The sequence below is a fragment of the Tinamus guttatus genome, unplaced genomic scaffold (assembly GCF_059628265.1).
Source record: "Tinamus guttatus ecotype Peru unplaced genomic scaffold, ASM5962826v1 Tinamus_guttatus_pri_ptg000025l, whole genome shotgun sequence".
In the NCBI taxonomy this organism is placed as follows: domain Eukaryota; kingdom Metazoa; phylum Chordata; class Aves; order Tinamiformes; family Tinamidae; genus Tinamus; species Tinamus guttatus.
Window position 1 is genome coordinate 2420463 of NW_028288559.1, and position 144179 is coordinate 2564641.

General features: G+C 38.7%; 1 protein-coding gene across 2 annotated transcripts; it reads left to right on the forward strand.

Annotated features, from left to right (window-relative positions):
• The first annotated feature begins 28310 nt into the window (after positions 1-28310).
• PTPN3 (protein tyrosine phosphatase non-receptor type 3) lies at positions 28311-112790 on the forward strand. 2 transcript variants are annotated; one of them, XM_010222790.2, is made up of 26 exons: positions 28311-28461; positions 34044-34151; positions 34227-34284; positions 35233-35311; positions 36696-36740; positions 37618-37670; positions 45920-46040; positions 48936-49023; positions 54426-54514; positions 59412-59475; positions 64819-64991; positions 69425-69559; positions 70740-70916; positions 83180-83203; positions 85187-85385; positions 86126-86203; positions 87073-87129; positions 91317-91473; positions 93066-93229; positions 94653-94743; positions 95000-95061; positions 96607-96753; positions 100359-100487; positions 107715-107860; positions 108493-108628; positions 112360-112790. In XM_010222790.2, the coding sequence occupies exons 1-26, from the start codon at positions 28324-28326 to the stop codon at positions 112435-112437; spliced, it is 2796 nt and encodes a 931-aa protein (XP_010221092.2). In that variant the 5' UTR covers positions 28311-28323; the 3' UTR covers positions 112438-112790. The 2 variants fall into 2 exon arrangements, with proteins under 2 accessions (XP_010221092.2, XP_010221093.2); XM_010222791.2 differs by having other exon boundaries at positions 34242-34284.
• Positions 112791-144179: the final 31389 nt, after the last annotated feature.

Below are 144179 nucleotides of genomic sequence, written 5' to 3' on the forward strand. Positions count from 1 at the left end.
TTGGGAAAGCCACATCCCCGTTGCAGGAATATCTATCCTTCACAGTGCAATACTGAATGAGCTCTGGGAAGGGTAATTTGGGAATCTGGGCAAGGTCTGATACTATGCTTTTCTCTGTCACATACTTGAATATTTCCTGTTCCCTGTTTCTGTTCATCGTCTTCCCAATCCCGCCCTTGCATTTGGCTTAAGGGGGAGTTTGAGGAGTTTAAAAGTTTGAGGATGTGGGATAAAACAGATCAGTGAGATAACATCTGAGTTCCACACACTTTTGGAGAAAACTTTTGTGCATCTTTTGACCTGGATTGTTATACTGATCTCATTTACAGTTGCATTAGCACAACTGTGCCACAAGGACAGGAACAAGCAACTGGAAATTTCTTTAACTGGCTTTGCCACTGGAGGAAACATGCCATAGGATTGCTTGGCCATTGAAGTATCCTGCTTCAGTTAATTAGCTCTGCTGAAAGGCTCACTTAATTAGCACGGGTGTAGAGTAGCTCTGACACAGTTACACAGCTTGCAAAGCCTGAACCGGTATCTCTGCACTGGGCTGAAGGGAAAAAAAAAGAGGCAAATGACAGAAATGCGGGAGAAGGAGCAGATCTCTGGGTTTCCTTGGGGACCTCAGGTCCCCTGGGCCCTTATCCGTGGTCAGACCTTTTTTCTCCCTTCTGGGAGCAGGTGGGATGAGCTGTAAGTGGCTTTTATGGTACACTGGGTCTGGGTTGTGTAATGTAGCTGTTTGCCTTGCTACTAACTCAGGTGATAACACAAGTATTCCTCGGTTTCCTCATTTCTGCAGACAGTGTCAATGAGTGTTGGCCAGCTCGAGCATCGGATATCTCAAGCCTGGGGCTGGGCGAGCCGATCTGCCCTGTCTGAGAGCCCCGAGGCACTGGGGCTTGTGCGTGTCCCAGAGGCAGCGCTCGGAGGCCCGGGCTGCCAGGGCACAGCAAGGGCTGCCGCGGGGCTCCCGTACGAGGAGAAACAGCCCCGTGGGGAAGCGCGGGCAGCGCCAACCGCCGTCAACCGCCACCGACGGCCACCAACCGCCACGGACGGCCGTGAGCGGAAAGAGCCGAAGGGCGCCGAGCGAGGCCGAAGCGGGCGCCGGGCCCGGGGCGCCGCCGCTAGGGGGCGGCCGCGGCGCTCACCGCCAGCCCCGCCCCGCCCCGCCCGGGCTCGCACCGGGGGCGGCGGCGGCGGCTCCGTGCGCGGCGGCGGCGGCTCCGCACCTGCTGCCTCGGTGCGCGCGGGGCGGCCGTTCGCAACGGGCTGCGGCGTCCGCTGCGGCAGCGGCGCCCGCCGGGCCAGGCCGGGCCGGGAGGCGGCGGCGCTGGGCGGCGCGGCAGGTACCGGGCGGGGCGGGCGGCGGTAACGGGAGCTGCGCGGAGGGAAAGTTGGCGCCGCTCGGGCGCCCGCGGGAGGCGGGGGCGGCTGCGCCCATGCGGCCGCCCCCGCGCCCTCCTGCTCCTCCTGGTGCCGCGCAAGGAGCGGCCCGGGGCGAGGGCTCCCGAGCGGGCGGCGGTCCCTGCTGGAGAGCGGCCGTTGGGAGCCCCAACGGCCCCAGCGGCTTTTGTGGGGCGGGGAGGTGGCGCCCCTCGGCCTCGCTGCTTCCTCCTTCTCGCTCCCCTTTTCGTTCTTTTTCCTCCGTCCGTTGTTTCGTTCCCCGGGAACTCGGGAAGGGCGGCGGGAACTTGGGCAAACTTCGCGCTTGCCCCGCGCCGCCGCCGGGCGCCCTCGGGCGCTTCCCAGGGGGCTGCTCGGGTTCCTGATCCCACCGACCCCGCGTCGCTCCCGGTGGGAGAGCTGTGTGTGTCCGAGGAGGCAGAAAAATCGGAGCAAACCCCCAGGATAACGAGTTGTGGTATTCGAGCTACTCAAGGCTGCCAGTTGTCTGCAGCGTTTGTTGTTTTCAGCTTTTTCAGTGCTGTGTGTCGATCCGTACCTGAAGTGTGGAAGAGTGACGTTATCGATGTTTAAAATTAGTGTCAGTAAAAGGTTGCTCTTCTTTTACTCTAATTTTTCCATTAATCTTACGGCCTTTCTCAGTCCCTCTCCTTACTGAGATTATTTTAAGCAATTAGGCACCTTTGCTTCTCCCTGTGTCCCTCACCACTTTCCCCTTTTTAGAAGATCTGCCCCTCCTTTCGTTGCTGCTCTCTCCCCTTATGTCTGTACAGCATGCCCTGGCAATGCGTTACTGCTCTAATGGCCATAGTATAGGAATTGGGGCAAGCTAATGCTTCCATAAAGATTTGATAATAGTACTTGGGTAATTCTAAGTATGGGTACTTCTAATCGTTCAAAAGAGTCTTTTCGGTAAAAATACCTATTAATGAAGTATAAATCTTGTACACCCTTGCATTGAAAAGTTATTAATAAAAGTAAGTTTACTTAGGTAATGTGGGCTAGCTCTACGTTTTTTTAAACTTCAGGAGAATTCACTTCTACTTAAAAAAATAATACTTGAAACTAATCAGTTTTGATCTGTTTCAAGAAGAAACAGATTGTCCTTAAACCTGGACAGTTTCTCTCCTAGAGGAAACTGTTAACAAACAGCAATGAGGAGAAGAATTGTCCGCATAGTCACTGTATCTGGAAAACCTTGCTAAGGAAATGCAAAACTAAATATTTATGATGCTGATACTCTCTTGCGCTGCCTTATGGCAAAAATATCTTGATGGGTAGGTGACAAATATCTAAAATACCCTTTTTTTTTTTTTTTTTTTTACATGAATAGTTAGTTCATGATTTGGGTGGAAGTTTTAGGTAGTATTAAAGTGCTCTACAATACTTCTTGTTTGGTAAACTGAAGCTCCCAAATACTTTACTACAAACTAAGGCTAAGTCAGATAAATTTTATAATTTTATAATGTAATAGCATATCCAGGCAACTCTGTGGTCACTTCTTAATTTGCCAGTCTGTTATATTGGTCTGTCAGTAATGATGCTTCCTGGAGATGACAGTGAAAAGCTTGTGTGGTAGTAACGTGAACTTCTTGGGTATATATTCACGGTTTGTCATGTGGTAGATCTTGTTTTTGTCCATTCAAGTATTCTGCAGTAGCAGATCACTTCTAAAGATCTTTTCGTATTATTTTATAATTAGCATTATAATAAAATCAGTTGCTGTACATTTCTGTGCTATGGTCTAGTTACACTGATGGCTTAAAAAATAGCTTAAGGCACTAAAAGTGTGTAGCTTTTGAAACTACTAAAGTTATTCTGCAAGGTAAAATAACTGCAGAAGCAATGAGTGGTTTTATTTTGTCATTTTATATTTTCCCAAGCAGTATTTGCCATATTAGCCTCTATAGATAGGACTATGTATTAATGTGTTTAAAATAAAGTAAACCTTAATTGATGATAAGGACCACGCAGGAGGTCAGTTACCAAATGCAACGTGATGCTATGCTGATGAGTCTGGCTCATGTTGGGAATCCGCAGCTCCAAGGCGTCAGCCCACGCCGGGAGCGTCAGCTGCTTCCGACTAGAGTGCAGAGTAGCTCTTGTGGTTGGTGCAAAACGACACAAATTAGTCGACAAGGAGTTCTGTGCTGGAGATGTGTCTTGAGCCTACAAGAAGGGCTGGATTTAGACAAGCTAGTCCAGGCCGCATGGAAGTGCGAAAATGCTCAGCACGTAGTTTTGTTTGGGGGCTGGCTGTGTTTCTTCAGTTACTGTCAGCTCTCCTGAGTGTTTCCTTGTTCAAGGAGGCTTAAGTATCAGAAGGGGTGTACAGGCTTAGCTTGTAACAAGGGTGAATTAATGTGGGGTAAAAGAATCTCCTGTTGGGCTGTTTACTGAGGGAAAAGAACACATGCACAGGCAGTTGGAGTGGGTAGCAGATGTGCTGCAAGTTCCATCCTGACTTATCTTGATAATTTATTCTAATCTTCCCGTACTCCAAGATACTGTTGGCCTCATATCAGCATGTTCTGAACCTTACAATGAGTTCTTATTTCTATTATTAGCATTGTAATATGAAACGTAGTCATGCGTCCTGTTTAGGCTTTGTATCCCATTTCTGTTTCTTCCATGTCCTTGCACAGACAAGATTTCATGGAAATACTAGGAAATCAGATAACATGCAAACTGTTCTCCAGTAAGTTACTTCATAAAGGTGGGGAGTGTTGTTATTTATTTATTTATTTATTTTTAATTTGGTATTCTTTATGTTAGGCAAATGTATTAAAGAGCTTGATGATCCTTCTTGATAAAGAAAATATTGATGTCTCATTACAAGTAAAAATCTAACTTAATTTTAAGGACTTAATGATGCTTAGATAAAAGTCTCAAAATACTGTCTTTAACTTCAGATGTGTCTGTGAATAAATTTATATATTTTGAATTAATCTTAGTTCTGCAATAGTAAGTTGCTAAAGATAAATAATAGGTTTAATGTATAGATAGTTCCTAAAAGATGTCAGAAATCTATTTAGGCTGGTTAGACTGACTTTTGGGATATTATAGAAACACTGGCATTAATTACTTTTTGTTTGTTTGCTGGACTGCATGTTTTTACAGTACTGTAGCACTAGCATGCACTTGATGTTGTGTTTCTAATTGTTTTTCTTCTTTCTTTCACAAAGTTACTTGGGACCTAAATAGCTTAGTTTTCAGCATCTCTGTGATCTGGCTTTGAAAATATAGGATTTTAGTTACCTGGCATCTCAGCAGAATCCTCAGAAAACAAGGGAATTTAGAGAACGATCGGCTCAGAAGGACCAGGAGAGAATTCTCACGGTTTCAGTCGCTTGAGCAGGGTTGAAGACCTGTAATGCTGAAATCTGCTCATGTATATCTGCTGTTTTTTATGTTGTACGTTAGTAAGCATTGAAAGTGATCTAACAGAAACAAAGGATTCCCATCTGCCAGACCAGGAAGACTCAAGAGAAACTATTGCAAACCTTGTAGATACTATGTGCCTTGCTGTACTTGGATTCATCTAGTGAGTCCTGTGTGGTTTTAGCTTACAAGTTTAAGCAGTCTAAGCAATTTCTGGGCCCTGGGTGTATGTTTAGAACACAGGTTCTGCATCTGGCACTCCTCATTAAGATAGTGTTTTTTTTTTTTTTTTAATCAGCTTCTAGAAAAATGTTGGAAAACATGCAGGCACATGTGTCTTTTTACCATTCTGGAAGTTCTGCAGGTTTTGCTTTCATAGTTCTGGGACATTCTGCCCTTCTTGAATGGCCTTGCTATCTGCTCCTTGCATGTTTGGTTGTCTATACCCAGACCCCCTCTTTTATTGAGTGTGATTTTCTGTAAAAGGGTCCCCACCATTCACCTAAGAACAGACATATCCCTGGGTGAGGAATGTTCCATATCTCTGTAGTCCAGTGTTGTGGATTCCTTAGGCTGAAGACAGCATCTATTGTAATTGCATCTGTTTGAAGTAAAGGCTGTTAGAATTGGGGTAATTGGATTTTTATAGCTAAGGTTCCCCCATAACACCTCTGCAAGTGTCATTTCAATATGAAGATTAACAAATAGCAGTGAGGATATTGGGCTATTACAGTCAAAAGGGAACTTGCATAATACAGTAAAACTTGTGATACAGGCATACATTTATCTGCAACATTAGATATAATTCTTTTTTATTTTTACCTCCTTTGGCAAGTTTAGGTTTCATACAGGCACCTGTAGCAACCCATGTTATATATAGAGACAGTCCCAAGCTTAGAAGTATGACTGAAAACCCAGCTGAGGAAGGAGCTTTCTGGAATGTAGAATTTAGAAGCGCTCTCCTAGCAAAATGATTTTAATCAGTTTTCTAGGTGAATGAATTCAGGACTTTCTCAAGGGCTTGCTTTGCTGCAAGTGCAGGAGATAGTCAGTCTTCCTCTGATAATGCAGTAGAAACACAATTGTAGTAGGATGTTGCATAGTGACCAATTCAATGTGAAATAATGCCATACCTCTTTGACACAGCCTCTAATTTTTATCTTCTTTATCAACAGCTTGCTCTCATCGTCTTGCTAATTCATTCTGATGACCTATGAGCTATGATGCTGGTTAGATAATTATTTTAAATTATTACTCTGCAGAACTAACATAGAAGTCAAAGGGGACGCCTCTTATTTTGCTTCTTAGAACAACATCCTAAGTTTGTTGAGTGGTATTGCTCCTGGAAGCTTACGAAAAATGTGGGCAAAAGCCATTTCTTAGTTCATGCCTGTGTGTGTATGTAACAGAAGTGGATAGTAAAGCTTTAAGAGAGGTTTGAAAGGCTTTTTTTCACCATCCCACGTGAAAAACAAGATGAGTGCATTTTGAAGTTCTGTGATAGAGAAAAAGTTGGGATATGTCAGAAGTAGTTTTTAATTTAGCTTTGCTTATTTTTAACTTAATATGAAAATAATTATACTTTCTTCCTTTACAGTCACATAAAGATTCAAATAAACTAAAAGTGTTTCATTTTTGAAGGATAGAGTTAGACAAACTTTTTCCTATTCTCTGAAAGAGAGAAATGGTGAAATTGGTGTAATATCATAAAGTGCTTCAAGCTTTATACTTGGCAAATTCAATTTCAGTGATTTTTATGTTTTGTAACAGCATTAATTTTAGTGCTTCCAACAGATGCCAGTAGCTGTAACCAAGGCTGGGTGGCTCAACAATGTTTTAGCCATCAAGCAGAGCATGTCATATGTGTAAAAGCTAGCTTATGTGTTTGAGGTTGTTTGTTTGTTTTCTTTTTTTCTCTCAGGCTGGACTCTAGAAGTAGAGGTTTTGGTTTTAGACCAGCTTGGATGTCAGATGTCTAATGTTAAGCACATACATTGCTCATGAATGTTAGTGCTTTGTCTGGAAGAGGGTAACTTCTTGAACATGTTGCTAATGCTCTTAAATTACACATTGAAAATCTGCAGTCTGTAGATAAAGCGAGTTGTACTTTGGTCAAGTTGAAGATCAGCTAGTACATGCTAAAGTACAGCTTGCCTTATCTTCATGTTAGTGGTTTAGAATGTGTTAGTTCATGTTTTCTTTGGGAAATAAACAATCCTTACACAAGGTAGTGAGGACAAGTTATCATGTTCAGCTTTCACCTTTTTTCTTTTTTAATAGGACAGGACAATGTATAGTTTTCACACATACTTCTGTCCCACTGTGCATTAGTCTAGATTTAATAAAGCACCCCTGAAACTCATTGAAAAGCCTTCACCATCAAATCATAGAATCATAGAATGCTTAGGGTTGGAAGGGACCTCTAGAGGTCATCTAGTCCAACCCCCCTGCACACGCAGGGTCACCTAGAGCACGTGGCACAGGGTGGCATCCAGGTGGGTTTAGAAGATCTCCAGAGAAGGAGACTCCACAACCTCTCTGGGCAGCCTGTTCCAGTGCTCTGTCACCCTCACTGTCAAGAAATTTTTCCTTAAGTTCCTGTGGAACTTTTGGTGCTTTAGTTTCTGGCCATTTTCTCTAGTCCTATCAGTGGCCACCACTGAAAAGAGGCCAGCACCATCCTCCTCACTGCCTCCCTTGAGGTACTTGTAGACACTGATCAGGTCCCCTCTCAGCCTTCTCTTCTCCAGGCTGAACAGGCCCAGCTCCCTCAGCCTCTCCTCATAGGGCAGATGTTCCAGGCCCCTGATCATCCTTGTGGCCCTGCGCTGGACTCTCTCCAGCAGCAAATCCAGGTCTTGATGGTGAATCAACTCCATGGTTATGCCATAGTTTCAACCTTTTTGTCCCTGATTATTTATTTGTGAGTCTAAAGTGAATGCTGATGTCATTAATTCTCAGGTGAACCTCAGGCTTTAAGGAGATCATGTTGATGAAAATTCTGGCCTTTAACAGAGGTCTGTCCACTACTGCCTGCCACTGCTGTTTCTTAGTTATGGTCTGGCACCCTTGCTTATTCATAACTCCATTGCAGATCTTGCCAGTCTCTCAACTCCTTCATCAATTGCTTTATTTATTAGAACTTTTCTTATGTTAGCTTATCTGATAGGTGAAGCCCTGTCAAATTTTATGCCTATTGCCACCTTTAAATACAGTTTTATCAGATGTAAATATACAGTGACACATATTTCACTTGATGGAAATACTCTTTGGTCAACTTCATTCTACCTGAACTAATCTGCGCAACGCGCTATTCGGGATAGATGTGAAAAGAGGCCATGGCTACATGAGATCCTTTTTCAGGAAGATTTAAATAAGGAATGTTGAAAACACGTTTCTGTAAGCATCATTGGTGTTTTGCATGGTATCTTAAAAAGCAATAATTCAGAGATGTGTGTGTTTGAATATTTACGAATTAGTCTATATCTTTAATTGAAAAAAGCGGTGGAGGGGAAGGAAGCAGTAGTGAAACACTACAAATTAGACTGGTGGAAGGATAAGCAGAGTTTGATGTCAACATTTTTGTTGAGGTTGGAAGTCAGTGCTATAATGACAAATTAATCGTGTGCCTGCTGTAATTATGGGGAGCAGGAGTGGGGATGTGGGGAGTGTGGGGCAGGGGTGGTGGTGGGAAGATCAATGCTTTGCATCTCACTCCAAAAGTGATTTGAAGTATCACTGAGAAAACTGAGTTCTGTAAATACTGCACAACTCATTCTTCATCTGTGAAAATGCCTCTCCTCCGAGTCTATTAAACAATCGCCTTTCATAAGAGGACTGCACACAAGTTCTTTAATTTGCAGTCCTAGTCATTTAAACTCTAGCAACCGATTCTTCTTGCTTTTAGATTTGACTTCAGCAGGACAGTTGTTCTTGGAAGGAGCTGCCAGAAAGTGTCATAAGCTGCGAGAAAGTCTGTGGGGCAGCAGCAGTCAGGGCACACTAACTATCGATGTGGTAAGAGACCGTGACACATTTCAAACTTCGGCAGTAGTACTCTTCAGTGGGGCAACTGTCTTGATTGTAGCTTTCTGGTCATTAAATTTAATGGATTTTGAATTTATACTTCAACTTTGGTTATGTGCATTTGCTGTTCAGATTGAATATGTTCACCTGGTGAAAGGTATCCAAAGGAAGCAGGTGGTTTGGGACCTGGGAATTGACTGTGTTTCAGGGTTATAGGGAGCACAGAGGTTTTTTCAGTAATTAGGAAGTAGTAGTGTTTACTAATGGGAAAATATTATCTATTTTATCTTAGGATTTTTGTGAGCAGATAGGTCACTATTTCAGATGAACATTTAAACCATTCTTTCCGTCGTTGTGTTTGGTACCTTGAATATCCAAGTGATGGAGCATGTGAACCTACCCTTTACTGTTCAGTTGAGCAGCACTCCTGTGGTTAAGTGTTTCTTCTTTCAGTCAGTGCACCAGATACCAGTATCCTGCTGAATTACTAGGAGATTCTGTACTTCTGTGTGGTGGCTGAATGTATAGCCCTGTAACTCGGCAGTCCCCCCGTGGCTACTGGCAGATAGGCAGCCGCAATCCGCGCGAGGCCTTTGTGACAATGGAGCTGTAAATTCACCTCTTCATTTACTAAGTTGGCAGTGTATTTTGAGACATGACCCTCTTGATACCAGCTTTCTGCATTTGGGAAACACACAATAACTGTCACTTTTTTCACCATTTCCTTAAGAGATTGAATGCCATACCAGTATACTATGTTATGTGAAAGTGAATGTAAATACTTAGGTAAAGAGTGGAAACTCACCATTTTTGCTTTCTAACCAACTACTATATTGAGAGTTCTCGAATGAAGTTCATTATCTCATTCTAAGGATTATTATTTTCAAAACTGGAATATAAAACAACTTATGGAAGCAGCATTCCAAGTGCTCACTACAGCCTGTGTCTTGACCATTGCAACAGATTTTTACTTCTCTCACTGTTTTTTTGTTTGTTTGTTTAAAGTTGTGAAACTTCTGTCTTCGTGCAATGGAATGACAACGCTTAACTTTTTTGTTTGTTTGTTTTTAATAGTAAGTTTTAAATAACTTTTAAAATTAAGTTACTGCACTTTATCAATATGAACAAGACCAACACTACTTTATAGTAACATCAAGTTGTACACTTGCTTTTTTTCACCCCATCAATTCATTTCTGTTAAAAACCTGTGTTAAATTGGTAAAGTTGTTTTATTGCATGCCCGTTTATGAGTTTATTGCTTACAGATCCTTTGACAGAATATGTTTAATTTTTAGAGTGCCACTTAGTTTAAACAGATGCATCTTGCTAGGGAGTAATCTAGGTTCTTGTGCCATCGAATGACATGACTCCATGCAATAAGAAGCCAGATGTATTCAGAATAATAATAGTAATGAAGGAAGCAAATCAAACTTTTAATGTATTATCTACTTTTTTTAAAGTTGTGCATGTATTCTGACTTGAGATCTTAAACATTTTGGTGGATGTCATGCTTATCAGTAACATCTGCTGAGATGACTTTATGAACAGAACTTAGGACTTAATAAATGAGACTTTAGAATCTGCTGTACTACAGTCATAAATGAATCTCCTCTTGGGCTGTTTACTGAGGGAAAAGAACACGAGCCATATGATCAGATATTCTGCAGAGAGAGTTTGTTAAAATTATCAATTATATATTTAACTTTAGTGTGTTATGGCATTTGGCTTATTTAAAGATATTGACATGCTTTAAGCTAGGGTAATCTGCATTTTTTTTTAATTACCTAGAAAGTCTTTCCAATTAGAGAACTCCTGAAAGTACTCTTCTTTTTGATGTCAGAGAAAAAACATGCAAGACAAATATGTGTTAAGCTGTGGTGAAAAAGAAATCATCATGTTGCTTAGTGGACCAAGTGCCCATTTGTTTACAAAAGGCAAAGATAACTTTGGTTTTGTCTTATGTCCTTCGCTGCCTTCTCTACCCCACCCAGATTTCCTCTTCTCCCAAACATTTGTAAACAGAAAACTAAATTAAATATTAAATACCACTTCTTTCCCTACATTTCCTAGTTTAGTAAAATTATTTCTTTGCCAAAAATAACATGCTGATTGTTATGACTTTTTCAGTACAAGAGTAGATTTTAAGCCAAATGTTAAGAAGCTCTAAAAATCTTTTTAACAGTACTGCGTCAATTGTATACATATTAATGCTGCTGAGTTGTCAGATATATCTAGAACTGTGTAACGACATTTCTTGGATATATGTGGCACACATCCTTCTTTGAAGCTGACTTTTTTTTTTTAGCTTTACAACAGCTTGCTATATGTTATAAAGTTGAACTTTAACATGGAGGAAAAGGGAGGAAAAAGGAAGCCTGTTCTACTGGCTTGGTCAGATGGCAGCCTCAAAGTCATCAGAGTAGATGCCTCTGGCCAGCAGATAAGGCTGGACAGTGCGACAAGTCTCAGTCTGTTCATCTCCTTCCTTTCTGTCTATTGAGATCCATTTTAGCAATCTGATGCCTGATGAATAGCCAAGGTGAAAGTTTCCATTTCTTCAGGGCTTTTAATTTTAATGTGCTGTCAGGTGATCTACAGCGTGTTAACCTCCTGAGTCTGTTTTGTGGTCTTAATAGCATGTTGGTTGTTTGGTCTTTGTCCCTTACTCTCTGAATATGTTTTTTAGTTTGAACAAATTTTATCAAAGTTTAGATGTCTTTAAAGATACTAAGCTCTCTATGAAATTAGTTACCTGACCTATAGGAAGTCATGCTGCTGGACCCCAAAGCACAGTGAATGCCTAGGGCAGCCAAGGTCTATGCAAGTATTGTATGAAGGGAGAATGTGCAGTCTGGGAAATGTCCAAAAAGGACACTTAAAGATGTATACCATGCACTGATTTTTTGATTCGTTCTGCTAATTTCTGAAGCTTACATATTTGCTTGATGTACATATAAAACAACGAACCAATTATGAAATGCATGATACTCACAAAAAGGCAGTTTACCAGTGTTACAGCAACACAGCATGTAACTGCTTTAAATGTAAGGGAAAGTCATAGAGTAAAGTATTTGTATCCCAGTTGTTGGACAGTTACATTGTGTGCTTTTTGGGGAGTGGTGTAAGTTACACTGGCTACGTGCCAGACTGCCCAGACTAAAACAACTTGCATAACTAATTCATTGCCAAGTTATTCATTGCACAGAGTCTGGACCCTGGAGGAGAAGGGATTAGTAGAATAGGATCACCCTGGCATGATCTGAGCTTTCAGCAGGGCAGAGTGACCAGTGGCAGAGATGGAAACTGAAACATGACCAGAATATGCAGTAATATCCAAATAATTCACACAGTAAGATGTATTTTAGTTGATTTATATATAGTAAACTGTAATTACTTGAAAATAGTGTTTTACAGGCATAAGCTTCTAACAACTGTACCTGCTACATTGCTGATATTAAGACATTATGGTTTTCTTGTGGTGGATAATTCTTGCAGTGCCAAAATTTCAGTTTTCACTTCATGCTTAGAGAATGAGCTATGGGACAGTGTGATACATTAGGATAGCATGTTGAAGTGAAGGTTTTTTTCCTTTACTGAACTATTTGTTTACCCCTGTGGTATTTGGATTTTTATTTCCACTGATTTCTGGGTATAAGAAGAATTCTTTATCTTGAAAAGAGCTGAATACTGAAATAGGTTGGAGAACTGCTGAGGTCTTCCTCAGTGTGGAAATATTCAAGGTCTGGCTTGATGGGACCCTGGATAACCTAAATCAAAACCCTGCTTTCAACAAGGGCTGAACCAGGTGGTTTCCCGAGGTTCCTTCCAGTCTAGACTTTTTATACTTCTGTGCTTTTAATTGATGTATAGTCATATTTTTTTCTATAACATTGGTGATAGTTTAATCTTACAGAAAAAATAGCACGAGTCTTGTTAAAATTTTGAGAAACTTTGTTCTGCCAAAAATAAATATGGGAAATAAATTAGTCCACAAGTGGAAATCTTTACCACTACCCAGTGACACTGTTACTAACAGAGCTGGCCTGTTGTTCAGTACTGGAGAAACAGCTGTAATGCTAGTATATGAAATTAGTTGTATGAGAGCAGAGTCCAAAGTGATAAAAGACCTCTCAAGTCGGGATGCCTCCTCTAGGATCTGCTTGGTGCATAACCACCAGTGCAGTGGTAGACACAAGGCAGCTTGTGAAGAGTCATTTAGTAGGGAAAAACTGTTAACCAGCCGAGTGCTTTTCTAAAATAAATCTTCTGGTTTTTGCTGTTACTATAGAGTAGGATTTTGTATTTTTTTTTGGTTTTGCCTCTTTTTTTGCATCTAGATCCATTATCTTTTTTAGTTTTCTACCTAACCACCGTATGACCTGTCACTAAACTTGGGAACGAGGTGCTTCCATTCTGTTTGCCTATGAGGAGAAACATTTCGTATAATTTTGTTTCCTATATTAGCAGCCCTCCCAGACCATATTCAAACATACGGCACTGCTTTTGGCACTGACATTGCTGTCACCTTTCTGTACTGATAGCTGGATTTATAATTAACTCTGGTCTGGACAATTGCAAATACAGTCACTGAGGTGGCAGTGTCTGCTAGAGCAGAATGGGGCAGGAGAAGAGAGACCTGCCCAGTCCTCCTTTCCCTAAAAAAAAAAAAAAAAAAAAAAAAGTCTGGAAATAAAGGAGGCCCCTGCTTTAGATGTTTTGTTATTGCCAATTAGTTCATTTCCATACTACCAGGGATTCACATTAGGTTTGTTCTCAGCAGTAAGAGCAATCTTTCTAAATTATCTGCATCTCAGGGATTGTGGATCCATCACCTTTTGACATTGTGAATGTGCTCCTCCTTTTCTGATATTGAAGTGTAGCTGTTTGAGTAGTGAGATTTTTGGCTGTCTTCTGTTTCAGAGGAGCAGAAGGACACAGAGAGTCTCACTCGTGTTTTCTGTTTGATGGCATGGGGTAGCATCGCAAGAGCTAATTTCTAGGTTTACTTTTAAAGCTTCAGGTGCAGTTCAGCTTGCAGTGTAAGAAAACTGGTGGCATTGAGAGCAAATGGTGTTCTGAGGTTTGGATTTTCAGCAGGAGTCATCAAAATCACCAGCCGAACCGACTGACTTTTTGCAGAAATTCAGAGTGCATGTTTGACCAATAAAAATAGTTGCCTGCTTTTTGCTCTTAAGCTTTATGGATGACTGTAATATGACAAAATTAGTTTCATCTTCTTCTCTTTTTATTTCCTTTCTTATTCTAAAATATCATATATATTTTGCTTGTAAATATTTTTCAATTCCTTTTTTACTACACTTGGAATGGTAGTTATATTTTGACACTGAATTCCTGAGACTTGATATCAGTGGATTTGAGGGAGAGATCTAATAAAAACTTTTTGGTGGGACTCATAAATTTAGGAAAACAAGCTTACAGCTTCATAGGGAATTGTGTGTTGTTGTTTTTATATTTTAATAGTTTTTACTTAATTCTTTTTACTACTTCAATCTTACGTTCTCTTTGCTCTTGAAACATTATTGTTCTTACTGTTAAAATAATGTTCTTATCCATGTGGGACAAACTACAGTATGAATTGCGATTCACATTTACTCAAGTAAGAATGCATAGTCAATCCAACTAGTGCATGTATCTACAAAAAAAGTCTTTCCTACCAACTTAGTACACCACAATGTGCATTGCTAATTTACTTTTCTACATCTCGTGAATTGTCATTTTTTTTCCTGAGTACTTTAATAGTGTTCCTTTAGCATAAAGTTTTTTTTAATGCTTGAAAGGAGATAGTTTCATAGTTTTGAATGCAAAAGTGTGCTTAAAAACTTTGAGAGAGGCAACAAAGAGTGCTTCTGTTGGAGGAACAATTTATGTGGTCTTTAATTAATGTGGTCTTTGATAGTTGTAATAATGTTTCTGTGTAGAACTGCGGTCTTTATTCTTCAGAGGTTTTCATGCCATTTGAGGGATGGCAAGAGAGTGGAGTTGGGGAGTTTATCTGCAAGGGTTAACAGTGAATACTGATACCCTGCATGTGTCTGGTCAGCTGCGTGCACACTGCGTATTTGGGTGATGTTGTAGAAAAAGATGAACAATTAAGCAATAATAGAATGCAAAAACAAGATGTGTCCAACTCCTTACCAAGCTGTGCAGATAATATTTGAGATTGATTAGGGCTAAAAAACAATGTTGCCAGGGAGAGCCTTCAGGCTCAGCACAAACTAAAAGATGGCTTAACTTCAAAGGGGATTCAGAAAAAATAACTCCTGCATCTCACATCAATTGCATCAATTAATAAAATTGACACTTTTTAGTGTAGTGCTAGTAGGCATCTGTGCAAATAAATACCAACCTAAAATCACCCAGCCAAAATCCTTTCTTTCTGCCTCTGATTTTCTTGTTCATTAGTTTAAAAACTTCTTTCATTTTAATGAAACCAGATAACCCCCTCCACTCTCTTATCTAATTTCTTCCTCCTCCACTCTCTGCATTGCTTTCTTGCATTGCTCTTGTTAGTGTTTGCTTTGTCCCAACCCTTTATGCTTTAAGTCGTACTTTGTTTCATGGCCTATTTGCTTATTCTGTTCAGGTCCTACATTGATTATTGATTCAATTAGTCCTGTCAATTCTTCTTCTTTTTCTTTCTTTTTTTTTTTAATCAGAATATTGTCTGATCTAATGCTTTAAGACAGATAAGATAGGGAAGTCCTTATTTTCATGAATGCAGTAAGCACAAGACATGTTTTCTTCATGGTTGTGTACTCCTTGCCGGCTTGTAACTGTGCTCAGTCCCCAACAAACCTCGGCTGCCTTGCACCCAGACTAGGTTTGCACATCACATTTATTTTCAAAGGATTCCTGTTCCCATCATAGTGCTTCAGAAAGGACCGTAGCTGCTTCTTGAATTTAACCTTGGTGAAAGTTACATACCTTGCATATCGTTTTCAATGAGGCTTCAGCTGGATTGATAGTTAATGCATCCCTATTACGTGCTAAAGGTGCTCCTGGCTTCGTGTTTTTAAGATACTTAGTTAAAATTCTAGTTTTTATTAATAGTAGAGAAGTGCATGTGACAGAGGCCAGGGTTTGGTTCCAAAGATCAGCTGCAGGTTGAGTATATTCATTGTGTGTAAATATTGATGGCACATTCGGAAAGTTCCTGTGGGCAAGCAGAGCACTGACATGGTCATGGCTGGACACATTTTGTGCTAGAAGAGCAATTAAGATTAAATAAACTGAGCCGAATAATTTTTAGTGGTGTAATGTAGGGTAAGCAGTGTGGAATAAAGGTCACTATCTGTATTGCTGATCTCAGCATAAGCTTAAATATTAGGTATCTAAATAAAGGCTTAGCTAATAGCTTTAAAGTAAAGTAGCTAACCTAAATCAGTTACTAAAGCTCATGCACAAAAAAGAAGCGTGGCAATATTTCATTGTTTTCAAATTAATTTCTTTAAAGCTCTTGAGACTATCCAGTGTTCTCAGGTAAACTGGCTGTGTTGTCACTGATTTGGCATAGCACTTGCAGAACCGAAGCAGAACCTGAACACAGTACAGTGTTTTGAAGCAATTTGTTTTGATACCTGTCCTTTAAAATGCCTTTCTAACTTATGACAGGGTTGTGAAAGAAGCAATAAAGTAGGCATTAAAAATTCTGGACTTTTGTCCTCTTAGTCCAACTGTATTGTGAAGATAGTTCTGATTTGATAAGGTGCTACTGTGCGTTCCCCCTTTTCTTCCAGCCTTTTCATGTTCTTCTTTTAGTAATTTTCCTGATAGGAAGCACTGCTTGTTCCTGCTGCCAGGTGAAGTGCCTAATGGTGTGGGAGCCTGGAGAGAGGTTTGTTGGATTTCAGCACTCGAAACAACTTCTGTTTTGCTCTTGTTTCAGGGTAAAGCAGCGGAGCTGGCAGTGGACCTGCATTCCTCTGTAATCAGTTGCAACAGCAGGCTAAGATTGCTTTGAGTGAAGTTGATAAATATTTTATTTGCCAGTCAGGAATACTAAACATGAAATAGGAAGGACTGGGAAAGGTATGATCTACTCAGGAAAACCATATTAATGGGTTTGAGGTATAAAGCAACCTCCAACTCTAAAACTCTTGGATATCAACAGTTGAGTAGATAATAAATAATAAATGTGTGCTCTAAAACAAGGAAGTTGTTTAATTCCGTGAATTAAGTCAGCCTTGCTGTGCAAGGTAACATAACAAGCTTGTAAAGGTAAGGTTCATGTGGCTTGCTGCTTCAGGTAGCAACAGGAAACTTTATTATAAATTATCATTAGCTGGGCAGCTGCATTAAAAACAGATGATCAAAAAAAAAAACAAATGGGCTTGAATTATTTGTGAAGGCACTATTTGTTGTTGGGATAAGGAAAGGGTAACGGAAGAAAGGGATGTGGGGCATATCTCGGTCAGGAGAGTGAGAGAGGTCTTTACCCAGTCACCTTCCTACAGTCATGCTCTGCCCTGCCCTGGTTTTAGGTTAAAAGTTTGAAATGTGCTTTCCTTGAGGTACATCATGTTTTGCTTGCTAGGTTTTGTAGCGTGATGAAAAAAAATTGCCTAACAGGAATGTAAAGGTATAAATGTTTGGATTTTTTTTTTGGTCTAAAGCATACACTGTTTAAATGCTGATGAAAAACAGAAAGCACGGATTGTTTGCAAGACAGGGCATGTCCTGTCACATATTTATAATACTTTTTTCCTCACTATGTGTAGGAATTTCTTTTAAAATATGGACATGTTAACATGTGCAGAGATTAGAAAAATTGCTCTCTGTTTTGGATAGCAGTGCTGTCTTTTGACACGTGCTTTGTCTTTTCTTTGTGTGAGAAAGTTGCATGGGAGCGGTAGGCAGTTAGTGCCACTGCAGACAACTTGGTCTTGCTGGAAGATAATAAATTGATGTGATTCTGGGCATATTGAAGTCTTTGCAACAAGTAAACAAAGAAAAAGGTGTACTTCGTTAAGCTTAGAATACAAATTTGTCAGCTAGTCCCAAGGAGGGAGGGAGATGAGATGACGACGCAGATGAAGCAGCAGAACACTGTTCTTTCATTAGACTTGTTTACAAAATGCAGATGTTCATACGGCTGGCTCTGTGTGTTCTCTGTTTGCTTGCAGGCTTGCAAAACAGTGAGCTGTAAAGGTTCTTGAAGTTGCTCTCCAGCTGCCCCTTCCCATGGCAGATAGGAGACAAACAGATACATCCTCAGTTTTGCTGATCTGAACATGTGAACTCCCAAGTTATGGTCAAAGTAGCAGGAGGTGGTGTTTAGCTTCTGGCTGTGAGTTGCAAGACTTTTTTGTGACACGTTTGCAAGGTCTTTCCTGTAGCTGGAGAGAGAGAATTTTCTGCATAATTATGTCAAGTAAAATGCTGAGTTTGGAGAGATTATTAGAGAGAATCTTCTGATTTTGGGTGGCTTTGGACAGTCCCAGAGGATAAATGGAATACAACTGTGATGTCTGAAAGGATTTTTTTTTTACCTCTTTACTGCTCTAAGTTAGGCTATCAGTTTTTATTAGCCCTCTCTATAATCGACTGTTAATTTATTTCCTTTCCTTTAGCAGAAGGATAGCTGTGCTTAGGTTATACTGCCACCTTATCTTTCTTCAATAGCATTCTGTGGTTAACTGCATTATTTCTAGCATTCTGTTCTACATCCCTTTGGGGCCATTTTGTGGCTGTGAGCTTTACAACTTTATAGGAAGTTGTCTATCATGCTTGAGGATGTCTATTTTAAAGGCTTGTGACAGAGCATGGGTTATAAATGCTTGAAGCAGGAATGTATATGAAACAGTTCCATGAAGTATCAAGTGTTGGGGTGTAGACTAAAAATCAGGATGTAATTCTAAGGAGCGCTTAATTTGACACAGTTTTACAGGACTCTTTTTCTGATATCTATGCATTTCTCCAAGAAATGGAGAAATATATATATTTACACACATCTATTTTGCAAGTATTATATACAAGGGTTTCTTGTAGCTAGTGATGAAACTTCTCAGGTATGTATTGTGTTAAGAAGCAGGTTCAGAGTTGTGATCATCAATGGAAGATCCTAGATGATTCTGCAGAACTTGAATTTGGTTTTGTCTGATATGGGATCAGGAGTTCTGATCAAAATCTGTCATATAATTAAAAATTGCCTAATAAGCTGTAGGAGTTTCCCCCCTCAACCTGGTGTGAATAGTAGGAAAAAAAATATTTTGTTATCAGTCTTGATGACTGCTCCTTGCCTGATTCTGAAGTCGAAAACAAAAAGTGTTTTATCGAATGGCCGGGTAAATTAAAAATCTTCATCAGCAACAAAGAATATATATGTTGTCTTTTGATCTTGAGGGACTGGATATACATATATACATATATATATAAAAGCAACTATTAAAAATATGATGGTATGTTGCAATCTGTAACATGTGCAGGAACCACTACTAGTGGCTTCATTTTATGTCTGAGTATTTCAAATGAGCATCATGGAGCCAGTGTTCCCAACTCTTCCAAGATCTTCACAATTTTATGATTACTTGTGTGGCTGAAGTAGTCTTTCAATGAAAACACAAAACTAGGGTGGATGGAAAATTCATCAGTTCCGGCTTCATGTGCACATTGAGCAAACTTGGAAAATTGGTGTAATTTGATTCGTTCCCTTTTCCAACTGATGCTGTAGTTTCAAGACAGTCAGCACTGCCTTCAAAATCTGTACTAGGCAAGAGATGTAAGATGTGTTCTGTTCTTTACTAGAAACTCTTGTTGGGTCCTGCTGTAGAAGTAAAGAGCGCTGTAGAAAACTGTTTCCAAGGTGTTAATTCTTAATCCATTTACCTATAATATGTTGTCTGCTTTTAAAATGTTTTCAAAAATGCTTTGGCAGTTACATAATATGTTTATTATCCATATTCAATTAGGAGGAGAAAAAACGTGGCAAGTTCACAAGGTACCATTAGTGGCATCATCAGAAATAGATTTGCAGTGTTAAGTTTTTAATCTACTGCTCTATTGTTCTGGCTACAGATTGTTCTGGTTCTTTCCTGGCTTTTCAAAGAATGACTAAAATTTCTTTAAACAAGGATGATGGAATGTCATATGCAATAACATCAGAACTGTTGAAAATTAAATGTTTGGGAACTGCTTTATGTCTTATTTCTGATGCTGCTTTGACATGAAAATCATAACGTGTTAAGTCAGAGGCAAACACTGTAGACAGGTTTCTTACTAGACTGATTAATATGGAAAAAAAATTGCTTTGGACATGCAGTTGTTCTGGAAAGCTTTTTTTTTTCCTAGTACACCCATAAGTCAACTCAGTAAGAGGAACTACCTGCAAGCTGTATTTTTTTATTTTATAGCCAACTGTGTTGCATAACTGTTATTAAATGAGATATAGTATTTTGATGTAGATAAACATTTTTTGCAACTTATAGATTTTTTTAAAAAATGTTCTCAATCAGTAAAATTGTGTTACACTGGGAAGCATGATATACTTGGAATCGATGCATTTCTGTCATTCTCAACAAAGTCATTACTCTGACTTCTAAAAAGTGAAACTATGGTTTTACCCTAGGAAGATAAAGATTAGCACTGACATGCCAATCTAGCATGCAGCGTAATGCTGGTAGGGGATAATCCGTGCTTTATTTAAAGGGATGTGTTTTTGGGTTTAGTAAAACTAGCACAGGCTGATAGCAGTCAGGCAGTCTAGAAACTAAGCATGGGTATAGCAGAACAGTAAAATTTCCACTTCAAATATATGTTTTTGGTCCATCTCTAATAAGGACCGTATAAATTTTTAGAGTAAGTTTTTGGATGGCTGTTTTTCTGTTCTTCTTCACTGAATCTGTAGTACAGTTGGTAAAGTTCCTGTTTGATTATCACAGTTTTAGCTGTCAGTGATGTTTGTGTGGTAGAACTTCCTGCAGGTTTGCTCTCCTCTGACATACAGTCATTTTATGAAATAGTTTATTACCAACTAACAGAATAAGATTATCTTGTATATAAATTTCATTGCTGTTGTGAACTTGGAACTTGAGCTTTCAGAATAGTTTTAGTAGCTTCGCTTTGTAAAACTCAGTGGTAAGTGTTTATTTGTTGGGCTTTAAATTTTGGTTATAAGCTACTTGTAAACTAATGGCATCAGTTGTTTACCTGAGTGGTGTAGGTGTAGATACAGCTTCATGTTTAATATATAGCCTGAGGCAGTTAACTCTATGAAGACTTACACTGATATATGCTTCAGTCTACCTAGAGGAGCTTGAAATGGATAGTTGGGCGCTGAAATGTCCATCTTCCCTTTTGACTCAGCTTTCCTTGTATTTTGTTAACGGTGTTAATGTTAGACAATGCCATTGTGAGGAACTTAGACTTTGAACATGCAGATTCTAGTTTCAGTTCATGCAGTCTTCTTTGTAGCCCCAAAAGGCTTTCTTTTGTGATAAATCCTACCTTTTCTTAAGAGCAGTTTGCATCTTTTATGCCACAGTTGTGGTTAAAGGTGAAGTAGGCCATAGAGGAAACCATCGAGTTCCTGAATTCTTCAATTCACACAGTGCAGGAAATGGATCAACAAGCCACTGTTGCAGTGAATATATTGTTTTAAGATATGATTTTTTAAAAGATATGTAAACAATGCAGATACTGCATAAATCTCTTAAATGAGCAATAAAAACTTTTGAAAATTTGAAAGGCATTAGAAGGCTCTGTCTGGTTCTCATCTTTATTTCGTGATGTTTGAATTGTGTAGGGAGTTCTCTGCTATGACTTCAGCTGCTTTTCTTCTCATGAGCTTTTGTTCCCTGACTCATTCTGCATACAGTAGATGGTATCTCTGTACTGGTGCTAATCCAGTATCTAAGGTCTAACAGCAATACCTCTCAGTGTGTAAGAGGAAACATTTGGATTCTGCAATGACTTAATTGCACAGCTTAATTTTATTTACATAAAATAGCATGAGAGAAGTTGGTGTGACCAGAGTTGCAGACTTCAAGCTTGAACAGTTACTATACAGTAGCTCAGAAGTTGGATTAAATCATGTTAAGATAGTACTGAAAGTGATGGTCAGTATTTTTTTTCACTGTAGGCTCTTCCAACATTTAATTACTGTTAGGATATCTGATTCCAAGATTAAGTTTTCAGATATACATTCTTGCTGGTGAACATTGTTACTGAGAGGCCATCTTAATTCTTTTTGAAGAATTTATTGGAAGTTCTTAGACCACGTTGCAGTCTCCTCTTTGAACATATAATGTGCTGAGCTCTTTAAGCTTTGTGGCAATAGAAGTTACCTACTGCTTTCTACAGACCCGTTTCCCTCTTATAGGTACTTGCTCTGCAGCTGGCACTGCTTCCGCGTCATACTTGGTGACAAACCATATTAAAATGTTTCCTTGACTTATGCCTTTTGACTATACAATCTTTATCGCTCTGTGGTAGCAGCCTGTCGTGCTTTATTGCGAGCTGGTCCTTGAGTCCTCTTCAGTTTTAATAGCAAAGGCTGTTCAAATACCTGACGCTAATCACCTCCTTTAAGACTTTGCAGGTAGAAGTCTTAGAAGGCAATCCTATCCTGATGCCAGTTAAGTTCAGTGCCAGAATCAGAAATTGGGCTTATTTTCTCTATGACATTCCTCTGTGATTCTGCTGAATGCAGAGTTCACATCAGTTAGTTTGCTCTTGAAAGGCCTTTCCAGCTGGAATTAACCTGAGAAACACGGTGCAGAGAAGACTTGCAAAGTCTAATCTAAATTTCAGTGTTAAGTGCTAATTAAGCAGCTCACCTCTTAGTGGTGTGGATTTTTTTTTTTTTTAATTTATGCAGCTGAATATATTAGACCTTACTCTAGCAGAGAGTGACTAAGGTGCAGTAAGTAGATTTCTGATTTCTAAACTTAGGAAGAATCCAGTTTGCCTACTTGCTTTTATTGCCTTTGCATGTAAATTAAAAGTTTAAATTCTAATTTTGTGAAGACGAGCATAGGAAAGAGTATTAGAAATTACTTTTGAGCTGTTTTTTTTGTTTTTAAATTGAGGCTTCTTTTTTTTCCCCTCATAACTACCTACATTGAAACCAAAATGCTTTTCAGTGTCTTCTAAATAAGCAAATAAAGATGTCATCATGTATGCAGTCTAGCCTGAAGGCTTATTTATGGATGAACTCCAGCATAACACCAGCTAAAGAGACGTATTTCACCAAGGAAAGACTCTTTTTTATTATTATGTTTTATTTTCCCTTAATCTCTTTTGCACTACCTTTCATAAGTGTTTGGCTGGCGATGTATCCAGGAAAGTATATTGTTAGAGGTATTCTTATACCTGTTTTTGAAGGTAAACCCTCAAAGCCATGTGCCTATGACTTTAGTTCTTAATGTACTCATTTTTCTGTGAAGAATGTCACTGTTGCTAAAAACCTTAAGGCAGTAGCTAGAATGATGAAAACTTTGCTTCTGTATTTTTTTGAAAACAACTTATTATCTCAGAATACTTTGCTACAGTTATTATTTATGATAGCTAAATAATTCTGTTGTGTTGGAATAAGTCACTGATGATAGCCATCAGAAGCAGCTATAAGAAAATTGATTATGATTATTTTTTAATAATTTTAAATTTAATTTTGAGATGAAAGTTCTCTATTACAATGATCTCTCTTAGGGGTGACAGTTGGAAAAAACTTGCATCCACTGATTTGCATACAGTGGCATGCACGTATGTGCGCAGTAAAGTTCAACATAGATACCGACCTCTTTTCTAGCTTTTAGTCAGAAAATATTGTGGCAACATGTCTTCTTTCTTGAATTTTTAAACCATAGATTATAATGCTTCCTCTAAGACTTTTGTGATTTGATTTTTCATCTGCTCAATATTTATTGTTAAATTGTATTTTCAAGACATATAAAGTCTACTTTTATCTTCCAAATTATTGTTTATAGATAGAATTCACTATCAATATGTGGCTGTTAACCTCTGTCAGGAAAACTTGATGGAGAATATCATAAATAAGGAGCAAATGAGGAAAATGAAGCTCACTTCTTGGTTTTGCCTTTTAGTAGTGCCCTGGAGTTTGCATGGAATTTTGCCCATGTGATATTGTGATTAAATAACTTGTAGGACTTTCATGTAACACCTTAGAGTTGAGTTGTGTATTAATGGTGAGACTTCTAGTATCATTTTGGGAACATAGTAAAGAGGATGCATTTTCTCTGCATAAGGTGGAAAAGGAAACTAGTTTTCCTAAGTATTTAGTTAAACTTCTGTTTCTATTCAGTAAAGCTGCCTGGATGATTTTGCCCTCATGAAGATGCATTGATGAACAATATGGTTTTTAGGGTATGTGAAATGTACTTAGATAAATGGAAGAAGAATCAAAATACAGATTCCTTCAAAAAAAATCAGGTTTGCTAAGGTGGGAGATCATTTTAACCAGCCAATGCATGTTGAAGAGCACTTTCGGCTGCATTGGAACTGCATACTGGGGCAGAAACACCTCTAATACTGCTTTGTATTCCGATTCACTTTATTTTGTATCTTTGAAATAAAATAATAACAACTGTGAAATGTAACCCCATTTCTGAAAATATATGGGAGATAACAGTAGTACTAAGAACATGATAATTTAACCCCTCATGGTCACATATTGTAGCTCGGGTAATGAAAGTGATGAGCAGTGTTATCCTTTGTAAATACTATAGAATGGATAGAAATTCATGAGCTTTTAAAGAGAACAACGGGGAGCTAGAAATTTTCATTCATATGAATATAAAAAGCCTCAAAGAGTCCTTAGGGCACAGTAGTTCCTCTCCAGAAAAAGCAGGAGTGCACAGGATTGCAGGAGGAGAAAAGTCCCTACTTAATGAACTGGTGGCAACGAGTGACTTTAAAAAAATGTGTGCTTATATGTGTGTAATGTTATAAAGCAAATTCTTGAGTGTGTAAGCAGAAAAGCTGTTGATGTAATTTGTTGGTAGCACATGTGTTAATGATCATGACAGTTTCTTTACTGAGAATTCCCAAGTGAGTTGTAAAGATAGGAAAAGCTGGCATGAAAAAAGACCTTTAAAAGTCAGTCTTCAATATAAAAGATGAGGAAAAGACACTTTTATTCTGCCTCACTGATGCCTAATGGTTGCAGAAGGGAGGTGTAACTGGTCTTGCTTAGAAATACACTTAGAAGATGTTAACTTCTTTTGGTGGTTGCATTTGTTGCTCTTGTAAGTTTGTGTGATTTGATTGTGGGAGAAGATTCTGTGCATTTGTGTTACCTTTGTGTGAAAGTAACTTTTAAAATTAAAACAATAGTTAACTTTCTGTATTTGAGATGCTTATTTTAGTAAAGCTAAGCTAATCGGTAATTGGTTGGCATCAGGTCTTGTGTGTGATCCTAGCGACCCTTTGCCTAGCTCAAAAACAGTTGTAATTGCGGGTTGCTTTATATGTGTATGAGATTTTTTTTTTTTTTTTGGTGTCTTGTCCATGGAAGAAATGATTAAGATTAAAAGAGTAAATAATGTGCTTGTAACTCATATGCCAGTCTCTCTTATTCGCTTTCTGTTTTCCGGTGAATAGGGATTCACAAAGTTGTTTTGTTTAGAGACGTGATGAGCGCTGCTTTAAGCTGGCACACACAAAATGACTTGATGTGACACTATGAAGTGACTCCTTCAGGTCTTGTGGGGTGTAACATTGGAAGGGGGGTAGCTGGGAGCTGGAGAGGAGGCCCCTTCCTTTGGTGCTTTGAGTTTGCGGCTGCTGGCAGTATCCTGGGGATTTGGTTAGGCTGTTGGAGTCCTGCTTGACTCATGTCTTTGCTGTCCAGATACTCAGCCATTTATCCTGATTTTGGCGGAGTGTCCATGATCAGCTGCTTCTGTCAAGGACGGCCTTTGTTGAGTCTCTGGGCTGTGTATAAAACCATGAACTCCTCCTGTTTTACCAATTTCATGTAACATGAAATGGTCTGAAACTTACAAAAATCACATGTCTGTGTTTCCATTTGTAAACTCAATGCAAAAAGGTCATATCGAAAAGATTTAATCTTTTTATGATGAATTTCCTACTTACAATTTCAGTTTTTGTATAAAGCATGTGACCTAAAGATATAAAATATAACTGTTAATAGCTAGTATATATATAAATATATATTTTATATATGTCTTTAAAAACAAACAAAAAACAACTGCAAATCTAATCTAGAACTTAGTACTCTTAACTCTCAGATGCTTTCGATGGCTCTGTAGCTCCTCAGAGAGGTTTTATAGAGAGGGACTGTAGTGAACCTGGAATTACTTGTGCTGCTGTTTACTTGAAAAGTGCGTAATTGTTTATAAAGGGTTCATTTATGAAACGTTCTTGTTTTTCTTGGTAGCAAACGTGTATGTGGCAACATAAGAAAAATATGTATATTATTTTTATTTGGCCAATTTTGTCTAATAGTGCTATTAATAAGTGCTATCTTATTGGCTCCTATATTGAAAGCTTAAATAAGGGATTAACAAGATCAAGCCATATTACAGCACTTGATAAATCCCAGTAAAAATATTTGAGACTGGCTAGGGTTAGGAGGGCAGAATTCCCACTGGATCTCCAAGCACAGCTCATCCTGGGCATGTTCTGGCCTAGGAGTGTGGGAGCTGAGAGAGGGTCCCCTGTCTTCTCCCAGCACACCGGGGCTGAGCCACTGGGGTCATTGCTCTCCACTGAAGTCAACCTAACACAGAAGAGACTGTCCTCTGCCAGCTCGTAAAGCTTTGAATCTGGCTGGCAAAATGTTTCTTTCTCGTCTAATCACTGTCCCACAGTGAATAATAATTTTCTACTTCTGTCTATCAGTGAAGTAATGGGTAGAGGCCTGTTTCTGCAAGCGAAAAGTTCTTTTTAATCTTTGAAGGTGAAAAGGGGGAATAAATGGAGTAATGTGGAGTAATTTGTGTTTTCACCTGATTTGTACAGGAAGACAAATAATGCTGAATGAATATCCAGTGTAAACCTTAGCTACTGTAAATTTAGAGCTTGCTGGAATAAAGATTTCATGAACAGGAAAATTCCCAGGAGAAAAATGCAGTGTGCTAACTAAATAAATGAGTCTGCGTAATTTACATATACAGTCTTGATTTTAGGAAAAACTGCAATAGCAGGTTATGAACTGTTTGAGTGAACAAATCCGTGAGAGTACCTGTTGAATGCTTTTCGGTGTCTGAGTTCTGAGTTTCCAGGGTTTTTTTTTGTGTGTGTGTGAAAAGGAAGCTCTTTTAGCTGGTTCTAGGTACAGATAGTAAGTTGTGCAAAAATGGACGGTTGCATGGCTTGGCTCCCTTTTGGTGCTTAAAGGAATTTTGTATCTTGCGGTTTTTTGTGCGTTACAAGTTTTGATTTTTATAGATCTCGAGTAGATTTGATAACTTGGAATGTGAGTGTAAGCAGTTTTATTCTAAAACACTTGGTTTCTTCAGCTGCTAGCAAGGGAAAGCAAGCCTCCGTTCTGAGGCTGAGAGAGGATAAGGGGGATTTGGGAACCGCCCTGTGGCATTTGGTCCTGTGTAACGTGGCTGGCAGCTTAATGCAGATTCATACTGTGCACGGATCTAGAAGTGAAGGATGCCTCTGCCTCGCCTGCCAACTGTCTCATGTATTGTCATGTTAACTGGTAAACTGATGCAGTCAAGAGAGATTGGGTTCGTTCTTGGTGGAAATGTTTGCAGGCTTGACTGTTTAATTCATCTCTTCCTTCTGAGCAGTAATATTTTTCCTTTACATTTGTGAATAGCTTTCAGTCTTAATGCTTCTGAAGATTATTTCGAAAACAAAAATCATGAAGCCAGAAATTTATACCTTACAAGTATCCCTCAGAAAAGGGGATGTATTGTAGACTGTAGGAGTATTATGTATTGTATTGTAGATTGTAAGAGTGACACCCTTTTTAATGTTAATTCTGGTTGCTTTACATGTCCTATATATATATTCCTATAGCAAAATTCCGCTTAGCAGAAAGTAATCTGCATTAAGACAAAACTATTTCTCTGTTTAGTGGTTTGGCGGGGGTGGGGGGAAGCTTCGCTGTAGGGAAAATTGTGTGGTAAATAAAGAAATATAAACTAAAGAAATACTATAAAGCTGTGATGGAATTATTAGAGATTTTTTTAAAAACCCTTTTTTCTAGCATTGATTTTCTACTGTATAATAGGTATTTGGGTTATTTTCTGACTTAAACAGGCAAAAGTGCATAGCTAATCTAAACAAAAGTTGAAGTGGTTTAGCTGTGATTTCATTAAGCTGAGTACTTTTAAATCATAAAAGCCTCTTTATAGGCATGTATTTTCTGGTTTGCAACTTAAGTTTACAGTTGATTTTTCTATAAAAATGTTTTTTACATGTTTGTAATAAGGCCTTCATGTTGTAAGTATTGTTATAAGTAAAAGTACAATGAATCTTTAAATTATAACCATTTCTGTTAAATATGATTTGTTTGTTTGTTTTATAGGTTATTCAGCAATAGTTATGAACTCCCGCTTGCGAGCCTTAGGTGGGAGGATAAATAATATAAGAGTGTCAGAACTACCAAAAGAGAAAACTCGATCGGAGATTATCTGTAATGTGCACTTTCTGGATGGCTCAGTACAAAGCTTCAAAGTCAATGTAAGTTCTGCAGACTTTTTTCTTTTTTTTTTTTCTCCCCTTTTTTAAACATAACTTGTTTGAATTGAAGATGGTATGTGGGACCCTGAGGTATGAGTTACCTCTAAAATATTGAAGATACAGCTATTGACGATGCAGAATTAGTGGCTATGGGATGACGCTGTTAAGTTGTATTTAAACTTTCTCTAATGTCAACTGACAGATGGCCATGCAGGCTGTACTGGAGCAAAATTTCCTGAGGGATGAGGGAACCAGGAGGAGGTCAGATCTGATGATCATTATGAACGGTGAATAAGCAACTTATATTTAAAGGAGACTTCAAAATCTGGGCGTACCCTTTCTTTTCTCCTCCCAAAGGATTGGTAGTGCTGAAAAGGAGCAGCCTTGGTAAACTACTGTGGCAATGTCAATAACTACTTTCTCCAATAAAAAGGTGCTGCAGATAATGAAGACTCCATAGCTTAAAAGGAATGAGTCTGCTGATCAGTCTTTTACACTTAAATGTGGAGGAATTGGGAAACTTTGGACTGGTTTTTATTATTATTTTTTTTAAACTGCAATGCCCTGTATTGGTAGAACTCCAATGTCTTGCAGTTATACAGCAAAACAGCGTATTTGAGCTATCTGTAAGTAGCTTGTTTCTTGATCTTCATTAAAAGAGTTTAGTTTTAATTTCATTTGAAAAGAAAGGAAATACCTGCTCAATTAGTTTTTAGTATAATTATCTGGCTGTGTAGGGAAACTGAATGAATTTAAGTATAATAGTGTGAATTTGTATCATTGAAATGATACTTCCTTTATCCAGTTTACCTAATTTGAGAATTAAGAGGATTTTCTGAACCAGTGGTGTGGGGTATCTGAAGAAAATCTGAGAAGACACCTGTGTCCTCTTATAGATTACAGAACACCTTTCCATAGGAGATTCACAACTTCACCTGGAAAAATCTATTTCTAGTTATTATTATAGTTTTCCTTTGCTGACTAACTTTATTTCTGAACTTTGTTAGATGTTGGTTGAGAAAACATATTTGCTAGGCAAATACATGATTGTTCCCTAATTATTTTCATTCTAGTATGTATAGAATTGCAGTGTAATTTTCTAGAGCGTTTCTTGATGTGTAGTTAAATGTATGAAAATGGATTGAGATTAATTTGGTAAACAGCATAGTTTTATCAAAGAAGTAAATACTACACACTCGTGTCCTGTTTTGAAACCCAGTGTGGTAGAGATTAATGGGATAGATTTTTTTTTTCCTGCTTTTAGGCACATTTAAAATCAGTTGTTAGCTATTGATGACCTTGAAAAACAACTATTCTATTGTAAAATATCCTCAGTATAAATCTCTGAGTCTGGTAATATAAGTTATAAGCTGTTCATTTCAACCTGCATGTTGACATGAAAGAGAGTTTGAGGGACATAGCCATGCTGTGATCTGAGCTGCTTCTTGTTCTAAGGTGGTGCTTTGCATAAATGTCTTGTTCTGCATCTTATCTAAGTTCAAACACTCTCTTCCTTGTTCCCTGGTGCTTTAAGGGCATTTAAAAGATCTTGTGATTATGAAGTAGCTAAAATCAGGGCTGGGTGGGGGAGTACAACAAGGGGGTGTGTGTGTGCTTATTTATTTATCTATATATATATGAAAATGTGCGGTATCTTACAACAAAATTTCTATCATTCGTTTCCAGTATGCTCTACAGGATTGTTTTATCTATCAATTTGGAATAGATGTAGCATAACTACCCTTGTTCCCTGGCCCCTATCTTTGAAAGATGAGGAATTAAAATTGTCTAAAATTCATGTGAAGTAGTATATTCTTCATTGTAAGCACAGTGCTGTAAGCAAAGTCGAAATCCAGCACTTGGACAATTTAAATTTGTGCTCTTGATATCAGACCCGTCTCATCTTTTCAGCAGTGAAAGCTCTGTGGTAAACTAGTAGTGTTAGGAGCCTGCTGATCCTCTCACTGCCTTCAGTGTCCTGCAGCCATGGATCGGGTTGCTCCTTTAAGCCAGAGATCGCAAGGGCCTCTGCAACTGGAGCTAAACTGAACTTCCTGAAATGACACATGGGACACGTTGCTCTCTGGCAGAATAGGAGTGATGAGTGTGACTGTCCTCTGGGGTTACCAGGTAATGCAAGGAAGAGGTTTGGACAAGATGTGTTTCGTGGACTACTGAGCCTTCATAGCAGCACAGAGGGAGCCTGCCCTCCTCGGTCTGGAGTGCCCTGCCTGGTTGTCTAACCTAGGAACTAGCTTTACCATGGTCTCCTTACTGTGTCACCCTTTCTAGCTGGGAAAGAGACTGGAGGCCAGCTCCCGGAAACTGGTATTTAACAGTTCTACTTATGTTAACCGAAGAATTCAACTTAATGAAGTTTGGGCCTGAGTGTTTGTGAGGAGGTGTATAGTGTTAGCTTATTTTTTATTTTATTACTCTGGCAGCCAGCAGCATTCTGTGTCTTAACCTGCGGTCGGTGTGGGAATTAGCCAGACGTGTACTGGAGGAAAGCAAGTTTTACTCTGAGCAGGCTTTTCCCTTCAGACAAGTCCTTCTCTCTCACTTTACAGAGCTTTTGTTAAAAGCACCATTTTTATTATTAAATTGATAGGATGGAGCTGTTTTCTGAAATAACTAGCCAAATACAAAATAAGAAAACAAGGTATAAACTTGTTTTATGGTTTTGTTTTGTCGTTATGTACATATGAGTATATAAAGATGTTTTTTTTCCAGCATGGATTTGGAGAATTGGAACTGAACAGATCACTTATTTTAAGGGCTTTGTGTAGTATTTTCAATTTCAAAGAGCTTCAGTGTACTAGTGCAAAATAAAGATTGGGAATTTTTTGGAGGTCTGTGTTTGCAGGGTACCTGGTTGTGATTTATGAAAGATCTGAGTTTCCATGTATGATATGGACTGCATTCTAAGCTATTATTATGCTAAATGCATGAATGTATTGGTATGCTTTACATGCATATGCATATGTTTTTCCCACCATAAATAAGTGGAAAGTGAATGGAGAGACAGAATACTGAAAATTTGGTCTTTCTCTATGCTACAACATAAGTGGGAGAGCTCCATTGCTAGAAAGTTGGAAGGAGAGCATACAGCACATCTCCATATCCCTTCTCTACAAAAGCACAGCTCCGTTTTGTAGAGAAGGACAGGGAGATTTCCTGTATTGTGTTGTCCTCTTGAAAATGTTTTTATTATATGCCATTTACTTTATAGAAGTTTAAACTGAGGACTTTTTTTTTTTTTAACCTCCAAAGAACTAACGGTCTTCATTTATACTAGAGACAGAATTCTTAACTTCTAGACAATATTTAAAATAATAAGGGTTCTTCTGGCAACCTTTTAAAGATCAATTGCTAGCAAACTATAAGATTTTGAACTTGGTATAATCTGAATATCATAAATGCATCAGGAAATTATTGTGGCACAGGGAGAGCATACTAGGTATTAGTTGTGGCAATCTCCTGCTATTGAATGGTTCCTTCTTCAGACTAAGTTCAGACTTAAATGAAGTTGAATGGGGTGTTTCAAGAGGTGTCTAAGGCAAAGCTTCTAACACTTCACAGTAAGCACTGGTAAATGTTAGGAAGGTGAAATGGCAACTTCCTTTCAGAGTGAGAGCAAATAAACCTCTTGGAAATGTTTCTTTTTAGTATAAAAAGCTTTTACAGTTCTTAAGATCAATTATCTCAAGAGGCTATGTCATTGAAACTCAACTGTTTAGTGTAGAGACTGAATATTTTTTAATTTTACTGTGGAAGAATATCCTAGCTATTTGCTGAAATGATTCATTAGACTAAGGTGAACTTGATTCTAATGCCTGTTCATCTTCCTACCTAAGAGGAGAATAAAAATATTTTGCGTTATAAAGCACCTGATGTACTGTAATATTACAAAGTGTTTTGTAGTCTTTTTGTCTTCCTATAAGCTTCTCAAACTGAGTAAATACTTTTTGTGTCTTTCAGCTTAAGGATTTTTAACAAACAAAAAAAGAAGGTTTTAACAGTTGAAAATCATTATTGTACTTGGTTTAGGCTTCTGGAGTGGGTGTTTCTCTCTAAGCTTATCTAGGTGCTGCGGAAGAAGAATCTTCTTGCTTTTGATACCAGGGAGCAAGAGCTGGAGCCACAGAAAAGTAGCACTTGGCTTGTGAAAGGAAATGGGGAGAGAGGAGGAGAATGAAACTGTAGGTAGGTGGGTAGGGAAAGCTAGTATTTGATGAGCAGCTAGATTTAGGGTTTGCAAACATATAGGAACATTACAAAGATGCAACTGCCGAGCAAGGAAATTGGAACAGGGATTTTAATTGTTCTTACTGAGAACGTAGTAAGAGGGCTATAGGAATCCACATGCAGTGGAGGAGAGGGTTGAAATTGTGAGAAGACAGAGATGAGGTGATGGCCTTGGGACTTGGATGAAGAACCAGAAAAGTTAGCAATAAGGTGGGAGTGGGGAGATGATGCTGTTGGGAAGGGAGGAGCCTGAAAGAAAAACGGTTAGGAGGGTTCCAGGTTGAAACCCAGGAATCCTGAACTCTTCTCTACTTTCTTCTAGTAGAGCATATGTCTCATTGGCTGCTTGTAGTCCCAGTATCGTTGTGATTTCGTCATGTAGCTCAAGTGTCAGAAATACACATCACAGATGTGAAGTCACACTTCTGAGTTGCGCAAGGGTCACTTGGTAGAGATTTTTAGCCTTCTGCTAAAAAAAAAAAAAAAAAGCAACCTGCTGCAATGGTATGTATAATAAGGCAATGCTAAAGATGACTAAAAAGCTTGTAAGTCAGAAATGCCTGTTTTTTCAGAGAGCTAAGATGGCTACTGCAACTTTCATTGGGCCCTGTGGAAGCTGCTGCCTCTTTGAGACTACCCTGTGTGGAATCGCTTTGGGGGTGCCCGGCATCTTGGCTCTGTGCAGCAAGCGGCGTTTGTTCCTGTGTGCTCCTACCAATTGTGGCAGAGATTTCACAATTTTTAAGCTGGGTTTAAAAATGTGCTACTTGAGAGAAGTTTGGGGGTATTACAAATGAACTGCTAGGACTTCTGCTCCAGTGGAAGAAAGTGTTAGGTAGCATTCAGTATTGCAAAATAAGCCAGCAGAGACCTAGGTCCAGGAAAGAAAAGGGGAGTAGCTTAATAGTAGCTGACTATTTGGAGACTGATATAAAGGTGGAAATGAAAGTACAGTATCTTATGGCTAAAAAAGCAGTTAGGATGTATGGGCTTGTCTCTGCAAGAGGGGTGCTGGAGAAAGGCACACAGGTGGTTTGGTAGTGACAAGGGGGCCACCGCAGCCTGCGGTGGCTGCAGGGCGCAACACCAGCGAGTGGCAGTGCTTGCTCTGAAAAACTGTGCATTGGACAGGAAGACATACAAGACGTACACTTTTTTTGAAAAGAGATATTCTTAAAAAAAAAGCTTTTGTCGTAATAAAGTTCCTAGATTACCGAGAAACTCTGAGTAGGGCCTTGTTTTCATTCATTAATTTTTATAATCAATTTCAATTAATTATATTTTATTCTTTTGTGTGCTGGCGAGTTTCACTTCCAAAGTTTTCTTGTTTTCAGAAGCAAGACACTGGTCAGATTTTGTTGGATATGGCGTATAACCAGTTGGGTGTGACAGAGAAGGAATATTTTGGTTTACAGCAAAATGAAACATCGGTGGATTCTCCTGTGAGTATAGTAAATAATAAATCTATATATATAAAAATAGTGTTTGTCTATAAATATTTTTAATCCATCTAATAGTTTTTCATTTCACAGCGATGGCTTGAACCAAGCAAACCTATTAGAAAACAGTTAAAAGGTAAGACTTGTTTTTAATACCTTGGTTGTAACTGTGTAGTCAGGCTTTTCTATGCTCTTGTGACTAGCATAAATACAGCTGTTAAATGTTAGTGTCCAGATGGTAGATTTTTTTGAGAGCAAGCCTTACCTCTGATCTTTTCATCAGAACTTTCAGCATTTCTTGCTGTTATAAATGAAAGCAGGAACCAGTTTATGGTGCCAATGTGTGTAAGTGTGTGGAGGGGCATGCCTTTTCTTTTTTATTCCTAAAGTATTTTTGAGTGCATCTATTGTTCTGATATTTTTGTGTGTGTTTGTGAACAGCTTCAGGTAGCACAGAATCCTTACTAAGGAAAAGAAGCGCTTAAGGACAGGCCAGCCAGCCCCTATGGTACTGCCCAGGTAGCAGCCTAGGGAACATAGCCTGGCATGGCAGAGTTACAGAGGCACACTTTCTGCTGTAAACCTTTTTTTAATTGCATTTGAAAGTTCTTTTATTTCTCCCAAATAAAATAAAAATACATGAAACTAATATGGTGAACTTCTGTGGGTTTTGTTTTGTTTTGTTTTGGTGTGTGTGTGTGTGTGTGTGTGGGTGTGTGTGTAAGGTAGGATTAACCCTTGTCCCGACTGAAGCACTTAATGGATTTGCTAATGGATTTACTGCTTTTTCCCCCATCTAGTCGCTACAGGGAGCACAGAAAATTATTAAATAGAGCCTTTAGATAAAATAGCAAATGCAAAGTACTTTATGTGAAAATGCCACAATATTTGAGAATATTTTCTGCTCATGGTTGGTATGGGGGATCAGGGAAAACTTCTCATGTTTTCTTTCTGTTCCAGGAGAAAACATAGATTGCAATGTGGTTGATCATTCATGTAATTTTTCTGTAAATATAGACATTAAAAACATATGATTCTTTCCTTTTTAAAGAGAAAATTGATTTGCTCTTCTAAAACATTGCAGGAGGTTTCCCCTGCACCCTTTGTTTTCGCGTAAGGTTTTTTATACCTGATCCCAACACTCTTCAGCAAGAACAAACCAGGTAACTTCTATGTTTGATCTTTGCCTCCATAAACTATGTAGAGTCTGCCCCTCTTGCTGTCCCCCTCCCCTTAATTTGAGAGAACTGTGCTTTATTCTGAATATAGCTTTCTATAACTTCTTGTATTAAGAGTGTTTGGAATTAGCTGTTTGTGTTGTCTGCAATGAGTGGTTTCTACTATACACAACCCAAGTTTCAAAAACGGGAACACGATATAAGCTAATGTAAAGAGGTCAATTGGTTTGCTTATTTGCACCTTCAATTCTATTTTGAATCCTTCAACAATTGAAGTACCTGCCTGTTGTGATTTTTTTTTTCTTTTCCTGAGTCCCTTAATTATTCAGCTGCCATGATTTAAAAACAGGAAAGTTCAATGATTAAGCTATTTGTGTATCCTTAGTCTGTATTAGGAGAGCTGTATCAACAGTAAACCAGTACTTTGAACTCCTAGATATAGTGGGCTTAATTTTGCAGGGGGAGTGTGTGCGTGCATACAGGGGGCTGTTTGTTTTGGGAAGAACAGATAAATCCTCATGTTCTGTGTTGCCCCTTACTTGTAACTTAGAATTCTCGTTGGGAATTTTGGTGCAGTCTGCTGTCTTCAAGTAACTTGTTACAGAATATTTGTGTTCAGTGTACATCATTTAGAAATAATTGAGTCCCATGGATATGGTACTTCTTGTAACATTCTTCATTGTCTAAGCGCTAATACTTAATATTTTAAGAGACTTGAGAGTTTAGATAGTAGAAACGTTAAATAATTTTCTCGTTTTTGCATTTGTTAATCATGCAATTTTAAGTTGTTCTGCAGTTTAAAATTAAAATCACTCAAAGACCAACTCTTCATAGTTCTAAACATCCCATCTTAACATCCCCACTTTAGTATTGCTCTCAAGTGAAGTTGTATAGTGCTGTAATGTGGGCAAGACTAAGAGTTCCCGGGTAATTGTTGCAATAGTTTTTGTGCTTGAAAAATGAGCGTTAAACTAGTTCCACGATGGACTGTGAGTTTTAAATTAAAAATATTTATACATTCAAGATTAATATCCCTGATAGCAAAGGGTCTGCAGCATCAGTTATGGGACTAACTAGGTATGTAGGTATTGTAGGTATGTTTTTGTAGCACATGGACTTGAATTTTTTCTTAATCATTTGACATTGATACGCTGGTCCTGGTTTTATTGTACAGCCTGCAAAAGGTCTCTAGAACTCTTGCAAAATAGTGTTGGTATGTGATTATCTATTTGTTTATGCCAGCATATTCATCTACTTGTATAGTTTGTGAGGAAATCCATCCCTGTTAATTACTACCTATAACCATTTAAGCTGTGGCTTTTGAATGTTAAAGTCAGTATTTTTTCTTTTTCTTCAAAATGTTTCCTAGGCATTTATTCTTCTTGCAGCTGAAGACTGATATTTTGGAAGGAAGGTAATAGAAGAATCTTCACTTTCTCATTAGTTTATTTAAAGAAAAAAAGTAAAGCCTTTTCTGAGAGTATTTATTGTTGCTATAAAAATTTACCTCCGGAAATAATGCTTTAAAAAGCAAGTTGTCAGGAAATCTTGCAAATTCTCACTTGGCTTAATTAAGAAGAGTTTAGATATCTGTTGTGAATCTGTGAGTTGTAGCAGATGCTGTGTTTTCTGCAGGTATGGTGTCAACCTTAAATATCATCTTTATGCAAGCAATGGTGTGCCAGGCAGAGCCATCTAAACATAAGGGACACGGTGTCTTTAGCAATTTTATGCTGTTGTTTTTTGCAGTTTTAGGGTTATGTTACCCATATGGTGGCATATACTCAGTGGCTCGTTTACCTGTGGTTCCTCTTTGTGTACTTAAAGAGGGAAAAGTCCAAATAACTGCTGTCAAATGTAAATATAATATGCATTTAGGATATTGCAGTAGGTGTTGACTTCCTTCTGTGGAATCTCTTTTGGACTGCTTGCCATTTTGGCCTGCTTTAGTGTTTGTGTCCAGTTTGAATATAAGAGACAGCAGCTATTAAAATCATATCCAGAGCCCCAGAAAAAGCCCTTTCCTTTTTGATTTCCACAATAAGCATATAGCAAGGATATGAGCATGTCCTTTTCAGACTAGTTATTTCCATTCAATTAAGGAGCTGTTATACCACAACAGGCTTTTATCATCCTGCTATGTGGTAACAAATCTCTGTTAGAAAGAGACATTTTGAGGATAAAAATGGATCTTTATGAACTTTACTCTCTGCAGAGTAAAGCAACAATGCAATTGCTAACACTTGCATTTATACTGTCAATGTCTAAATAAATTTTTTCCTGTTTTTCAGGTTGTCATGCCCTCTTAATTCTGCTGTTGTCCTGGCATCGTATGCAGTACAATGTAAGTAGATAGTAGTTTTTATTGTTAACAAATGTATTTAACCAATGTTTTTTTCTACTGTTTTGCACAGAAAAATAAGGAAAGATTTCTTTCTCTGTCCATCTGTGTGGAATGTTCCACAGACTATACACATTGCTTTGTAAAAAAGAGGAAGGTCTAAATAGAAAAATCCTACTCGTTAATTCTGTCCTGTAGCAAAAATGTTTGTTGATGCAGGAATAGTAGTTGTTGTTTATGTGTGTCTGTAGAAAATCTATTGCTGACTAAAAGGAATAAAAATGAATAAAAAGGAATAAAAGGAATTCCAAAAGAAATGCTTTCACTTTCACTGGAAACAAAATATGACAGTATATTACAGTAACTTGCAAGGAAGCCATACCAGATAAAGGCAAGCTCATCTAGAAAACAGTTAAAGGAATGGTACATTGATTTGTATTAAGAATTTTAAAGGCAGGATCATCTAGAAAACAGTCAAAGGGGATGTACATTGATGATTTGGATTTTTTTTTTTCATGTAATGCTGTTTCAGGAAACGCTGCTTTTGTTAGATATGTAAAAACTGCCTGGTACTCTGCAATACATTAAGGTGATTATACTTAAGTAGTCTACTGCTTTCTGAGCTGCTTGCTACTAGCAGAAAGGAGCTCTAAGGGGTAAAGATCTTCTGTAAGAAAAACAGTATGAAGCCTGACTGTGCCTTAAAGGCTTCCTAGAAGAATGGTGAGAAGCAGCAGAAGGAAGATCATTTTCCATTAATAACCTGAAAAACAGAAAGCAGTTAACAGAGTTTGAGGGGTTGGTTAAGTTAGTTCATAAAAATGATTGATGGTGGAAATACTCCTAGAATAGTTGTTCAATCATTTGGCTCTTTTGTACTTATTTCTTTATGGAAAAGCTAGCAATGTCCACAGAAGTAATTATGAGAGAGCATTTTTGCTTGAAATAAAGACCAGAATAAACAACTGAAAACATGGTTTTCAAAGGAGGAAGTAGTGAGAGTTGGGAGTTTTTGGTATTCGTGAAAATCCTAAGTAGATATGAAACATTAAGTATATCATATTTTGTACACACTTCTATTAAATGACACTTTAACTAAATTTAAGCCTTTACAAAAAAAGGAAAATTTAAAGAACTGTAGTATATTTCCAGTAATAGATCCAGCTTCTGTAATAGATTAGAGTTCAGATTTTGTAGTAGAGGAAACATGCACCGACTTGGGTGCGTGTCTGGAAAACACCAGGGCACTAGAACCCTGAAACACTTGGAACCGTTGGGATTGTCAACACGGTTGTGTGAAGAACAAGCTAAGAGGTACATCTCTGAAGAGTGCAAATACTGTATATAACATTAGGCTTTAACAGCACTTTCAAAATGACTTATGTCACAGGCAACATACCCCAGGTTACAAAATATTTTTGTTTTCCCCTTCAGTCTTATTTGAGTTTCCTTTTTAGTTCTTTGGATATCTACTAATGCAGTCATATGGTCTAAAAGAGAATGTGTGATAGAGCTTGGTATGTGGAAGATCAGTAAAGGTTGTGGAAAAGTGTTTTGTGTCTTTGAGCTTTTTCCTTCCCAGTGAGTTCTGGAGTTTCTCATGCCACTATTTGCCTCATTTTTCTAACAGCTGGTAGTGCTATTATTTAAAAAAAAATACTTTTTTTTTTGCTAGCCAATGGCCTTTCTGTTCCTGTTTGTATGATATCTATATTTATTAGTATCCGCACCAGGAAAGATGGAACTATTCAGAGACTTTCCCTTTTTTTAAAAAAAAGGGGGATGTGGAGAGGGACATAAAAGTTTCTCCGAGATAAAGATTGGAAGTCTCTATTAACTCATGTTTTTTAGGATTCTTGACAGTGTAAGTTGTTCTAAATGGTTTGCTCCTGGTATATCCGTTCTTTGTGTGTTTTTAATTTTTTTTAAAAAGTATGTGTTTTTTCACGTGTGGCATGTGCATAGGTAACTTGCAGACTTGTAGATTTATGGAGCTGCTGAAACGTGTTGACGATGGCTGTTACAGACTGAATGCTGTTCCTCTGGGTTGCCTCTTGCTCAGATACTTGCCTTTAATACTAAAATGCTAAAATAAGTATCTGAAACTTTACTTTGCCTTTGACTGTGACATACCTTGTGTTGTCAAATTGTACTGGAGAGTGTGTGTGAATATTGTGTCCAGTTAACTAGCATGTCAGTAATCTGGATTAAAAATATAGTTCAGATACTTTAAGACATTTAAAATCACTAAATGTCTTTGACAGAAATGATGGGTTTTGTGATTAGTGAAACTTTGAAAATCTTCTTTAAAAGTTAAATACTAAGTTGTGTTTCAAATAATATACAATTATCAAAACTGAAGTGTGAAATGCATATTAAAATAAATCTCTAATGATAAACTGTCCCTCTTGTTTTTTTTACCCATGTATAATGTGAATACTGTACACAGTCTATAGAATTAAATAATGGACCTATGCAATGTCTACTGTTTTTGATTTTTTTTTTTTTGTATTAAAATGTTATGTAGCTGATTTACCACTACTTATTTTCTGTAACTTCCTGTAGTAAGTTTCTAATTCCAGGACCAAATAAATACACTTAACAGTAAATACAGTAAATATATGGGAAATCTATTTGGTAGGAATACATTCTCATATGCCTGGGTTTTTCCTTCTCGGTGCTCTTTCCCTTTTCTCCCTTGGTACTGTTCCTCATTCAGCTATGCCTGGAGAACCAGAAGGTTTCGATAGCCATATGGCTACTTTTGGCTAGGAAATTGTTCAGGAAACAGTTGATCTCTTGGATTTGAACCCATACTATCTCTCTCTCCTGAGAAAAGGAAGGCTGGAGAGGGTGAGGACTCACGGAAGGTTTAGCTTACTGTGCAGGCTACCTGGGAACTAGAACTAGGAGAGTTTGCCTCAATTTTGGACGTGCTAAAAGACTGAGGTGATGTCTGCCTCTGGGGTGCAGGTAGACCATAGTGCCTGGAGGAACCTCAGTTCAGGAAATCACCAGAACACTGGTACTTCAAGCACTTCTGCTTTACAAATGCAAGCTAACTAACAAAACAAAGAAAAAGTACTGATCTACAGAGTGCAGAATAGAGACTGGGTTATTAGGGGGACTGATGCTTTGCAGTGCCTCTAGGCACTGCTCTTCCTTATTTTTGAGGTGGATGAACCTCTTAGGTGTTCCTATGTAACGTAACTAAAAAGGGAGGAAAAACCCTAAAAACAGTAGCGTGAGGTCCAGGTATGTATAGCACAATATTGTATGCATGATGGTGACAAGCAGTGAATGCTAAGAGAGGAAGGCACGTGTGGTAGGCAGCAGAAGGTCCATATGGTTGTAAAACCAGTAAGTTCTGCAAAACCTCTTAGAGTTTTGGGAGTACTGATAGTTATTCCCTTAAGTCTTTAATCCTGTTATCCTTTTATCCTGTTCCATGTCTCTTCCCCCCTGCTTGCTTTCTTGAGATGAAATGTCCTTGTACTTTGGATTATGTTTTATTTTTCTTATTACATTTTCTAATTGTAACTGTATGGTTTCTGAAGTTCATTTTATAGTTGAGATGAAGGTATAGCATAGAATCCAAGTAGAATTCAGCAAATACCCGTTCGGTAGATTCAGACTGAATTGAGTAGAATTGACGTTTTCTTTTTCTTCATTTTCATTTTTGTTGTTTGCCTTTTTATTATTTATTTATTTATTTAGTATTATGACTGGTTATGAGCTGCTGTTTTCGCTTTCAGTTGGCGGTGATTATTACTCATTATTTTTCCTCACTTGGAGACAACCATTGGTGTAGGAGTAGTTAATGTCTTCTATGTTCTATGGCTGTTACTTTGCTTTTTTAATGCCCACAAAGTGGGCAACTACCATAAGTTTATTCAGCAGCTGTTCACAGTCATCTTCAGATCCAACCTTTTAAAGGGCTTGTGTGTGAGGCATTATTTGCATTTACAAAACTAGTGTGTTTTCTTCCCTTTCTATTTATTCACAGTATAGTTAATTCTGCTAGTCTGATTGGGAAGACATACTTGTTTACTGAGTGGCTCAGTGGGTGAGAGTTCATAATCTTGCCTTAATTTGTGTTTGGATACTACTTTTAGAAACGCATCTTCTTCTTCTTAGTAGACTGTTATGAGTTCTTTGGTCCCTTCAGATTTTTTTTTATAAGTTTTATGTTTAGCTAAGCTTTCAACATGGTATCTTAAATCCCTGCACTTGTGCAGATTTTATTCTTTTTGAAGAAAAAGAAGTCTTTTTAATAAGTGTCTGCATTTTTGTCTTGTGGAGTTTCGTTTTTTTTTTTTTTTTTTTTTTTTTTTTGCAAATTCTTGAAGTCATTGTTATATGTGACTATTTTGTAGTCACTGTTGCTCACAAGTTGTTTGATAGCAATCTTTTGCTCTAGGTCCTGTTTTTTAGTTTATGCTCTGTATTGCATCATCTCCTGTATTTTTCATTTCCGTTTAGAAGTGATCACTTAATCTAGGCTGCTCATGTCATTCAGATTAGGATGCATCTTCTTGTCTTCATTATTGCGTTTTGCTCCCGTATCTTAGCACATCAGTCATTATTGTCATATCGATTTGAAGGTCACTCGTGCGGCCCTAGTATGAGGGCCACGTATGTATTCATATACATATTCACAGATTGCAATTTTATCTCTGAGAGTTTTCATTCCTTAATATTAGTTAAATAACCTTTGTCATTGCCCTGCCATAAGTTTCCTTTGGTTCCCCTCCTTGACCATCATGCCCAGCTACTATTCATACATACTTTGTAGTTAAATGGAATACCCGTGGTCACGCAGTGAGTGAGAAGAGTGGATACCAAAAGTCACCTCACGTAGATAAGAACCGTGGAAGATTTTTTACTGGAAGTGACTTCAAAATCAAATCAGGTTGCTCAGAGCCTTTCCAGTTGAGTTTTTAGTTTCCACTGCAGAAACTTGTCTGTTGTCTATCATCCCCTTGTTCCACAGCTTCAAATAGTCTTTCTTTTTTGCAACCTCCCTTTGGATAGCAGAAGACAGAAATGTTGTATAAGCTGACTGACCAATGCCCTTGGAAGGAAGCACTAAACAAATGAAGTCTCAGTAATTACTGTAAATGCTGTGGCATCAGTGAATTTTCTCTGCTTCCAAAACTGTTAGATCTTCCCTTTTAAAAATGCTTTGTTTGTTTCTTTGCAATGATATATTTGATACCTGAACTTCTTTATTTGGGAAAGTTGTGTGTGAACCCATATAATTTCTATTGAAATCTCAACGCTGTGCTAGTTCGCTTCGTTTTGGTTTTCCCTTCCTCTGTATCTGAATCTTGTTGATACATTTATTTCTTTTTCATTTGATCCAGTCTTTTTTTTTTTTTTTTTTTTGGTATCTGCTTTCACAAAAATATTTTTGCTGACAGTAGAAGGATACAAATATGTCTTCCTCTTCCTCTAACCAAGCAGTCAGATCTGAAGAAAGTGACCTGTTTAGGTTGCAACAGGGCATAGACAGTTTGTATCCTGTGTTAATTATATCAATACAAACTGTTCTTTAAACATTCATAAATTCTTACTATACTGAATACAGTACTTGAATGATACAGATCAACATGGGCCTTCTTCTGAGTAAAATTGTCAGATTATTTGACTATTGTGCTGTCCTTTACTGAGAGCTATAAAATAAATGTGCTTTTGAATATGGCCGTTGGAATGATTGGTTTAAAGCTCTTCATACTAAATCTGTAAACTCTGAATATCAGTGTGTCATATTCAAAGTAACTGTGTCCCCTCCCTGCTTCCATTTCCTTTTATTTATTTTACTCCATGTATTTTTCCAGTTATAATGAATTAAAAAAGCAACAGATGACTAGAATGGGGAAATATAAAAATAAATAAATAAAAAGCAAATTTTTGTAACTGTAACTTTATCCATACTGAGTCAATGATGCTGGTCCATTGATCAGAGTGAAAGCTATATTGGGAAAAATTTAGATCGGAGGAAAAGATGTTTTTGTTTTCTTCCCTAATGTTTCCTGAAGAAATGCAGTTGAGAGAGAAATATCATGTGTTTCTCTTCTTACTGAGGTCTTGATATGCCCTGATTTATTTTCTTGTATTTGGGTAATTAAAATCCTGCACAAGATGATTATTCTTCCAAGATGTCTACTAATCAGCATTCATAGTTTCTCTTCAACTCTGACAGTTGGCTGGAGAGTTGGAGAAGCAAGTAGTACTCTAAACTGCTCCCCTTGTTGACATGACCTCAGGTAGCTAGGAGGAAGAAGAAAAAACAGACCCCAACAACCTGCATGTTTGGAAGATGAGACAGAAGATCCTACGTCATAATGAATCAAGGAACAACAGTTGCACTCTTTAGAGAAGGTAAAATTACAGTAAAAATATTTTTACCCAATACAAATGAATTTAGAAGTGGGCAATTACATTGTCTTATTCTTGGCAATCCAATCTCTTCCCACTGACAAGAATGTAATTCAAACCTCCATTGCCAGCACAGTGTTTAAAATGCAGGTTATCTTTCTTAGAAAAGATGAGAAGTGTTAATGGCTAATAAAGAGAAAATGATCTTCAATCAACTCCTGTCATCTGTGAAACTGCGTGTTTTGCTTTTACACTGTTACTAACCTCTCTAATTTGTACAGTCGCTGTTGTTCCACAGTCTTAGTCTTAGCCTGGAGAGTTAGAATTTTTGTTTAATTTTGTATTCTCATTTTTGTATTCCAAAAGAAAATCTTTATTTGTTGTTATACTTGTAAACTCTCTGACTTGATTTTTTTTTCCTGGTATTTTGGTTCTACTGTAAATCTTTAGTCTTCTTAGTAAATCTTTAGATGTCTAGATTACAGATACTCCTTAGTTAATGTAACTGTAAATTATTTCTGAAGTGTACTTTTTTTTTTCTGAGCCAGAGTCATTTAAATCATTGGTTTATGTCATGTGTTTCCTGGAAGTTAATGATATTATATTATTCTGCAAAATAATGGTAATGGTATTATCTTTAAAAATATGCTCTTTAACTTTGTTTTAGTTGAGGTTTTCTGTGCTGCAGTGTTTGCAGTCTGTACAGGTGTGCAGCAATCTGTGATGCTTTAAAGTAAAGCTCCCTGTGTTGTGGGGGCAGCAACCAGAACAGCTCAGGTTCCAGTAATTTACTTGAGCATCCTGTCATTTTAGGGTTTAATCACTTTATTTTATGAAAGCTGCAGTGCTTTCATGAAATGGAAGTTTTAATTTAGTTGCTTGCATGTAGGTTAATCTGTGGTAGACAGGTAAGTATTTAATTTGAAACACATACCCATTCCCCCCATCTCCTGCCAAAATTTTCCATTTCTATAACAAAAAGGTTGTGTGTTTCTTCTTGTTGTCGTTTTATTCTCCTAGTATATATGCTTAAGCTGACCTAGTTTTTAAAGAACCTGTTATTTGGACTGAGGGTTATGGGCACTTATGGTCATTTACAACATTCATCTTTTTTTAGATATTTCACCTCCTAAGAATAAGGATAGCTTTTAAGTAGTAACTATTTTTTTCTTTAGTACTATTCAGTATCATGTTGAGTGGATAAAATTTGGGGGAATTTTGTCTCTTGGCTATCAATAAGTATTATGTATATCTGTTGTAATATGTTTATTTGGCTATCAATATGTATTAACCTTATAATACCAGCTGTGTCAGTGTTATGTGTAAACTGGGAGGTCCTTCTCATGCCATGTTAAACAACTTGCATTCCGCTGAGACAAGAGTAACGACTATTAGGACAGAGCCACAATAATTAGTTTGAGCAGTTTTTACTCACAAGTGTAATGAGTAGATGCTTTTTGAAGTGAGTTATCTTGCTGACGTCTTCAAATCTGTTATAGTCAAGTAAATGTATATCAAATTGACTTTTGTTTGCCCACTCCTACTGAAGCAGTTTGGTTTCCTCTCACGTTACAGTACTGCATGTCTGTGCTGACGTGGCATGTGCTGCCTACCTAGTGTTGCTGCAATTTGTGATGTGAAAGCGTGGCTCTATGCGTACACATGGTACTGAGTCAGTGCTTGAAAGCAGTTATAGTAAGACTGCTTAGAAAGGTTTTATTCACCGATGTCATAAAAATCACTATGTTCAGTTCATGGTGGGCAGTAACTCCTACTTCTTGCTTTCCTCTTACGTGTGTTTTGCATATCTTTAATATGGACAATAATTAACTAACTATGAAAACATGTCTGTTCTTCTTGTTTCCTAACAGCTCAGCTTGGAGACTATAACTCTTTAGTGCATCATTCAGGATATCTGTCGAATTACAACTTTATACCAGAGCAGAACAAAGATTTTCTTACCAAAGTAGAATCTCTACATGAACAACACAGGTAAACGTTATTCTTAGTTCTTTTGTACCTCATGAGTTCAATCTCATCTCATTTAAAAAAAAGAAAAGGAGGGGTGGGGGGAGAGATTCATATTCTTGGTAGTTCAACAAACATTTTTTTCATGTGATATTTATTGAACAAAATATTTTGATTTTAGAATATGCATTTGAGACTAATTTCATTCCAGGTATGATGTTAATGTATTAAAACTTCTGAAGAAACTTCTTGTTAATGTAATTAGTAGATCAGTTAGTGTTACACACTGATAGTGTCAGCCACCTAGAACAGTTACGTGTTTCAAGGGTTTTTGATTGAGGGCTTTGGAGACTATTTCTGACAGAGGATGATAGAGGATCACAGGCTGCAGATTTGGAGTTCCTAGGGTTGATTACATACTCGCATGCTGCTTGCAAATATATTAACCTAAGGAATTGTCTCTGAACACTTGACCAAATGAAATCGGAACCTTAATGGGTTTGTTCTCTGTCCTTATCTTTGTTACAACAGGGCTAGTTCCCTACTCCCTTAATGTCTTTAATTTCTTCCTTGCTGCCCTGAATCCCTTCATTTCTCCCTTTTCCATGATATTGCTTAATCTCTTTGCTGTCTTTTAGTGCTTGTTTCCTAAGTGTTGGTGAGAGAGAGGTGCTCTAAACAGTTCCGAAATTGATGTGTGCCCACCAGTGCACAGCCCCAGAATAACACGCACTGTTTAGGCAGTTTGGGCATGAAAACAGAAGAGGTAACTGCCGTGCTCACACTGCACCTATTCCCTCTGCGTAGGTACTCATCTGGATACTTCTTTTCTAGCTGCTCATATGGAGGAATGCAGTGTCTGAGGCCTCTACTCCTTCCAAATTAACTTGTCATTACTAGCAGACTTAGAAGATATTAGAGGGATGTTACAGGCAGGCGTAAATAAACCCTTTCCTTTAGTCTCAGGTCACTGAGAAAGTGCCGTGTGTTGAGGTTGTGACTTTAATGCTGTCGTTGTGAGAGTTCGGAGTTTGGTTAGGTCCCGCAGAGAACAGACGGAAAATTGCCGTAGGTGTAGGCAAAAGGGTGCACTTTTGTCCTTCCTGGGCCCTTTCAGAGGTGAAACAGATGCTTCATGAAGTCTTCATGGTAGATTGAAACCTTGATGACTAAGAAGCTCATTTGAATTTTAAAAAGCTTTATTTGAATTAAAATAAGTGATGGTAATTAAAGTTAGGGAGAATAATACTTGACTATATCAATTTCAGACATGATTCTGCAGACAGTAGCTGTTGAAAAAGCCTTTGGTATCATACTGAACTGGCTAGGCTTCAAAAATTTTGTAATTTTGTAATACTTGTCCTTCTGTGCTAATCCCTGAGTTTACAAAAGAATTTTTCTGTATGTGGCTTCTTTTAACAAGATCCTTTGAATATTTTTTCAGTTAAGTAAGCAGCTTGAGGTCTTAGGGTGTTATTCCAATTGGAAGGGATTTCCCACTGCTTGCTACATTTACCCATCAATTTGAGGAAATGATATATTTGAAACTTCATATAGTGCTTGAGTTCCAGATGTGTAACAAACCCTTGGATATCAAGAGCCATAAAAATTGGAAGGAACCAGTTAGGTGAACTTCACCTGGCCTATTTTTCTCACTGAGGAATGGACACCCGCTTAAGGATATAAATGTTTAGTTCCCTCTTCAAAAGTGTGGGGCTTAGCATAGACTTCTTTGTTGTTTTTAAGGCAGTGGGGTTTTTTGCTTTTCAAGATGTAGGGCTTGACGGATCTCATGTAGATGATGCATGCAAATTGAGAAGTACCGTATTGTCAGTTATTCTGAATTCAGCAGCCTGTTGCAAAATATGTGCAAGTTGATTTTTTCCCACCTTTCTAATATTGTGGAAGAGTCAAACTGGGTATAATTTTTACATCTCTTCCTGACATTTTCAGAAATTGTACTTTTTTTCTCAACCAATAACTTCAGGGTGACAAACACTAGAGCTGTAGAGGTGAATAAGTGATTTATCTCAGGATCATGACAACAGCTTTTTCTTGCTTTTCCCAGTATTGTGGAAAACCACACTGCTGACATTGGTTTTCCACTTCAAGATAATTTTCAGTCTTTCCAGGTATTTTTTTTTGAGCTTCTTGTACTATCTCCTGCAGTGACAGTTTCAAGACAGATTATTTTGATGGCCTGGAAGAGCCATCAAAAGAGCATGGATGGTAGTTTATTATCCTAAAAATACAGATGTGTGTTTGGATGTGAAAAACCCCTTTTTAAAACACAAAATTATTGCCATGCGAGGATCCTAAACAGCATTTGATTACCATAATTTTATGGACATCACTGAGCACATCTGGCAAAAGATGGATTTTTGTCATGGTAAGATGATAGCTGATGCCATTTCTGCTTAGGTCAAAAAAGTTACCTAGTGATGAGTTAGTGCTTTTTCTTTAATGTGCTCTGGTGCCTAAATCATTGATTGTTGTTGGTACCTCAATGTCAACAGGCTACAGCAAATTCGAGATGAGAGCTGGCTGGTGCTTGATCGATTCTCAACAAAATCTCGGTCAGCTCTATAAATTATTATGCCTAAGGGAATCTTGTTAGGGCACATTATATCCTATTAGATGTATAATTAGACTGCATTGGTGAATGAAGAAGTTGGTACTTGTTTCTTTTTCTAAAAAGGACTGACGAGTGTCTGAGTTAAAATTGAGCAAATTACAATCAATGCTATTAAGTGAGCAGTTCAGGAGCACCAAAATGCTTCCCCCATGCAATAATTTGTGGCATTAAATTTTATGAAGGCTTGTTTGCTGAATACCAGGTTGTTGGATTCTCCTTTCTGCATTTGTAGTAAATATAATTTCATATCTTGAATTTTTGACTGCATTTTTTTTCTCTTTTAGTGGCCTCAAGCAATCTGAAGCGGAGTCCTGCTACATAAATATAGCACGAACACTCGAATTCTATGGAGTGGAATTGCACAGTGGTAGAGTACGTTTACATCGCCATTTTTCACTTGTAGTAGTTTATTAGATGACTTTTCACTGCAAATAATTTCATCTAAAAAAAATGGTAGCATTTCAACATTAGCTGTACTATGTGTTTATCTTTAACTGAAGAATTTGGGTGGGTTTCTTCCAAAATCTGAATAATATGGAAAGATTCTAGAATTTTGGCCAAATAAGCTAGATCTCTTGATCATGAAAAAGAATGCATTTTAAGACGTATTGTTTTGATACTGCAAAAAGACTTATTTAGATTTAGTAAAGCTTATGACTGTTATAGCATGAAAGAAAATGAATGCTCTCTCAGTGTTGTGATATAGTTGGCAGATGTTTTGAGAGTTCACTTAATCTGGATTTCTAACACAACCTTAGGAATATAAAGCTTCACTCCCCGCCACCTACCTCATGACTCGAAGCTAAATATAAATAGTATTAGCACACATGACAACCAGTAAGGATGTGTTTAAAGTCTCTCAAACACTGGATGTTTATTGATAAGAGACATGTCCTAGTCTTTGCCATTCACACTTCCAATGAAAGCCATTGTTTAGTGGCATTTAATTATTTGGTTTTACTATAGGACTGAGAGAGAAAGCCCTAAAACATTCTTTTTGGGGTGGGACTACTATTTCGACTTGTTTGTAATAGCCTTAAGCATGATTCATGGCTGAGCTGCTGCCATCATTGGGCAACTTGTAGCATAGAAACTTGCTGTAGTGCAATGCAGGTGATTAATTTACATAAAACGACTAGTGGTTTTACTGATATTTTTTCTGATATTCTGAAAATTTTTGTTAACAATTATGACACTGAGAATTTTGTTGGAAAAAAATCCTGTTTCTGTAAATATGCAAGTGATGGAAGAGCTTGTTTTCAGTCTTCAGCATGTTGTTAAGTTTTTTGTTTGTTTTTGTTTTTTTTGTGCTACCACAAATATGTATGCATTTTAATGTAAAGCTATTGCAATTGCATTCATTTTCAAGATACTGCTCAAATTATAGTGGCATTTTTATGATGAGATAAAAATACAAAGGAGACAAATGGTTGAAGTAACCAAAATATGGAGTTTGTCGGCTCTGACATGATCATATCTGATAAGAACATCAGAAGCGACTGTTATGCAACTGCTATTAGGATCGGATTTTCTGTTTTTGCAGATCATGGCATGTCCTTTAATATAGAGCAGTTGTGGATTTATTTTTTTATTTATTAAGAATTTGAACTGATCAATTAGCCAGTTAGAAGCTGTTAGGAAAGAAATAAAAAGGCAAAGTTGTGCTGCTGTTTGAATCCTTGTTTTGCTGAAATTTGAATATTCCTTTATGAACATCTTAAAGTAGGTAGCGGAAGTGGGAAAGCACAGAGAAGGGTAACAGTGAATAGCCCAGAAAAGTGAGAATAAGAAATTTTTTGCTTGGGTAATAAATGGCTGAAGGAACTTCAGCACACGTGATAGAAGACAAAGGTTTAAGCAAAAAGAAAAACTTCTGTGCAGCAGGTAGTTGAAGTGTGAGGATGACTATCACAGTATCTTAATGGATGATATGGGTGTAAATGGATATCAAGAGTGATTAGCTAGATCTCTGAAAGAATGTTTTATTGGGCCCCGTTAAATGTACAGGTTGAATATTTCCTACATCAGAAGCTGTAAATTGCCAGAAGTTGAGAAGGATATTAGTAGAGTTGTGATTGGATGACCCATGTCTGGGGTTTTCTTGTGGTGGTTGTGGTTTTTTGTTGTTTGTTTGTTTGTAACATCTGAGAGCATCTAAAATAATTCGTTTAATTTGCTAAAAGCTTTGTCTGTGCTGCGTCAATCCTGTGGAAGAAACTCTCCTTACCTTTTGGGCTCATCTGGTTGCCTGTGTGGTGGCTGACACTTCTGAAGTTCAGAACAGACTGACCCAGAGGAAGAACTCTTCTCATTCTTCTCGAGTCAGTCTTGTCAAAGCTTTCTCTTGGACATTGCAAATCATCTATGTTGCTAAAACCAAGATTTTCAGGTTGGTGTGAAATGGATTCAACTGCTGTATCTGTTCCCTGAGGAATGACAGCTTTCCTACCACTGAGTGCCCTGTCCCACATCTGCTGCAGTTTTTGGTTACCCTTGTAAAAGGCCTTACTTATCTTTTGAATTTATATAGCCACTGTTTTAACATATGAATATATGTGTTATTAGCCATTACATCAGCTGAAAGTGAAGAAATTCTGAACCCTACTCATGAATTCTTGGTCACTGTTTAAGACTTCCAGGCTCTTTTCCTAAGTCTTTTCCAAAATAATTTGACTTCTGTGATTACTATGCATGATTACTATGAAGATTCTTGCATGTTTAGGTCCACTGAGCGTGGTAAAGTGCTGGCAGTCTAAAAAAATGTCGGTCTCCGAAATTTGTCATGAGTCTCTTAAGAGACTGCAACAAACTCTATCCCAACTTTGGCAGGGATGTTGGGCAAGCTTCTTTGCCTCTTCCACCTGCTTAGTGTTCCTCAGATTTTACGCTTTCGGAGTTTTGTACATACGCTAGCCGAGGTTAGGTACAGTACTGTGACTCCTTGAAAAGCTCTGTGTGTGCATGGATCCTTGGGAGCTTACGATTGAGCTCTTTCCTTGTTGCTGAGGTAGAGTCCTGGCACTCTTAGATTCTGTATGGCAAAGGAACCAGGTGACACCTGGCTTTTATACTAATGGCTAAATAAATGGGTGCTGCTTTGCAAATGTTTGAGAGTTGGATACTTTGGGATAATGTTTCTTGAACAGATGAATGTCTAGTTTCCTTAATCTAAAAGATTTATGGTATTAAGTATTTTCAACAATCAAGTTTAAGCGTCCTTTTAACAAGCAAACATGAAACTTCCACTGGGGGATTAATCTAATGAAGTCAATTTTCATCTGCAAATGCTTTCTCTCTCTCTCTCTCTCTCTCTCTCTCTCTCTCTCTCTCTCTTTTTCTCTCTCTCTCTCTCTCTCCTGAGGGTAAATCTGAATTGCAAAACTGTAATATTCAGAAATGAGGCAATAACAATAAACTCAAGAGATTGAATTCAATACCTTAAAATCCGTGTACAATAACTGTAATTCTTAATCTTGTTTTGATTCTGGACCACTTTTTTATTGCCTCAATACTAACTCTGATATTAGTCTACCTTTGATTTTCTCCCAGAGACAGGAAGATGGGGAACTTGTAGAATTGATGTTATTGCCATGTCTACAAAAATTCAGGTAGCATTTGCAATTGAAATTAAATGTTGATCAGTATTTAACTAGATATCTGGCATGATCCTGTTTTACTGTTATAAATTTTATTTATGTTTGTCTCTGAAGAAACAGATTAAAAACAAAGCATGTGCATGACTGCTTATTTGTGCAGTTTAACAGCATAGATATTTTGAAAGGAAAATACGTAACGTGCAGACACTTTGTACATCATCGTGGGAACTCTTTATATGAGAAATTCTTTCCCCTTCCCTTTCTGCAAGATCTCCATTTCAGAATTCTGAGCTCTAACACAAAAGAATTCAGCTTAATAAATAGTGTGCAAGGTTAGCATTGTGGACAGGAGTGGAGGAGGAGGAAATCAAGGGTATTCTGGAACAGAGAAAGTGGAACAGTTTGGTCTCATGAACCCCTTCAGTCTTTAGCCACTCCTTTATTTGTGCTAAGTGATGAACTCTTGGTCTGAGTTCTGAGCTCTTCATCTTAAAGCTGTCTTTTCTGTGTTTGATCCTTAAAAGCAGGAACTTGAAGTCAGGTGCTAATCAGGTGCTTTCTGTGCTGGTTTACATTGGTTATACTGTGGTGTGCAGCTGAACATCATGCGTATCGGCTCCTCAAATTCCTCAGTTTGCTCCAGAACTTATTACAATGAAGTGATGGCAATTCTTGATGACTTCAGGATGCTGGCATAAAGTATGGCAGTCCAGGAGCTTCCTCAGGTGGAGATCCAAGCGCTTCAGCTTGCAGTAGTCTTTGGGAAAACAGGGCTGCACGTAGCTGGGAACTGTCGGTTGCTTGAGCCCCTTCTGAATTACTTGATCAGCATCTTGAGATTAACTGCATTTGGACAGCAACCTGCTTAGTGGTTTTCTTGTATTAAACTCAGAAACGGGAGCATTAATTCTCCTGTCTTGTCAGAGTTTAGTGTTATGTTACTATTGATGCTAAATACTAAATGTTATGCTTATCTTTTGAGAACTGCTGTGGTACTTCATTGGAGGTTTGTAAGCCGTGTAACAAAGTAGTTACTTGTGTACCCGTATCAAAGTTTTGTTTATTTATTTTTGAAGGGTTTAGTATAGACTTTTGATGCTATTGTTAGAGCCCATTATCCATTGTATTCTTCTATGATTTACTAATATCAAGAAATTGGCGTATGAGGAAATGCTGTATTAGCTGAGCAGAGGCTACCACCTAGAGGATCAGCTCAGCTAGTGAAGGCTTTAAGAGAATCCCTTGCCTTTGGTTGTCAAAAAATATTCTGAGGCTACAGTTGAGTCAAAGCTGGTGTTGTAACCAGCGGGTTCCACCCACCTGCGTGTAGATTTGTGCATGTGTTCAGCTCCATTTAGAAACTTGTGTAGTAAAATACTAGTATGTATGTGTGAATCATAATGAATGGCATCCTAGCCAAAAATGGTAAATTTTGCAACTTCCAGTTGGGTTTAGCATTGACCTGAACTAATCAACTTCTCCCCCACACATTTTGTTCAAAAATTTTGTCAAAAAAAGCATGATTCTCCTCAGGACCATCTTACAAAAGGGATGAAGCTGCTGTAAATATAGGGATGTGTTTTTTCCTGTTAAGCATGTAAAGCTAACATAGTATATTTGTTTTAATTAGCAGTGGGTTGTTTTGTTTGTCAAATACTCATGTATATTCCTCTAGCATGTTCTCACTTGCAGAATTGTGGTCAGCTCCCACAATATTTTTGTTAGCAAGATCTCTTTAGAGATCATAAAGAGTTATTTCCATATCTTTCTAAACAGTATAGAATCAGGAGATTTTTGCCAATATCCAGAATCCTTCGATGTTTTAACTGACTCACCTTGAAGTACTTAATCTTTCACATAGTTGAATTATATAAGTAAAAATGTAAGACTAGACTTGAAACTTCATAGTCTGATATGGACATAAATAGCTTGTGTATTAAGGTGAACACTGAAACTTTTTTTCATGAGTGAGACGTTGTGTGTCTACTAAATAGGATCAAAGGAAAGAGATGCATGAGAAGCAAAATTAGAATAAATGACTGAGTTTTATGCCCGAAGCATTGCATTTTAAGCTTGTCTGTGCAATGAGCTTAAAAAGCTTGAAAATTATATTTATAAATAGGTAAATGGGAACAACACACACTGCATCTGTATTCTTACAATATTTTTCTTTTGCAGGATCTTCATAATCTAGATCTCATGATAGGGATTGCATCGGGTGGTATTGCTGTGTATAGAAAACTCATCTGCACAAGCTTCTATCCCTGGTAAATTCCTTTATTAGTTAAGAAATGTATACACTTCAAAAAAAATCTCATTCCTACTTTCTTTAGTGTTTATTGCAAAGGTGACTGCTGTGTATAAATTAATTCTTTATAGTATATCATGATGTCATACCCTTGTATTGTACCCTTGCATTAGGGTAAAAATGAAGGTGGTTGCTGAGGCTTTTACTTCTACAAGACTTTTGAAATATTTGCACTGTTTGAAGTTTTAAGTTAATTTGATTAACGTGGGCCTCTGGACCCTGGTGGACCCTGGTATTGTTACCTTTGAATGTAATAGTAGCAAATCTGTATTTCTTTATTTTCAATAAGTAGTACTAGTAAGTAAAGCTCAAAAGTTAGTGATCTGATCATTCAGTAAAAAGATGCTTTTCAAAGAAATGTAAAAAGAGATATTTAGATTCAAGTTCACTTAGACTTAGGATGACAATTCATGCAAATTTCTAAATTTCATTAAAGAAGGTTATATAATGCTGACATGGAGATTTTGGAATCTTCAGAGAGGAGGGACCTCTACGTTGTTGTATCATACCAGAAATTGTAGGATGCAGAATAGTAATTTAGAAAACTAACTCTAAGAATAATAAACAGCCTGCACAGGATATCTGAGATATATAAAATTATTACAATTAAATTGTATATTTTTTTCTATTTCTGTGGTCTTTAAGATTTTTGGAATGGATCAAAAGGAATTCTTCCCTGTCCACCTCCTTCCTACCCCCTTTTTTAAATAAATGTTTTTTTTCTTTATCTGAGAAGTGCATCATATGCATAAATGTTATGCATAATTTCCTGATATAGTTTATAACAGTCTTCCTGGAGAACATTTCCAGTAAGATGATATAATGTTCCTAACTGTCACAGAAAAATGCCTTCTAATGGGTTGTACTTGCCGTTGGTTTCTTAATTGTCTTAAAAACTGTTAACACTGTTATTGACTCAAGTAATTCTGCCTTTTCCTTTTAAAGATATTTGCTATGGGAAAGCGATAGAACAGGTTGAGATAATTATAGCTGAAAGAGCACGATGTCTTGATTTTTCCTCTATTTCTTCTTTCATCTCACTTGGATTTGCTACATCCATCCTTATGCGTATGTCAGTACTTTCATATAGCAGAGTGATATATATTTTTTTTTTTTGCTTCTATAATGGATAATAAAGCATGGAAAACTTAAAATTCATATTTAATTGTGTCCTGAGCTCTGCCCTTTGGCTCTGTTGGTCTCTGAACTTCTTTGGACTTCTTTGGATCCAAAACTATATGTTTTTTTGAGGGAGGAAAAGCAATGCTTTATACCATTTAGGGTAAATTTACAACTTCCTATAGTACTTCTACCTTTTACTCCTGGAGAGTATACGTTAAATATACGTTAAAATGTTATGTGTGCCTAATTGAGGGAAAAACACAGGGTCTTTTGTTCTAATATTTCCACTCTAAGACGCAAACTTTGGGCATTAATATTTTCGGTTAAAAGCTAAAGTAGTTGTTCAAAGCTTTCCTACTGTCTCTCTAAAAATATCTTCTCAACTTGAAAGTAGCGGAAAGACCTAAACTGAGTACCTTAAAGGATAAATACTTGGCATTTTTATCTGGCTTTTTGAATAAGATAATCATTGTTCTTCATTCAGGAATGCTGCCTTCTTCCTTCTCTCCTCTGCATGCCTCCCAAACAGTCTTTGTAGAATACGTTTTCAATTCTCAACTAAGGCATTACCTTTCTGTAATGCCCACAATTTTAATACATTTTGGATTGAAGTTGTGCAGGTCAGGGGACTGCTCAGGGAAGAATATGTGCTTGAGAAGGTGGATGAGGTGGGAGGAAAGATAATTCAAACTGTCTTATGTAATCCCTTTTATGGTAAGTAGGTTTTTTTGTATAAACTGAGCAAACTTCAGCATAAGCATAATAGAGCTCAAGGTGGCAGCAAAAACCACCAGAACGCTCTTTCCAAAAGTTCAAGTAAAATATTCAGCAGCCTTAATAGATAACAACAGTGTAACGGCGATGCCATATGGTAGCAGCCAAAGAGGACAAAAAATTCAGGAACAGAGGCAGAGAGAGTGTACTGGTTAGGCAGAAGCAGGATTTTTCAGTCATAGGGATCTACGATCAGTCAGAGACAATGCAAGTAAAGACAGATTTAAAAAATAACTTTACATTTGTCCCCAAATTTTATATGATTTAGAAAATTATTCTTAGAGATCTTGACCATCTTATGATGATTTCCAGACTCATTTTGCAAGTAAAACATTGCCTGTATGACAGAACCTACAAGTTCGCTCTATATTTTATGTCAGCAGAAATTTAAGACTGTTTTAAACGCTACTTGGTGTATGCAGTTTCTTTACCTTGGAAACTCTAGAAAAACTGCTAGAAGGTTCTACATTACTAGTTGAAATAAAAAAGCAACCTGTTTGAAGATTAAGTAGGAAATTTGACAAAATCTTTCATGGTCAGTTTTCCTAGGGCAAAGTGTAGACTTACAGCTAGAGAAACATTTTTGCTTCAAGTCAAACAGCTGCTACCAATAAATGCCAGGACAGAACTGCCAATTAGATCAGAAGTGAGTAATTGCCATACCTGCTATGTGATAAATCCAGTCTGATCCCTGCAATGGTAGGAAAATGGGAGCCAAAAGATTTATCAATATTACTGTGCTGCAACTATCAAGTGTTTTAGGAGAGTGATTAGTTGTGTAGTTGCTACACAGATTGGTGAATAGGAGGGGCAGGTGAGCCACAGACTGGAATAGGAGGAAGTGCATCGTGTTTGGAAAGTGGTATCCTCAAACACTTATTCAATCTAAATCCTTACCTGTCTTCACTGCTTAGATTCTCTTTGTGGATTGTGTTGTATACAAGCATTCACTTAACTGGGAGGTGTAACATGGCAAAAGATTTCTTTTTCTTGTTGTTAAGTAAAACTGTTGGATTAGCAAGTGTTCAATAGCTTTAGCTGTAGTTTAAGGAAATTAATGGAACTGAGAGGGATGCTGTAGTTCAGAACAGTAAGTATACTAATGCTCTAATTTGACATGATTATGTTGCCATGCACTGCATCATTACAAAATGCAAAGATTTGGGGATTTTTGTTGCTTTCAGTGTTGACGACCTTTGTGCTATTTGGGTTTTTTTTTTTGTTTGTTTGCTTAGTCTATCGGGTTAGTTTTTTTGCTTCTGGTATTAAGGTAAGAACACCCAAAGCCTACCACTGTGTAGACTGGCAGTGCATCCCAAAACTTGGTAGAGTGTAATCAAAGTTAGAAAAAATGTTGCAGGAATAAGCGAGTAGGGCAAAACGTGAGCAGTACCAGTCCAGACAGAGTAGCGCTAACATTAAGAAAGGCTAGACAAAAGTGAGTTGCACCTCAGTAAATGCAACTAAAAGTTTGTCTAGAAGTTTGGAACTTTTAGATAAGCTGCAGAGAGCTTTGCCATTTGCAGCAGCACGTCAGATGGTGCAAGTAGTTAGAGGGTGGCATAGTCTGGAGAAGTACATGTAATCCAAGCTCTTCAGTAACTTGCACGTTTATTTGCCCGATGGCAGAAGAACTTTGTGACTGAAATTCCTACAATTTCTGTGGTATCTTATTTGACATCAGAAACATTTTGAACATTTACTCAGAAATGGATACACATTCAATTTTCTAGACCTTCTGTGCAGGAGGGGTGATTAGTCTTTCATCTTTCCTATTTGGAACATGCAAATTTATTCCCCTCCATGAATGAGGACATTGCTCTATAACAGAAATGCATCTTTCCCATAGGAAGTGGGGATGAATGCCAGTGCTCCCCTTGCTGAGAGCAGTGCAGAAAGTGGCAAGAACCAAAGCGATCTCCCAGGTACTTTGTTCCTGGTGAGATTTGGGACATTCTCAGTAGAACTAAATGTTCTGAGACTTATAGCAACAACCTTCAAAAACCTTTCACTGAACGCAGGTGGTATTTTTCAGAAGGATATGGCTTGAGCAGACTGCATGGCTTTGCAAAGGCATGCATATGATTGCAGAACATTCCTTAGCTGGTCACAGATTTCTTTCAGAAATATATAAGCTCTTAATTATTAAAGTGTTTGAAGTATTCAGGTATTTTATGTATGCATGAAAATTAGCAAATAGATGAATCTTTTAGTTTGCAGTAGGGAATCTCTCTGGGGAACTTCTCTAGGATGTTTTGTTCCAAATAGGTTTTGTTTTGAAATACTGAAAAGCAAATTGAAAAGTTAAGCACCAATTCCAGACGTAATAGTTACCTTAGAAAATCATTGTTTGTACCATCCGTATCTAAAGAGATGCTCAATTTTGTATAAAAATACCATGTAAATCTTGTAGCAATGTTGTTAATTGAAGGAGAAATTATATTAGCAGTCATGCAATTTTTATCCTTCTACAAATATGTTACTTAAAATGTTTATTTGGTTACAGTATCTCCTTATTTTTCACATTTTGCTGGCTATTATTCTATGAGAAATTTTAGTTATGGTATGACCAACATTTGTGATGCCATTAGAGGTTGTTTTTTTTTTTTTTTTTTTTTTTTTTTTTTTTTTTTTGTCCCCGGCTGGTATGATGGAGAATATTTCATGGACCTCATAAAGGAGGTCCCCGAGTTCTTTGCTGCAAGTATGGATTTGATGGGTGAGAATTGCCAAGTAAACTATTTGAAGTGTGAATGAGGGAGAAAAGTTTAATTTTCAGAATTTTTGGTTTGTCTTCCTTGTCATCCATTTGCCACTCAGTGCACAAGAGATGGCTATGCTACTTCATGGATTATTCAACAGCTACAGTCTTTTAGGCTCATTGTACTAAGTATTATTTCTGATCATTTTTTCCCTCTGCCCAATTACTTAGTATTTCATTGTCTCTTTCTTTCTTTTAGGGTGAACATTTTAAAAATTTCCTTTAAAAGGAAGAAGTTTTTTATACAGCAACGGCAAAAACATGTAAGTAGTCATTTTACTGTGTTTGCCTCAAGTGTTCATGTTTGAATTTTTGGCCTATGATGAAAGGAACCCGAGGAGAAATGCTGACCTTAAAGATTAGGATGACTGAGGGCTGGCCCTATAGGTGCTCTGTTGTGTTAGGTTGCCTTTGCTATTGCAGTTAATTTGCGCTCGATTTATTTTCCCTTTCTATTCCTTTACATTATGGAATCCTTTCATCATTAGTCTGTTGGACTTCCTTCCCATCCAGATTTCTTTTCCTTTACAGATTTGGAGGGGAGACAGATCTTCATGCCTTCTGGGGTGTTTAGTAACCTGTCATTTTTCCCTTTGCCTGCAAGCATCTGCTACCCTTTTCTTTGATATGGAGTCTGCGTGTCAGCTGCCCTGGGGAGTGCTTCAGTGCAGTGAATCTGCTGAATAGCTGCTGGGCCTGCCTAGGAGGATTTTGTGAGGTTGCACTTGCTTGTGGGGCTCAGTTTTGGGAGAAAGGAAGGTCACTGGAGAAGAAGAGAGCTCTGCAGCTGAAAGAAGAGGCTGGAAGGGGGACCAGTGCATGGCCAGTGCATCTTCTGCAGCAAGTAATATGGGCCACTTCTGATGCTGGCAAAATAACCTGAAGACAGTTGACACAATTGATCTAAAATTCCCTTTTGCTGTTTAGAGTCCCCTTCATAATTCTGTGTGTTTCAATTTTGATTTATTTTTAACAATAATAATACTAGCCTATTTTATAGAAGAAAGAAAAGACAAAAAATGTTGATTACAATGACTTTGATGCTATCTATTCAAAGGTATATGAATAGATAAGCCATCTTTTGAGGAATATTTTCATGTCATAAATATATGACATGAAAAAACAATATGGAAATCTGTGACTGGTAAATATGGCATAAGCACATCTTAATTCAGTGGAAGATGGAATTCAAATATACAATGAAAGATAAATTATAATTTTATTTTAGTTAGACCCAATGGAATTTGGCTCATCCTTGTAGTAAGTAGGTTCTTAAATTGTCAGGAGCTGTGTCACAAGAGAACCTCTTGACTCACAGATTAGAGCCTTGCTGAACAACAGATGCTTTTTTTTTATTATTTATTAATGTTTCAAAGCAGAAGGAGAGATTTTTTTTTCCTTATCCTTTTTAATTGGGTGCAAGTTTTGAACGTTTGAGGCAGGATTTTGTGGAGTATGTATATATTCTTTGTTTTCAGTGCTCCAATTTAAACAAAATAGTAGATAAAGGTACTGTTAATGTTTGGACACAAGGTGCACAAAATAAGCTATTTTCTCTTGGGACCGAGTATCAAAACCGACACAGATGGGTCTGAAGCTTTTGCAAATTGTACTTTTCTATTTCTGAATATATTGTTTGTGTATAAACTTGCCTTGGTCTCTTCAAATGTGTATCACTATATGAAGATATGAGTGACTGACAAGCAGTTCATTTTACTAGCATGTGCATGTAATTGGTCACACAATATTGTTTTTTCTTAATTTGAGGATTTAAAAAAATCCATGTCAAGTAGTCTTACTAAATTCTAAATATCTTTTTTCATATATGCAAGTATTGGCATGGCTATGAATGGCAACTTCCGAAGTATCTGAGAACAAACACTAGAACAGAATTCCATCAGTGAGTGATTAGTAGCAGTGGGTAATAAAACTTTTTTTTTTGAATATGAAGGAATGAAGCATAATTGTGTATTTAAGACACCTTTGTATTTAAGGTGTCTTGAAATATTTATATTCATGCTTAAAAACTATTGTTCTCAAAAATTTAATTTCTCTTTCTGCAGACATGACATTGTTGAAAAGGACAGGTTTCTTAGTTTGCTCAATTAAATTTGTGTTAAAGTTCAAAGTGCCCCCTCCTTTATTTTTTAACTCTCTTCCTCTTAAGTTGTCATATTCTTCTCTTTCATAATGTACTGAGATCACAGTATTGCGCACAACATCACGCTTAAAGAACTGTAGGAAAAATAATGCCAGCAGCATGACCTTTTAAATGCTTCTCAGTAGATACGAAGTAGCAGACTGGATGTGCTATTAAATCCCTAGGTATGCTCCTCCTCGTCACTTGTCCCCCTTTGCTTGAAATGTTGGGCAGCAGATCTGCTCGCGTGCGGTGCTTGCGTGGCGTCGCTTGGAGCAGCGGTGTGGTGCCGCGCAACGACAGCGGGTTGAGGCGGGTTGGAGGGCAGATCACTGAGGGCAAGTCAGTCTCGGGATATATCAGACTTCTACTCGGGAGGGCAGAAGGAAATAGGTAAGAGGCAGGAAAGATGAGACAAAATGAGGAAGATATAAGAATATGGGGGAAACGGAGCAGATGACAACGGCTACTAGGTAAGGTTTAGTTAAAGATGGCAACAGTGCCATAATAGTTCAACGTTTTGTCTCGCATGATATGTAGATTTCTCTTCAAAATCTACAGAAAACTCTCAAAAGCCATGAATGTGCTGTCCTCTGGGGCATGCTGCATTCTGTTGAGATATTCTCCTAATTTCTCTTACTCTTTCTGTCTTTGTGTCATTCTTAATGAGAGTTAAGATACTTGGGAGTTAACAGACTTGGCCATCCCTCATCTCTCTACTATCCGTCTCCTCCATTGCACCCCCACTGCCCCAGTCTTCTCACTGGCGTATTTAATAGGGACTATGTGGTGGTGTTGTCTTCTGAAGAGCTACACAAGGACTAGGAGACAGATAAATCAGTAAATGTCTCATTTTCTGAAAGCTGCTGATACCTAGGCTGAATGAAAGCTGTAGCATTTAAAGTAGGAGTAAGGGCTGTAGTGACTTACAAGCAATGTTTTAAAGCTTCCAAAAATGGAACTTGGTATTGATAATGGTTGTGCTTATGTAATGCTTACAAACACCATTTCTGCATACCCAGGTGTGTTTGCTATGCTATTTTTCCGTAATTGTATATAGCGCTATCTGTGATTCAAGTTTTTGAATACAGTGTAAAATAGCAATCAACTCACTTTTGCCTTGTGTTAGATTTGATTCTTTTACCCCAGTGGCCAGAAATCTTCCAAATCCTCATTTATTGATAATAATTAAAATCCAGTGCTTTTGAAATTCCCTTCCTTTGGAGTTTGGTCTGAAAAGGATGCGATGAACCAGATCCCTTCAATCTCACTGAAACTCTCGTCAGCTTTAAAACTGTATCCAGATTTAATGGTCTGGCTTGCAAGGTAGCCTGTTAATGAGTAAAAAGGTTTTGTGAAAAAAAAATCTTCCTGTTAATTTACAAAATTCATAAACATTTTCTGAAGATCCTGAAAATATTTATTCTAGCATATATCCATATTTAAACTGTTAGCATGCTTAGCTTTGAGGAAAGTTTTCTGGCAACAATTGCAAAGACTAAATTTATAATTTTAAAAGTAAAATTAATTACTGTATTCAAAGCTAAATTTATAAAGGAAGTCCTAAATAAACTTAATTCCTTATGGATTATGATGGATTTCCTTATAGGTGTTCCTTATGGAACATGATGGATTTTCAGTATAATCAAAATGTCCAGATAATCTCTATGACTAGAGATAAAGTTAAAAGACCAGTATTCTAAGAGGACAAAAATTTTAAATGTTTTCTTTCATCTTCCAGAGAAGTGTAAAACATTGAGTACTATTCAGCCCTCAGAGTACCTAAGAAATGTCACTTGCTATTAAATATTTCCATGCTTTGTGCTTTTAATATATTGCAAAAAAAGTCTGAGTTAAAATTTCACAATGCCTGCGCACTATATTTTGTACAAGCTCCCTAAATAAAAGTAAATCTAAGTACTAAAAACTAATTTGGTTCCAGTATAGCAGACTCAAAGTAATGAAGATCTTTTTGTTAAATGTTTTAAAATGTACAAGGAGATCACCCGTGATAGGTTACAATTAGTTAAATATTTTGCAAAGTCTGTGTAAAATCAAGGGGCAAATCCTTTTTCTTTTATAATTTTCTTTGGTTTTCAAAAATACGATATCAATCACTAAAGCTGTGAGCTCCTTATAAAATGATTTGCAGAATGTGGCATTGATCTCTAGTACATGACGTCTGCCGAAGGTTGGGTAAAAAGGAAAAGAATACAAGAAAATAAGCTCTTTTTTTTTTTTTTTTTTTTTCTCCAACCAAACTGGTCTGTAATTATTTCCAAAGGGAGTATTGCTCCAACCAAAAGAAAGGACTGTGCAACTAGAAATCATGTATCTGAGTGGGACCAACCTCTATTTTTAGATTGTTTTATTAGGTCTTTCTGGGCCGTTAAGAAGTCATGGCAACCCAAATCATGACTTTCTCCAAAGCATGAGCTGGAAAGAGGAAAAATTACTGGTGTTGTTGCCTGCCAAATTGTATGTTAAGACATCAAAATTCAGTCATAATTAAGACAAAAAATGGCAAAAGCCGCGTGATGACATCATGCCCCCCCCCCCCTTTTTTTTTTTTTGGTAGCTTGAGCCTTGCGTTGTGTTCTTTTATCATTGCTTTTCTCTCTGCTTCAATTTGTCCAGCAAATTTTGTAACTTTTTTTTTTCTGCTTTGTTTGCTTCAGTAAGATTCTGGGTTGGCTGGCCAAATCTTCTGTAAAATTCTTTTGAGCCTCGGGACCTGAAAATACCACAATAAGTGATACACTTGGCCAGGGAATAAATGTGGGTGGCACAACTATGTTGTGCCTGTGTTTGGCACCGTAGCACTGAGATTTGCAAGTTGAGTTTGTGCTAAAGGTAGGATCAGATCTAAAAAGCAGTAGCAGCAGCTCCAGCCTATCACAGTTAACGTACTTTCTTTTCCCTAAAACGGATCTTCGTTAACATCTTTTATCTTCTAGAAGACTGCCAAGCAGATTATTTGCAGACTGTAGCTCTTGGAATGTCTCCAAATAACGTTATTAAATTAATGCCATACATGAAGTATTCGAAATCCATGGTTTAAAACTTGGGGGTCCTTTATGTGTGACACCATTATTAAAGTGCTTAAAAGTCTTTTTTTTGTCACAGGAGGTCAAGAGCTGACTGGAAATCTGAAACCATGTTTGGCTGAAACCATATTAGCATGTTATGCATGTTTATTGAAAACTTTTCACATGCTAGAATTAAGTATTTTCATTAAAATGTTTAAAATAAGCATTGTGGATTTTACAATTTTATGTAGTTATACAGCACTGAAAGAAAAATTGCCCATCTCCAGTATTTGCTTAAAATCTACAATATGCTTTTGCTTAGATGTAGTTTGACTGTTTATGGGTAAAAGTAATTTTACTCTTTATACAATTTTATCAGCTTGGTTATATTTGATCTGCTTGCATATATTGAAACATAGCACTTCTTACCATTGCAGAATGAATCCAGAGAGCATATTGTTGCCTTCAACATGCTAAATTACAGAGCATGCAAAAATCTGTGGAAGTCTTGTGTAGACCACCACACGTTTTTTCAGGCAAAGAAGTCACTACCTCATGAAAAAAAGATACTGTCACACTATTGGACCCTAGGTTCTAGAAACCCAGCAAAGTAAGTATGGAGCGAAAGCATATTTTGTATTTTAGTGAGGGTGGTGGGATGGGGGAATTGGTGTCACTGATGCCAACATTGGGGTGAATATGTGGAGTTCAACCGTACTTACAGCTGTGTTGCCGGTGTAATGTAATCTGCTGGACAAATTATGTGACTTTGGTTTCAGTTTCTGCAACATGATGTCAAAACAATTAAACATTTTTATATAATAAATTACTTGAACACAGGTATTTTCTGATGGTGGTGTTTCAACTCACTGTTTCCGTTTGAAAAGCACTAGAAGGTAAAAATATCATGTAGGTAGTGAGCAATAAGAATTTGCAGAACAGCAAACAGGACATGCAGTTTCACTGAGATGGGTGCTCATTCCAGTGCTTAACCTCAGAGTAATATGTCAAGCTTGTAAGAGTATTGGTTCTGGCTTCAAAGGACGCCTGATGCATAGCTAGAGCATCATTCAACATTAAGATTGATGAAATATTTGCCATCTTCTGCAGTGAAATTTCTTTTTTTTTTCCCCTTAGTACTAGATCATAGCTGAAGCAATTTAAAACAAGTAGCTAAGTAAATGGCAACCTAATTTTGTTAGTTCTTACACATCCTGAATTTTGAAGATGAGCTCCATTATTCTCTTTAGTGAATAATCTAGGGTTCTTTTATAAAGCCAGTAGAAATGTTTTTCTCTCTCTATCAAACCTGCTAAGAGTTTCAAAAGCTCTGTGTACACATGAATACACAAGTATTACATAAATCTTTCCATGTTAGGAAAGAAAGTAGCATTGTTTCTGGAAGGTACCAGTTTAATATCATTCCAGTTTCTACCAAATATTTGATTTCTAACAAACTTCCTGTGGCAAGTTCTCAGTGGCCTATAGCATACAAAATTCTCATTGTCAAACTGAGTCAGTTACTTGAAAATAACTTTTTGTTATTATTTCCATTTTTTGAGGCATTATTTGTGGGAAGCTGCTTACATAGGTTGTTTTTAGAAATTTCTATGGAGAACTAGGGAATTCTGCTGTTCTTTCTGAATCTTCCATGATCAGTTCAGGATGTCATTCATAATTGTGACTTTGGTCTTAAATGTGCCAGCAACAAGCATGATACTTGAGACTTACCCGAGACAGAGACCTGTGCTATCAATGGCACCCAGGTATATGTGAAGCAATGGTAATTTTGGCAGGCTTTTTGTAGTTCTTCTCAGCTCAGTCACTGTCACTCAGCAAGTTATCTTCTCAAAAGATGTAGGAAGAGGTGCAAAACTTTCAGAGTCATCATCTTTTCTTCCTCTGTCATATTTTGGGTATTGTTACCATCTGGTTACCACTTGTTTGTCACTGTGGTGTGTTGTAACAGACAACACAGGTTTCCACATTGCTTTTCAGGGATATCTCTGAATTCGTGTTGAAACTACTCAAGTGCAGAAAAAAGGCCTGATGTTTCCTCTTTATGAAAGACAGGAAGGTTTCTCATCAAGTTAACAAAAAGCCCTGGAAGTATACTTGACTACAATAATTCTGTTCATCCAACTTTGGTCAGCTTGAGAGATTTATTTCTCTAGGGCTTGTAGCATAGATTTCTTGCATTGTATTCTTATAAAGCTTATGTGAGGCAGATATCCTAGTATTTATTCTATCAGCTCAAATAGTTGAGCTCCTGCAACCCTTTCATATAGTCTCTTATTCCTGTACATCTGTGCCCCTAGCTAAGGCAGAGATGGGATTCCATTTAAATTAGGCAGCTGAGTTGTATAAATTGTATGTATATCACCTGCAAGCCTTATTTTAAGGATAGAGCTGGATCACGTCTCCCAGGTTCTGAGAAGTGACTTCATTCTACCTTTTAAGAGCAAATGCTGAATAAACTCTTGTGTTCATTCTCATACCTTGTGAAAAATGTTTCCTCCCTCCTTTACTCCCTTCCAGATAACTTCAGTAATGGGTGGGAGCAAGGAACTGCCACCTTAGGTAATTAAATATTATAATAACCTTAGGTTATTAAATATTATTAAATTGGAAGAATCCTTAAAATGCATGTTTAGAAGATAAAGGAATTGATTTGTTCTAAGCCTGTTAGCAATATACTTAAAAGGCTTCAGAATATAAAATAAGGCCTGTGGGTTGCTTTTTTCCCTATAAGCAAAAAGCAGTACAATGCAAAGCATATTTCCGGTTTATTATAAGCATGAAAAATATACCCATCTATGTAAAAATGAGAAATTTCAGCCATGTAATAAACTCAGAAGTTGCTAATGTGGCTCTGTCCTGAAAAAAAAATCATGAAAACCGTAAATTATGTTTTTGGTTTTCATGCCTTCTATTGTAAAATCTATTTATGTAGAGCTTAGTATGTTTTTCAAGATAGTTGTGCAGAGTTTTCACCTCTGTTAACAATTTCTTTATGTATTGTCAATTATATCCAGGTGTAAGTATAGGGGAGTTCATACAGGGACAGATCAAAGTCCATGTAGGCTTGTCTTCTGCAGTGAGCAAAGGAAAATGCACAAGAAAGGTTTTCAAAGACCAGAATTTGCAGCATTTCCGCGCATGTACTCTATCCCAATTATTCGCTACTCACAGCTCAGGACTTAGTGAGGCAAAGATGGTTTCTTTGTAACTTAAAAGTTGTCACTTTTCTCTGATCAGAAATCCCATGTCCATAAACGTGAGCATGAGCAGCTTATGCTCATGCTTGCCCCATGGATTGCCATGTGAAGAGGTTTATATATAACTGCCTATTTAGGCTATTAAATTTAAACATTTCATTCTGTACAGTTCTGCTTGTGAGCCTTTTGGTGCTTTTCTAGCTGAGGTTCCGATGCCACCCGTGTGCTGCTGGTCTGGTTCTTTCTGGTTCTGTCACAAGAACCAGGCTTGAGGAAGGCCATTCCCCTTTGCATGTCAGATGTCTCTCTAACTCTTTTATTTTTTTTTCCCCTGCCTCTACGTGACAGATCACCTAAATGCAGCTTCCCACTGGCTAATGGGAGAGAATTGGCTAGTGTAGTGTTTATTTGCTGAGGCAGCAAAGAGATGGTTAGAATAATCCTGTGCTCAGTTAGTGAATTGTTACCTCATTGTGAGTTTTAGCAGGAAAGGTAGATATTTTGCTTATTTTTGAGCCACCGTTATAAGGCACACAGTTCAGTGCTAGCAGAACATACTGAATTTCCTGTTTTTTTTCCCTCCATTTTCTTGAACACAATTGGGCTAAAAATAACTCTCAGAAAAGGTTATTTTCACCCAGGTCACCTTTGTAATTAGCGTTGCAGCAGGGCTTGACAAATGGTTTTACTGCCCAAAGTGAAAGGTGGCAAATGGGTCTGCAAGAATACAAATGCATAAAGGAGGATAAACACGAGAGAATCCTTTAAACCATCTTTCCTACCAAAGCGAGTTGTGTCAAGTTATAGTGATCTCTGACTACATCCTCACAGTGAAACTTTTATCAGCCACTGGCCTATTCCGTGAAACTGTGCAATTATGTAAGTCCTGCAAATGGGATGAAAGTCATTAATGACTTTTGACTGAAACCTATTGTGAGGATTAGAGATCATCTTTTGGCTAATGATACACTCAACAGTAGGTGAGACCTACAAGCCCAGCTTTGTGGGAGACACTGCAGCCCTAGAGTTAGCCTAATACCTAAACAGGTACTAAACTTACTGGCCTAGTTTTGATAATTAGCAGGTCTTGAGCTGCTTGAGCAAGTCCCTGTGCTAATAAGGATAATAAGGACTATTATTAATACTTGTAATAAGGATTTTTTTTCCTTCACACGTTGACCTATTTGTTACCGCATGCGTTCCATACTCTAATGCAAGAACCAGTCCTAGATCCCTTGTTATGAAGGTGAACCTTTTTAAGAGAAAACAGTTGCAAATTTATTAGTGAAATTGAATCCCCATTGATGTCTCAAGCCGGGCAGAGCATGTAAGATAATTTCAGCTTTTCTCCCATGGCTTCTGAGCAGCTAGATACAGTCCTGACCTTTCATAATGGTATAACAGATGCTGATTAAGTTCTTTACTGTATTAAGCAGACTACTTCGTCCTAGTGCAAGAAGTAAAGCACACTTCAACTTTGTTTTCATCAGTAAATTTGGCATGAAAAGAAATGTAGAGGCATGGCAATTTTTTAGGTAACTAAAATTTTTATAAAATATAAAAGTCTCTATTAAATTAGTCTGATTCAACATTGAGTTTGGTCGTTTTCTACTCAAAAAATAATAGTTGCGAAATATATGGCTTTTATCTAAGGTAAGACTAACCACTAGAAAGCTTGTTAGTTTTGAGATTTAGACCAGAGCTATTACAGTGCAGATGACCTTTCACTAATAATTTCAGTAATAATGTGAGCAAATGAAATTGTACAAAAGGGGTAAAGTTTTCTATGTGAAATAATTTACATTAGATTTTTATTTCTTTGCAGATCTGTAAACTCCCAGTACTTCAGAAAAGTTATAGGTGGTATGGTTTGGAACCCGTCTATGAGAAGATCTTTATCTGTTGAGCATCTAGAGACCAAAAGCCTTCCTTCTCGGTCGCCTCCTGTTACGCCCAACTGGTAAATAAAGTTTCAGCCTTTCTCCTACCGTGTAGCCCATTACCCTTTTCTAATTATAGATTCCCTAGCAGAATAATTACATATATATGTATTAAAACTACTAATGTTTGATAACATATATGATAAAAGAACAGCGGGTATTGTCTATCTCAAATTTACCAAGCTTCAGCACCATTTGTCACACTATTCTTGTATAAAAAGATGTTACTGTCTGGATGGGCCACCAAACAGGTAAAAAATAATAAAAAAAATAAAGCATTTGGATGTTTTGGCTCAGAGGGTTAGTTGCTTGTATTCTGCCTGGAGGCCAGTAACAAGTGGAATACTGCAGAGGTCTGTCTTGGGATCTGTGCTGTTTGACATATTTATCGATGCCCTGGGGGAAGCAGCAGAATGCTTGCTCATAGAGTTTGCGGGTGACACTGGACTGTGGGTGGAGGCAGATGAGAAGCTTAAGGACAGGCTGTCCAACCTGGAGAAATGGACCACCATGAATCTTATGAAATTAGAAGATAAATGTAAAGTCCTGAGATGGAAGAATCCCTTGCAGCAGTACTGCCTGGGGAGCAGTTCTGCAGAAAAAAAGACATGGGAGTCTTGATACGTAGCAAGAAGTACCTGAACCATCTGTGTGTCCCAGCAACGAAGACTACTAGCCATAATCTGACTTCATTATAAGGAACGGAGCCAGTGCATTCCTTCCTCACTTTCAGGGCAGTTAGACGTTGGAACAAGTTGCCCTGGCTGTGCAGGAGAGAGGTTGTCCAAGCCAGATTTTCAAGACCTGGCTTGATAAAACCATGAACAGCCCAATCTGATCTCGTAGACAAGCCTGAGTGCAAGAATTTGGACTAGATGACCTACATAGGCTAATTCACGTTGGAATGAATCTATGATTCTAAAAGGTACATATATAATTTTAGAGGAAAATAACAGTTTATTGTAGTGAACTTGGTAGTGTACAGTCACATACGCACCATACAAAATATTTTAAAGTTGCTTATTTATTTTAATGCCTGTCGTTCAAAAAGAGTGCTATTGGCGTCTCGTGAAGATTTTAGGACCTAGATTTCACAAGGATAGATAGTTACTTTTGAAAAGGTCTTATAAGTGATTCTGATCCACCAACTGGTGATCATGTTCTTTTTGTTTGTTTGTTTTTTGTTTGTTTGTTTTTAAGGCGGAGTCCAAGACTACGTCATGAGATCCGTAAACCACGGCACTCATCTGTAGATAACCTTACAAATGAAATTTCCTATATTACCGAAACAGAGGATGTTTTTTACACATATAAGGGCTCTCCAACATCAAAGGACAGTGATTCCGAGTTCTCCCAGAACCGTAGTCCACAGAGACGGTAAGGACTTCCGCAAAACAATTCTTTCTTTTGTTTTTGACTTAAATAAAAAAACTTCAGTGTAAAAGCAAAGTAGATGATATTAATCAAGAGATCAAGTAGTTTTGTTTAACTATTCCTCAAAATTTTGTTATAGAAACAACAGCCATTATGTACAAAATGATGTTAAAAAGCAACTAACCCCACCACCTAACCTCACTTCAAGAAGGCCTTAGTAGAATAAGAGACACACTTGTTCATATCCATAAAATCTTGACTTCTAGTAGCTTATGCAACCCTTTTCCACCACAGACTTCTGAGCTCCTTGAAGCAACAGTTCCTTCTTCAAAGGAGAATATACTACCCCTCTCCAGATGCGGTCTCAAATTTTTGCCTTTAGACACTTTTGTTCCTTTTCTCAAGGGCCAACCCTGTTCTCACCCACAGTGTTCTGAGCGTTGCTGGGTTTCTGTCTGAGCCTTTAACCTCCTGTCGTCACTGTTGCACTGGGGTTGGGCTAGATGATCTCTAGGGGCCGCTTCCACCCTCCACCATTCTGTGATAAGTGAACATGCACGCACATGGCACATGCTCACTCACCTATTCCTAGCTGTGACTTTAGACTCTGAATTTAAATGTGTTTTCTCGCTACTTCAAGATGGCAATATTGTTACTAAGTTGCTCCAAAACAGGCCATAGGAGAGGAGGGAAAAGTAAGATGTTACATGATTATTTGGAATTTGTCTCTGTGTTTGAAATTGCATGATTTTCTACATTTCCACTGCATTTCAGGAGGACACTGGGGCTAGCAATGTTGGTAATGGCCAAAATAATACATAAATGTGATGCTTTCACATGTTATGAATAGTCATAGGTAGAAAGCCTCATCTTTCCTGTGTTTTAAGATGTATGGGCAAATTATACATGCTCAGAACAATCTTGTGAATAAAAACTGCCAGGAGATGTTGAAAGCGGAAGCTGCAGGGAAGCTGCAGAAAGAAAACAAAGCTGCCACTCTGTGTACCATGTATATTGTGTCATACGGTTGTTCTCTTTCAGTTAGTACATTGTTGTCTGTCGTGTATTTTCCTCTCTATTTTCTTCCCATGCAGTTTTTACCTTCCTGTTTCACCTTCCTTATGCCAAAGGAGAGGGAGTGAGAAAGCCTGTTTTTATGGTATTTCTCAAACAGTGAAAATAGGCTGTTCTCAGGTTGAAAATAAGATAATTCTTTGTATTTTTTTTCCTGAATAAATGGTGAAGCTGTATCCAAGTCTTATCACTCACTGATGGGTTGATGATTATTGTTATTACCTTACATAAATAAGACTTTCTTAAAATTAGGTAGCTATCCAGCACTTCCCTGATTCCTTGAATATAGTTAAATATCCAGTACTGTGCAGAAAACTGAACAACTGTTTGCATAAATCTGCTAAATCTAAATTAGAGGTGTTTTTTTGGGGAGGAAAGCATAGCACGGAGGATGAATGATCCTTTGGCCATTGGGTTTTTGTAAAATAGTCATTGTAATACTTTCATCTTTAGTGACTGAGAGGATAATAGTAACCATACAGAACAAAGAAATGTTACTTCTCTACATTGAAGTATCCAGCTGCTTACATTAGTCCACGTTCCAACTTTTCTCTTTCATACTCCTTTGTTGCTACTTGGCGCCACTCCTTCTACTGAAAAACGCAGAAGGAAAAGTCAGTGTATACATCTAGACAAAAATCTGTCTTTCTTTGAATGCTCTATTGAAAGAAGGAAATCTAATCTCCTATACAAATTTGTTTTGTAAAAAAAAAAAAAAAAAAAAAAAAGTGTATCTTCAAAATTAGATAGTGACAAACATTTATCCTGGATCTTGCCACACATCCAGAATATTTCGATGATGAATATAAAACACCTTTCTGTGTGCTGGTAAGCCTTTTAAAGCTGTATTACCCATTTTTGCCCTGCTGGTCTTCTGTAGACTTGAATTGATGTAATTGAAGCATTCAATGGAAAAACAGCAAATTGCTATTGCTGAAATTGCAAAATCTTTTTTGTTTGTTTGTTTTCTTTGTCCTTAAAAGAGCACTGAGAGTCTGCTAATAAAGTTTGTTTTAGAGGACTCCTTTTTTTACTGCCTAACCTTATGAGATTACAACAAAGGTGCTAGTTAGTTATCATTAATGGATATCTTTGATCTGGAAAAGAATCCTGAAACAACCATGGAGGGCTGCTAGCGAACAGTTGCAAGATGCTCGTATCTAATGGCAGAAATGTCATATCTCATTCCAGATTTTAATTAGATGCATACAATAGCGTATTTACATCATTTCAGTTTAATCTCTATGAATGTCAGAAGTGTGTGAGGTGCAGTTCACACAGGATATAGCTCCTCTCCATTTTAGAGGCTGCCATGGATGGAGGAAGGGGTTGGGATTATTTTCACTTGTTTCACTTCAGACATGGGGTAGGGTTCTTATGTTTAGTTTAAAAGTGCTTAAAATATCTTAATTTATCTTTCATTTCTTTTTTTGATTTCTTTAAATAAGTAGCATTCTATTGATGCATATTTCCTTTTGAATACTTGAAGTATTGCAACGGAATATGAAGGCTAAGAACCACTGTGGTTTAAAGAAGACAAAAGAGACAGCTAAATGACAAAATATGTACTTTGTGTGAGCATTCTGCCTTCTAACTGATTTTTAGGGGGTGCATGCTAAAGGCTGAGGAAGAAAAGGGGAAAAAGAAAAAAGGCTGAAGGAAACTTTAAATAGAGCAAATTGTGTACATAACTACAGAAAAACAGGCTAAGCTTGTGAGCAAGTTCTGTGTTGCTGTGGGTAGGCTGCTTCTGCTGCCTAAATTATCTAAGCAACTCTGTGGTAAAGTACAATTTGTAGCCCAGACATGATCAAAAGAAATACTCATCTCTCAAAATTAGAATCTGTAGAAAAGACTAGGGCTGTTTATTACATGTATATTAGACAGAAATTGCTCTAATCCGAAATTAACATGTATTAAATGCAGAGCTTTATTCACAGGGAATTAATAGGTTTGCCTGCCTAAGCCAAGCCATCTCAAATCACAGCTACGTACAAAAACTGTCACCAAAGACAGTGCTGCAGAGGACTTCAAGACGACTTGAGTCCAGGGTTTTCCAGCCTTCGTGAAGCAGGCTTTACTGTTGCTTCTTTGCCTTCTTCGTTGCTGTGCTGTTGGCCATCTCATCTGGCTGCTGCAGCTACTGAAATATTAACGCTAACTAACTTGTGGAGCCCACGCTGAGCCCTCTGAGGCCTAGTAGGCCGCTTTGCGTGTCATGCCGCTCCTTTTCTTATTGCTATGCTTCACCAGTTCAGAGCAGGTAACCTAATCTACCTTCTGACTACATGTTGAATTCACTGTGTCTAAAATAATCCTGAAAGATCTTGAAATCTTTTTGAACTTACACTTAACGCCATGACTGCATATGTAAGCATGTGCTTCTACTATTCTTTTGTCTTTTTAAAATGAATTTCAAAATAATGTCCATACAAAACATAGTAATTAGTTAGAGCACTTGTTGGTGAATATGTTTTAGTTAAAATTGACTTTTCCTAGTCTTGACTTCAGTTTCACTGAAGATGTTTTTGCTTTTCTGGGATTTACATTTTCTTCATGAAAGCACTGCTGATATCTCCTTGCTACATTTATTCTGTCAGGTTACATGTCTGCAGAAGTTCCTAAACATTGAGGTATACATTAAGGAGGAGCAACACATATTACGCTTGTGGCTTTCCTTTAATATAAGAAACAAATTATGTGGATATGATATTTCTGAAATTACCTTCAAAGCTGCTTTAATTTGGGAGAGGGGCTCAACAATGTCTGCCTCATACCGACAGGCTACCTGGCATCAAACCTTCCTAACCATCTGCTGCCCTGATAGTATGTACCATGAAACAGAAAAGCTTCCTTTTGACAAAAATGTTTCCCTTTCAGTGTAACGTATTTAAATTACTGTCAGTTATTTGTAAAGACAGGCTGATGGAAGTGTGCTGGGAATTCTTCTTGATTTCTTTTTTGCTTTTTTAAACTGGTATGATAGCTGAAGACAACAATTCTTGCAGTTTTTTTTCCTAATGGTCCCGTTACAGTTTCCAAATTTGCAATGAGAAAATCCTCACTGAAGAGTGAATCATTGCTGATATCCTTCCATGATATTAACTTGTTCTGTTCACTACCATTTTTATACAACGTATAAAGGCTACCATAAAAAATTAGTAGAATGTCATACTAAAGGATATAGCACTGTATCAAGACCAGATTAGGAAATTCCAAAACCTTATATTTAAGCAGTAACCTGCAAGATTAAGTTGGCTTTAACTGGATTACTGGGGTGATTACATTTTGCAATCATGTAAGCCAGCACGTTAGACCTTGTGTCATATATGAAATATATGTATATATATTGGCAATTTATCTGTTCGTAATTTTTGTCCTGAAGAAATTGCCCTGCCCATCCCCAGTGCGGGATCTTTAGAAAAAGATATTTAATGTAGTTTGTTAGCTACATTATATGGGAGTCATAGTTTTAGTGTCCGGTGGTTCATTGTAGGACCCTTTGCAGAACTGCTGTTAGAAACACAGAGCAATTTGAAAGCAGTAACTTGCCCACCACCTTAAAATGAAAACTGAAATAACTGAATCTATTTGCTTATCTAAAAGTATTTACATTAAAAATCCGTGGATTTAGATTAATAGATTAAATTACATTAGATTTGAAGGTTTAATGTTTCAATAATACACAAGTTAAACACTTTTTAACCTTAAAATGATGAGATTTAATGCTTGCAATAAATAAATAAAGGCAGGTAACAGCCTCTGAGGAGCTTCAAACTTTATTCTCTGCCCCATGTCTTTCCTTTCCTCCCTTCTTTCTCACCCTACCACTTGGAATCCCTTGTGCTGTAGGCATGACATATGGATATTCCTATTTTGCAGTGTAATGAGATAGAACACCATACTGCAGCTGCAGGAAGCTGCAAGTTTTTTAGCCAGTGATTCTGAAATGCGAAGTGTGTCCTTGACTAATTTCATGCTTGTGTATTTAAGTTTCAAATCCAGGTTTGTTGGAAAACCATACATTCTTGCGAGCATCCACGCTTGCCCCTTGACTGAATGTTTTATCACCATTCAAGTTAGCTGATGCTTCTTTCAGAAACAAGCAGGTATTAGTAAAGGATGTCACTGAAACAAGTGACTTTTTCACGATCCAAGATATTTTTGTTCATGTTCACTTCTGTGAGACCAGAGCTTATTTCCAGGCTTGTAGATTCAGGTTATATGAGTTTATGCTTTTTATGTGTTTATAATATATATATATGTGTGTGTGTGTGTGTGTGATGTTATATAACGTGATGTTAGATAAAAAATAAGTATGTAGCATAGCAGAATAGTTTACAGCATTAGACTGGATATTGCTTGCTCTTCTAATGAATTTTTCTTTAGCATTCCTTTGACTGCTAAATACTTGACTTCTCTGAGTGGAGAGGGTTCTTGTTAATAAGAGTATATAAATTTAGACAAGGACATATATTAGGTACTATCTTATGGGAAAAAAATAAATTATTGGATTGAAAAGTAACTATATAAAACTACATGGATATCTGTTTTTAGTTAAACTATATTTGATTTCTACTGCTCATTGTGTAATGAAATAAACTGAAGACATATATGATTTGGCATAACAGACTGCACAGGCTAGGTTAATTTTTATTTAGAGTAGACTCTAGTGTAACAGAAAAGGTTAGCTATAAAATTTACTGTTTAATCTGTATTTCAAGAAGATCATTATAAGTCACAGTTTTGAGAGAAGTAGTACAAGATCACTCTGTAAGAACGACTTGCAGGTGAGGGTTTTATGGATCTTACATTTTTATTTAAAGGCATACTCTTTGTTAGTAAGTGTGATAAATATAGCTGGTTATTCTTGGGTGTGAGCATATGATGTAGGAGAAGAAGGTGAAGGTGGGGGGAAGAGTGTTTTTGACTTCCATTGCCAACAGAGGGTTATAGAGGAGGTGGAGAGGCAGACTCTTCTGGGGCAAGTCTCCATAGCATTGTTTTCATGGCTTAAAAGAAAAAACCTTTAACCTTGTCTTTTCATCACTTATCAGCTGCCTCAAGCTTGAAGACTTCTGAGACTTGTGTGTAGGCTCTGTGATTTCTGTTTAGTTCATGTTGAAATAAATGCAGAAATAGAAAGGTTTTGATGCGCCTTCATGGGTCATTAGGATGTCATACTATAAATTTACTCATTATGCCCATTATGAAAATTTCTCTTTTGTCTTCATTTTGTTCCATTTCTACATCTCTGTTAAATTAAAAAAAAAATCACCAAAGATATTTGTCCTCACCGAGGCAGTATAAAATGCATTTAAATCCTGTAGTCCAAGCTATTGTGAAATAAGGATCAAGCCTTGTAAAACAGGATAGGAACACTACACCTTCAGAAATTATGACTTCAAATTAATTATGTCAAAACCACTGTTACATGTTATTTTTCTTTTCTTTATGCTCTTGCCCAACCCAAGTTTCTTCTTCTCCCCCCACCCCCTTTTTTTTTTTTTTAATATTACTAGTGTGCTTTTATGGACTTCCTGTACTCTTCCCTCTAATATATACAAATGCACTTTTCATTGTGTATTTTTTGATTATATGTACACCTTTTTTTTTTTTAAGTATGTTTATCCATATTCACATTTACTGTGTCCAAAAGAAGCAATCTGTTTTATGTTTCTAACTGAAGTACAACTGACAACTGAATTAGTGTAAACTTGTGTAGTAATTGCACTTTATCTTCTGTCAGCTGTTAGAACTTGAATATTCATCCTTACTGGTGCACGTTAGGCTCTTTCTCATCCTTCCTTCCTCAGCTTCTTCCCTTTGCCCCATTCTATATTTGCCCCATTTGTTTTAATAAATGCAGCTAAATTCAGCATATATTCTTGATGCTTCATTCCCTTCATTCTGTGAATTACCAGCCTGAGTTGGCCTCTGTTTTGCCTAATTGTTCTTGTTCCCTGCATCCATGCTGCCCTCAAATCTAGCTCAGTTTAAGATTCTTTTTCATTGCTATGTCTCTGACAATAAGTATTCATGCTTTTATATAAGCATCTTTTAATAAATGCTGGATGGGTTAGTTTTTATTTTTGATTGCTATTGCACACAGCTGACCTGATTCCCTTGTAGAGATTATATTCTAGGAAATGCTGTATTGGCTGCTAACTGAAGCAGGGCTTTTGGCATATGAAAAATTGGAAGGCAGAAAAAGTTTTATGCCTTATTTTTTATTATAAAGCGTCCAGTATTGACCTGCTCGACAGTGGTACCACTGGTGTTCTTACCATTGGTGTTCTTACACTGTGACTGTTGGTCATGGTTAGGGTTAACTGCTTTCAGTGATGATAGTCGTATGCGTTAAGGACTGTGTTGAGTGCAGCAAGAGGAAGGTACTGTTCTCACTTGTATCCCTTGAGCTTTCTCAAGGAGATTTTGTAGTGTTCTTGGGCTAGAACTATAATTACTTTTAAAAATGTTTCCAGTATGAAAGGTGAAATCTGTGATATGGCGACAGCAAATTGAGCAGTTGCAGAGTTTTAGCATGCACAAGACTTTTACAGAAAAAAATGGCCTCTGTCGTAGACTGAAATACAGTCAGTAGAGGAAATGTAGAATAACAGTGATAACAGCTTGCCAGTGTGTACGTTTGGAAGTTGCAGAAAATAACTGAGAAGTTTGGTATATAGCAAAAACCTTCAAGTTCTTCCACAGTGTAACTGTAAATATAAGTATGAGGCACAAAGAGTGTGCGTAGCCTCCTTATGCTGGTTGTTCTTGTTGTAGAAAGACTGAGCAGAAGTCATTCTCTGTATAAATTTTATGAAAAGGCAGCAGAAAGATATTCGTTTAAATCTTTTTACCTAATTGCTATTTCTTAGACGCGAGCTCGCTAAATGCTACTTTAAATGATGAGTTCTCAGAAAAGAGATAACGGAAACCTTGGCATGGTCTCCACAGCCTTGCAGGTGTTACGATAAAAAAAAAAAAAAACTGACAACTAAAAAGCCTTAGGAACTTAAAGGAGAGCCCAAGGGCAAGCCCAGGCTGTGCAGATGTTTCCTTCAGTTGTTCGTGAAGGAGGGGCGGACGTTGCTACTGTTCTATTGTTTATTATCCCTTTTCTCCTGGGCTTTTACTGTGCTGCACTTTATCCTCATCAGGCCTCAGAAGAGCAGAATTCTCCTGTAGAGTATTCCAGACAGGGAAGGCGAGGTCTTTTCTTAAGTCCTGAGAGAGCGGGAGAATCAGGTAGTCAGGGCAAACAGCTTTACTGTAAAGCTCAGCAGTGACAGAGCAATTCCTGGTGAGTGGAAGACTGAAATGGCACCATTTTAGATAGAGGGGGAAAGCAAGAGAAGCTCCCTGCAGTTCAAAAGAGTTTGCTTGTCAGCCCAACCAATGGCAAGTTTGCTCTCCTTGCAAGGAAGGTCTCCGTTTCTTGAGGAAAAGATTGGCTGGTTGGTCTGGTGAGTGTTTCTCTTGCTGATTTTTAACTATGGCATGCTGTGAAATAAGGAAGAGGAATATGTTAGTAACGTGGAATAAGTTATGGCCAGAAAAGGTCATCTCCTCATTTGTGGAACTCCTTGAGGTCGGTGAGTAGCCAAATGTTGGAAGCACTGTGTGAGTTGTGCAGATGGAAACTTGTGCAGCTATGGCGTGCTGTGCTACTAAGCACTTTTTGAAGGGTGAGATCCGTTGTCCCTCATTCTTTCAAGGGTTGCATTTGGTTGTTTTCCAGTTTTTTTTGGTTACTTATTATACTTAAATTACAGAATGAATCAGTAACTCTTTCTGAGCTAGTATGAATGAATGGAACTGCACTAATTCAATACATAAACCCTCAGCAACTACAACTAGCTATATATATATCCTACACACAAGTCTACAGAAGTATTACATACATAAGTATTGCTGAGATAGCTTAGAATGTTTTGTTTATTTACAGTACATGAACAGAGCTCCCAATTGGTTTTTCTGTCTAAATCTCTGTCTATGTTGGAGGGGGCTATTATATTAAAACAGAATGATTTATATCTAATTCTATCACAACTTGGAATGTAAAAAGAGTTTTGTGGGAGCTTTGAAAATGGTTATTTTGGAACAATTCCATGTAGAATTTGTTAATAGAGTTACAGCTCTGCTGTGACAAAAGTTAGAAAGGATGTACAGTGTGATTGTTCTCTCCCTCACTAGGAAATCAATTGGCTTAAACTAAAAATAAATTTTATTTTTCTTCTTTATTATTTTTAGCATGACTTCCTAAGGAAGTAAGGCTTATGTCATTGCCCTGCCTCTCTGTTCCCACTTTAGAAAATCTGGACATTTGTAGTCAAATTTAGTGTAGGAGTGGATTTTTTTTTTACAAGCTTAATAAAAATCAGTGACTAAGCAGCAGTTTCACATAAACTTTCTCTCTTCTGGAGAATTTATGGTATGAGCTCCCAAGGTCTCTCATGCACTTGTGGTGTTGGCTGGCCAGGCAGTGTATGGGTGCAGATTGCTAAGGAGCTTTGCACCCTCATGTCCAGTAGGGAAGCCCCCGCAAGGTTTGCAGAGTAGGGCAAACTGAGAGGAGAGAGGGTCAGTGGGAGTCACAAGGGGGCTCAGCTGCAGCAGAAAGGAAATTTTAGTGTAAATAAAATAATAATGATAAAAAAACTAAAAACACACTCCAGAAATTCTTAGGAAAGCAGACTTCACTAGCTTTGTCTCTCAGGGAACAAATTCTTCATATTTACAAATACATACAAAGGAACTGACATATAATACAGAAGCTGGTGTACAGGACAGTAATTACAGTAAGCTGTATCCTGTGAGTTGCCTTCTAAACTGGCAATTCAGGAACTCGGTGTGCCAAACAAACTACTTCATGTTTGTGCTTCTCCAGGATAGGCTTATTTCCTTCAGTATTTTTGGTCACTACTTATCAAGGCTGGGCTTGCCCCATAGTGTGTAAAGCTATCTGACCTGTGTTAAAATTTGCTTTGTTTCTCAAGCAAAGAATCTGTGTGTATTATTTACCAATTGGTTACTTGATCTAATATAGTATAATTTGCTGTTTCAATTGATTTCTAATTAAGGCATATGAATACATTGAATAATGCTCCCATATGCTGAAAGTTGTTTACTTTTTTCATATATAACTTAATTTTTGAAATGAATTTGCCATATGGACTTGAAAAAAAAGACCATGTGATTAGAAAGACTGTAACATGAACTCATTGCATACAGCTCATCTTCATTGACCTGACAACTAGTTTAGTAATATTTTGATTACGTGTTTAAAGCAAAAACAATAATGGACTGTTTTGAGATGAGTACGAAAAGGAGAATGACACTTTTGACAGAACACATTGCTGAAAGAAGAAGAAAAGCTAACTGATATTGTATAAAGCTAGATTAATAAATCCAAGAGGATTCCATGGAGAAAAATAAAAACTTGAAGCAAGTCATTGTTTTGATATATATAAATACTTTCATCAAGTAAGTAGGTATTAAGCTGCATCATTATGCTACCTAGACAGTGTTAACTGTGGTGTTTGCTTTATCTGTTTTTTCTTGTTTCAAGGGATATTTTGCTTATTTTCTGTTTTTTGAGGAGTCATATGATAATATTGTTTTGGTGAAGGGCTGTTATTCCAAGACTGCATAGGAAGAGTTCCCATGATTTTTTAAAAGAATATTTAAGAATTTTGTGTATAGTGGCATACACAGAATAATAATTCAAAATTAATAATCATTCCTCAATCATTCTTCAGTCTAATTTTTGATTAAGATTTAATGTTGGAAACATTGAACTCAAAACAGGATTTTGTCTTCACTCGTTTTGATGGTGTGATGTCTGTGTTAATGTTCAGAGTGGCAGAGTACAGGGATCAAAATTAAAAGGTGAGATGGCAGAGCTCCTTTTAGGATAGACGCCTGACAGCTCTTCCTTTGCTCAGTACCCTTCAGGGAATGGCAGGGAGAAACTGTAGACTGTAGCTACATGAAATGATAGGCTGTAGGGAGATGATGATAAGCATTGAAAAAATGTCTTTAAAAAAAATGATGTTACTTTCTGGTGATAAATGTCACATTTTACATTCTACTAGAGTGGACCAGTTTTTGCATATTTTGGGGTGAACCGTCTATGACATCCATAGCATCTTCATCGATGTTGGCTGCTTCTGTTTCCAGCTGTGATAGTGTATTTCTGTTCTTAGTGAAGTACAGTTGAATAAGCCACAACTTCAATTCCAGAAGTCTCAGACCTGCTCTTAATGTATCACTGTGTTTGCCCTGTTTCTTGACAACTGCCCTAAGCATCAGCTGTTCCTCCCTTCTGAAAGCAGAATATTGGATTAGATGGACAGCCTGACAGCGTATTAATTCATCATTTTATTTTATTTTATTTTATTTTTGCTGTTCTTTTACATTTAAGCAATAGTTTTTCTTGAACACCGTTTTTTTGAGATCCTTTAGATTCATTCGCTCCTAGATGATGTTGGATAATGAACAAAGAAGAGAGTTTCTTAGTGTCAGATACTATGTGTGGACATTAGTTTCCTAATGCTTTAGGAATCTATTACAATCAGCCAAGCTGCTTTGCAAAGACTCTTAATTAACTGCCCTGCTTTTCTGTGCTAGATTGGCCTCATCTGTGCTACCACTTCCCTTTTGGTTCTCATCTGTCCTCAAATTCTCTGTGTCAGCATCTGTTCTGCTTCTCTGGTGTGAGAGATTAAGTACCGGGTGCTTTGCGCTTCCGCAGCCGCCTCTGCCCATTTCTCATAAGCTCTGCATAAAGATGCTGCCATGTTTGGGCTTTTGTAAAATACAGTCAGGAACATCTGTAGTCATTTTTATCCACACCTAAAGCTGTCAGGTGATATAGAGTGTCTTGTTAAATAACTCTACTGCTGCATATTTAAGTGCAAGTAGCAGATGTGCATTGTCTGCAGCTGGCCTCCTTCCAAAAGCGGTAGTCAACTGCTGGTTCTACTCGGATTTTTGTTGAGTATTTCACAAAGTCCATAGCTATGACGCAGACTTTCAACATAGGATTAAGGGTTTTTTTTTTTTTTTTTTTTTTTTTTAATTTGCTCTAAGTGCATCTTCCACCTTTTACGTGTGCATTTTCAATTGGATTTTATTTCCAGTTTTCCTGAATTTTTAACTTGTGTTTATTTACTGGTTTTCAACAGGTCATCTGAACAAGAATCATCAAAGTGAGTTTTCTTTAAACTTTCTACTATGGAATCTTTAGCTTTAAGATATGTAACAGAATGCATAGAACAAACTTTATATGTTTATTCCTGTCTTGTAACCATGCCAGACCAGTAATCTGAAAATAAACGTACAAAGGAATGAAGATTGTAAAGCTTTCTTGAAAAAATAAGGCTCGGGATCATGGTATGGCAAGCCCAAGGCCTAATACAGCCCTAACCACTGTTAACACAAAAGCTGTTTTTTAAACTGTTCTATTTTGTAAAGCTTTAATGATGCTAAAAGCCACTGGTGTTTTTTCTAATGCCACAGAGCATTTACTGAAACAGTTTGTCACATTTGTATTTTTTTTCCTACACTGGAGAATGAGCTATAATGCAAATGAAAATGTTTAAAAACTAAATTCTGAAAATTTAAAATATTGTTAATAACTTCAAAGTCTTCTTAAATTGAGAGCACCAAGTGAATAATATCTACTGAACAGTCAAAAGTATTTTCTATAATAAATGTTTTGTGCAACTTTTTTTGTGCAGAATTTACAGTTAATTCACATGGCTAAGTATGAGTAGCAAACCGAACCTCCAAAGTGTTAATGCCAAAGTGTGTGGTGCATATGGCCCTTCAGGAATGTTTCTTGGTTGCACTCAGATTTCTACAAGGCAGGAAGCGAGTCCTTGCCATGTTAAAGCTTGCTCCAATGCTTGTCCTGTTCCTTAAGCCCAAGTTGCCTTCTTCATTGGCAGCCAGCAGTGGTCACTGGAGATGGCTCAGAAAGGCTCATGTGTATAATCATAGACTACTACAAGAGAAGGGACGAATATTTAAACTTGCAGGTTTTAATGACAGGATTTATTTTGGCATATACCTCCACCCTATGAGAGTTTAATGTTGTGTTTAGGAATGGTGAAGTTTATTGAAAATTAATTGTGGCTGTACTATAAAGCACAACTAAAAGCATACATTCCTGCAAGGTTCAAATATAGTTCATAGCAATGTTGAGTTGTCCTTAGCAGTGCAGACTATTCCTGCAAAGTGTGCTGCCACAAGGCACAATGAGGTGACAAGCAGCTGAAAGGTCTGTCTGCAGTGGGGTAGTATTGGTGATTAGGACTCATTTTTGCTCACAGCTATATGTCCTTGGTGTGAAATTCCTATTTCCCCAGTCATAGCATTTTCATAATCTATTATGTAGCATGTATGAAGATGAAGCAGTTAGTGTGTATGATATCTGTGAATTTGATCCAATTAATAGAGTTTTAAATGTATTAGTGGCCAGCTATTCTTCCTCTTCAGAGGTGGGCATACAGCTAAAGTGAACATTGCTATCAGGCAACTTAACCAGTTCCAAGATTTGAGGCATTCATTTACTTACTTTTTTTCCTTTATTTCCTAAATTTTAAGATTACATTTTAAAATGTTAGATGTATTAAATAAAGATGATTACATCAACTACAGAATGTATTAGCTGCCATTAAACCCTTTGTTGTTACTTCATTTCTTATTACCATGGCTTTTCTGCATGCTACCTACTTTCAGAGGGGCAATGCTGAGATAGCACCTAAAGAGGAGTGAAGAGTGTGCTGGGACTTTGCAAGAGTTGGAGTGGAATCACTGCACAAGTTTTTTCACTCTTAGAATTGCCAACCAAAGGCCATTTCCTGACTTTCAAACCCCGTTTCCTTCATGTTACTGTGATTTCTTGTACCACTGCAAACAGTATCTTTCACTGCTAACCTCCTGATATTTTGCTGATAATGTTCCTGCTCATCTAGTTTTATTTTGTCCAATTTTGAATGTCCACTGATCAAATGATATTCTTGGCTCATCCTTCAGTCTTACGACTTTGCACTACCATGGATGGTGTTAAATCAGAAGTATAAAGCTGGCTTCTTTTTCAACTAGGCAGCACAATTGTAGTCTTGAAGTGTTTTTTGTACCTTTTTAACGTTTTTTTTTTTTTTTTTTTTTTTTTTTTTTTTACTAAGGAATGCATTGGGGAATAGTCCAGCTCGGAATTCTCTGACACATACCTCACCTAAAGCCTTGTCTCCGTCTCCCAATGGAGTTGGTAACATTTCGGGCCCCTACCCACTGGAAGGAGTGGATAAGCAGTTCCTAGAAACATATGACAACGTTACAAAAACAAGCTTAACAGAAGATTCCAGTCAATACTACTGTGATAAGGTGTGTCAACTGCCTTCTTTTAAACACAAAGCTAATATTAAATCATATCTACTTGTCAGCGTGGCAAGATGAGCAAACTTAAGCTGTTGTATGTCTCAATAGCAAGCAGAACTCAGTTCTACCTCCAACTTTCCTTTACAGGACTGGTACAAGTCCTACTTTGAATGTTGAGGTGGCCGGAGAGCAGCCGCTACCTGCTGGTTTTATGGTAGCCTGTCGTTTCTCCCCTCTCTCTCCAGCCACAGTAGTGCTGTAGTGGCCTGCAGCTGACTAACCTGCCTTGCCTGTAGCTGCTGCCAGGTTTTAACTACTCTGCTCTCCCATGGGCAATTAACGCTCCCCTTTACAGGGGAAGACTGGGAAGATGTAATTGCTGCATAGTCCTCATAGTAAAAGCTTTTCAGAATACCTAAGTTTGTTTTTTTATTTTTAAGTCACCTTTAGCAAAGACAACACAGTGAAAATATCAAGATATCAAATGAGAAAGCTGAGAGTAATAAGGTTAGGACAAAAGAAGTTTTGAACAACTTAACCATGATTTATGCTGTTGCTTTTACCATAATAAGCGATAAAAAGTTTGCAGCAGTGCGTATATGCTGTAAATGTAGCTTTTTTCCTTTTTTAAAAAAATATTTATTCATAGCATTCATCTAGAGAGTACCTGAATTTGAATACACTATATTCTAATTTGCTGCTCTCTTATTTAAAAATTAGGATTTTTTTTTCTCTATATATTTCAGAATGAACTAATTGAGGGAGACTTACTTTTGGTGCGTATCACACCAGATGAAGATGGGAAGTTTGGATTTAATCTAAAGGTAACACATTAGTCTTATTTTCAAAGGGTTTATGTAGCTTTCACTCTTTGGCATATTATTTTTCATTTTTAGTGTGATGCTTTGGTGAAAGCAGTATATAGAGGCTTCTCATCAAACAAAATTTTTTAGAAGTGGCAGCCTGATCGTTAAAAGATAAAGCTTATTTATGAAAATAAGTCTGCTGACTCAGTTCTTCAGTTGTTTATGCTTAGGATATGATGCATATGATGATCCAAAGCAAGCTGACTGTATAGCTGCTTAAGTATCAAGTTGGGAGCCTAATTGAAGGCATCAACTTCTGGAAATTGGGCTTCAGTGTTATTAAACGAAATCCTCCGTGAAATTCCATTTAAGTAGCCAGAGTAGTGTCAAGTAGCCATAATATCTGTAAAATCAGGAGCCATTTTTGGTCTTCTCACGTTGGTCATTTATTAATGGGGCAGTGATAGAACTTCAATTAGTGTCAGGTAGAGAGAATGAGGCAGTGTAGTTCTCTGGACATTGTATCCCATGTGATCCCTTGCAGGTTCGGTACCATATTAGGGAATGCTGTTTTCCTTGTGAGTTCAAGTGTTTAATTAGACATGGTAGGTAAGGTTAGCATAAATGCTGCTTTTCGTTTATTTGTTGCCTGCTGGTTATATGTATGGGTAAGCAGACACTGAACATTCACACTGGCTCTATTTCCCTGGAAATTAATAATTGGTAGATTCAAAAGCAAAAAAAAGACACTTGCTGATGAAAATTAAGTCTTGCTGACCCTGTCTGTAATGACACAGCAAGGGTCTTGTGTAGCACAAGCAATCATCAATTTTTGTTTTGAAATGCTATGTGTACTTACACTTATTATTTACTTGACATTCTTCTAGGGTGGTATAGATCAAAAAATGCCATTAGTGGTGTCACGAATAACTCCAGGATCACCTGTAAGTAAATTCCTACAATTTTTAACTCCCCCTTTGCTATTCCCTTTCAATTAGGTCTTTATAATAAGAACTTGGGAAACCCTCAACCAGAACAAAAAAGTAGCTGACCTGTTCTATTTAGAGTTCAGTTCCTTCAACGTTTTCTTAAACCACAAATGAAAAGATGAGGCATAGTAGACCGAACAAGATACCAATAAAAAATATGGTCTGGTTAAGCCTCCCCTTGTGCTCTCCCAAAAGAAATCATGAATGGGAAAGTGTTAGAAGAAAAGCAGCAGGCATGACTGGAGGAATGGAGCAATGTTTATGGAAGAAATGAACAGCCTGAGCTTCTGCAGCATAGAGAGAGAAAAAAAAAGAAACTAAGAGAGATATAGCAGAGATCTGCAGGATCAGGACCATTGCACAAAGTGTAGCGGGAAAATTTCAGTACAAGCTGTCTAAGTAAAGACAGGTTGAAAATATGTAAAAACAAGTGGTTCTTCATGTATCAGATAATAGGCCTGTAAAAAGTCTTTAAAAAGCATGCTATGGATAAAGCTTTTTGTGGGGTCAAGAAAGGACTTGACAAATATTTGGAAGGAAAACTTATTGAAGGTTACTAAATAGGCAAGCTACATCAGACTAAGGAAACCCTAGGAGTTAAAAACCCATTATATGACAGGAGACTACTCAGGAAAGAAATACCTGTTTGTGTTGTCCTTATTTTGCTTATTGCTCACTGGAAGTAAATTTCTGGTGGATAAATTAAATCAGTAGAACATTTGTCTGAATGGGTGCAGCCATTCTTGTATTCTTATGTTTAATTGTGAAACAATGACAGAACAGCTTCATTCTTTTTCTGAATCATTAATGCAACAAATTTGTAATTTTGTCTAACAAATCTGTCTTATTTTGTTTTTTTTTGTTTCCATTAGTCTTCTTTCAAAGTATATTTCCCAAATCTTGATACAAATTTGATAGGAATATTCCTGATTTAGTCCTGAAAATCTGGTGTGCTGTCCACATTGCAGACTCTTACCAAATTTGATAAGTGGTCACAGGAATGATATCTAAAAGTCATGATGTAAATTGTGATAAACTGTGTGAGAAATATTCTGTCCCATTTATGATTTTGTGGCTTGACATAATTATTTGGATGGAAAAGGAATAGGAAATTATCATAATAATTTAAATTCCCTAAGTGAAAATTCCAATGTCCTTACAGAGACTCAAGTTCAGCCTAGCTAGTTTTTTAAACATAACTTGAGATGATGAAGATAACATAGAAGAATCAGGATCATTCCTCAGTCAGCTAAGGAAAGAAGGGCTTCCAGAGGCGGTGATTTCTTGTTGTCTGATTTCATTGTCGTCTGAGAAGCACAATGTGGCTTCCTCTTTGCTGATTGGAACAGGGGTGGAAGTGGTTGACCTTCTAACTTGGGCACCTAGTTTAAACACCTGCAATTAGTAGCCATAGGCATAGACTCAAGTGACCAATTAGCTCTGTAGACTGCTAAGCCATCAAGCAAGTTAAGTTACGAAGGTTCAGGAAATAAACTCAGAACTGGTATCTAATACATTTCCCTCAACAGCAGTGCTGTAGAAATTTCTTTGAGTTGCAGCAAGGGGGGAAAAGATAGATGCTTACTTTTAGAGCATAGTGGCCATATTGTTTTCCATAGACTAAAATTGATTTCCTCTTGACTGCTTAATGAAATATAGCTGACACTTCAAGTTTAGTGGAATGTAGAATGCATTTTTATGATATTTTAGCCACCCAGAACCACAGTGTTACTCTTCCATCCTTATATTTGTTATTATTTTAACTTATTCTGCTTACTCATTACTTCGCAAATTGCTGCCAGAGACACTATTTGGTAAATGCTAATATTACTTCTCAGGTTTGTAAGGCATTTTTGCCTCTTTCCTCCCAGAAGATCTCTGTCTCTGGGTGGGCGAATATGACAAATCTACAGGCTAAAATAAGACAATTTTTCTTCTTTCCACATCCTAAAGCCTTTTCCAAAGCAGCAATGTTCTAGAACACTGGAAAGATTTGGGGAGTGGACAGAGAAGGAAAAAAAGGCAGGAGAGAGCCTAAATATAAACAAGAAAAATCATTTATTAAATATGTTATTCTTTAATGAAATCCGATATTGATTTTGTTTTCACAAGTAATATTAATATCCTGCGATGATGAAGAAGTTGTCAGGGCTGTAATTAATAGAGCTTGTGATTGAAAAATAGTGTGCATGCTTCTTGCCTCTGAGAATGAAGTGATTAGCATAAAATGAAACACAGGGTGTGTCAGCAGGATAGGAAGCCTTTGACATAATTGTCAGGAGAATCTTGGTATCTGAAAAATCTACAGATTATGTTTCCTAATGGAAGGAATTAATTCCCTTTCAAGATATATTTTGTACAGTTGGATGATTCAAGCAAGAGAGATGACTAAAACATTAGCATGTCACATGAACATAGTTCATTTGCACATAGATATTAATTTCTCCCTGCAATGAGGAATAAAAGAGCTAGTGACTAGCCAAGAAATCTAAATTAAAAGCAAGTATAGGAGATCCAGGAACCTTTCCTTCTGTATTCTAGTTGACTTCTTGATACTCTCAGACTGCTTCGATAAGGTCTGCATGGCTGATACAGTCTAAATATCACTTATCTTTTCAAATATGACTAACAGTAATATCTCAGAGTAATAAATCATTCATAGTTGTATTCTTTAATGTTACCTTCAGAAACTATCCCAAATAGATCCTCATGGCAGCACCTAGTTCTCCTAGTGTTCTGTAGGTGCTCTTCCAAGGAGCTGTGAATACCTAGCTGCTGACAATGTTCATGAACATCATGGCTGTTCTAAATTCTTTTCTTCCTCTATTTGTACGTCTTTGTCTTTTGTTCATCATTTTTGAACCTCTCCATCTTCTTTCTTTAGAAAAAGTTAGGGGATTTTTTTTTTTTAAGCAGCTTTTTTTTTCATACATTCTTTTTTTCTCTTTGCTTTCTTTTTTTTTTTCTTTTCCTTTCTTGACACTCATTCACATTTCAAGTTTTCTTTCCTCTTTTACTTTATTCCCTGATACAAATAGTTCCTGATTTAACTTGTTCTTCATACCTTCTCTTCTACTTTTTTCCTCCTGTTGGTTCTGTCATCATCTCTGTCATCTTCTGTTTGTTACTTGATGATACGGTAAATCACTGATAAACTTCTCAGAAACTATGCTTTCTGTAAGGCATAATTCGGATCAGGAGGAGAGGGCTAATCATAACTCCTTACTCACGTTTTCTTTTTGATAGGGCAGGTTGGATAAAGAAAGTTCAGAAAACCCGTGCTAGTGTAGGGACAGGAAGCAATTATGAATAGAGTACAGCAGGCTGTAACAGAACATATCATATTCATATAAAGCATGTAAAGTGGAGTATATGTCTAAGTACATCACTGTACTGTAGCTGCGAGTTTCTTAGACAAAATATCAGAATAGCAATGAAAATGGTCATCCTATGTGGCACTCTTCAAAGATTGTAGAATCTTGTTTGCTCAAAGACTGTCCATGACCTGAATTACTTTGCATTGGACTTGCAGTCAAGTGTACTCAGAAGCACGACAGAAAAAAAGCCGAACGTACCCTTGAGGTCAGGAGCTAATCTGATCTAGGACAAGAAGGTATCATTAATGGCAGTTTTAATTTGGAGAGGGGGCAGTTTGCTCCCCAGAATGAGTTTGGGGGATGTCATGTTATGTACATTATATTCCATTTCCAAACTTGATTTTTGAGGCTATTACATTTCAGTACTTACTGCACAAAAATGGAAGCTTGTTTACTAATTAAATATGTTATCTTATATGCCCAAAGTCCTTTTTCGGAGCATTCACTTGCAGATAGGTTTAACTATTGACTATTCAAACTCAGAGGCTGAAATGTACATCTTTAAAAGCAACATGGTGATGGCTACTTGATAAAAAATCTTTCTATAGCTATCAATATGCTGTCTGAAACGTTTTTCATCTTCATTGGGGACTTTGAGGCTATTAATGCAGCTCTAGATTTGAATCCTTTGATAAAACTTATGATACAGAAGATGAAACTCTTTCAGGATAACTTTGCTTACGTGATGAACTTGATACCCTATTTTGTTCCTCCTTATGTGACTGGATACAGTGATATTAATGTGTTTCTTTGGTCTTGAAACAGGCTGATAAATGCATTCCAAAACTGAATGAAGGTGATCAGATAGTATTAATTAATGGCCGAGATATCTCAGAGCACACGCATGACCAGGTGGTAATGTTTATAAAAGCCAGCAGAGAATCTCACACAAGAGAGCTTGCGCTTTTAGTCAGGCGGAAAGGTAACTGGATTAATGTTATTTACTTTTAATGTGTTTGAGACCATACTCATGCTTCGTTGTACCCCTTCTTCTGTTTACGTAAATGTTTTCTCAATGTATTGGGAATTGGTCTGTGCTAAATAGTAGATTGCCTTGCATTTGAATTTCTGGCATAAAATGTTTTAACAGTAGCTTCTTACCATTAGAACAAACAATGTGTCATTAGAACTTCTCTTTAATTTAAACTCTACAATCTGTAAGAATAGTTTCTCAAAGTTATTCTTTCCAAAATGTAGGATAATCTCTAGTTCTATCTTTGTAAGCGCCCATGATTTATTCCACAGCACAATCATACAGTAAAACATAAAATAAATCAAATAGGCTTTTTTTTGTTTGTTTGTTCTTATAAGAGACAGTTTGAGATTGATGACCTGTGCTGGCTACTCACCAAGCTGCTGTCAGCAAACAAGTAATGGTTTCTGATGTATGTAGAGTCTTAAGAAACTGAGTTTTGTTTTACACACCACATTGCATTCAAAGGACACTGTTGTAACTTTTGAGTCACTGATACACTGTCATGGATGCCTCAAGGGAGCTGGAACTTATAGCTCAACTGCTTGTCTGCAGGGACCCATCCTGCTGTCTCATATTTGCTCTGTGCTTAAATGGAAACAGAACACATGAGCTTTTGGAAATTATGAAACTTCTTGTTTATAATTTTCTTTCTAGGAGCTATAATATACCTTAACTAACACATGTGCTTATAGAAGGATTTTGCACAGCCTTTCTGATTATACCATGAGTTAGAAATCTGCAGTGATGATGGATCACTAGGAAGCAGGAGGAAACACTCCTCTGCAACATTTACACTCCTCTGCAACATTTAGTTTATTTTAAATTTCATAGGTTCTAGGAAGACAGATGGGCTTTGTTTTCCCTCAGCACAGTCCTGCTTCTGTTATGCCAAGGCCTCTTTACTGACAATTTATGGTATTTGGTCTTTGTGTAACCAGTTCTCTACCTACTTTTGCAGGTAGGCAAAGTCTCTGCTCTTTTCTAAAGGCAACATGTGGCCCCTTGTCAGTCGCCTCTATAGGGAGCTGCTCACCTCAGGCCTATTTTCTTTAATCTGGCAGGTGTGAGGTATTGATCACTGCAGAGGATGCTTGTAGATGGACACCTTCAGTGAGATGGTGGCTTTTGTAGAGATACAGTGGTTCTACTCAGTTTATGAGTTCAGGACTTCATGTTCTGAAACTTCTCAGGGAAGAATTATTTGTGAGCCCATTAGCCTGCCAAGTAGTTAATTCAGCAAGAGTAGGCTGCAACAAGAAATTCCTCAAGCTTGGATGTCAGATTCTTGCCTTCATAGTTAGGTTCCTTGAGGAATTTCATTTTCATAAAGTCTATGAGAGTCTGTTACTACCAGTAGCTTCTACAGTAGCTTAGTCCATAGCAAAGTGATGTTGAATCTGTTTGTGCTGTGTGCATTCTGTGGTCTCTTCTGCTTTTTGTAAACTTTGTCCTTACAATCTGATAGACTTTAATAAAAATGTGTTGCAACCTCACTCATGCTGTTTCTAGGGGATCTTAATTTTCTATGCATATTCCAGTAGTGAAACAGTTTGTGGAGCCCAGATCAGAAGATGAAGTTGATTCCCAGAATATCCCAGAATCTCTTCTTCCTAACTGTTCTGAATATGGTGATACACTGGAAGAGTCTATGGAACAGCTAAAGAAAGGGTTGGAAAGTGGAACAGTCCTTATTCAGTTTGAGGTAGGTAATACTCAGTTCTGCCATTTATACAAAAACAACAATGTTACCAGAAACTGATATAAAGACTTGAATATTTTGGAATTTTTATTGGTTATGTTCAGTCCTATCCAAAGAGAGCAAGTGCAGGCTTGTGCTTAACTTCTTAAGGTGGGGCAGAGTAAGTTACTGGTCTTACATAAGTCTTTTTCTATGTTGAATTTGTTTTAATTTGCAAATTTCTAACTCGTGTACCCAAAGCTGACTAAATTAATATTTTAAAAATTATTTTGTTGGGTAGAATAGTGGGGTTTGACAGTAGTCAGTCTTGTTGGTAATTTGTTCCATTTTCAGTGCTATTCAATGAAATTTCTTGAACATCTCTTGTACACTTAGATTAGTTTTCACCCTTTGCCTTCATTGATGGAATAACAGCAGCAACTTAACTGCCCACATTCTTCTTTTCCTAGAGGTTGTAGGTGAATTCAGTTGTTATTACGGGATTCAGCTCTGTTCTCTAATGCTTTTGGAACTACAGTATCACTTAATGTAAAAACCCCATATGAACATCCTTACTGTCAGTTTTGGGGTAGGGTTGTCTACAAAATCACTTATTTAAAAAAGGACTAAGCCTTAGTCCTAAACTCATCATAGGCACTAATTTGTTTTAAAATTAGATGCATCCAGCAATACATTAATAAAATAAGTCACAGCTTACTGGGCTTCTTTTTTGGCATTAATTGATGTTCTAGTGCTTCTCAGAAGCAGAGAGCATTTCTCTGTCACCTCATCACTGGTGGTGACTTCCAGACTCTCCATTCACATTAGTAAAATAACTAATTAGGAAGTATACTTTGGTATATCTAAGCTTTCCGCAATATCTTCCTCTTCAGTTTTGTTTCCACCCAGGCAGAGTTTAAGTCAGTCTGTGGCAAATGAATTTTAACCAAACAGTAATAATGAAAACCTGAAATTGTTATCTTACTACTAAATTATTCTTATGTGTCTCCCACACATCCCAGAAATGTTAACGTAGCTCTGTAAATTTAAATTCTAACTGCTAGGTTGTGTTTGGGTTTTGTATATATTTTGTATATATTATTAAGATCTCTCGCCAGATTACTTCTTCCTGTGTTATGCTGTCATGTTGAGCATTAGGGCTCTGTAAACCTTAGAGTGGAATAACCTTTTTAACTCTTTAACCGTAGAATTCATTTAGAGATGATGATGGACTAGCTAGCTATAATAGAATGTTTTGCATGTTTTGAATAAAAGAATTCTGAGGTGAAATTTGCGGATGGTTAGGAAAAAGATTAAAGAAACAAATTTCCGATTTTATTTCAATCTATGCATCTTCCTGTGACTCTAGTTTTTGTATAGCACAACTGTATTCCTCAACTTTTATCTTTTTTTTTTTTTAATTATTGTTTTTTGTTCTTTATTACAGCAACTTTATAGAAAAAAGCCAGGGTTGGCTGTTACATGTGCAAAGGTACCTCAGAATATGGACAAAAACCGATACAAAGATGTTCTGCCTTGTGAGTATTAAATACAGACTTTCTGCCTGCTTTTAGCCTTTCAGTGATGCTGTATGGAACTGTTGTGTTGAACTTCTGAACTTTCTGAATAAAGATTCTATTGCATAACCAGAGTTACATAAATGCTCATTTTACCTTATAAAAGGTGATCTATTTTGCTCTGTACTCTGCTGTTCATATGGTTGCAGTTCTTGCCTTTGGCTTAAAAGCATGTCCCTCGGCTGTTAATTTGATTCTCTCTTTATTTTATGTGCAGATGATGCAACAAGGATAATATTACAGGGAGATGAAGATTACATTAATGCAAACTATGTTAATGTAAGTCAGATACCTCCATATGTGCAATTTCTATGTTTCTATGTTAGTAGCACTAAACTTAGCTTTTTTTAAGGATAAAGGGCTTGCATTTGATTTGGGAAGGGAGGGAGGGCACCCCAACTTGAACTCCTTAACCGTTGCAAAAGATCTCTTGTGTAAAATAAGTAACCATCCCAACATGCTGGATTAAAGCACATGGAATCCATTAGGATATGCACAGGGTCTTTAACCAATATAATCTGTTTGTATTTCCATACACTGCATCACATAATTTGATGGGAATTTAATATTTTTTGCTTACATAAACCTGAGAAAATGAGTAACACTTCAAACTACGTTTAACTTTTTATGCTATTGTTGATGAAGATTGCTTCCATTTTTTTTACTTGTGGTTGCCAATAATCATTAATTTAATGAGGTGATTAAGTCTCTTCTGTAGCTTTTTCTTAGTTGCTGAAAGTTTTTTCATGTTGAAGCACAGTCTTGTAGAACAAAAATATTTTAGCAGCGTTTAAGATAGAACTGTTGCCGATTTTGGCTTCCAAATCAACTCCACAAAATCACAAGAAATATTAGAGTGGTTTGTGTTTGGATACATTTTTAAGGGTGTTGTTTTGCCCATGGTTTTCTATTGCATATTTAAATATATTTTAGGTATTTAAAATGAATTTAAATGTCTATTTTATTTGTGTACCTGTTAAAATTTGATGGCTGAGTTTGAATGTTTAGAATCAATCTTTTTTGCAGTGTGAATGAAACTGTATTTTTAATCCACTCAACAAATGTCCTTTTCTTTAGATTGATTTTTCTCTTTATTTTGCAAATTCTTAAATTTTTCTCATATAGCCCAGAACCAAGTCTTTCCCCCTCATGGTCTACCAGCAATGTTGTGATGGTCCAAATGAGAAACCAGAGATCGAATTGCCATAATCATGTAGCTTGGGGAGCAGGGAATAAAACAGGAGGAGGGATGGGGAGGTGAAGATAGATTTTTGTGTCAGGTTCATATGTTAAGTACCTGAATCACAGAATGAACTCTTAACTTACTGGACTCAGTGGTACAGTGTGGGTGGGTAGATCATTTCAGTGAAGTTGTCACTGCCAGTTTCTCTATATATCACACCTAGTTTTCCTCATGCTAGAGGGGCTGAATTTCAGTTCAGATTATTTCAATTCAAATAAAAGCTTATTATTTTTAATGGAACAAAAGCAGTAGGTAAAGCCAAGCAAAGATGTGCAGGTTACAGGATACGTAGCTGCTGGCAGGAGTGGTGGAGTGTTTTGCTGTATTTTCTTTTTCACCGGAGAAGGCCAAGTTGGGTGAAGGTGGAAAAGATTTTGGCCCTCTTCATGATATCCTGCATGGGAAATCTTAAAGTGTTTGTACTGTGCTTGTTACTTTGAAGACTGTTTATCAAATTATGCTCTTGATTATCTTATTACTCAGTTTGCTTTCTTAATCTTTTCTCAACTTCCTTCATATAAAAGAAATGCCGAATAAAACGGATAGCAAGCTTTACATAGGGGTTTTCCTTCTGTTTTCAGATGGAAATTCCCACTGTGGGTGTTGTGAACAGGTACATTGCTACTCAAGGGCCTCTTCCACATACTTGCGCGCACTTCTGGCAAGTAGTCTGGGATCACAAGTTATCGCTGATCATTATGTTAACAACTCTCACTGAACGAGGGCGGGTAAGTGTGTTCAGGTACTTTGTGCAACGAATATTGTGTCTTTAAGCTACTTTTCCTGAGTTGTGATTAAATACCCCCACTGCTAAAAGGCCAGCTAGTTGTTCTGAGTCATTTCTCCGAAGACCAGGCTTTTTGATTTACTTGGAGGAGCAGATACTTTAAAAACAAAACCCTGTAAATCTGCAGTCTGATGACTGGCAATCACTGCGTTGCCTCCAGTTCTGCTGGCCAGGCCCGCACTGCGTGCGACCCTGCCCCGGGGAGAGCTGGACTCCGCAGTGCGCACGCGCTCCCAGGGATTTAGCTGACCGGCGCCTGGGAGCATCGAGCAGCCTGGGCACGACTGAGCTGCCCTGTGGCTCCAGGCTGGAATCTGGTGCTTTAATGGCTCTTAACTTTAGCACACTCGTGGTCACAATTCAGCAATTTAGCCTTTTTTTTTTTTTTATGGTAGGTTCTCTTCCCTAAAATTACTTTGATATTTCTATTCTTTTTCCACAAATTCTTACATTTCATTGATTTTGATATAATACAGGGAAAATTATAGCAATGTCCGTTGTATTCTATCTTGTTTTGATACAATCCTTCAGTAAAATGGGTAAGTTGCATGAAAACTGCAAAGTAACAAATTTTACCTGTGGTTAGATGACATAGTTATTCACAGGATCAGCTATTATTGAACATTCTCTGGTGTTCCCTCATCTTTCCTCTGCACTACAGTAGAAGTAGCTTCTTGCTTTCCTTTTCTTGCTGTGGAAAAGCACAGGTCAGTACTTTTCTATAATATTACCCTTGAGCGGGAACATTCAAGATAATTTGCTGCTAAGCTCTGTCTTTTTAAAGTTATACATCGCACTTCCCTTCCCCCATTCTCCATTTCTGCTATTTGCTCCATTTTCTATTTGCTGGACAGCTTGTAGTTTGTGGTACATTTTGCAGGAATAGCAAAAGATTTATGTTTTTGATGTATTTTCTTCATAAGTTATATTCCTAATGTATTTAAGGAGACATTTTTCTCTACCAGTCAGCAAATTTTGTGAGATATATATATATATATATATATATATATATATATGTGTGTTCTCTCTCTCTCTCTCTCTACATATATATATATATATATATATATGTATGTATGTATATATGTATAGAAGCATGCTACAAAAATAAACAAACAAGACCTTAAAAGCAGTTGCTAAGAGAGGAAAAATCCAAAATGTCAAGATGGACATAATTTTAAAGCTGATCAGTGTCTTCTAGGGAAGCTTAACAAGGTTGCCTTGTGCAATTCAAAAGCAGCGTATTCACTGCACAGCAGAGGTGTTGCTAAGAAGCAACCTGACAAAATGCATAAAAGGCAGCAGCTTCAAACTGGAGGCTACATCCACAGCATGCCAAACTCTTTTTACATATGCTATATTTTCCTGCTGCAGTGAAATTTCCTGCCTGAAGAAAGATTCATCACAGTGCTGGATGCTTGTGGCAACCCTTATAAAGATTTTTACATAGTGCTTTGAGCAGCTTATTTCCATTAGGGCTATTACAGTAAGTAGTGCTGAGAGAGAACCCGAACTTATATATATATATATTTTTTTTTTTCCCCTTCTCCTGACATGGTGTCTGGCAGCATTTACTGCTTATCAATTGGCATCATATGACTACTTCATAAAACTGTTTACCAGTCTCAGGTGGAGATTTCCACTGCAGGGTTGTGCATTACCCAGTAACTCTGATACTCACTTCAGTGTTTGTGACTCCATGTCAATTAGAAATCTGTTCACTGACTCTGCCCTGCTTTTCAAATCAAACTGAGTAGAACAGTGAAGAGAAGTGAATGCCAAAAAGATTCAAATGCCAAAAGGTTTAAAGTGTTAATCCTCCAGAAAGTGGAAGAAGAGCTGGGTTGGTCTGTCTGCCCATACAGATAACCTGCAGAGGCTGGGTGTTTTTAGCTACTGGGGATCTGAGTTGGGGAAGGAGGAGAATGTAGGAGAAATTGAGGCTCTGTCACTAACTCTGGAAAGAAGACAAGACAAGTTTGTTGGCATGATTGGCAGTATTTTTATTACAAAGGGTCACTGATGTTGTCAGGGTTATGGCTCTCAATGAAAGAGATAGCATGAAATTCTGACTGTGCAGGATATTACAAAAAAACAAACAAGTAGGGGTTTGCATCTATGCATAAGGGGAGGTATATGACTATGGTCTAGGACTAAAGACCAGGAAAGCTACCTTAGCTAGAGGTGCTTTTGTAATGTTACTGGTGGGCCAAGATCACATTTGTCACAGCCAGTAACAGGATGTTCTTGAAGTTAAATGAGAACCTCTCCTTCTGTTTTTCTCTCTCGCTTTCCTTTTGGAAGAAAGGGATGTTTTCATTCAAAATAGCCATCTAGGCACATACCATCCAAATGAAAATGGGCAACTTCTCTAAAACGGCCTCTTCAGAACATGTATTAAGTATTTTTCCTGAGCAGTCAACATCAGTTACCAAATGGGTGGTAAAGCCAGAACACAGAAGAGGAGGTTGCAGATCACAAGCACAGGTTTCCCCAGAAAGGCTTGTTCCCTCCTCTGTCTACACTCACTGATGCACCTATCCCATTTAACCTGTCATCTTAGCACTTCTGGGATTGCATGTAATGATTGAAGGAACACATTAGCTAATTATAAGACTTCCTCGTGTTGTATGCACACAAACACCCGCTAAAGTTAATGGCATTCGTGTCGCTAAGCCTGGACACTGCAGTTCTGTCTTCAAAGAATGTCTCACTTTAAATATGCATATATGTATTAGTGTGGGTTTTTTCTTTGCTTGGCGGAGAAATCATTCTTTATTTGAGATTTCAAACTAGTACTTAAACTGCAAATATTGCACTGTAAGGTTATAAATAATGTCGAAAGAGAGAAGGTCATGCATGTACAGGGCAATTCACCATTATTTCATAAAATCTAAGAATAATTCACAGTAGGAAGGGACTTCTGGAGCTGTCTGGTCAAATTCCCTGCTCAAGGCGTGGCTAGCTCTGAGTTTTAATCAGGTCGTACAGCGTAATGTCAGTGAAGTTTTCATTACTGCCATGGATAGACATTCCACAGCCTCTTGCTTCAGTGTTTGACCAATCCTCACCGTAATTGTTTTTCCTGTATCTAATCCATAACCCTGCACCCTCTGTCACTTGCCAGTTGTCCTTTCAGTGTACACCTCCAAGAAAAGCTTCTGTCTTCTCTATGACCTAAAAAATTCCCCTTCCTCTTCCCGTGCAATTTTCTTACTGAAACGGAACATTTCACCTATTTCTCCTACGTCATGCTTCAAAAACTTGTTTTCCTAGATGGCTGTGAATGAGAGCCAGAGAGAAAGCTTTCATCTTGTACTCAATTTTTATTATAAATGACTAAAATATGAGTTTATAGCAAATATAGCCTGCGGTGTCCTATGAATTTTCAATTTGAATGCAAAGACCTCATCAGCAAACCGTCACAGTTTTTGTACTCTTTGAATTACCTGTAGAATAAAATAAGCAAGCTAGCAAAGGGCAAAGGTAGGATAGGGAAGTGTCTGTTTCAGTTCCTGATATGTCCTTAATTTTGCCTTGTCTTTACAGACCAAATGTCATCAGTACTGGCCCGATCCCCCAGATATAATGGAATATGGCAACTTTCGTGTCAGGTGCCAGTCTGAAGATTGTACGATTGCATATGTCGTGAGAGAAATGATGATTACCAATGTTGAGGTAACTGTCCGTTTATCTCTAAGCAAGCTGACTGAGTATGTGTGCGTGTGTGTGTACAGATGGGTAGATACAGACTTGGTGCATATACAAACATACATAATACTTTTTTTATTTTTTGAATAAAAATGAACACAATGCAGTCTTTTCAGGGTTCCTCAAAAACGTATTTGAGTGAACTCTTTAAAACACTAGGAATAAACCCTTCATATATCACTGTGTTTTTTTCTACAGTTCTAGAACACAATAGGTATTTGTTATGCTAAACAGGAAATAAATGTTATAAAGAAGTTCATGGCTTTACTGTAAACTGTATTTATAATCATTGACTCTTCACTGATATTTAGGTTTTCAACAAGAGTTATATTTTGAATTTTTTTGTTCTTGCTGTTATTGTTTGCTGTGCAACTGTGCTCTTTCAAGTATGGAATATGGGTCACTAAGTTAGTGGCACATGTGGATAAAATAGCTAGCAGGAAACTGAATTGTAACAGTTTAGAGAGAAGATGCAGAATCTCAGCAGCTCCTTTTAATCATCTTTAGTCAGTTGTTGAAAAAGAAGAAACCTTTATCTATCTCAGTGTGAATGTAGTCCATTTACATAAGATACTTGCATTCCTTAGCTGTTAATATTTTATTCTAGTGAAAAGGTTATAAAGCAAAGGCAAAGCGGAGTATGCAAAATACTTCTTACATATGAGCTAGTGTTGTAAAATCTGTTTGCATCACATCCAGGCTATAAAAACTGGAGTTTTAGGGACTGAGGTTTGGCTTCTGTTCCCGAGCTGTCCTACATTTCTTAGACAATTTCTCTCTATGTTTCTTTTCCAAAACTCTGTGATTGCAAAATATCTCCTGAAAAAAAAATGAAGGCTTTGTGCTGTCATAAGATATCTGTGTAAGAAATCACTGTGTGCTGAATAAGTGCTAGTACAGAGTTCCTGTATTAGTCATTGGCCACTCTTCTTTCTGACTTATAAGCAATTCATTAATGCATAATTAAGCATATTTTAGCTACTGGAGTTGCTATCAGTAATTAAGAAGAGGAGGCTAATTTTAAATGTAGCATTTCCAGACAACATTCTTATACTGAGATGGCAATCTCTTAGTTTTGTGAATTTTTCACTTGTCAGTGCATCCAATTTTTGTCTTAATATGATTCAGATTTCCTTTGTAACCATAAGTATGACAGATGCTGGTTCTATTCTTTAATCAAGGGTTTACACTGTCTCCATTGCTAGATGGGGCCATCAGGTCAAGAAGTAATACTGATTTCAGTGCTGATTTGGATGCTGACACTACAGGAGCATACATTAAAGCAGTACTGCACAGAATACTTAGCAAAATTGTTTTTTTCTCCCCTTCAAATTAGCTAATTTAATTTATGTTTTGTAACTTTTAGTCTAGACCCTCCTTAAATACTTGTTCTTACAAATGTATTTCTATTGGAATAGCATTTCTGGGTTAGTATTTGTCAAATAGTTTAATAATTTTGAGTAAGTCTCCCAGTGGCTGTAATTTGAGTATGTGTTTTTATTTCAGGCATGTGATAAGGAAGAGCTCTAGTGAGAATAAGGCAGTTGGTCTTTTTCACACAAGTTAATTCCATTTGAGAAAGAAGGAGAAAGAGTTTAGCGTGCCTAGCTTCGCATGTTTGTAGATGTGAAAATCACAGATGAGAATTTGTACATTGAATATTCTCATGCTAACAAACAGTTGAGCACTTTTTCTAGTGGGAAGGCATATGCTTGTGTAGATTGTGTCTTCATTGACAAAAATGGCACGATTTTTTATGTTTGATAAGCAGCTCTTTGAAGGGGGATGCCGTTTGCTTGTTTGGCTCTTCAGTAAAGACCAATTTATACACTTAAGTAAAGTGGGAATTCTCAACATCCAGCTGCTTCTTAAAGTTAAAATATGACCCTTAAAATTGAAAACCATGTGCATTGAGTGTGAATTTTGGTAAAACCCTTGAAGAACCTGTAAAGTTTGTTACAAGAGTGAGAGAATTCCCTGCAGTGTTAAAGTATTTCCTAATTGTGTGGTCATTTGAGCTTCTTTTCTAAAGCTGACCAAAGATATTCTTCTAAGGGGGCTCCTGGAATTAAGAAGAGACTTTGCAAAACTTTGTCCTGCAAAAGTTGTAGTAGTATTTGAAGATTACAGGAAAAGTCACCTGAAATCAAACCATGATTTTATTACTACCTCAGCTAATGTCAGCATCACTACATTGGTCTTTATAAAGGCAAGCAACCTCAATAGCAAGATTGATAAAGTTCTGCAAGTGTATTGGAAAAGCTTGCTTTTGGAAGATTTTCCTGCACATTAAGATGCACAGATTTCCAATTCTGCCTGTAGAGAAAAATAAAGAAAAAATTGTGAAATGAGGCCCTTGGGCTTTTATTCATGTGTATTTACAAGGTTTTGGGAACAACAAACTTTCTTGCGTTTTTTGACCCAATTTATAGTAATGCTGCTCTACCTGTAATTGAAGATGAGTTTAAAAAAAGAAAAAAAAATCTGTCATATAGCAAATAGGAAGGAAAATCACCTAAAAAAAAAAAAAACCCTTCAAATTGTTTCAGGGAGCAGAACAATCAGAGAAAAGGGAAGAAATTCTGTAGTATGAATTGCAGCATTCATATAGTACACTTTTGTCAAAAAAGTACTATTTTTGAATCACTGACGAACTAGAATGGGAAGTCTAAAGAAGCTTTAACTCAATTTCCCTCAAAGTTATTGCTTTGCAGCGTATCATTGATACCCAATTTCATCCATCTGTGTTTTGAGCATTTTCTTTTTTTCTTGTTTTCCCTTATTTTAAGCAACTATTTGTGTTGATATGTGTGACTTACCACAGCTGTAGAGGCAATACTTGTTACAGGTGTTATTCACAGTACCTGGAGAATTATCAGGAGTATTGAAGGCTTTTTTCTTTTTTTTTTCTTGCCACATCTTACATTGGTTGTTTCACAAGTGCCCTGTAATCTTTCCACCTTTTGTTTTATTAACTAAAATAAATCGTTCAATTACAAATAAAAGAATTCAAGTTGCTTAAGAAGTGATCTAATTTCATCCTGTAAAGACAAGTTATACCATTACTATAATGAATGAGCCACTAGAAGAGAGAGCACTGACACCTTATAAGTAATCCAAGGGAATATGATGAATTACAACAGTTCCTTGGGTCGTAATGTGGACTGTTCAGTGTGATGATTTAGACAATAAGAATGCAAATAGAGGGAGGCTGGGAGAGAGGGTCGTTTTTAATTTACAAGCTATTACTTTTGAGGACATCGCAATGATGGAGATGATGGTTTGAAGAAAAAGAAAAGAGATTCACCAATCCAAAGCTATTAAAATTCATTTTACTAACAGCATTGTTGTTTGCTAAAGGGACGTAAAATTACCAGACTGACTGGTTTTCTTTTTAAGTATGAGCAATATGCAAGGCCTTCTAGAGACTGTGCTGGCTCAATCAGAGGCATCAGTGTAAGTGACCACACTATCAGTGCTTTCTGCTATAAAGTCCTGAAAATAGGGTCTTCATAATTTTGACAGAGCTTAGCTGTCTGAGACTTTCCATGCCATTTGTCTTCCTTCCAAGACATTTTATAGAATGGTTTGTCTTTGCTCATGTTAAAGATTATCTTAAATTGTTTCACTGAAAGTCTTTGCTTTTTACATTGAACAAGACCTGGTATTTTTTTCTTTCCAATAAAATCCACATAAATTTGGCCAGTTCACCTCAGCTGTTTTCAAGCAAAATTCAGGACGCAAGCATAGCCCATAAGGAAGATCAGTTTGCAGTAAGACATTTGAATTTCTACAGGAATTATAGGCACAAGTCAGTATTTTCTCTAACTGACATCTTTGCAGCAACAGTAAGCATTACGGGAAGGACAGGGACAAATAGTTTGGGACAAGTGTGATGTCTTGCACATCTGCAGCTGCCTACTAAGGTAATGGGGGTCAATGCCCTGAAGCAGGTAAACGTTGGCCAGATGACTAACTATAAATTGAGGCAAAAAGCTTAGCACAGAACTGTCACTGGAGGCTGTAAGTTGTAGAAACTTCTTTTTTTTTTTTTTTTTAATGGTCCACCCTATGGAAGCTGATTTGTGAAAATGCAAGACACGCAAATCCAGTTGAAACCAGCCCATGTGAAATGCTAAAAATGTTAAATATTTTTGGAGCGTCAAACCACAATATGTTTCGTTAGGCAAACATTATTAGGCAATGAACAATTTTTGGTGTCTTGCTTTGTTGTATTTTCAGATTTATAAAATGGGAATAGATTTTAAAAGGGGCAGATTTGCATTTTTCTCATATTGCATGATTCTGCATTTATCAGTCATCAGGATGCTACAATAATGACTATTATTGAAAATCTTACTGAGAAATAAATCTGTTGCGGTAAGGAGTTGAGCGAATAGTAATGGTTGGGAGAACCATTTTGAATGGATGAAGCTGAGAACCTCTTCATTTTCCTTTACCAGATGTGTACACAGAAACAGGATCTGGTAGAGTAAGCATTTTTTAAAATACCTATGGCTATCTGCAGTAATTAAAACAGTAAACTGTCCTCATAAAATGTATACATTTGAGCCCAATATAACTCTAGTTCCTTTTTTTTTTTCTCCAAAGTTATGAGTGCTAGATTTTATTAACTGTGGTAGTCTTTTAATGCAAGTTATTTCCATGTATAATATTGTTTGACAGATTTTGTGAATACAAAAACTAATTTTCATTTAGAATAAAATCCTAAAGAATTTTATTTTTAAAAGAAAGACAAAACTGTTACTGTTAGTAAAAATGTTTAGAGTATGTCATGATAATACCTTTGCTTCTTCGGCATGAAACATAAAAGTATTGGAATTAGAAAGAATTAGTTTTAACATATAATTATGTTTCTAGTATCCACAACAGAGGTTTGGCTTATTAATATAAAAAGAGGTACTAAAATACCTTAGGCAAACTGAAAGGCTAATGATGTGGTGATCAAGTATTACGAATATGAGTATGAATCACCTTAGAAAAGCTCAGCCAAAAGAATCAAAAGTGATTATATTAAAACAGAAATAACTAGAAAATTGTACTGAAGCTTGAGGAACACTTAGAATATTTAACAAAATACATTTTGTCTGTGGGAACGAATAGCGCATATACCAGAAAATCGGGGATGATCGCACCAAAAGAAGTCGTTCAGAAGACTCTAACGCATGCTCTTAAAGCATGTCCTTATTCTAAGGAGTTCTTATGTAACATGCTCATTCCCTGCGTTTGAGTTATTTGAAGAAATGCAGTTTTAACTGCATTCAAACCTGGATTTGTGTTAGATAAAGATTCATGGTTGACTCTTTCCTCTTTTTTTCTTTTTGAGCTTGTAAATCGGCATATGCTACTTTATTGTTGGTTCTTAGATCTCTGTCGCACTGGCCCTTTCCTGTAATACATGGCTCAAAGTTCTTAACGTGCAGAGGAGGTGACTTGATGCTGCCTCAGGGCTCATAGGAGTGTGAGTCAAGCCTCTGTCTCACCTGCGTGCTGTAATTGACATGTCCTTCAGAGCTTCTAATTTAAGAGAATCAGCTCAAATTGTAGCACGTAATCGTTGCATTATGTCATTTCTCTTTTGGAGAGCTTCTGAGGGAGTGCTCACAGATGTGCGCTAGAGGGCGTTTTTATGACACTTTCCTGTGTTTTTATGTATTTCAATCTGTGTGGGGTTTCAACAAAGTTGAACGAAGTGGTGATCACTGTAAAATGTGAGACAAAAATGAGTAGAAAAAGGCCATACTTGTCCTGCAGAGATCCCATCAGTTGTAGGTTCTTATAATGATCTAGAAACAAAGTCCGAAATGTTTACAACTTACGTTACAGTGAGCTAGTTGTCAATGTTAGATTACACTCTCCACTTGGGATTTACACTAGGCCTTTTAATTTTAAATGCTCGGGGTCTGCCTTTAGGAAGCACAGTATGAACTGTGTTATACATGTTTATGTCCCTACAGACAGATGTGAATTTCTACCATTATTTTGGCTGGAATAAACTCATTTCCTTGGACTCTCAGTGCTTAGGCTATAGAGATTCTGCGTCTTCTGTACCTTAGTCTGGTCGTTAGGAGTGAGCCTGTTTTGTTTAATGGAAGAGGAAAGACCGAAATTGGAAACACTTAAATCAAGTCAAATATTTCAGTAGTTTTCATTTTATTCTCCCCATGTGCAACTGCTGTAATCTAGCAGTTGAAATCACTCAATCATCTTTACAAACTAGGCTCATTATCAAAGTTAAGACAGATCTAACTGAAAGAACTACTATCAAGTTGCTTTTTCAGGTGTAATTGCATGGAAAGTTCTCTGTGAAATAGAATCTTTCACTTAAATTGTGTTGATAAAGGCAAATGTCCTTCCATAAGTGCTACAGAAATTGTATTTATGTATATTCTGTTTTGTCAGAAACTGTGCTTAGAAAATGTTGCAAGCAACTTTTTATTTTAACTCTATCTGGAAGTGCACATGTGCATGTTTAGAACTGTATTTCCTTGATTTGATTGGCTAGCAGCATGAGATAAGTGACATTCAAGCAGGCTTGTTTTATGGGAAGACTTAATGTGTTGCAGGTAATGATCCAGTAATGACCAGGAGAAGCAGTCAATGCTTTTTTCAGCATTGACCAGTATGCCAGCATAGTGTTTCTATATGTATAGATATGTGTATGTATATTTTCACTTTTTTTGAAGAAATGTTTAAAAAAAAAAAATGTTGTTGAGGTTGTTGAGTTGACACTTCCTTCAAGGAGAAGAATAAGTACCCCAGAGGCCCTGCTATTTTGTCTTTGTTTTGAATATTTCTTCAGTATTTTACAACAGCTGCTTCTTCCAGCATGTTCCAAAATTGTATATTACAGCTGGACATAGGTCCTGTATCGTTTTAACTCAGGTGAACCATTGATGCTAACACTCTGTAAAGTAAAAAACTGAAAATCTGCTCATAAGTAAGGAGTTAGATTTGATTTAACTCACTAATTAAAAAACAATATATGCCTTTGGTAAGTTTCCTAAGACTTACATGATTATATTTTGCCCTAAATTTACATTCTCTTTCTCATCTGAAACTCTCTATGTACAACGTTAGCAAAACTGGCTTACTGTGGAAGTGATTTATTTGTAGTGAGCATCGGTTGAGCCATAACATTGAACACTTTTTGACAACCTTACTGTATTTTAGACAGAACAACAACACGCGGTCACCCACCTCCAGTATGTTGCCTGGCCTGATCATGGTGTTCCTGATGACTCCATGGACTTCTTAGAGTTTGTGACCTGCATGAGACCAAAGAGAGTAAAGAACGAGCCAGTCCTTGTTCATTGCAGGTACTTGTGGTTTAAAATGTTGATATAGATTTTGTTTAGCTTTAGAATAAGCTTTTGCTTTGGAAAATGTCTCTTCAAGGCAGCAGGATTCCTTGAACTAGATGAAAATCTTTAAGGCTGGTGTTGTATCTAAAGGGTAAGTTTCCTTTTGCTTCCTTTCTCCTGCAGCCTTTTGGTGAAATTGCTGCATTATATAATGATCACAGAAATCATCACTTGTACTAAAGAGGTTTCTCTGCATTTTCGTACTCTAATATCTCAGTAATCTTATTGTGTGTGATATTGCAAAGTTGCTCTGCTGTTCAGGTAACCATCAAAAAGAAGTCAATTAGCTCTTACTTTTTGTTAATGAAAAACATAAAAGCAGTATATTTAGACTTGTAGGCAGTTGTAATTTCAAATATCATTTACTTCAAGTGTTTTTTTTATTTTATTTACATAAAATTCTTGTAATCACTGTCAGGAAATATTACTGAAGTTACTTTAAAAAACCTTGTCCTTTTTTCTAATCTTTTAAAGTTCTTCCCCTTATTTCTAAGGCTGCTTAGCTTTATAATAGTAAGACTGTGATATGATCTGGTAACTTGCAAAAAACTCCTTTAAAAGACTATTTTTCCTGTTCCATTTCACAGTGCTGGAATTGGTCGCACTGGTGTATTGGTCACTATGGAAACAGCCATGTGCTTAATTGAAAGAAACCAACCTGTTTATCCACTGGATATTGTACGAAAAATGCGAGACCAGCGAGCTATGATGGTCCAAACATCAGTAAGTGAAGGGGAGGAGTTCTGTGTAGTGCTGCATTTGTCCAGTCCTAACAGATGCATCGATCTTTAAAATGATGTAGTTTAGGTCTTCACTTACTGTTATATTTCATGCTTCTCACAATTAATGTTTAACATAGTCTCACTGAAAAGGCTCTTTGTTGGTGAGGTGCGGTTTAACTTGTAAATGTTTTCTACCTGGCCACTAAAAGTTCATTCACTTCTCTATTTTGCAAGTAGCTTCTGTGTACGAAATCAGACTTTTCCAAATTATCTGTTTAAGGGTTTAAGGCTAAATGTTATGCAATAAGTTAATTTAATACTTTCATTTTTATTCTTTGTAGAGAAATTGTAGTTAGTCCTAAGTTGCATGTAAAGTGACTTTTCAAGAGTAGGAGTAGAAATTTAATAGGTACAATATTTTTCTTAGTTGCGTCTCTACTTTAGTTTGGAAGAACTGAGAGCAAGAGAGAAACTCAGAATTAGCTGGGAAAAATCAGTAACTGAAAATAGAAGGTATAAGACAGAGGCAGCTCAAAGACAATTTTTGAAAATATGGGGAGCAATTTTGTTTCAGCTTTGGAAATGAGCATATTGCCACTAGCGTGAAGGATGAAAAGTTCCGATTTCTTGGGGAAGAAATGTTGTAACACAGGACATGAACTGTGAGTTATTTCAGAGAGCTAGATATGCAGGCACGTATGGGAGTAAAAGGGTCTACTGTTAAGTGTGGCATTGTTGTCCCTTTGATCTTCGAAAGAAAATGTCTTTGTTTCTCCTTCAGGGGAAGGAAGAAGGGGAAAAAACAAACTCTATTTAGTATTAAGTTCATGACTGCAGGAGTTAGTGGGGTGATTGATTGGGGGGAAAAAGAAAACACTTTTTCATTGGAAAAATGTTATAATAGAGTGTAAAGGGTTCAGAGGTGTGGTTTCACAGTACTGGGTTGTACTGTGAGGAGAATTATTCATGCACACTGCTGGGACTGTTGTCACTCATTGCTGTATCATAAAGGTACTGTCTGGAAGTGAATCTGGACTTCAGGGTTGAGAAGGGGTGGTCTGGATGCTTCTTGCAGGAATGGAAGTTGTTGAGCTTGTGAGGGTGCCATGAGATGGGAAGGGCCCAGCCTCAAGGATAAGGAAGCTGAATGTTTCCTTCTGGAATTGTCTTCATTTGTCCCCTTCAGCTTCTAAAATGAAGTGAGCAGGTTTCAGGCCACCTTGCTGGAGGTGGTCACGTTTTTGAGAATTTGACATTGGCACGTGAAGTGAAGGTGAGCTTGCGAGAAGGCTGAGTGCCTCCACTTGCAACTGAAGTCAGCAGAAATACTCCTTAAAACCAATTTGTTTGACATAAAAGAATACGGACTATAACAGTAAAAACACTGCAGATTAGGCTGTTAGTGTGGAAAACTGGACATATAAAATTCCCCTAGGTCACTGTCAGTACAACTAGGAGAAGGACAGTATGTAGCAGCAGTATCATGAAACTAAATTAACTGGTGGTTTTTGAAGTATGCAGATGCTGTTGTGAGAAAAAGCAAAGCCTGTGAGCAGAGTTGGCATCCTGTGCTAGAAGGGAGGCGCAGGAGCAAGCACTGAATGTGCGAAAGCAGAATACCAAAGAGCTGCACTTGAACAAATTAATCTACCCGGAGTGTCCTTTTGCGTTCCCGAGCCGCCGTGTCAGCTAGCCCCAGTGCTGCCCTGCACTGCGCAGCTGGGCAAAGCCATCAGGGACTGCTCAGCTGTGGCAGCCTGGCCTGCAGCACGTCCAGCGGCGCCGGGGCGCTTGTGCAGGTGCTCCGTGTTGGAGGAGATGATGCCCAGAGCCAGTGCGTGCCGTGAGCTGACACGGGTCAGGGTGTGCTCAGTACCAACAGGCTCATCAGAGCTATTAGCAGGTCCGTTTAGTGTCCACTCACAACCATGTGGAAGACCTGTAATTTGGTTGAATGGGGCCATTGGGAACGGCAAAATAAAAACTGGGACCAAAAATAAAGCTGCAGCAACATTTGTCTAGCTTTATGGCCCTCTGCTAAAAATACAATAATTTTCTTAAAGTAACTATTATGTTTAATTAAGGAGAAACTAGTGTGGAAGGGAATTTCTATTTAATACAACTAGTTTGTCAGTGGAGTTAGCAGTAAGAACATGGGCAACGGCAGCAAAGAAAACAAGTAGTCAGAGGCTGAGTCAGAGGAAGTGATGCTGAAGCTTTTCATTTTGGTTTGTTCAATAACCCAATCGCACAAAGGAGTTAACAGAAGTAATAAACAGCGCTAAGCATCACAGTCACCTTGTTCAGGCACTAAGTGTATGTAAATGCCAATAACAATGAAAAGTCAAGATAATTAAGAAATAGAGACAAAAGAGCAGGGTGGTATTGGAGGTGGGAGTAACTGACTGAAAGGCTGAAAGAAAAGGCAGGAAAATTGAGATGCAGAAAACTAATTTCCATCCCCAAGTTTTTCCTAAGTTTTTTTGTACCGAGGAGAACATGTAATGCAGATTATAGATAAGAATAGCACGTAGCCACAGGTATTTAACTGCGGCATAAGATCCTTCACAGTAGAGGCATCACGTGTTAGCCCTGTCCTTGGGAGAGGCTGAGGTAGGGTTGTTTCCAGGTGTGCCTGCTCAGTTAACGTTGGCGTCCAAGGGCAGCTGGGAGAATCTTTCAAAGATGTAAAAAGGGTTTTGAAAAATGTGTTGCTGCACTCTTCTGGGTATGTGGCAAGTCGCACTTTGAGAAAGGTGTTCGTTTTGGGGTTTGAACTCATGGTCAAAAGTACTTTCTGGGGACAGGACTTGTATGCTTCTATGTTTGTTGTAAGTTCTTTCGAATTTCTTTTAGCTTGTGTTCTGAGGATTTTGTTTTAATCATAAATAATCAGGCTACGTGGTTTTTCAGTTGTGTAAATTGTATTGTTATGTCTCGCAACATCACTCACAGAAAGAGGATCAGGTGTTTTTTAACCAGTCACACACAATCAGGAGAAAAAGTGCGATAGATCCAAAACATTTGTATAATTTGTGGAGACGCTATTTACAAGAAGTGAAAGATTTCAAAATGGGTGGCAGAATCAGTATGCTGCTATTTTTGAAAAATACGCAGTGCTTTTGATCACTTCCTGTTACAACAGGGGAAGGTGCACGGTCTGATCACAAATACAAAATAAAGAGACTGTCTTCTGTAGCAGTATAGCCAGGGGGACTGGGGCTTAGTACATCAGTATAGCATATGTCAGTGTATTCTATCTGATAACTTAAAATACATTTCCAGTCATGCAACAGATATTGGGATACGGATAATCTTAGAATATTGTAATGATCACATTACAATTTAGATAAGTGTATAAAAAACACTGTTCAAATAAATAAGTAGTTGGAATAAAGTCAGAAGATATGCATGTCTGCATAGTTTTTACAAGTGAATCTTATTTCCTGGGATTTAAGCATATTCTCTGTTAGATTTTCAGACCTTGCGTTTTCTTTGGTGTGTGAATTTTAATGCTTGTCATTCAAAGAAGGGTAAATGCTACCTTTGCCTCCTGTGAATGCTCTCGCAAGTTGAATTTTTTTCCATCTATGTATCTCCTGGCTGTTGTGAAGCATTGTCCAGGACAAAATGAGGCAAATGCTCTGTTAGTGCCATTAAGCCTGTTAAGTACTGATGTATAATCAATACTTTAACTAATCAACATTAATTTTTGGTTCTTTTCTTATACAGAGTCAATACAAATTTGTTTGTGAAGCTATTCTTCGCGTTTACAAAGAAGGATTAATTCGACCACTGGATTCCAGTTAGCACAGCAGTGAAGGATGAAATCTTTTCCCCTCAAAAAACTTTTTTGTTGCTTTTTGTTTGTTTGTTTTGTTTTTAATGAAGCAAAGGCTTGTTTATCAAAGCAACTAGAATGGACTGGAAGCCTGTGAGACAACAGATGAGCACATCTGAACTGTGGCACTTTAAATTTCTCAAAATTGCTAATCATGTACAGTATAAAGAAATCTTGTAGATAAATATGAGAGCAATTGTGTGTAATATGCTTTGTTCACATAGACACCATAAACAGTCATGGAAACCTTAATACGTATCTTATCTCTTTGCTGCCTTAAAACCACCTTAACTTTAGAAGTTACAAAGGTCCCGATGTTTCTTTTTAAAATACAAAAACAGTAGCATTGAAATGGTCCAGTTTAAGAAAGTATTTAATGCCTTTGTATAGTGTGGAAGGTCATGGAAGTTTGTCATGATTTTCATGTTTGGACACTAAATGTTCATGGAAATACAACCTTTGCTTCTAAAGGCTGATGAAGAGCTACTGCACAGCTACTGTACGTTGGCAGCTGGAGAAATTAAGTAGTCAGGGCTCATAAATCTATTAATAAGTATGCCAGCTGTTTTAATATGCTTCTTCGAAACCACATCTACTGTATGTGATGTGCAGAATAATGCTGCATTTAAGCATTTATGCAGGTGGTACAGTTTATATCTTGTGTTTATTGCATTAGTTACTGTACTGCTATTCTGGTTCTGCTGCCTTTCCCTTTTATATATAATCAGTGCTTTTTCTATTTATGAACAGAAAGCGTTTTAAACAAAAATGAGGTTGAATTCTCTTTTGCCTTTGTTTCCATGTGTATTTATGAGTTTTCAGATGTAAACGTGGATTAATGTTGCACACAAGTACAAGACTCTTATTGTATATGCAAAGTAGCCTAATCCAATACTGGAAGAAAAAAAATACTACTGAACCCATTAAATATGTTGCTGCTAATTCAAGGTGTGAAGCTTACAAGGGCACAGGTGTTTCCAGTATTGAGACAATGATAAAATGTTGATTTGCTGCCTTTCAGCAGAAGCTGTGTTCTGGTTATCCAGTGAAACACAACTTCCTTTTGCAAGAGTTCTCCAGATTTACTGATTTTTTTTTCCTTTATGGAAATACAGTTGAATTTGCATGAATTCAGGGAAAGAGAGAATGAATTTGTACATTGGTAAATAGTTTACCCTAAGGTACACTGGTCTCCATTTCATTTCAAATGGGAGAATTGGACTTTTTGAACAATATAACCACATTTGTGTGATGTTTATTTATTTTGTGTGTGTTTTTGATTACCCTAAGATAATTCTTCATTTTAAGTGTTTTAAAAATATACTCTAAGGGATTGTTTAGGACTCTGTTATTTAAGTATTAATCCTAACAAAGGAAAAAAAATGATGGGGCATATTATTCAGATGTATATGGGTATAAATAAAATCAGACAATTTTATTGTTAGATATGTATCTATATACACACACATACCTTCAGATATATTTTAGAATTATTGTTTGTATTATCAATATTATCATTTATATCTGGAGTTTCATTATAGAAACTGCCACAGCTGTACAATATGCATCTCTCATGTTACCAGAAGGTTGTGTTTTTGTTTTCCAGGAGATAGCTGAGAAGTGAAGGCAGGATATGCTAAACTGCAGAACCTTTTCTTCTGCAGGCTTGGTCCTTTCTTCCAAGTTAGGTTAGTTGTAAGTGGAGAAAAAATATATGGTTACTATTTATTGATTTTAAAGTTTTGCTAATAGAAACACAAAGCCAAGAATTAGTAGCCTAGAAAGCGCCTGTAGGTTGAAAGGTAGTTTTGTGTTCATTCAAATATATTGCATTCCAGATTTTACTTACCTGAAGGCTTTGTCATATATTTACTTTTTATCCTCATGCTGAAGTGGGCATAGACTGGAAGGCAAGAGACCAGAATTCTGATTCAGACTCTTTTAACTTTCTGAACTGCATCATGTCACTCAGTCTCTCTGTGCCTCAGCTAGTCCAAAGGTAAAATGATACAGGGCATGCATATTTTGTTTGGGAAGGTTTTTTAAAAAACATGCATGCTGCCTCCTGTTGTTTGAGGGAATATTGAGAGAGCCTGGAAGCTTTTTCCATGTGAGAAATAGTGGGTACTGAAGAATCTGTGCCTGCTGGCTGGTTATTTAGCAAAAGCTCTTTCTGTTATCATTTGTGTCCTTTTCTATTAAAGTGTCTTTTTGAAACTGCTGTGCTTAGGTCTCAGAATCATTGCTTGCAGTTGGCAAGATTTGTAATTAATAGTTTAAGAACTGTAAAAGATAAGGAGATAAGAAAGAGTGGGAATAGTAAGAAAGTATTTAGAACATCTCTTTTCACATGTGTTTCTTTTATAAATGTACTTGATTTTTGGTTTGTTTTTGTTGAAGGTTACTGATATTCCTATCACTATTTATGTTTCTTAATTTTGAGCATATGCTTAAAAAAGTTCTATAAAATATCAGTGTATATAACTCATCTTTTAATATACATAACATAAGTTTGACTTATGGTAATATATATTTTTAAATGATGGTCATATTCTGACAACAAATGCTGCTCTCGACCTGCAAACGTTAGAATAGATGGTGTTATTGCCATTTTGAAAATGTTTATTTGAATTTTAATGACTTGCCACTGATGCTCCATCTAAAGTTATAAAAACAGTCATCTCAAATATTAGAATTTAATGAGTATTCTCTGTATTATGTCCATCTTTATTTCAGTCTTGCTGCGTTTTGCACATGTACTGCTAGGGTCCTTGTGGGAGAATGAAGAGGGTTTTATCTTGTCTATGGTGTATGATGACTTTGCACTGATGTATGCTTTAGATTTGATATTGCAATGAAAGAAATTGTGAAACCATCTTAATGCTGGTTCCTGTTTCCACACGAACTGGGAAATTAAACAGGCTCAGAGTTGCTTTCTATAGGAGTTCTAACTCCTAATACACAAAATATTTAACTACCAGGCTATTGACAAATAATAGAAAATGCTGTGAAGTCAAGATTCTGTATAACCTCCATAAACATTTTGACCTGATTTTTGCCTGTGTTTGTGTGATCATGACACTAATATTTAAAATGGCGAGGATGAAGTGGGGAGCAATAAGCCTTTCATGTTTCCACCACTGTGAAATTCACTAGCACTTAGTAAGTTCAGAAGGGGAAAAATGTTAGCTAAATGGCTTTATACTTGATAGAAAGTAACCAAAATGCCTTTCAAAATGTTTTCAGAAATACCACAGGGGAACCCTCTGATGTAGAGGTGGGAGGAACAGATCTCACCGCCTATTGACCATAAGAAAAATGGTGCCATAGAGCATGAATGCCTTTCATATATCAAGATGTATGAAATCTAAAGCATTAAAAATACAACGATGCATTAATATTGTTATATTAAAATAAGATATCATTTTGGGGATCTGAAAGGCAAAACATTTTGTAATTCAGGATTTTCTTTTCAATAACCTTATCTGTAGGTGTTGGTACAAAATTACTAAGTTACATGTAACCAAAATGTACCTAGGAGTTCAGCAATATTTTTAAATATACACCCCTTTTTCTTAACAGTTTGTTCTTTGCCCTTCCTTTTCCTACTATGCAATATCTGGTAAAAATGTTTTGAAAGAAACTGTAGCTCTGAATTGCCTAACCAGCTGTGCATTTGCTTTAATGCAAGCGCAGTATACTGCTTCACAATGAAAGTTCTTCCCTGTATAATGCTCATTTATGTCAAACTGTAAATGCATAAATTGTCCACTTATTAAAAATATTGAAAATGGGCACGCATGGTCAATTAAAATTTAATCATAGTTATTGTCAAATACCTTAAATGCAGCATTTAAGTGGAAATATATTTTATTCATTTGCATAAATCCTTTCTGGCATGAACATGCACTAAGAAATGTTTGTATTTCAGTTGGTAACCTGCAATTATTCTACTCATTTAAAAGCATTTATTAGTTGAAACTATATTGAAGGTAAAGTTATGTCATGAAACACTTTGTTCAAAGGCAGTTGAAAGCCAAGTGAATGATTAGTTCATTATATAAAACATAATGTTTTGATTACATTTATTCTCATGCTTTTAAGTACTGACAGTGATAGTGTTAAGCCATCTCAGATGACTGTTTTAACGATAGCATTATAAGAAGTTTAAATACAGTGATTTAATCCAATATATAATTTTACTGTACTTTAACATATTTAATTCTAATTATGCAATAGTTCTGCAATAGTCAGTTTCAAATAACAGCATCCACAATCACTGAAATTTGTCATTTTTAGAAAATATAGGTTTCTTCTAATGAAATGGAGCTAGCAATGCCTAGCTCCATTTAGCTATTCATAGTTAACCATTTTTAAGCTCAGATTAGCCATGTGAGAATACTGCTTTGAACCAAAAAAAAAGAAGAAATTGTGCAGACAATTGATATTTTATTGTTTTTAATTGTCTTAACTACAGCCTAAAAAAAATAAGTAAAGAGAATTAATCTTAAGACATGACTTTGGGAATGGAGAGTAGAATGTGTTACCTAATTCTGTTGTAGACTACTTGGAGAAGAATCTTATCCAAAGAGGAACTTGGAGAAGTTCTTATTCAAAATATTAAAGCAATAACCTTAACACATATTGGTGAAATACTTCAGTTTACTGTTAGTTGTTCAAACTCTGTTTCCTTGGCTTTCTTGGCATCATTTCTGGAGTTGCCTTACCTTTTCCAGTTTTCCACAGCTGTGAAACTGGCTTTATTTAGAGGACAAGCTAAGCAACGATGCTGTTGCTACAAGCATGATGATTATACCTGCTGAAGGTGCAGTGTGGTCTTCGGACCAGCCTGAACTGAGTTCCTGCCTGGATATTAATGCTGGTAACAGTGATAAAAGTTTATAAGATATTTTGGAATAGTGTCTGGCATCTTCTGTTAGGGCAGATAAGATCTGTTTATATATATATATATATGTGTGTGTATATAGAGAGAGAAAAAAAATACTTTAATAGGTATGGTAGGAGCAGGAAATGTAAGATGATTTCCGTCAAACCACTTCTTTTTTATGTTCTAAATGTGTGATTTCTGTTGAAGCATATTTAGTAAGGGATCCCACTGTTCATGGGATTTCATTTCTCTCAAACTGACCCAGAAAGAGAATAATAAGTTGAATGTGTTCCTCATTTATTGCTCTGTGTTCTTAAATAACATTAAACAAAAATGAAATATTTTCCTTCTGAAAATGATTTTGGTTATTTGCATTTTGTCTTTTGGTAATGAATATTCCTAGAGCTAAAGGAAGCTAAAGGAAAGGAAGCTTTTTGTTAGCTAAAATCAGTTATTGGTCATTTACTACTACCACAGTAGTCTAGTATCATATTTCTGTCAACTTTCGCAGAATTTAGCAGACTGTTTTCTAAATACATAGTCTTCTTCGAAGCTTGCTCCCCAGTCATCATCAAGTCACTTTATATTAGAGCAGAATTGAGGCTTTAAAAAATTTCACATATTTAGTAAAATCTAGACAAATCATGCTTGTGTTTTTTGTGAAGAAAAGGTATTTTCTGTCTTTTTTTTTTTTAAAAAAAAAAAAGGACAAAAAGGCAAGCTGCTGATCTTTGTGCCTGCATCGTATGTAGATGTATATACCAGCTTGTTGACATCTAGTAAGCAGTATGCTGCTAAAGCACAGACAGCTCAACATAGGTATAACTGCTTGACTCATTCCCCAATTTCTTGCACAGGTCAATGGCAATCCTAGTTCAGAAATCGTTGGTGCAGAATGGCAGGAGAAATGGTTTTCTTCCCCCTTTCTTAGGAGACTGAAAGCCTGCTCTTAAATCAGCAGCTTATATTGAGAATCTTTGTGTTGTTGCCCTTAAAATATCAAACCTTGCAGTCTAGTTTAAAGCAATATCAAATATATCTATAGTAGTCTGAATTTTGGTAAACTTGGTTTGCCTCAATGAAGTGATAACTTAGCATGGCAGCAGTTGAATTATCAGTGTCCTAAAATGATAATCCATTTTAACTGTGTTCCTATTTTTTATAGAAATTAATTTACTGTCTGTAAAGAGACTAGGTAGGGAATTAGGATATGTATTCATATACATATAAATTTCAGATTTTGCAAGATAAAAGAAAAATATCAATTCTTATATTCCAGAGGCCTGCACAGTGAGTAGTAACTTGAGTTTATTTAGATCTTTTCCCTCCATCATGTAACCTTAATAGAGAAATACAAGATAAATAATGGGGACAGTCTGAACACCTGAAAATTAATCAGACATTCATAATAACAAATGATTTATTGTTTAAAACTGACCTTCACTATGATAGATGAGGAAATGTGCTTGATAGTACTGAGTAAATTGCATAAAACTTTGAAAGTCAAAACTTTTTGGCAAGGTTGGTGAAAGATTCTGCTGTTTCAGTCACTAGGGTTTATATTCTCTTTTATGTTCAGAAAGCTGAGAAAGATAATAGACATTCAGTGATTCTGGCTACTTTTTGTTAGTTAATGCTTCTGTGCCACCATATAGATTCTTTTTGAATATCTTAGGTGCCAGTTCATTAAAGGAATAAAAAATTCTGTGATGAATTTGGAGGGTAAGTCAAGAGTTTATTCTGTATCCTAAACTGTTGTTTTCTTTCAAATCATTTGGAATGTAAACCGATGTGGATACTGCAAAGCTTAATTTATTGTTCAAAAATATAGACACACTTCTTGAATGTATTTTTTTATTTTTATAGGAATAAGGTATTAGTTAACATTGTCAATATAGTTTTCTTGGGTTTTGGAACTGTTTTGAAGAGAGCTATAGCCACCATTTTATTTTTATTGGTTAAAGGTTAATTGTAAAATAAAGTATTCTTGTCTATATGGTTTTATTGTCACTTTATTCAAAAAGAGCATTTGATTAAATTTATTTTTTAAATCATTGAATTTTAAAAACATTAAAAAATATTGCACATAGCTATGTCTTAATTTTTTTTCTAAAGTGATAAGCAAATTTGGAAAAGTGTCTGTTCTATCTAGATACATTATGTAGCATGAGTAGCTTGCTGGAGAAGTCAATCAACCAAGTCTCAAATTCTTAGTAATATTTTACTTCAATTTTTATAGAAGAACATTGTCTTGATTAATTAGACCAGTAATCAGACCAGCCTTTGCATTCGGGCCATGCCAGGCCATATGTCTGTGGATTAGTGTGAATGTAGGTTGACTGATGCCTATTTAATGCTGTTGTGTACAAAATGTGTGGGCTATGTTTCCTGGGTCTAATACAAGGCTTGCTTGCAGCACTCCTCAGAGTCATCGTAGTAGTTGTTTCTTCTAAGCCCTCTGTTGCTCCAGCCTTCTTGTGTTTTCACAGTAAGCTGCAAATGCTGCTTCTGAGTTGTGTTGTGTGCGTATGGAAAATATTTTAAAAGTTCAAAACAGAAAAAGTAACTTTAAGGGTTCTTTAGGGTTTTAAGGATTCTTCAAGGAATCCTACTTCAAGGATTCAGGTAGGAGCAGTTACAGTTATTAAACTTTCTTTGCTGTTGCCAAGAAGAGGCTCTGCCTCCTGATACCCAAAGAATATTAGTCTTTTTAAGCTAAAGAGTATAATCAATAATTCTCCAAAAGGAGGAGTTATTGGATACTCTGAAGTTGTGAAGTCCATGAAATCTTGGTGGAAGAAAATACAAGGCCAGAGTCGTCAGGGCAGCTGGGACTTGGGATATGCATGCAGATTCAACTCTTGGGTGCATAAAAACCAAAGATTGCTGTAGATGGTAAGGTGGACAAAGCGCGCAACAGCTTACAGAAGGATGTGCCTCTTGTCTTCACAGGGAAGAGATGGAGGCTGGCATAACGGCTGCTCATCTTTGGGCTCAGAACAGTTCACTTGCCCAAGACCATCTGCAGAGATGCGGGACATCAGTATGACCAGAGCGTACTGAAGGGCCAAACGTTGTGTAAGATCATGTGCCAATCTAACACGCAAGCCTGACACAGCTATTGGGAGCGCAGACCACCGTAACAGCAATATTTAAAAACAGATTTCTTGCTCCTTAGTGAGTGTGCACCTGTAAAAGGCCCAAAACAAGAGCCTTCACTTCATACACCGATTAAAAGGAGAGGCAAATAAATAACCAGCACTTTGATACAGAATGTTTCCTCTCTGTAATCTCCCATGTCTCAAGCGGAGCAGTTGGTTGTCTTGGTGCTGGTGGAACCTCAGCCCCATCGGGATGATGGGCTCTCATCTGTGGTTCTGGTGATGCCAGCCTGGAGGGGGATGTACCAGGGCACCCCAAAGATGCCACCTGATTACTGACTGCCAATAGTCTCGTCCTCCTTGGGGTCAGCATCGGTATTCAGAAAAAAGTTAGCATGAGCTTGCTTGTTGCTACTTACCTTCCACTTGCCTGTACATAGGAGTTAAGCTAAGAGAATTTAGTGACTTCTTACCTTCATGTTATGTGCTGAAAATTGAAGTAGTTTGTGTTTTTGAACACAATAACTGCAGTATCTGGACTGGCTAGAAGTGTCATTCTGTGTTCAGGATAGTATTACTGCCATCTGCGAGTGCTGAGATTTTTCAATTTGAGAAATAATATTACAAGAAAACCTATTCTCTTTGCTGAAGGGTTTCTGAGAAATCTTACTGCTCGGGATATTTGCATTTTGAATACAGAATATGTCACTCCTGCTTCATTGTGTATTCAAGTATCTAGGGGATTGGTACGAATTAAAGAATTTGATAAATAGCTTTTTTATGGCCATCTCCTCGCTGGTGCTTGAAACTCGCTCAAAGTAAATGTATTGTGATATCGAACCTCTGTTACTTCTTCTATAGTGTGGTCTGCATCAAAAGAGATGTCTGGATTCCCATCCAGCTGGGAATGTAACCCCACTCTGTGAAGACCCCCCTCGCTCAGTGAGGCCCTGTAATGAAGGGATGTGGCTGCTTTGGCAGATAAAAGCAGGGACTGGGGAAGAAGCATAGTTAATAGCCCAGAAAAATAATGGGAACTGAACAGAGCCTGTATGCTGCACTGAAGGTCTACAGCACCAGGCAGAGCTTGGGCTTCCTGCAGAGGGCAGGTGGATGACAGTGTGCAGGGAGCTTCCTCCTTACTCTGATTTTTAACTCCCCCAAAAGTCCCAATGGGCAGGGAGATGATACAGCCAGCCCCAGGCCTCCCTGGGGAGGTTTCCTCTCACCTATGAAAGAGCCTGGTCTTTTCATGGCGTGACGTAGGTCATGCTTTTATTTTCCTGTTTGCTTTCTGCCCCTTACTTTGATGGATGCAGCAGTGGATACTTGCAACTGGCCTAGTTAAAGCAAGGAGAAGAGAGTTGCTTAAAGTTTCTGAGCTATGTAGTCAAGAAACTCTTCTTAGCAACCCTTATTTATAAAAAGAGTCTTACAGATTTGCCTAAACTGCATTATTACCAAATGTTGTTTCTATCTCTGTCCCACGTGGACTGGAACCATGCGTGTGTGTGTGATGTATATAATAAACTATGTAAGCAAATAATAAAAGTAACATCCAAATAGGAGGAGGCATGACTTCAGCTTGACTTCTCAAACGCCAGCAGAATCAAAACAGGAGGAGTACAAAATGATGGTGTCAATTCAGATAATGCAAATAAAATATAAACAGTGAGTGCTCTCCTCTTCTACCCCACTATAAACTTTGTAGTAAAGCAAGAACTTGAGCTAAAAGATTGAAAAAAACTGTATATAACCTGGAAGTAGGATGGGATGACAGTATAGTGGAGTATTTGCTTTTGCAGATTCCTGTAATGTAGGTAGGTTTACTTGTTCAATTAAGGGTGAGAAAATTGCTTGTTTTAGTGCTATCCAGATAAATAGGTTATTTTTTTTATCATTGCAATAAGGTTAATGCAGATTGAGGATTTTTTCTACTGACTTAGAAAAGTATTTTAGTAATTGAGGGAATTAAGATGGTAGAGAATAGAGAAGATAGTTTATGTAGCCATAACTGTGTTCAGCCCATATGTGAGCGTGCTGATTTAAACACCAGATATTGCTTCCTGAAACCAACTGGTATTCCAAGTTTATCATCTAGGCTGCTTGATGCTGTGCAAATAACCATTAAATGCAATCCCAGTGCTAAAGAGCTTTCAGTCTGGTTGAGAGCAGACAAAAAATCATTTATGTGCACAGTCAGCCCAGTGATGGTGTAAAATGGCGCAGCTCAGACACTTGCAGTTACACATCAGCTTTATGAAGGTTTGGCTTGTGCAGGAGTCTCCCTTTTTAATGATGCCACATTCTTGTCAAATAAATTGGTTTGCCCAGACTGCTGCTGCAGCAGGAGTTGAGCCATGTGAACCGAGTTTCCAAAGCATCCAAATGCAAATGAAGTGAGCGGTGTTATGGGAGCCTGGGGTATCCAATAACAGTGAGAAAGTCAGTGCAAGCCAAGCCCTGGCAATGTGCTTGAGAGGAAGCCCACGCAGTGCAGAGCATTTTCTGGAGAGAGACTTGAAACCATGGGCAAAGAAGTTGCTTCCATCCACTCTGATGCTACTGCTTCATAGACATGGGACCTTGTTAGTGTGGTCTTTAAAAAGTCTTTAAAAGAAGATTTACTTAAATTTTCTAATGGGAAAGGAGGGAGGAAGCTAGCAAGATCTTGTATTGCCTATCTATGCCAAAAAGCAGATAGTAATAGCTTAAGTTTTGTAAAAAGGTAAAGAGCAGATTATTTTGTATAATCCCCGGTGGACAAAGTACTGTGAATATCTTCTGTCTGAGCAAAGTTAGATTTACAGCAATGAGAGATGTGGTTCCTTATATCTGTTCTCTAAGTGGTTGAGGTCAGGTAAAGATACAGTATGTGTGTTGCTCACAGCCGCAGAGCAAAATTGTCGGGACAAGGAATTGAACTTACAAGCTGAATTCCCATCCTCTGTATCTATCAGAGATGTCATCTCCCACAGTGATTTAAATTCTTATTCCATAAGATGTCCTACTTGTGGAAATGTATTCTGTGGAGTGCTGCACTGGAAGAGTTTCCTACTAAAAATCAATTGCGTAACTGACTACAGCTAGCGGCAAAGAAGTGATGGGTTTGGGTGGCTACGTCAGGACGGCGCTTTCAGGAGCACGAACCATTTGGTTCCCCCAGGACGCCTCTTCTGCTCCCCTTTTTGTGGTGCCAACTCCATGTTCTCCCAAAGTGACAGATTCCTCCCAGCTGTGCCCTGCTCCCCCTCCTGCTACGTTTGTGCCTTCCTTGCCCTCGCTTGCTCTCCCCTGGTTTGCTACCCCCTGCACACGCAGCGAGCAGTGTGACATTCTGGTCACACCGAGTGGGTAGAAGTGGGTGAGCGGCTGTTGTGCGGGAACAGATGGTGTCTGCAATGCAGCCACTAGCTATGTTGCACGCATTGTAGGCGGTTGCTGAAGGAAAAGGGGATAATTTAGAGTTTTTTAGTTTTATAATGGTGTTATTTAAGGCAGGTGGAACAATTAGAAAGCTGAGGTCGGTTTTGTTTTATTTCTGTGGCCGGTGGTTGTCTGTGGTAAGCTTTGCTTTGTTTAAATGAGGAGGACTTGGTGGGTACTGTGATAAAGACCATTGGAGCAACAGTCAGAAATTTCAGGGGGACTCATCTGCCTCTGCTATGTGCCCATGGCTCGTGGTAACCCAGACCCTCGCTCACGCCTGGCCTACCCAAGCTGCAAGCTGAGCTCTTTCCTCCTTTCTCCAGCCTGTGGCTGCCCCTAGGTTTCTCATCACATGGATCCCTGGACTCTCGCATCTTTCTGGCTCTCAGTCAAGCGCCCTTAGGTCCCCAGGAAGCCCCTCAAACAGCTGCAGGCCGCTGAAGGCCTGGGGCCTTTGGGAGGGAGTCCATGGTGCATTCGGAGCTCTGCTCCTCTGCAGCCCTAGTGCAGTGATCACTTGGTCCTGTGTCACCTCTGCTCCTGGAGACTCCTCTCCATGTCCATGTGCAATTTGAAGGAGATGCAAGAGGGCTACTGAGCACAGCTTTGAACAAATGACCATTGGGAGCCTTGGTGCTCCAGTAGATTCACTGCTCCTGCCACTGTGTGGCCCTGCGCTGGTCTGTGGGTGTTCTGGATGTGTCCTGTGAAACCCTAGCTCCTCTTGAAGAGGAGCATCAGTGTTCAGCTGTTCGGGTATAGCTTTTCTTGAAGCCTTTTCTTGATAATTCTTGGTAATATCAAGATACTGATATTACCATTGATATTTGATAATACCATATTGATATTTATCTTGATATTTTGGTATATCAAGATAAAAGTGCCTTCTTGTTGCAGTGTTCTTTATGTGGTGGCTGTGATTTTTGCTAAAAATCTAGAACCTATGTGAGGGAAGAACTGGTAAAGCTTGGAGGAGGAATGGGATATTTGTCCAACAGCTCATGAACATACATATATATACACATATATATTTAGTATCAAATCAATGGTAGGTGTCTGCTGAAGACGTGTGGTACCAAAGCAGGCACTGAATTCCCTTGTTAAATTGTGTGGCAAAGCACCTGACTTCAGCTTTCACTGGGAGTTGCGGTGCAAGCTTTATTGACATCTCACGTTCTGCTGGGAGCTCCAGTCTAATAAAATTAGAAGATAATTCATATATGTTGTATGGTTTGCGGCTTCATTTTTCATGCTGAGTGATGTAAAGTATTTATCAAACTGGTTTAATAAATTAGATCTCTGACGGCACCACCCCATGCTCCACTGCGTGTGGATTGAGGCTGACAACGCTGCCTTTATAAAAGTGTTCCTTGCTCAACCCTGTGACTAATGCAGATAATTATTTTTAAAACAACTCTGGATGCCACTGCAGTCTGCTTTCATGAGCACGCAGCAGTGTGTATTTACATTCATCCCACTTGTGGTTCCGTATAAATCGCACTCGTACCGTGCAGCTTAAAGAAATATTTTGTAAAGCTGTTGTCACAGTGGGGAGCCAGCTCGTGCGGGCTGGATAATCAAAGATAAAAAAAAACAGTGTAAAATAAATAAACATAAACATAAACATTAGAGAGGTCTTATTTCATGGCACATTATTAAACTCTCGTGTTCCATAAGACCCTTGAGGCTGGACCATTTCACACTGCAAACACTTTCTATGTCCATCTGAATTTGGAAAAGGTCATAGCCAGCATTGAAAAAGAGCAGCAGGAGAAATGTAAATATATATGTGTGTGTGTATATATATATTTGGAAGGTAAAAGGACAAAATATTGTCATTTTAAAAGTTATCCAGACTCTTAAACTCACTCTTCTCTAACTTTTTTTCCCTTTTTTAAAAGTAAGTATTTTGCAAGCAGACAATTTTGGGAAAGAGGAAGAAGGATAGACCTTCCTTCTCAACCACCCCCAAGCTCTGACCATATTAAAAAAAATAAATTGGGTTCCTGCAGTCCTTTGGGGAAGCAGATGCCTCCGATGTCTCTTGCCTTACCAGGCTCTGACCCTTCAGGCTGTCGCAGGTCCTGGCACTGCCAAGCGCCTACCCAAGGCAGGGTCAGCTCGGTGGGTACCTCGTGAGGAGGCCCTGGGCACCCCTGGGGCCATGTCCTGGGAAGGGGCAGGGGTCCTGAGCATCACTGACCGGCTCCAGGCTGGGGATAGCAAAACCTTCTCGCTTGTCACTGCACAACAGCTCCCTGCCACCCGGCAGAGAGGGAGAGAAAAACACACGGTGCTGCCGTGTTTGCGTTATTCGACCTTTTCCTTTTGCAGCTGATTGCTATAAAAGCCAAAAACCTCTGAAAGGAGGAGGAAAAAAAAAAAAAAAAGACTCTCATGAATTATCAGGGGAGTTATTTTCTTTTGCTTTGCAGCCTGACACACTGATTAGCTAAAACAAAATATATTATCAGGATACTTTATCCCTTCCCTGAGATCTGATTAGGATAATGAGCAGGCTGGAGAGGCCGGCTGCCTCTCCGTGCCGCGGCGCCGGGAGCTCCTGCGGCACCTCCTGGCAGCGGGAGCGCACTCGCCTTTTGGGTGCGATTTTTTACATGATTCTTTTGCAGATCAGCTTGTTACTGCTCATGAACCCAACGACTACAAAGATGCGTTTCTGCAGTGACCAACCCAGTCTTTTAGTGGGTGAATTTGGTAGTAGTACACACGATGCACGAGGAAAGCTGGCCTCAGTGATTCCCACCGACTCAGTTTTTTTAATAACTGAGCTTCCATATTCTCGTGGAAAGTGTTTGCTGTCAACAGGAGTGAAGAACATACATATTGTTAAGAAAAAAAAAACATATGCGGTAAAAACAGTGAGTTGTCCTGGATGTGCTTCCTGGGGGCCACTTTGAGTCTTGGGTGGCTCCGGCCACCAGGCGGACGCACCGGACGGCATCGACCCCGCGAGCGCTGCTGCCCCTCCTGCCCCGCGCGGGCGCCCGAGCCACCAGCTCCGCTCCCCTCCAGCCCTCAGCGGCACCTCAAGATAAAGCCCTGCTGGTGTTAATTATTCGTCCCCACTTGGATCTCATTTTCCATGAAAAAATATTAACAAAGCAACTTTTTTTTTTAATCAAATGTTTGCCCTGGGAGTAGAAATTCGTTTTCTGCCTCTTGAAATGCTTACTTGTCGGTGCCCAAGGGAGCAGCATGATTGCTAGAGCTGGCATGCTGAAGCAGCACGTGCACAATCTGCTGGCGACCGCCGCTGAAGAGAATCTGTTGTATTTGCATCCCCCAGCAGCTGGCACGGACATGCACAGCTCAAGTGAATACACACCATGCCGCAGATTTATCATCAATGCTTAGGCAAGTTGTTTACCTAGCAATCAAAAAGGCTAATGATGATTAGATTCGTCAGAAAATACTGTGTATGCAGCAAGTAACATTTTTATTTCCTTGCTTAAATGCATTAGGTTGGAAAGCACTGAAGGGCTTAAAAAATAAACAAAGTATTTCCTTCTAGCTAGATATGTGCTTCTAGATCCTTTATTGACTTTTTTTTTCCCCCCCCTCTCCTCTGAAGAGTAATAAGTGCATTGGAAGGCTAGCCTCGTGGGGCACTGCTGCAAGTGCCGGTTTGCAGAGAAATGTGATGAGCAGAGCTAGCGTGGAGCAGCGATTTCAGCCCCATGCACCGTTATGCGAATGAACCTCTGTATGATGCCTGGGGCAGTGTCCTGCTGGGGACGGGGCCGAGAGCAGAAATGCCACCGCAGGCGATGCCAGCCGGGGGAGAGGCCGCTCTGCCTCTGCGATGCTCCTCTGCGGAGCTGATGTGCCCCAACGGCGAGGGGGGCCTGCGCTGGGGCTGTTTGTGCCTAGCTAATGTTGGAAACTGACCTGCTTTGAGGGAATAAAAGGGCGATAGATGTGAAATGCTGCGATTTCCCCCCTGGGCAGATTGTTTCCTGTAGCGGAGGCTGCTCGGGATGGAGCGAGGAAGCGCCGCGGCTCTCGGCAGCGCCGCCGCTCTCGGCAGCGCCGGGGACGTTTCCATGGCCACCCGCGAGCTCCGGGAGGCACTGGCGGGCGGAAGGCAGGCGATGGCGGGTGCTGCAGGAGCAGCCTCCTGGCGAGCGGCAGCGCAGGGAGCTTCCACATCCAGTTGTGGCCGCCGGAGGCCTTGGGAGGAGTATCCCGCCTTCTAGCAGTGCGGTGGGGCAGCATCTGCCCTGGCAGCGAGGAAGTGCAAAGGGATTTTTTGTTTCTTTGCTTTTCCAGCGCGTCTCTCCTTTGGGTTGGGGAGAGCGAGTTCAGTTAGTAACAGGAGCGACGTGAAGCTTTGGACCCTGCTGTTCTCTACAACACATTGCTGCCTGTGTTGGTGGAGCCCTGGGCTTGGATGCAGCTGGGTAAACTAGTTACATTCCTATGTGTTATTCACCCCAAAACTTGGATATTTTATCTAAGGCAGTTTCTTGACATTTATGTTCACCAACTCACCAGTTTTCCTCCCCATTCCTTTCTCCTTCCCCCGCAAACCCAGGAAACAACCAAGGTGAAAACTCGAAGTCGGGATCCAAATTGTTTCTGCAGCAAGGAGGGTGAGAAAGGCTGATCGACGCTGGCTGAAATTGCTAACAACTTTGTACCAAGAAGGGAGAGCTAGGTTATTCATAAAAACCTCTTGTGTTTGCCTCAGCTCTTAAAAGCACATGGATATTTTATTCCTGGGATGAGAGATAGCACAGCTGGAGGAGGGATGCAGGCTTGTTGGGAGGAGGGCGTGCATTAGGTGTTCTTTAATGGCTATTTCTGTCGTAGGTAGCATTCTGTGGTATTGATCAGGCAGCACACACATTGCTTTAGGAAACTGGCTTGAAATGGGTCATGTTTCCCAAATGCTCAGCGGTGCCCCAGGTGAAGCTTGCTTGCTGCAGGGGAGAGTAGGCTAGGATCAGAAGGCAACACCTGGAAAACCCTGCACGTGGCCAGATTTAACGAGTAAGGGAATACATGGGGTCATCTCCTGGCTCTGCTTTGGCTCAAAGTCAGGTCCAGAGGGAAGGAGGAGATCCTGGAAGTCACCTGCTCTGACAGGGGCCTTTGCACGTGTTTGCAGCCCTTGCTGCTCTGTGGCTTCACGACTGCTCTGTAAAATCTCCTCTGCTAACCAGCTTCAAGGCAGGATCTTCTCCGAGTGTTTGAAACAGCCTCTTGGAAAGCGTCCAGTGAAATCCCAGCATTGGAAAGTGGAGGTTTGTGCTGGGATCTGGAGCAGCAGCATTAACAAGCTTTTCTTAGGACCTTCAGAACTGAACCTATCCGCTTTGGGAAGCTGGGCTTTGCTGGTCCTCTGGGGCCTGCTGCTGTTGCACTGTCCTAGACATGCCAGCAGTTCTTCAGGGCCCGAGGCTGATCCTCTGGCATCAGTATGAGCTGATGTTAGTGGTGGCCTTGCTAGCTTGAGCATGAGCGAAGGAAACCCACCCTTGGCTCAGTTCTGTGGTGTAAAAGCTCAGGTGCCCTATCAGACCTCTGCTGTTTGATACATGTCCTTTCGGCACATCCTGAGCCGCATTAATCACTGCTCTTACCAGGCGTGTTGTGGCAGCTGTACAAAGTGCTCTCTCCTCCTGCCGGCCCTCGGGGACATTGCTGAGGGCCAAATCCTGCTCTGTGTTAACGTTTCAATGAGTAACATGGAGAGGTGCGGGCTGCTTTGGGTTTTCCTTGTCGCGTGGGTGGCGCTGCGGCCTGGGGCTGCGCAGGGCCCGGCTCCTGGGCAGCGGCGCTGCGGGGGTCCTCGCGTTGCCATCCGCTCCTCGCAAGCGGCGGCGTGCGGGGCTGCACCTGGCGCTGGGGGCCTCTCTCCATAGACACCCCCGCTCTTTTTTAATTAAAGGGATTATGATGAAAAGCTGAATGTTGCCACAATATCACATTACATGGCCTTTTTTTTTTTTCCACAGAAGCACAAATAATCTGTTTAATGAAAAGAGGAAAAACATGTCAGAATTGGAGAGCTGGTATGTAGCCTTCCTTCTGCAGGTTGAGGTAAATATAGGGGGTTTGTGCAAATGTCCCAGACTTTCTACTTGAAAAACACTTCTGCTTTTCTTTCTGGCAGTGGGGCAAATAAGAGCCAGTTTCTGGATAGGCTTCCCACTTGAGCAGGCTCGTGTGGTGATCATTCAGAGCCTTTCTTGTTTTATTTATATGCATTTACTAGTCTTGCAACTAGGGGCCAGTGTTTGAAGAAGCCCCATCTCAAAGGGGAGCAGGTTGTGCAAGAGCCCTGAGTAGCTTCCCGTGTTTCTTTTCCAAAACAAGGGATAAACCTGAGAGCAATCACCCAGCTTCGTGCCACAACTTCTCTGGAACCACTTCACAATTAAAAAGCAACAAAACAACAACAACAAACAACTAACGATGCAATATTTATTTGAAGATCAAAAACTGGCCCAGGAGAAACAGGCGCTCTAATAGGGCCATCTAGTGATCCCACTGGTGATGCTGTGCAGCGAGGAGGACGGGGGAAAATGCCCTGCTGGTTACACTCCCAGGCAGACCCCGTCCGACGGGGACCTCCGAGGTCCCTGCAGCACCTTCGCACAGCGGGGACGCAGCAGCCGAGGGTGCTAGTGCTGCTGCTGGAGACGAACTGAATGCGTGGGGAACTGCGCGAGGAGCCCGGTCCTCCCTCCTCCTCCTCCAGGTCCCACCATAACGCTCAGTGCAGGGGAGAGTTACCACACTGTTTTTAACCCAAAATTGTGCCTAAGCACAGTTTGTGCTAAGCTTTTTATCTCTTCGGCAAGCTCTCTAATTTCCTTACTGCTGAATACTGCCTGATGCATTACAACCCCAGAGAGTACGTCTCACCCCTGGTGTCTCGGGTTGGCCTCGCCAAGTTTCAGTATGTTATTTTGGGGAAAGGCTGGGCCGGGGTGGTGCATGCTGGAAGCCCTCTGCTTCCCACAACTGCGGGGAGGTGCGTGCACATTTTCCCTGATGCAAACATGGACCCCGCGCCTTCTCTGGCAGCAGCACGAAGCCCTGGCGCGCCGGGGCTGCTCTCCCTGCCCCTGGCAGCAGCGCCTCAAGTCCCTGAGGTAGGAGGAGCTGGTGGGGATTGACTCCATTCCCCTCCTGCTTGCTCTTGGCCTTGCTCATTGCATGCTTCCCAGCCTGGGCAAGGTGGGGGTTGTTGTTTGTGTGCAACTGGCCTGGATTTGTCAAGGGGAAGGTACCTGTGTCCTGGGCTTTGTAATAACATGCTCTTAACTACAGAGAAACTGAAATTAAGAGGTCTTCAGCGCGCCTCTCTGGAGGAAGGCAAAGGCCTCAGGAGGCATTGGGATTGCTCTGTTCCCTGGCTTTGCCTGGTGGCACCAGTATTAGTGTAGCAAACACTGAGGAAAGGTTATGTTTCGCCAGTCGTTTTTCATTACTTAGACAAAACATCCTCTGGTAAGTCTTTTAAAAGAAATACCTTCTTTTTGGGGTACGTGTTACGAAAGTCTGTGTGTTGGTCCTAAAAGGACTCTTCAGTTTACTGTTGTGGTGGGGTCCGCCAGGTCACTACCCGCTGTCCAAGGCCATGGAGGGCCATGGCTGCAGGATATGTGCCCCTGCGGCTGCAGAAAGAGCCCGGAGGGCGAGCAGCGCGTGCCGTGCTGGGCCAGGCCTGCTGAGAAGCTGCCTTTCCCTTGCTGCTCTGGAGGACCACTCCTGCGAAGGGCCCTCGTCTGGCACGTGCTGTGCTGACTGAGGGCACGTGGTTTCGGCTGTTGGTTGTGGGGAAAGGGGCTCTGCTTGGGCTATGGTGTCTTGGAGCAGCCCAGAAAACATGCGAGGCGTGCGATGTGGGGGACAGGCACCGTGCTGCAAACACCTGCAGCACTCCTTGCTCTTCCCACTGAGCAATTTTAGTTGGGTGCCCAGTGCGTAGTATTTTCTACATCTATCCTAAATGCCAGTGTAACAGCCTATGTATGATCCTAGGCCAACTTCGGGCAGTGATTTGCACAAGAACAGCTCAAATTTATGACTTCTGCGGTAAGAATCCCTTTTCCGCAAGACATTCAGCTCTACCTGCTGTAATGAGACAATTTTGCAAGTGTGGGGTCAGATATTTAGCTAATTGAAGCCTCCTGTGATGAGAGGTAACATGGATGTGCATGGATTGCATGTGCCCCTGTTGGAGGAAGTGCGGAAATGCAGTGCGGCAGAACCGCAGGTGACACAGAAGTGCCGGGTTTCTGGGACACCAGACTTGGGCTCTGCCCTGCAGATCTCTCAGCACTGCAGACAGCTCAAGCAGTTTTATTTATATATTTATTTTTATGATGGTAACAGCAGATTTTGCTGCTGGCTATTTGTTAGTGCATGCCTGGGGAAGCCAAGGAGCTGGCTCCAGTCGAGGTCTGCCCGTGCCATGGGCAGAGGGAAGCAGAGCACCCAGTCCTGGATCCAGCTAGTACTGCAGCAGAAGTGAACCGCCTCATTGGGCGAAAGCTTTTTAATTTAAAATTTATTTTCTCAGACATAATGCTTTCCTGTGCCCTGCAGCACAGTTCTCCCAGCTCGCTGCAGTGTGGCGGGACTGCTATTGATGGACAGCTGTCAGTCTTGCTATATTTTCACTAAAGTCTTTTTCTTATTTGTTCTCCTAAGGTCCCTTGTCTTGTTTCCTATACATGGCCGCGTATATACAAGCGTACGAAGGCATTCCTGCAATTATGCATGTTGCCAGGGTTAAAGTTAGGGCTGGGGCCTGCCATGCTCTGTGCCACTGTTCAGTGGTGACAGATGCTACTGGAGGTATCTGTGGTAGCAGAGGGTAGTTACTGCTTTTATTTTGCTGGCTTCTCGGAGAAGCTCAAAGCGATTTGACACCCAATAATCGGAGAGCATCACCACATCAACTTGCCTGTCTGCTAGCCTGGAGGTGCGATGCATTGAAAACAGGGCAACAGAGTTGCACGAATCGTGCTGCTTGTAATCAACTTGGCAGCCTTGCTTGTGGAACTGTACTTACTTCCTTAATGAAAGTACGGTAAAAAATAAATGGCCTTCATTAGACCAAGATTTCTTTTTTTCCCAGCAATGATGCTAGGAGAATGGCATGCCCTTGGTATTTGCAGCCCAAGAGAGTTATGAAATGGGAAGGCACACGTTATAGAGCAGCCAGTATGCCCCATGATCCTGGGCTTGCAGGCAAGTTTTGCACAGCAGCGCGCCCCAAAACCAGCATCATTTCGCTCAGTGTCCCCAACTGATTGCTGAATGGCGTCTTCTCGTGCCGCGTTCCCCATCACACACCAGGAATGGCGCCCAGTGAGGATGGAGGGAGAGTTGATGAAGAACAGGGAGAAGCAGGAGGGAGCATCCGAGCCCTGAGCCAGCCTCTGGCACCGGTGTCCAGGATGCGTCTGAGACCCAGTTGCTGATCAGGGAAGTCAGGGAAGGATTTTTTTCAAAAGATGTGAACAAGAGCAGCTATTTTTTCAAAGGAAAAAATTCAGTTTGGGATAATGGGAAATGAACAGTAATTGAGTCATTTGCCCCTACCTCGACCATATACAACTCTGGCTCCTGGGGTGCAGGAGTGAAAGATATTTTTTTTAAAAAAAGGGATTTTTGCCTGTTGCAGGGCAATTGGCAGAATAAAGAGCCTCCCTGCTGGCCTTGGGCAGGTGGGAAGGGGCTAACGCTTGGGCTGCTGGTCCCCTGCGAGCACGTCCCCTTGGGGAGCCACTCAGAGAAAGGAGCCTTGAAAATATTAAGTGTTTGGCTGAAAAACAGTGACCCCCCTACGTCTACTGCAAGTGGTGTTTGTACAGAGTAAATGCCCTCCATTGCTCTGTCCTCTTGCTATAATGTCATTTCCAGGGTTCATCTCAAAATGATTTTTTTTTCTCAAGTATGAGTGGCTCACATGTTCCCTAAGCTAAATTGTTTTTTATTGTACTTATTCATATTTTCCCTTCATGTGTTTCTATGAACCATAGATATCTGAGGGCTCTACCAGAGCATCGGATGAAAAAGATTTGTCAAAAAACTTATTTTGCAATTGTCTGTGCAGAAACAAGCAACTAGCTTGGCAGAATTTCCCATATAGTAAAGATGCTAGATGGTTGTGTGATGTAAAGAAGATGGGGCCAAACTCTTCTCAGTGGTGGCCAGTGACAGGACAAGGGGTAATGGGTATAAATTAAAACACAGGAAGTTCCATCTCCATGTGAGGAAGAAATTCTTTCCTGTGAGGGTGACAGAGCCCTGGAACAGGCTGCCCAGAGAGGTTGTGGAGTCTCCTTCTCTGGAGATCTTCAAAACCTGCCTGGATGCCGCCCTGTGCCACGTGCTCCACGTGTCCCTGCTTGTGCAGGGGGTTGGACTAGATGATCTTTAGAGGTCCCTTCCAACCTTAAGCATTCTGTGAAGAGTGTTTTCATTCATCCATTCAACCGAGTGATTCCAGCATCAATAAAAACTGTAGTTTAGACGTTCCCGTTACTATATTTAGAAGAAGACACAGTCACATGAACACATATGCATTGACTATTATGTGCATGCCTCACTGCACCGCTGCTTGATTTTTCTTACCGTCTTTCACCTAGGCATTAGCGTTTTGCCTCATTTCCTAATTACTAGTCATCTGTAAATGTCATGAGCATGCTAATCCTCTTTTCCAGGTCATTCATGAGGATGTTAAATAAGATTCATTCTAAACTGCTGCCTTTAAGCCTTCCTCCCTACCTCCCTTGACCTAAAGGCTGCAAGCAAAGGCTGGTTTACCAAGCAGATGGTCGAGCCACTTCCCCGTGGCCACTACTTTTGTGGATGAGATCTGGTGAAATAGGTTCATCTCTGAGCATGCCTCTGTCACCTTGTCTTGTCAGCATCCTTGCCAAGGTCTGGGGGGGTTAGCAGCAGGATATTTCAAAGCAGCATCAGCCTTTCACAGCTCCCTGCAGGCCAAGAGATGGCTGTGTGCCCAAGAGCTCTGCTGAACAGGGATGTAACATAAGCTACAGTTACTCATGTAATTGGGTTGCTTAAAAATCTGGCACTTCCTCCTCCCAAGTAAAACCTTCCTTTGATAAAGTCACATATGATGTGGTGAATACAGCCACACAAGGTAAGATGGACTTGTTAAAAGGATGGTCTAAACCACCACAAGATATTGTGGGAGTTGGAGAGTTCTCCTGTCATATCTTCAAATTTGCCGTAGCTGTATTTCTTATGAGAAAGTAAACTGTTAATTTGTATGATGATCTTGAAGGCAGTAGAGGTCTTACTCAGTAACATTTTGTTTCCTTTTTGCTTTTTTTGTTTGTTTTGGCTACTGACACTCTGCCCAGAGATTGCCACTAAATTGTCTATTATAATGCAGTGATGTCTCCTCTGAATCAATGTGCTCAATTCAGAACCTGGCAGCATTTGAAAACAGTTCAAATTGCATATATTTAATCTGACAACGTGTTGTCTGGTTCGCAGCTTTCTTCAGTTCCCTCTGGAGTACACCCAGGATAGCTCAGTGTCATCAGTAAATCTTGTAAGTGAAACTTCATTTCAGCTAATGGCGAGTTGTTTATGGATCTTGGTTATTACAGATTTGTTTTAAACATTCATGTCGTGGCTAATTGAGGACTGTGCAGCTTCAGTTTTATGCCACTGTTTAGATGCTAAGGGCAAAATGTCTTTGTGCCTACCCTGCATGGCTCAGCTCTCCTCTGCACCATGGGCCCTGGTCCAGTCCGAGAGGCTTGAACAGCTCCTGAGTGCAGGTGGCCTCCGGTGCTGATGGGCAGCTTGCTGGGATGTCCATGTTCCTTGGGCCTGTTTTTTTCTGCTGCACAAAGCCCGTAAAAATTTCAAGCCATCTTAAAAAATGTTTCTCTTCTTTCCTTCTGCCTCTTACACCAGCTCCCTAGGACTTTGCCTAGATTGCAAGCATCAAAGAGCCAATTAAAAAAAGCTGTGGTCTCTCCTGACTCCATATTGAACACTCCATAATCTTTTTTGCTAGGCAGGTATTAGCTTTCCTTGAGCTATGAAGATTTATGGATATGAGAGGATAGCGTTTCTTTTGTGCATCAAAAGCTGAAACCGAAAGTTCTTTTAGGTCTTACAGTGTGTAGTAGGGGTGCTTTTTGTCGCTATTAGCTGTGTATTGGTAGTGCGTGTCCTTGGCTTCTCTCTTTCTGTGGCAGGTCCCCCTACATGGACGGAGCACCTTGCTGTAGTTGCACAGCAGGTATTCACCTGCTTCACTTGTTTTGTATTAAGGTTGAATTTCCCAAACATATACAGACAACAAGTGGGTGCAGTTTGCTAAGCTGCTCTTTGTGCCCAGATACTGCTCCTGCCTGCTCCTTGCCACAAATGAAGCTGCTTGAAGTATTATAACATTCTCACCTCCAATTTTCAGCAACAGGCCGTTTGTCATGCAAGCAGATCTCCTGCCATGAAGAGGAAAGAGCAGTGGAACTCCTAGGAGAGATACAGCTGGGCACAGCCACGTCTTGTCAGAGTCATGTGGCCCCCTTCCATGGCCAGGGCAAGTCTTGCACATTGAACAGCCCTGTCCTCAAGACAAAGGATTCTGCTCCTGACACTTCTTGGTGACTGGCAAAAAGAGCAGTAGCCCAGAGCTGCATGAAAATGCCAAGTGACACAGGTCATGGTGTGGACACAGGTGTGTAAGTGAAGAGAGATTGAATGGGTGAGAGGTCACTTAGAACTAGTAAGGACACTTTGATTAAAAGGTTAAATTTTGCATGTTGCAGCCATAAAGTGTTATTCTAGTTGAGCGTTGCTCTGTTAGTTAAGAGAACTATCCTACATGTGCAGGAGGCAAGAGGATTTTCCATCCAGCTTCTGTGCTTCAACCAACAAACTAGAGACAGGGAGAGGAGCCCTCACAGCTCACCAATCTTTGACTGAGGTACAGATCCACCTACCTTTTGGACCCTGCTAGACCTGGACGATAAACTGTAAGCAGAGATCAACAGAGGAAATGAAAAAGTGGGTGATTAATTTAGCCCTAAGAGAGGATAGAAGTAGGAGGCTGGAGGGCTGCCAAGACAGCCTAAGGGAAATGTGTTGGAAGTCTTGTTGACTTGATTTGTCCACATTTTTTCTCTATGCCTTATCGAGCCTTTCCCTCTAACAAGATTATTTCTATTTCCCTTGAGTTTAAAGCTACCTCAGGTCATCCACATGGGATCATTTAATTTTCCACATTGCTGGTAGTCTTCAAATTCATTTTAGTGTTTCTTTTATTTGTTTGTTTGCTTTTCCCCAGAAGAACGTGCTCAGTTTGTAAGACTTTTTGACTCTTGTTTCGGTTGCAAACAACTTCTGTCTTAATAGCTTTTACTTTGGAATGTGTAGAAACCTCTCCAAGTATTCAAAGCCATACATCTCTAACGTGGAACTGCTAAATATCCACCCCAGAGCTTACACTGAAAAGGTCCATGTTCAGCTGAAGAGCATTTTGGGGGACTGGGACTGCTTTGGAAGAAGAAGCATGAATACACACTGGTAAGCAGAAAGTAGCTCAGCAGGTACTCAGACATGTCTGGGACACTCTGGTGCAGTGAGAGCTGCTGCCATCTTTCTTTTATTCCTCTCAAGGGATGCAGGAACTTGTGTAAGTCACTTGATTTATTAGTAGGATTCTTGGGTTATTCAAATGTGCATCTCACAAGCAGCAAATTTGGCCTGTGGCAGCAGTATTCTCTGCTGGCCTCGAGTGGTCTCAGGCTTTGGTGGCACGGTGACACTGCAATTTCAGCACTTTTGACTCAATATTCAGTCTTACATCTCTGACTTGTCTGGCTTTGGCTGTTCAGAGAGGCAGGCATTTGCTTATCTAATCTCAAAACTTGTTTTCTACAACTCTGGTTCAACCCTGATGGAACATGGTCTTTATCTTGGGGTCTTGTTTGATTCCCTTTTTAGTGCCTTGCAGGCTTTGGGAAAGGATGGAGTCAGTCTTATGCTGCTTCCCATCATTTTAGTGCAATAGTAGTTGCTATATCCTGTTTACTCTGGATGGGCCAGGATGAGGTGGTAGAGGTCTTGCCGCATTTAAATCTTGCATCTTCTTTGCTGAGGCCAGTTTTTCTGTCCTGAGGCTTATATCACAGTGGAAAATACACAGTAAATATATTTGAAGCAAAAGTCTGGTCTGTGCAATGTGCCTAAGTGTATATCTCTGAATTCCTTTTCAGTTATGAAATAGGGAAGTATATGTAAAATAAGGAAAAAGTGAACAGATTTTCTCAGCTGTATATTAACCTCTGCACTGTTTACTAACACACGTAGTATCTTGGGACCTGACTGTGTTGCAGTCACTAAACTCCATCTTAGGGTTGAGATGGAAGTTGTTTCCATTAAAATTTTGTTTGAGCCATCTACAGGCGAAGTCAGTGCAGGTCTTTTATCTTGTCTTCAAATCCTGCTGAGATAGCAGTGCTAAAGCCAAAACCTGTTGTAATGAAAGAATTTTCTGTCTTTTTTGTCACCATAAATGTGTCATGGAGAGGAGCTATTTGAGGTTGGTGACTCCAGAAAGGCATTCCAGCATGAGTGTTTGATGCTGGACTGCCAGACATCTTTTAAATCAACTCCTACAAACCTTGGAGATGTCATAAAACAAGCAAACAGACCAGCTCCACTTCTATATGCTTTGCTAACAGTTCAAACACCTATTTTATGTAAATACTTTAGTTCCTTGGAGTAGACTTGCAGGGAGCAAATAACAAACCTTTCAGTATTATATAAGTCAAGATGGACATGATGACTTGATCCTGGTTCTGCTTTTACAGCTGCACTGGCCATGAAAAAATAAACGTTTCTTGAAAAGGAATATGCTTCTAGCCCCTAATTGCAGAGAAAAGGTCTTGAAAATGCAGTCTCTAATATATTGAGCACTGTTTGAGAGCACATCTTGCAAAGAGCAGCTCAGAGAGGTGTGAAACGCCCCCTTTCTTATAATCCAGAGATGCAGATGAAGCATCACTGCTTAGCATTAGAATTGACTAATGTTGACAGCTGAAGTTCAAATAAAATTATCATCCACCTCTGGAATATCTGTGACCTTAAAACATGATGTGCACTCTCTTTGGAGCCATCTCTACCTGCTGAATGCTTTAAAAAAGGGACCTTCTCCATGAAGAAGGGCATGCCTGTAGATCCTCCCTAACAGCTGGTTTGCACCATCGCTTACGAGGCCAGTTTTGCTACTAGCACAAATAAATGCACGTTAACTCCGTTAATACTGGTGAATATGGTAAGGTCTGTTTTGTACGTACCAGCAGGAGTTGCTTTTGCCCATTGCAGCCAGACGAGCCAGTTCCTATACACGATGTAGGGAGCTCCAACCACCTCCATCAGGACAGTACAGGTGATGCTGTCAGAGGGGTCAGTCCACCTGGGCAGCAAACGGTGCCCAACCCTGCTGCCCTGTTGTAGTTAGCCCCCTTTGGAAAATTCCTGGCTGTTGCCACACACATGCTGTGTTGTGCTGTGGAAACAACAGCAGGAAATACAGCAGAAATAGCATGTTCTTTGCCCAAGCAAAAGTGATTTACCAAGGAGCAAACACAAAGCTACCAAAATGGGGTTTGATGCCTCATGGGCAGCAGCTCTTGGCCGTGCCAGGAGAGTGAGCCAAACCAGCCACGGAGGTGCAAGGATGTGAAATCGGTAGAGGAAATTGGTCCCGTGAGCTCCCCCTGCACCCTGCCACCACTGCCACCAGGAAGCATGAGTTCCCTGGGATGGCAGGAGTACCCTGCTCTGCCTTCACTAGGGGCAGAAGCTCCCGCTCCTCGCGAGGGTGGCGTAGCCGAGCGGCTCCCGCTGTAGCGCTGCGCTCGGGGCGCTCGGGTCACCGGGGCAGCCCGAGCGGGCGCAGGGGGCGTCGCAGCCCGTGGGGAGGCCCCGCTGCCCCCAGCGCCAGCCCCACCGGCAGGGACAAACTGAGGGGCTGGGGGAGCCCGGGGCGCAGAGCTAAAGCGGCCACCTGGTTTTCTATGAATTTGGGGTTTCTCGTTTGACTTCTCACCTCAGTCTTTTTTTATAATGACATGTCAAAAGTGGAGCTGAGTGTGTAACAAGTTGGGGAAGGGGATATTGGTAGCTGGTTGGAAAAATAAAAAAGGAAGATTGTTCTGTTGCACTTCTTTTTTCTCTCCTCAAAATGTGAAAAAAAAATCAGTCTGAGTCCAAACAAGCCTTTTGTTCAGCTTGAAACCTTCTGCGTGAAAGTTTGGGGCTATTACATTATTTTGTGGATCCATTTTCTCAATTAATTAATCATAAAAAAAGAGGCTATTTGTAGAGGGAAATATAAAAGGGAGGAAACAAATTGTTATCCAACTGTTGTACTGGGAAAGCTAAGACAATTTGTTTTAACGCTTTCAAATCCTTCCTCTCAGTGTCCCTCAGCTTTTGGCAAAAGGCATTTCCTTGATTTGCTCTGAATTTGTGGATCATTTTAGTGGAGATTTGTGTTTCTTTTGTTTTATTATGCATCCGCATCAATTCAGCCAGTGCCTAGTAATAAAGGAGGAGAATAATAAAGATCTGCTTCCCTAACCATCAGAGGAATTTGGCAGAAGTTTGCCTGTCTGCTTTCTTGCTCGCTGAGATTTCCTTCCCTTGCCTCATGGTATCCAAAACTGGAGGGGGTCCTTTGGGCTCGCTTCCCAGGCAGGGATGGACAAGGTGACTTCTGCCACTTAAACCGAGGCTCAAATAGCGGTATGTAAAACCACAGCCATGGAATTACCATAGTCGCATGTCCCCTGGAATCTGAGTGCATCCTTGCTGCCTCTCCCAAAACAACAACTCTCCAATCCTTAGAAAAAAAACATGTCTAGTAAAGCACGTAGAAAACGAAGTTTCTCCCATTCCAATCCTTAGAAAAAAACACATGTCTAGTAAAGCGCATAGAAAACGAAGTTTCTCCCGTTCCATTCCAGATGAGTAGCCACAGCTTCTCCCTTCAGTGGTGGTGTCCTCCCAAGGAAAGGTAATTCCTCAGGCAACCAGGTCAGACAGAGGACTTACTTTGGCTAAAACCTGCTTGATGAAAGAACTAGAGCACTGTGCTGAAATTGCAGTAATACGTCTTGTGATAAGTTTTCCAGCAGTTGTGCCCTCGCTTCCCAGTGTGTACCTACACAGACTCTTGATATGTGCACAAGTCGATAAATCATGGGTTGAGAAGTTGAAGTCTTTGCTGTCTAATAATATACAGTCTAGAAAAGGATGAGGCTTGTACATAGCCTGTGTGCTGGGAATATTTACCAGCAGTTATTTGAAATACTGACACACACGTGGATTTCCTAGAAGAGCTTTTTGTCTTGGGGTCCTGGTACTAAGGTACTTGCATATTTTCCCAGTTGACCTTCCACTAGTGGGAATAAGGATTATTTCCTTTGGTCTTAGTCTAAGAGATAAAATTTGAAGAAAAATGTGCTCTAGACATGCAACATAAAAATGTGAAAGTTTGTGGGGCAAGGGAAAGATCAGAGCAGGATCTGCTCTGAGAACTTGCTTACTCTTTTTATTTTTTAATGTGTAGTAGGAAGAGCCAGGAAATATTTTGTCCGTGTTTCACTTCTTATGGCAACACATACTGCTAACTTTTCCCCTCTGAGATACAACACATTTTCCAAAGTATTTGTAGTCTATTTCTCAAGGATTTTCTCTAATGAAATCCAAAGTATTTCTGGTTTTTACTCTCTCTATTGCCACCTCTACTTTACTGCTGTGCCCTTTGAAGGGAAAAAGGAGCAACAGAACAAGATAGAGGTGAGGAGAAATAAAAAATCCAGGCCCTCTCAGGGGTAAGCCGCACACTTTGAAAGTGGTCAATTTGGAAACCTGTTAAAAGGAAATGTTCAGGCATGTGATTTCCCTCATCCCTTCTACTGACAGTCTCTAATCATGTGTGTCGGTAACATTCTAAATTCAACTTATAGAGCAGAGGAAAAGAGATGATTTTCATTCGGAGGTTTCGCATTGCTCCCTGGCAAGATCCACGAGGGGATCCCGGGGAGGTGGTGCCCGTCCGTGCGAGGGGGAGCACGGGGCAGCAGCGGGATGATCTTGCAGCGGGATCTTGCAGCGGGATCTTGCAGCGGCTCGCGCAGCCCGGAGCTGGCACCGCTTCAGGACGTGTTTACGGAGCAGAGCGATCGCAGCGCTGGGCGGGGGAAGGTGCCCTGCTTCAAAGCTCACCTAGATCTTCCCAGCCATACACAGATTTTGGCCCTAGTTCACTGTGATGAGGCAGTCTGGGGAGAGGAGCCGGGGTACCTTCTTCGGGCTTGCGTCGGGATTTATCGCAGTGATGGAGGAGCAGGTCAGCAGCTTTGGACATCAGTTTCTTTAAAGTTCAGTTCACTCTGGCTGGATTTATTTCAGTGGACATGCTAAAGTGTTGTAATAAGATTGTGTTTACCAAGCTTGTATGTGGCTGCAGATAAGGCAAGATGTTATCTGTAAAACAGAAGCAAAGAAATATGGGCAGTTCTCTGTGTTCGCTCATAGATGGCACTAGCAAATCTTGAAAATTCCTTCTTTCAGAAAATAAGCCACATCTGTTTTGCTTTCCTACCAATAGGTGGAACTAGCCATGTCTTTGTCGCCTTAGAACCTGAGAAAAGGAGCAGGGCTTTCCTCCCCCTAGCAAAATGCACGCAATCCTCCCCGTTTTCCCCACCGACACCTCCCAAAGAGCAACCTTCTCCCCCAAAACCAGCAGCACTATTGGGGTCACCTCTGCAGGGCTGCCCAGGGCAAGCTAGCAGAGGGGGGGAACGGATGGATGTGATTTGGAAAGCAGGAGGTTGGTATTCCCCTTTCCCACAGGAGGGAGCTGAGGTTCCCAGGAGCTTAGCCTTGTCTCTCATCCATCCAGACATCCATTGGATGAAAAGCAAACCTGGTGTGTAGCGCAGCCCAGGGACCTCTCAAGTGTTCGCTCCCTTCTTATCGGTATTCCTGCGATAATGCTCAATGCATGAAAATTAGGCCAAATGCTCGAATTTCATCACATTTTTTTAATTAGGTCGCATTCACCTCTGATGATGGCTAAACTTAGCTATTGGCCTCCTTAGTCTTCCAGTTTTTTTTGCTTCCTATGCAATGCAGAGGTTGCCATTTTAACTGGAAACGATGAGGTCCGCAGGGCTGCCGGCCCCTACATTGATGTTGCTGGAAGGGTGCGCTTCAAGAGCAGGCAAAGGAGCTGGTGCTGCAAATGACAGGGTGCCCTAAGAGCCCCTGAAAGGGTGAATGCATCCCCGGCTAGCGTGGAGCAAGGGCACGGGTGGTGCTCTGTGTCCTTCCCTTGCCTTTCGGTGACCCGCACGCACTAGGCAGGCCCAACAGCTCAAAGCTGACGAGCCTTTGAGCCAACTCCTTGGCTCAGGGAGTCCTTCCTTTGACAGAGTAAGAAGTGGAGTTGTGCTTTTCTGGCCTCGTGTATTCCTCAGCTGCCTGTCAGCAGGTACATCTGCCTGCCTGAGAAGGAGTTGTGAGACTGAGGTTCACTAATTCTGTACAATTTGGTAGCCTAATACTGGTTTTCCTTCCCCCTCGCAATCAGTATTTCTCTGCAGTTACTTCAGAATTTTGCTCTTTTGGTAGTTGGAAACTTAATTTCCAGCATGTTCATTTATGGACACTTTATTCCAGTTAGTTCTTATGTTAACAATATTACTGGCTTCGCTAGCCTCTTCTGGAGGAAATTGCATTGATTTACTTGGAAAGTGGAGCACCAAGCTGATGGTGTCCTTTTGGGCTCCGAAGATGTATAGGATTGTAAAATAGTATCCCCCATAAAATGGCTGTTATTGTCGTACAGGAAAAGAAGTTTGTTCAGAGAGGGGCCAGGAGTCTCGTGGAGGAGAGAGGCCTGCTCAGAGAGCTTGTTGGTGCAGCTCAGTGCCTGGTCTGCTGGAAGCTGGGGGTGTTTGTGTTGCTCAGAAAACCAGCCTTTCCAGGTGAATATACCATTTTTGCACAATCCTCATCACACTCATATTAGTAATGCAATTTGTTTCCTTAGCAAGATCATTTGGGAAGCAGTTTCTTGTGGCAGAGATTGAGTAGGCAAAGGTTTCTTCATCCCACAAAAACCTTAATTTCAATATATTTCTTGCACTGCATCAAGGAACGCTTCTGTTCAGAGGAAAGATGCTGAACGACAGGCTCGGACCCAAGAGCTCTTCAGCGACTGCAGGTAGAA

Excerpts from the sequence above, each read along its gene's own strand:
- PTPN3 (XM_010222790.2), top strand. The coding sequence starts at position 28,324 with ATGAACTCCCGCTTGCGAGCCTTAGGTGGGAGGATAAATAATATAAGA. Across the intron at positions 34,285-35,232 it reads TATTAGAAAACAGTTAAAAG|GAGGTTTCCCCTGCACCCTT; the intron begins GTAAGACTTGTT and ends AAAACATTGCAG. Across the intron at positions 49,024-54,425 it reads TGGAATTGCACAGTGGTAGA|GATCTTCATAATCTAGATCT; the intron begins GTACGTTTACAT and ends TTTCTTTTGCAG.